Below are 144,179 nucleotides of genomic sequence, written 5' to 3' on the forward strand. Positions count from 1 at the left end.
CGCGTCTGAAATAACATGTTTTTTTCATAACCATTGTTCTACATTTTGTTTTTGCTTAAAATGTTTCGGTATTGGAATCTTGTCGTATCAACAAGTGGCCGAAATTAATCACGTCGTAGGTGTTGATTTATGCAGTATGAGCGATATTCTGCGTGACTATTCGACTCTTTTAAATTCTAGTATTACAGTCGTTCCACCTTTGTGTTTCGTTTGTCTTCAGAGATGCCCCTTGAACGTCATTGCCACTGCTCACAGTTTCCTTCCACAAACATATCCCGGGAGGATGCGCCCGAAATCCACCTGCGCCCAGCGATCGTCAACGCCACAGCCTGCCAGCAGACCACAGCTGCTGTAGGATGCTCTGCCTTGTATCCCGGGCTACCACTGCCACGCATGCGTACAAGTGCGTTCGTCGTGCGTGGCACGTGGTCCTTTTTGGTGTTGCTGCTCGTCGCGACAGGCTGGAGCATCCGCTACGTCGCTGATTGGCGCAACTGCTGGACAGGGAGGCACGGCCAGGTTGGGCAGAGCCGAGCCCGGTGCCAACTGGTCATCGATGGCAACAGGCAGAATTAGACTGGAAATTAAACTGCCTGGGCGTCGTCAACGGCTCCCCACTGTGCTTTCGAGGGGCTGCCACCGACGATGTGGTGATGAAAACTGCCCTTACTTGAAGAATTGAATGCGTGTGTTTTATGTAACGGGCATCGCAGCTTAATGAGGCAGGTTCGAGTCGCGTGGCAAAGTGATGGTGGGACAGGGAATTTACTTATAATTTGCGTTCTTTGTTTTCATAATCATTAAAGTTTCATGTACTAATTATAGACAATAAAGTCGATGATTATGTGTAGTGACATCAGATCTGCTACTAGACAGTAAGAGCTGTATTGTAAGCAGCCTTAAGCAAAGTTGGCAACTTTTCGTCCGTTCAGCGTCATTGATTCGTCTTCTGGAGAAACATTGTCCGGTGAGAGAGGCAATAAATACCACAAATGTTTAGTTGGTAAGCACGAGAACTTCTACAAAAAACCATGTGAGCCGAAAAGTGCAAAATAACTGGAGGGAGAAGATTCACCTTCTAATTATTAGGATGTGGCGCAATTCGTGACATGTGGCTGATGGAAATTTTCTGAAGGGCCCTGTTGCAAATTCAAATATTGACCACACAAGTGAAACTTCGCGCTCGAGCCAGTGTTTCTCTTACCCCGTGCCTTCTACTGTGGCGCTATAAGTATGACAACGACCTCGTGCTGTTCATCTTTAATGTCGGCACTTGCCTGTCGCCGCACTTTCATCAATGGATGAACATCAGACGTTGATGTACTTATAAAGCGCCTGCCCCTTCGTGAGTTGTGCGTATGTCAGTAAACGGCTATCGCGCATTTTTTCAGAGATTAACCACGCGGCCTTCTTTTACGTGCACCGACACGAGCGTGTCGGCATTTTGTTCCCATCGATATGCGGCCGTCTTTGCACTCGCGACCTCGAGCTCATCAGTGCAACGTCATAGCCTCTGCGTCACTGCGGACGTGGCATACGAGCAGTGGACATCCTTAAATGCGTTGAAATGCCCGTCGTACACCTCTGTACATCCATCTCTCACCACCATTATTCTCTCAGCATATATGACCTAGTGACGTTGCTACGTAGTATCCAGCCCCGATTTGGCAATTGGATTTTGGCGTAACTTAATTAAGAACAATGTGTAGTGCATGAACATAGACATGGCACCGGAATACAGTTGCGACCTCAGCTTCGCCTTGTAAACATTGCGTGAGGTTAAGCGCTGCATGGGATAAAATAAACCGTCAAATGCTTTGTCAACAGCACCTTTAATTTCATGTCTAAAGAAACAAAAATAATAATATAAACAAATAAACAACACTTTCTCGTACCGCCGTTGCACGAATAACATTTAGGCGCTCACTACGCATCGCGAGTTGGATTTGGACAGAGTTTTGCTAGCCACTGGTAGGGGGCGTCTCGCTGGCGAACACAGTAGGAACGTAACAACAAATCATTATTCAATGGTCTACTGTAGCTAAAGTGGCATCAACCTAAGGCCCCCCCTGCCCTCCACCTGGGGTATACGTAACGGGTCGCTTCGCACCCCTTGGAAGGAGCCTTCCGTGTAAGGCGTGCTGGTGAAGCGTAGGACAAATGATCAGGGGTGGCCGAAATCAAACTACAAAAACGAATAATGTTTCAACCTTAAAAAAGATATCCTACAACGTGATTCGTACCCGCAATGACGAGCCCGACGCCGCTTTGCGGCGCCATGAAATCAGAAGGCGAATTTTGCTGTTACACGAGTTCTGCATCGGCTGTTAGTACCCTTCAAAATACGTATAGTTGGCTATAGTCAGGGGCTCCCTCACTATGGTCAGTTGTGAAAATTTAAGCCACTAAAGTTTAAACCTGTGTGTTGCGATCTGCAATTTTTTTTCTTTGTCTGCTTCCCCAGGTTTTTGTCAATGCGGTATATGTATAGCCTAGGGTCGCTGAGCGCGTTAGCGAACACATGGAGTGTGCTCTGGCGCTGTAGGCTCGCAGGGGCGTGAGCCTCGACCTCATACCCTGACACAGACGACTACCTGTTGCCACTAAGCTTTCGTTTTTACTCCTTTATTCAGAACAAACCCAATGAGTGGAAATATATTCTTTGTGAGGTTACTTTTATGTCAAACCATAATTTGTGTTCCTTTTCAATTTGCGATTATTTTAGTCATGAGCTGTGAACCGTAAATGTCGCACATTTTTCTTTAGATCATACTTGTTTGTATACTCCATGTCGACTGCCATTTATGAGGCATTGTAAACTTAATGTTCACAAACTATGTCTTGTATTTCCTACTTATTTAATGGCCCTTGCCGGTGAATGAAACGGTACGAGTTCGCACTTTTCCTTCATACTCATTCACGTGAACGTATTTTTTGTGCTACTTTCTGTTGCTAGTATGTCTAGCGCAAAAGCCCATCAAAATCATTTGCTTGAGTTTATACAGCTCGTTGCAGCTGTTTGCAGCAGTTGGGATAAATGATAAAGCTATCTTATTGATACTTCACACCGTGTTCTAAATCATGAAGGGTAATCAAGGAGAAAGTGCAGCGCTTTTTTGTGGAGATTAAATGCTGTAGCAACCAAGAATCAGTGCCAACCTATTTCCACTCATGTGTATAGAGGTATAAATTTGCAGCTGCTTATTTTAACTTTATGAAATATGTTGTATTATGGTATGTAATGGAAGCTGATGCTGTACGCACAGTTACGAGACCAACGCAGATTATCCATATTGTGCGGTGTCTTAAGGGAACACGAAAGCAAAACAGCATATCAGTTTAAACAGGTAAATTATTGTTTGCCGCTAATCTCCTATAATATGTTGATTTTTAGAAAACAAAATGAAGGTCAAAGCTAAATTTTGTTTAAAATTTCGTGCCGAAACCACAACGCCGGTCGCCGAGGAAATGCACGGAGTTGGACTGGGAATCAAGGAATTTCGCGTGAAAAGCAGGACACTCTGTCCACCACCGCACATAGGAGACGCGTTGCAGCTCTTCCGATATTGGTACCTGCACACATATTCAGTCCTGAAACTTGCGTGTCCTTTTCTTCCAACTTCCGCGCGGCCCGAGCCCAGCGAAGCTCTCGATAATACGCAAGTTGGCCACGAGTGGACAGAAACACGAGATGGCCGGATACATAAACTTGCGATTCATAATTTCATGGCCACAGTAGTAATGCATACCTGAGAACTTCAGTGGGACGCCGCCCCTGCTAAGTAATAAATGTACGGACAGGCAAAACTACCCTGTAATGTGATTATTATATTCCATCTACTTGTCATACATAAGAAAAAAATTTTTTTCATCGATAAAATGCTTCATTTAATTAAAAAAAATATTGCATCGGATAGCATCGTGCGTCTTGCATCGCAGAAGTTGCGTTCATTACTCATGTCTGCGATAAGCTATGCAATTATTAGAGCAGGCTTATGTTTGAGAGCGCTGCCATCCCCGGCTCGCGAATGCGTTGTGTCTTGGAACCTTCTTTAGTTTTGCGGGGTTTCTTCTTGTCCGAAAAAAAAGGACCACAAAGGACCTACGTTGTTTCAAATGCTCCTATAGGTAATTTCACGAAAGAATCCACAACTTTTGCGTTGAGCCTTTGTATTCTAGGTAAGTAATCAAAAGTTACCTAAATAAGCCTAAAAAGATAATTCCTCCCATGTAGAAATAAAAAAAAAGAATAATCATGACTAGCATGGTCAGTCCCATCGTCACACAGCGAGTGCCTTTTGCCTAAAACTCTCCGTTGTGTTATTATTTTAATTCTTAGCTTCATTTAGTTCGCGCAGTCAGTATGCCACGCAGTAGCAGTCTTTAGATTGTTGTGATTTTCTCAACCACGAGACAAGAGTGACAACTAGGCAGTAGAATGGGTATTCATAAAAGTATTTAATGCTGGTATATTGGAAAGTACTGCCCTGCCAATATGATCATCAAGAGCAATAAAATAGAAAGCTGAGATAATGTCTGTCAGAATCCTGTTAGTGTATACATCGGTCTCCTTTTCGAGCGCTACCGTAGCTGTGCATGGCTGTCACTGCAGCTGAGCGCATGCGCAACCAGCGTGCCATGTTTGAGAGGTAATCTGCCGCGTGTGCAAAAGTTGGGCTTGCGGTGATGGCGTGGTATCGTGTGTGCTGTCTTGCCGCGAGTTTAGCAGTAGAGACTGCGTAATCTCGAATCTCGGGAGACGCGTTGCAGCCAGAGGCAGACGAGACGAAGCATTCGCTCGCTGCTCCCGCTGCCTTTCGTGATAACGTCTACCCACTGTGGACGACACTATCAGCCGCCTGGACAGAGTGGATGCGAAATTGCGGCTCGCTTTGCTTTGCATAGTCGACGTGGCATGAAACCGTATATTTCGTCACCCGCTCTCAAGTTAAGAATATTGAACTTTTTCTACTTGAAATTTGCTTTTCCTGATTGCCCAATGTTTTTGAAAATTTTTCTGCCCGTTGCGCGAAAAAAAAAGACCATCAGCGACTGTACTTAATTGCATAAAAGTCTAGTTTAACGTGCACCTAAATCTAAGCACACGGGTGTTTTCGTATTTCGCCCCCATCGAAATGCGGCCGCCGTGGCCGGGATTCGATCCCGCGACCTCGTGCTCAGCAGCCCAACACCATAGCCACTGAGCAACCACGGCGGGTAAAGGAAACGTAGTCAAGTCGGAGGAGGAAATCTTTCTGATTTCCCCGACAGAAATTCAGGAAGAGTGTCAGGCTCTGGAGCCGCCAATAAAAAAAAAAAGAAGGCACTCGGACATGAGCACCAGAAATCGTGCTAAGGGAAAGAGACGCCGCAGAGTCAGGAACGCGGCAGAGAATGAGTTACTGTTTGTCCACAAAGCTTATTACGCAGTCTTCAAAGCGCGCTAAAGTAGCTACTTAGTGAACCAGAGCTATAGAGACAGTGAATGGTCAGCTAAGGATGACAATTTAAAGATCTTAACTCTACCATGATAGTTTTAAGTGCACGGAGTCGATCATTTACTTCCAAGGCTCATAGCTTCTGTTCAATGGCCGGTATGTTGTTTAGGATCCTGTTTGCAGCGATTTGTATATTTCTTTCTCTTCCTAGTGTCTGCGGAGAAAGCATATGCATGGGTAACGAAATATTCCTGAAATAAGCACACCTGAACATGCACACCTCCGGTGCTGCTTTTTATTTTCGAACAGAGCAAGCAGTTGGTATGCGTGCAAGTAAGCAATGTGAACCAGAACAACATAATTGTATTGCAATTAGAATTGCACTTACGCGAGAGAAACAGGCTACAGATGCCAAAGCACACACATGCGTGTGCTTTGGTATATATATATATATATATATATATATATATATATATATATATATATATATATATATATATATATATATAAGCTGAGGGCAAGCTTTTGCACGTACGCGAGAGAAACAAGTTACAGATGCCAAAGCACACACATGCATAGAGTTTAACTTCGAAGAACTCCTAGTTGCTTCTTCAATATTGAAGACGACTTCTATAGATAACAGACTCAGGACTCTTATTCACGAAATGTTTTTACGCTATAAGGTTTTCTAAACGCACTGTCAAACCAAAGGCGACGTTGGACACATTTTTAGCAAAGGGAGCTGGCCAACCAAAAACCAACTCTTTACGAATGAAAAGCTTGGTGAATTCGTTCCCCATAGCCGCCCAAGCATTTAAATAACGTACCGGCGACAGTGCTGGTGGGCGATGGATGCGCTAACTACTGCTCCAACGCACAGGGCTGGGCACAGTTCCTCTTTACACACAGCATTCGATGGAGATGCTTTATTCATGAATCTCTTTTGAAAGTCCCTTTCCCACAGTGATATTGAGCAAAGGCTAGCTCTTCATTCCTGTCTTCAAGAAGGCTAGCTGATCTGCGCTTCGACAGATGATGCTCGCGTAAATTACTGCTTCTACGCAGAGCTTTGCCGCAAAAGCGTTTTTCAAACATTTGTCGCGTTGGTGACATTCCCGAATAAAACCAAGCAAGACATGCACTGAGAGTGTGTCATTGGGTATAGAATTACTTGAGCGGATGATTCTGTATTGCACTGATGACAGCGTTAAATCAAAACCATAACTATAGAGTTTCATCGGATATGTAAAAGTGGTCGTGGAACCGAAAAGAGATCTGCAATAAAGCGAGACTATAGGCGCTTCGTGAACGACTGTCGTATAGGTGACGACACTCAAGCGTATTGAGTCCTCGAGAAATTGTTTCCCATTGATTAACTTTATAAAAGACGTTCACCGTTCAGTGACGCGACTGCTGCGCACCCGCTACCAGCCAATGGCGCTTGCGATTTGTGCCCGAAATTCCTTGTCTTGAGCGGTAAGCAAAGGTGCGATATCGAGTTGCTCTTTATTTTCTACATATTAGCTGCTTAATATATTCTTTTTTATGAAGTACGCATGATCACCATCCGTTAACGTTCTCGTTTCCCTGCCAATAAAAGCATCTATAACACAGAAAATTGGTCATTCGGGTGGATCAAGCACTAAACAACGTAACCTATAAAAAATATATCAGAGCAAGTACAACTCAAGTTGGCCTCTTGATCGTGCGGAGTCAAGCCACTAAATTTAATTGCTATGCCACTAACGCTTTGCGCAATCCACTCGGTAGTACTTTAATTAGGAACTGACAAACTGTGATTGTCTCTAGTTGAGGGAAGAAGGCACGTGAAATAATTAAAAGTCCCGAACACTAAATGCAATATCAGCAAAAGCCACTTCAAGGAAGGTTCCCTGAAAAAGCGTATCACACAGGAAACGTTTGTGAATGAGCACAACGATAGCATGTATGTGCGCATTCGTGCCCATTCGAATTGTCGTTTGCTGTTTCTTTTTCGCCAGAAAATATATGGCTATGGTGTTGGGCTGCTGAGCACGAGGTCGCGGGATCGAATCCCGGCCACGGTGGCCGCATTTCGATGGGGGCGAAATGCGAAAACACCAGTGTGCTTAGATTTAGGTGTACGTTAAAGAACCCCAGGTGGTCAAAATTTCCGGAGTCCTCCACTACGGCGTGCCTCATAATCAGAAAGTGGTTTTGGCACGTAAAACCCCAAGTATTATTATTATTATAATATATGGCTGGTGCTTTCTTCAGATAAAGTTTAGTTGTAACTCAGCGCTAGTCCTATTGTGTGTCCTTTTCGGCCTCGTCTCATCATGCTGCTTCAATATACCTTCAACAATCCGGGACCGATCAGCGTTTTACATATACCTTGCCTAAGCGGAGTCAACCTTAACTATACGGGCAGAAAAGCCCAACCCCGTGCAGCACTCGCTCAACCAGACCGCGTAGCAATGACACGAGCATGACAGGCGAATTACCGCACGACAGGCTAATTACTTGTTGTTGTCCTTCTGGTCGTCCATACGCATTGTACATTGTTGTATATTAGCCAAGGCCAGAATTTTTCGACGCGGAAGATGTAGATATACATGCGCTGTGTCTGATCATCTTCGTGTCTGTTGCAATAGGTTCAGCAGCGAGTGGTAATGGCGTGATTTTGGCGTGAGTACTTCAAGACTGTCGCGGAAAATTTTCCAACGGATTTGAAATATACAATGAAAGTTGAGCACGCAGACAAGCAGTGAACTTTATTCACGTCCTGAGGAGCGACTTCAAAACCCCCTTACGAGGGAGGAGCCGTCGCGGGCCGCTCCCACTTCGGGACGGGCTGGCCGTGCCTGACCGCCGCGCCGCGGGCCCTCTGGTGAATGGCGAGCTGAATGGCGAGGTTGGAGCTCTGGAGCGCCTCCTCCCACTCTTCTTTCGTGGTGAGGTGAATGTGGGGTCCCATAACGAGGGACACCTCCGGAGCATGTGTTCTAAAGTGCGGAAGGGATCTCCACAATCCGTACAATCTGGCTCGAACGAGTCCGTGTACCTGCTCACCCTGGCTAGGCTAGGATAGGACCCGGTCTGCAGCATGCGAAGGGTGGAAGACTGAGACCTGGAGGGCTTGGCGTTGGGCGGGGGATTGGCCCTCCTGCCGAGGTGATAGTGCCTTATAATCTGGTTGAACATGTAGAGCGAGTCCTTGTGAAGCCCACCGTCCGCGACCTCGCCCGCGAGCGGCGTTTCCCCGGCGCGGTAGATGAGTTCGCGCGCGCGGGCGTGAACCAACTCGTTGGCGTTGCGAACGACGAGGGCGACCCGAGGCCCCATGTGGGCCGGGAACCAAGTGATGACGTGGGGGGTGACGCGCCTGCCGCAAAGCAGGGCGGCCGCCTCCCTCGAGACCGAACCCGTGGGGAAGCCTCTGACCGCCGCCTGGAAATCCGTGTAAACCTGCGGTCTGCTCCCCTCCCGGAGGGTGAGGGCCACCGCGATCTGTTCCTCCAGTGCTGGGGACGAGCCCCGCAGCGGCGCGGCGTGTAGGAGGTTGCCCCTGTGATCTACCACGGCCGCTACGAGCGGGTAGGACGAACCGTATTGGGCGGCGTCGGCGAACGCGACCTATCGTGGATCACCGGTGACGGATCCAAGAAGTGCTGCCGCCCTAGCCCGGCGTCTGCCTACAGTATATATATATATATATATATATATATATATATATATATATATATATATATATTCACGAAATACATATTCCTGCGAATATACTTGGTTTGTAAGATTCTCGCATATACTCGGCGTATATTTGCCCTGTGCGTGTGATGTGGCACACTTTGTGCAGATTGGTTGCCTTTTAGAGCGCAGATCTTAGGCACCCGTTTTTGGGTTTTCACTTAATTGAGTATTGTAATCTGCGGACACTTTCTTTAGGTCTACTGCCGAATAAACAAATGTATTTAGTCGTCACTGAATAATGACAATGGGCTGAACACAAGTCGCCCAGAAATCAAGCAAATTCGATTTCTAACGCTTGACTAACTATAGTGATGGGGCCCATCACTATAGCCATGACAGCAAAATGACGAGATGACAGTAGCCGATGTAAGGGGACGATGTAACCTGTGTAAGCGTACTTATCCACCTGCGCTATGTTTTTAAAGACAGCGTGTTTCTTTGCGAGTTACCACCACTTTTCCGTATTGGGTATGTTTCTACCATCTCATCATGGGCCGATCCCAGAGATTGTGCAGCAGAAAAATGTGGGCTGATATGCGCTACTGCTTGTTTGCTTCTTAAAATATGACGCTTGCCCACTACGGGGAACTGGCAAGGCAACTGGTGGTCAAACGGGCAATAGGATAGAAAACTTGAAATAACAAGCATAGGTCGGAATAAAATTAATATTGTAAAAGAAATAATACAAACTAGCGTTGCAGACATTTTTTTCCTTGCAGGAAATCGTGTGCTTTATGAAAGGATAGTTCTAACGAAGTTGTTTTTCATCGCTATTTTTATCTCTCTGCGACTTTACCTAGCAGAATTTTTTTTCTTTGCAAATTCGGCTGTCATTTTTGATAACAGGAAGACATTCGTCACTTTAGCCGAGAAACTGTGATTTAAAATGCCAGTTTTTTTTGTAATTTACCAGAATTTCTTCCAATGGCGAACTGAAAGGAATCACCCCATGTACGTGACACTCGGACTGAGGAGAGACGACGACGTTTCCTCCGCGTGCCTCGTGTTCATCGCGTAAACATTCCATCCACCGGACGCTGCCACGAGTCCCTCCGCAAGGACACGCAGCTTTCGAACGAGAGCGCACTCAAGGACCCTCCGGACTCGGCGTGCCCTTCACCTAGCTGCTGTCCCGAAGACGAGGTGCGAAGATCCGGCCCGCCTCTGCCAGGCTATTGATCGGCTGCCCATGCATCAGGAGTGCCAAGCAATGCCACATCAACGGATATGCGAGCGTCGCCGCCGACGTGTCCCTGTTAAAGCTGTTTCCTGTCGCCTTGCCACTCTTGCACCGTCCACTGGGCATCTACCGAGGCAAGCCGTCCCACAGCAATGTGCAAGACCGGCTGTGGTTTCTCAAGTTCGTTCCAGATGGTGGGGCGCCTTCACTTCTACCGACCATCGCCACTGTCGCTGCGCCCTGAGTCGTCGCCGACCTGACACGTTTTCCAAGAGACAAGCACCTGGTGACCACGGCGCAGTGGAATACCTTTTTCACTGGCTTCACTGCGGGCATAGGGGACGCGACGCTCCATCTCTAGAATTGCTAGGCAACGCCGATGCAAAGGTGAAGCTCAGATTCTGCTGCCAATCTGCTATTAGCGCGACTACAAAGTCCTTGATTCCGGAGTTGGCACAGAACACGACGAGAAGGTGCTACGTGCGATGCCTCATGCCTGGCCCAGTTCGGCACTGCTGGAAGGTTGTCAGTGGAAACGGAGGGCATCGCTTTCAGGACAGCACGGGAACATTCCAACTCCAAAGCACGCGCAGCACATATCACGTCTGTCTAGTCTGGAGCTGCGAACGTGATTTACCACCGCACTTACGCCAGTTTGATAAGGCGACAAGGCGTGCCCATCACGCAGCGGCGCAAGCGACTTCAAGGCGAGGAGGACGGTGCGCATTGCTGTTGAAGTTTCGTCCCGTTGGCAACAGTGGGGCTGCTCATGACGCCCACCTCCTGCAGTCACGTGCACGAGGGTGCTTTTCGGGACACCCAACGGGAAAGGCGACGATTCGGCTTTGCGGTAAGCCACGTGGCGCTGGAAAGCAAGGCGAAGACTCCGACAGGAACACTACTCCACAAGGCGTCGACTACAAGCGCCCGATGAATGCGAGTGCCGCTTCGAGCCTGATGAACCCGCCATACAACACCACTTGCAACGCAGCAGACGGCACTGGTCCTAGCGCACTTCGAACCATCGACGAGATCTCATCTTCTGGGATGCCCGCCGTCGGGGAGAAGCAGGCTCGGCGTGCCGTGATTTGCGCACTGCACGAGGCGGAAAAGCAAGAGCAGCACGAGCAGGCCAGCCAGGTCGAAAGCTTCCTTGGAATCCGAGAAGTGCAAACTTGAAGGAATATATAACAACGACGTATTTCTTCTTGGCTCCCTCTCCTCACTGCTGCGCGCTGTTTCGTAGCAGCAAAATTTTCAAGGCCGGCTTTGCACCTCTTGCTCCCTAGCTTGGCGTGGCACTGGCCATCCTATTTACAGCGTCCAAACAGCGCAGCCTTTGTTCCCGGGAAGACGGTGTCGTCAAAAGCGGCTCAGGCGGCAACCGCGCTACACAGAACATACGTCTCGTGTCATCACCAGAAACGACAGGAACATTTTTGTGAATTGTGAAGTAATTGCGTAGGTGGGCGACTTCGCTATCGTCTAAGTGGTATTAAATGTCGGGCTCATGATGTACGCGCTAAACGCATTTTTATGTTATGCCGTTCAATAAAAGGTTTAAGATGATGAGTACAGCTTTACTAATAGAAGCTTTACACCTAAAACAATCACCGAATGTAGTTTCGAATACTAGTAAAGTTTCTGCACAAAGATTTGACAGAAAAGCGTTTTTTTTTCTAAACAGCAGGTTCGGCTTTTCCAGTCAAACTAGGGCGATAGGTGCTCGGTGGTTTATAATTTTATCTGTACACCACTAGACATATTAAATAGAATCCACGCTACTCGTGTGAGGCAGGCAGCATCAAACCTACGAAAGATTTTACACTCCGCAAGTCTATGTGCCTCTAGGAATTGCATCAGTGGTGGTCTTTAAGTATCGTAGCGCCTAACTATGGCGATTATTGCTGAATGCCATGCCTGCCACCGACACGCTGGGCAAAGGGATGCGCGAGAAAGTAGAAAGCTGTGAGGTTTTCAACTGTATTCAAAAAGTTGATTTAATATTTATTAACATTTATTCATTCTTTATTAATTTATTAAGAAAACGATAATAGTTTTTTTACACCCCTATTCATGGCCGATCCCCCAGAGTGAGTTGCGGCATTTCACTAGGGAACAAAAGGGAGGTATAGCAACATGCATCTCTGCCCTTCGGTGCCATGTTGAGCTTCTATAACCCGGTACTTGGGAGGCTAATGAGAGGTTTCTGCTTCTCTGCGAAGAGACACGCGAAAAAAAGGACCATGCAAGAAAATGGCTTTTAGCAGCTTGCGTAGCTCTTCTGAGTCGAGCCTTCGGTCTGCGATGTCACACAGGGGGGCAGGTTCCGGAGCTCACCACCAGAGGGCGCGCCGAGCGTAGGAGCGACCATAGAGTGAATATAACCAACTCTAGAAGAAAAGCTGGCCCGAAAAAGTGGGAACTCCTAGAGCGCCCACCGTGTTGCTACTGGTCAGTGTGGCCAGCGGAGTTACTACTGAAAGAGCTGAAAACAAGTACAGGTCACCTGATGTTTTGCCATTTAAAAACGCACACCTGAAGCCTTTATGAAGGTTAATAAAGGGAAAATCAGAGATCCACCCGTTCGTAGCAATCGCTACAAAGGAAACTCATGCGGGTTCTGCGAAAGAAAAGCCTCGCACTTAAGAAAAATTCGTCCTGGTCCGGGACTCGAACCCGGGACGACCGCCTTTCCGGGGCAGCCGCTCTACCATGTGAGCTAACTAAGTGGCTAGCAGATGGCAGGGCGAAGTCGCATTTGTCGACAACTCGAAGCAATGGCAAGAGTTTGAGGTGATCTGACCGCAGCTTCGAGCTCCTAACTCATAACCTCGTCGAGTGACACTGCTGCAACAGGCGTGGCCGCTGAAAACAGCATAGCACTGGAAACTTCAACAGGATCATCCTTCGGTTGCAGAACTGCCACCTGCACGGCCAACATCGACCACACCCACACCATCGCGCAACATAGAATAAAGAACCAACTTATAAAGCCCACACCACACGGCTGCATGCACATCACCACACTACAAGCGAGACGCCATGCTGCTACGCTGCTACAGTTGCCAGATTAAAACTGACAACTGTCACCAAGTCTAGCAAGCGTCTCAGGAGCTGGCAACCTTGGCGCGTAGCAACATGGCGGCGCTCTTGCGGTTCCTCATTTCAATGCATGGGCCCTATGGGTAGCTTGTCGTCTAGAGTCAGTATAGAAACTCTATGAGGAGCGATAAAACCCCTAAATGATCTAACAGTAACGACGTCTCCATTCTCCTCCTCCTAGGCCAGCGCTTCTCTCGGCTCCTACCTGGCCCCGACGGTGGCGGCACCTCGGCCGGGTGCAGCTAGCAGACGCTCCCTGCGTTCGCCGCTTTGGCGCGCAGTGCACAGCGCGCCTGAAGGATTTACTTGTTGCGTTTATGAAAGGAGAGGTTCATAAATTGCTCCAATAACTGCTGGGATCCACGCTGCACTGCTTTATCGAAGCTCCATCCACTGCGATCACTTCGATTGTAGCGTCAACGGTGGAGGTGGTGTGCGCAAGCGAGCTAAAGGAATGTTTTTTTCTCGAACGGCACTTATGATCAGCTTCATTTGAACTTGAACGCTGCCAGGAAGAATTGGAGCAACATACGCTTTGTATGTGGACGCTTACCTTTTACTTTTTTAAGAGACAGACGTCTGGTCTAGGCTTTATGTGAACAGACGGTGGTGTAGTACTTCCATAATATGTTCTGTCAGAGGCGTGTTTGCTCGTACTAAAAAAGGCTTGGTAATGCATCTGGCCTTATTTTCTTGATGCTGTACTTACCAGAAATTTGGCTTTGAAATTGGTCATCGGCGAAGTGATCCTAAGGTGAATAAACTAAGATTTATCACAAATTTTTGAGAAATGGTACAAGGCACGTAAGAAAAATATACACCGTGACATTTCACAAGTAATTTGGAAAATAAAAACTTTTGATATGTCAGCCCGCCGTGGGAGGGGGGGGGTGCGCGGCCACAAAATATTATCAACGTCGAACGTTAAAAAAGGTCTCGGTCATTGCGCAACCCTTCGTAAGAGGTTTCTTTTACCCGACCTATCCGCGTTAAATATGTTTGAACGAGCTTAGATTTGCATGCCATCTTTGAATCCAATATTTTTCGGTTGTATTTAACGGAAGTCTGCATGCTGATTTATTATGTGCGCAGAAATGGCGTACTCAAGATATAGCTGCCACTTAGACACAGTAACTGCCGACTTTGGTAACAACTCCGCAAATACAATATACGCGCAGCAATGCGCGCTACAGAAAAGCTAGACCTGCACTGCGAATAGCATGAACAGCGGGGTCTCAAACGACGAGAACCGCCGTTTTAGTCTCAAGTTCGGCAGCGCGGTGTCCAACTCAGAAAAAAAAAAATACGTCTAGCAATACGCGACACTTCAGTACTCAATACGCGTCACTGAACGGCGGGGCCAAACTGACATATGAAGCCCAGCAACGGTTTCAACTACAACGAAACGAATGCGCCAGGCAATGTGGGCAACATCATAATGAAGCCTGCCGAACCAGAAGCGTGACGTGCGAGACTCAGACAGCATGAAGCACGGCTTTCGTAGTAGCCACAGGACGTCTCCAACTACAACAATTCCGAACGTTATTTAGTGCGAACAAAGACTGCAGACGCTCGCGCTTCTCACCAAATCGTGCGAAAAATTACGAATGACTTCTGATGAACGGCCACTTTCCTCACAAAGGCGCCGGTTCCGCGCATTTTCAAAGTTTGTCCGGCCGATCCTGCGCAGCCAAATCTCTCGGCGAGCCGCGTTGCTTTTTCCGGATGGAATAACAAAAAGTCTTTTCCGTTAGCCGCGTCGGTTGTTGCACTCATAAGGACAACGCAGGCTAGGCAACGCTGCAGTACGTAAACGGCGCCAGCGCTAGCGAAACGCTTCCCGCGAAACCTCCGCCTCCAGAAACCAGCTGAAGTGCGATTCCCATACCACGGAATGGCGCCGGCGTCTGCTGCGGACGAAAAAAGCGTGTGACCACGGCGCTTCGACCAACAGGAGGGTCGACTCTCCGGAGGCGCGGCAGGCGAGAGAGAAAGCGGCAAAGTTCAGAGGAAGTCGTTACTTCTTTATCTAGGGGTTTTAAAGGGCGATAAAGAACCTCGATAGTTTGAAAGTACCGCCACTCTTTGAACTCTGCCGCCGCCGCGCTACATCCTGGCCTCCTCCTCGCCCCTTGCCCGCCACCTCCACGGGAACCGGTTTTGCGCCCGTTTTCATGCACGGCTATTGGTTTCCCTGCCGTTGCCCTTGAAAACGCGCGGCTCTTTAGCTTTACTTATGTTTTTTTTTCCTTTTCGGTGACTGGCACCATTTTTCTCCAGCGGTTTTGTGTTGGCGCTATGCCGTGTGGTAGCGCATATAGCTGCAGCAGGAAATCGGATGATGGTTATGCAGTGTTTAAGACACCACAAGGAAAGAATGACGGCTTGCGCGAGAAGCAGTGGCTGCATAACATTGGCCGAAATAACTTTCTTCCGACAAAGAACAGCCTTGTTTGCGAGGTACGGCGCCTTTGTTATTGTTCGCATCAAAGCATCCCCTAAGGTTGCATTTCTTTAAACTCTTCCGCCTTATTCATCATCGTTTTTGCTTGATAATTTGTGTGTTGCATAAAAATGGGGTTGTCCCTAGTATGCTGAATATTCTGCTTGGACTCCATCATCTCGGATGTAAACGGTTATGTAGTTGGAAATGCAGCAGCATTGGTTCTGCTTTCCCCTGTGATCGATTATGCGCGAAGGTATAGCCTCTCGATCGCACTTTTCGTGATTGTTAGGATCCTTTGCCTGTTTGACTGAAAATCGAAAAAGCGGCTTGTAAAGGAGCTTTCTTTCAAGCTTACTTCAATGTGTGCTTCAGTCACTTAGTTACAATGAATGCAGGCCCTGAAAAAATTAATGGCAAGAATACCCATGGTATTGCGGATGATGGGCGCTAGCTAGTCCACATTCCGTTCTTTCAGTTGTTGAATTCGCTTTGAATTGGGCTGTCATGCACGAATGAGTGGGACACGATTATTGTTTGGTTTTCTGACGGATACAGCCAATCTGCAGGGGGTGTTCACATTATCATGCAAGCTTGCTCGCACTAAAATTGCGCAACCGTCTTATTCAGTTTAGAGACCACAGCGCGAAAGCTACTTGCACACTGAGGAGACAATCGCATTGAAGGACGATGCACTCGCTACTAATTCATTTTAAGGCATGCTGAAATAATACCTGTGGTGCGCATGCGCACACAAGTAAGACAAAAATTGAAGGGGCATTAATTATCCCTACGTGGATGAACGCGAAAGCATTACACGACCATCGAGCGATGCCTATGCACTTCCAGTTGTCTTCAGTTAATTTCGCCTTAACACGAAAGGTTACGGGCTCGAGTGTCTTAATTAACTATACTTTATTTAGATGTTCCTTAACTAACACGTTCTTTATTACCACCGAAAGTCTAGGATTCCACTCCCAACAAAAGTCGTGTATTTGAATGCTTTAAGTCTGCCTTAATTAATTTTGCCTTATTAACAACAAACTGGTTAGGGTAGACTCCCACCAATGGTCGTGGGTTCGAGTTCATAATTAAATAGATCTTAATTAGACCTTATTATATTAGCCTCACCTTAATTTACTGTACCATGATTAATTTTACCTGAATTTACTTTTCCCTAATCGACGTCATCAACTGCCTCGATTGGCTCATTCGACTTTTTGGACCATCGAGGTCAGGCCAGCGCGACAACACCGGATTTTCCGCCTCATGAGCAAAATAATGCTTTCGCATTAAAGCCAAACACAGAGTGATGTGCCACAGTCAATACAACATCAGATCCACAAGGTAATGCTTCTTAGCACGTGGCAGAAAAAATGTCTTCAGTATAGAACTAGCCTCAGAGCTCATTTCACGTCAGTATGCCACATTTATACAGACTTCAGAAGAAACAAACCACCTGGTAAACATCACCTTCAGCATTTTAATGGCTGTTATCACCATTTTTCAAAATTTTCTACACCATTGAGGCGCGCAACTGGCCGAAAATCATTCACCTGCATGGAATGCTGTGACCCGTCCGCGGGCGCCAAGGAGAAAAAGCGTGGCGTGCGCAGAGCGCGCAGCCGGCGCGCGACTAGATCGAGGAGGAAAGCGCCGTGGGCATGCGAGTGTAGCTACTTTCAAATTATTAAGGGGCTTTAAGGAGCGGAGCCCCGCTAAGATGAGAGCGGACCACTGAGAGGGCGCGCCGTGGAAGGGGGAGGATAGGGGTATAGAAGCAGGTGTTTCGCCGGTGCGCGCCCTTTTGGCCCATGAATTCAGCTCGGCACGAGTGGCAGCGGAAGCTCGTACGAGAATGGCAGCGCGGCGTCGTGCAAATCCCGAGCTTCAAGAGCGAGAAGCGCAATCCAAGCGCCGGTGGAGGCAAGCCAACCCCCACTTTCAAGAGGAGGCAACTCAAGCCAAGCACCAGCAGAGGCAAGCCAAGCCCCAACTTCCAGAGTAGGAGGTCGAGCAGAGACGTCGACGCAGAGAGACTACTTCCTCGGAGGGTGCCGATGGACGGATAAAGAGGGAATTCCTCGACCGTAAGTGTGGCCACAGCTGCTGGGTGTGTGAGAGACTGTGCTTTGATCACAACCTCACGCAACTGAAGAATGTGCGCAATCCGGAATCGACGCTCGAATCTAGCAAAACGACGACAACGAGACAAAAGGCTTCCATGAAAATCGCTCTGAACACGATTTCGAACTTGAGAAAATGACCACCAGCTTCGCTGTTTTGACAGCTTTCACAGGGTGAAACTTTTTTTCAAGTTCTTCAGCTATTAGCAAATTGATGCTGTGTCTTACAATAGCCCCAGACAAAAATTCCTGCGGAACCCATCTCACGATTACTGTCGACGGCAGGGACTCCGGGACTGCACGGGTAGAGGCGGGCGAGCTCCCCCAATCCCCCCGGAGTTTTCCTTACCGGGGTCAGTCCCCTGCCCCCTCCCCTCCCTCGTCCATCTCTCTTTCAACCCTGCTATCCCTCGCCGGTCATAGCCACGTCTAATGCTTGTTGCCGGTATGTCTAATAAATAAAAAAGTTGGCCATAAATTCATCCCTCTCTGTGTCTATCGTCATGTCCGCCCCTCATGATGCAACCGGGTCAAATGGCAAAAAGCCGTGTTTAGTTTACCCTCATACATTTCGGGTACAAAATTTGGCAAATGCACCACTTGCCGGAGCTGTCTAATTTAAAGCCCAAGTTTTCAGTGAGGAGCAGCTGTCGTTTGCTTAAACTTTTCTTCAAACAACTTTCTTATTGCTGCGTCTGGGCTGTCGAGAACATATGCGATATGGTTGCAGGGTTAACGGTAAACTGAGGCCCAAACAAGTAACGAGCCCAGTATTGTGCAGCCACCACACCACTACACAAATTTTGCTTGGGTATAATACTGTCTTACAAGGTCTTTTAAGGCCCGTATCTGGCATGTACCGCCGACGACACCTGCAAATAGATAGATTAGACATGTACATTGAAAACATCCGTTTGCTCCACGCAATATATAACACCAGACTGCGGCTTCGATACGACCGTCTACCTGATCAAACTTCCACCGCAACTAACAATTTCAATAAGTGTAAACGCGGGACATGTCAATCACATCACGATTAAGTCAACAGATGGAGGTGGCTGGGTGCTTCTTGAAGTCCCCTCCCGTGTCTAATTCTTGATTCATCGCGGAGAAATGGGAGCTCTCGTCGCCTCGATGATAGGCACGTAGTATGGCAGCTCCCGTCTCCTCGATGGTAAGCACGTCGTATGGCACAACAGTGGCTAGATGAAACAAGTGGACTCCTTTGGTTATCGGTCCCTGCCAGTCCCGGACTGCCTCGGACAGTTATGTCGCATTAAATTCTACTTGGAAAGCACCGGAAGCACCACCCACTATACTCTTTAAAAAGAATGCACCCTTTGGGGCTTAGCTTGTCCCACAGCAATAATCGTCATCTGCTTTGCTTCCGTGATGAGGTAGCCATTACTTCTACGAGAAGTCAAAATGCTTAAATGAATAATTACTATCATTACGTTTAGAATTTATAAATAATTACATTAGGGTGCATATTTCAATCTACGAATTGTAGTTAGTGGGTTTGCAAGCTATATCGACTTAGAACAAATTAGCAGGACTGTGCCAGTTTCGAGATATAATTGTCAAAGTGTCCAACGAAATGCCGGGGCACTCCAGTTATACTTTTGTGCTTCAATGCATAAAGCAGCGTGTTCTTTAAAAAAATCATCAGCCATTCCACTTTGTGAAGGTGGTTGACCAGCGAAGCTGTTTAGCACACGACACGGAGGTGACGCATAATTTTGAACAAAGGTACGAACTCATTTATTGTCTTGATGGGTGGTCATCTTGACGAAAGGTACGCACAATAATTGATTATCTTGATAGGTGTTCATTACTTCACTCGCAACTGCAATTACATTCTTTGATGATGTCATATCGAGGCATGTGCGCTGGGTGGTCGGTTGGACCGAACCGATGTGGCATCGCAAGGGATGTGCCTGCAACAGGGAAGGCGTAAACCACTCCATTTTCGGTACCGACACGTCCTCATTGAAACCATCGACAACAACAAGAGTGGTCGTGTCATTGAAGCTCTAGATCATGCAAAGTGAGTAGCCGTGAACCTTACGCAACAATGAGTTTGGTTGGTAATAACTTTACGGCGCTGCACTCATCTCTTCCGTTTCCTTTTCTAAAATCACTTCACACACTTAGAGCTTTCGCCGACGCGGCCTTAGGTCTCCCACGTGGGGGCGTCGATGTGTTGCCTCGCCGCCGCCTCGCGGGCCTGCTGGACGGCCCAGAGTTTCTCGCCGAGGCTGGGGCTGCGCAAGGCAGCGGCCCACTGCGGCGGAAGGGTTTCGGAGTTAGCACCGTGCGGGTTGTTGTTACAGTCCCAGATCACGTGAGTTAAAGTGGCTATATCAGTGTGGCAGACATTGCATATATTTGTCGGGTATGTGCCGGGTTAGGGTACGTGAGCGACTGCAGTGGTCTGAGAGCCACCGCCTGCGCCCTGTCCAGCTTGTCGCTGGGCGCAGGGAAGATTCGGCTGGCCAGACAGAGGGCCTTGGTAATTTCGTTGTAGGGGGTCATGCAGTCTTTGGTGCTGTCTCATGGATGACGGTCGCCGGCGCCCTCCACGAGCTCGCGTGCCTTGGCGTGTGCCGTCTCGTTTCAGTTGCGATGTGTCTCTGATATTTCTCCCATGTGCGCCCGGGAACAACTGGATTCTGGTTTGAAAATCTACCTCCCGCTGGACTTGTCAATTGCTCAGGACTCGGGCCGCTCTCCGTGAGCTCCATCCCTTGGCGAAGTTTCCGACCGCTTGTCGCGAGTCGCAGAGAACCGTGGTGCACGTAGGAATCATGAGGGCGAGTGCCACCGCCGCTTCCTCCGCTTCTTCTGCGCGCTCGCACGTTACACTTGCCGTTATGCGCGTTTTCCCACTCGAATCGACGACCGCAATCACAAATCGCGAGCGTTCTCCGTATTCCGCCGCGTCAACTAACCATGTCCCCGTTTCGTCTCCGTGGTTGTGTAGGAGAGCTCTGGCCCTGGTCACTGCTCTTCACCCGTTGTGTTCCGGGTGGACGTTCCGTGGAATCGGGTCGACTCTTGGCGTTTGTCTGATCGCGTCCGGAACGGCGACTTTCTGGCCTTGTTGTGCGTGGTAACGGATGTGCAGACTTTCCATGATCTGACGTCCCGCTCTCGTTCCCGCCAATCTTTCTAGTGAAGTGCGTTGAGCCTCGGCGATTTCGCTAAACGTGTTGTGAAGCCCGAGCTGCAGCAAGCGGTGCGTGCTGGTGGACTCGGGTAGACCGATTGCTATCTTGTATGCCCTGCAGACGAGGACGTTTATCTTGGCTTCTTCTCCCTTGTACCAGTTGTGGAATGCCGCGACGTACGCAATATGGCACATGACGAAAGAGTGTATGAGTAGTGTGAGACTCGCCTCCCTCATTCCGTTTATTCTGCTGGTGACCCTCTTGAGGATTTTCATGGCGTTAGCCGTCTTGTCCTTTAATTTAGTAATTGTTTCGCCGTTGACACCGTTGGCCTCGATTATCATGCCTATATAGGACCTTAATTATCTGCACTATCGAGATGGTTGCTCCGTTTCTCGTACGTAGTTTGATCTCTTTTTATTCTCGCTTGGCCGTCGCCTGGTCTACCACCCCTCTGTGTGAGGCGGTAGAGTATGAGTTCCGACTTTTTCGGGACAATGAGTCATCGCATTTTTTGCTTACTTACGGGGCATGAGCCATTGTTCACGGGGGTACGAGCCACTGATGATGACAGTTTTCGACATGCTGTTTTGTATGTCATATGCGTGAATAGAAAGAATTTAAGCACTGTCGGCTTTATTTTGCTGACTGCTTGTAGCCTCTGCCTTACGGGGCTATGAGTCATTGTATTTTTTGCTTGCTTACGGGAGTATGAATGCTTACGGGGGTATGAGCCATTGATGATGATAGTTTTTGTTCACGGAGAACAAAATTGCACGGAACACTAGCCATATACAGCTTCGCTGTAAGAAGTAAGTAAAACAATGGTCCACTTTTACAGCAAGTTTTACAGTCCATATCGTGAAACAGGTGACATCGTCAGATGTTTTCTCTCCAGATTCGTTCTTATTTTCTTTAATAACACGGGCTATGGGGAACCAACGGGCAAGGTATTTTTGAAGGCAAGGTCTTCTTCGCCGACCTCACAAGGATTTGGCATATTTGAGATCAGTGTATCTTGTAACTGCTTCTAGAAAGAAACGGCTGGTCAGGTGACTTCTATAGGCCACATGAACATGACAATGGTATTAAAAGATAGGTCGCCATGCGGAGATTGTGTAGGAACTACCACCAACTGAGTATATAATTTAAAAAAGGCCGCAGTTTCATCCAAAAGGCGAAGAATCAACTGTGATAGGAAATTATTATACAGCCATATGCAGTAAGGATAGTAGATATATCGGAAGCATAAATATATAAACTTACGCTTACTAACTAAATGCACAACCCTTGTGTCAAGCGCGCACCAGCAAAAAAGAAGACATCTGATTCGATGACTACCAACGCTCGACGTCAAAATGCTGGCGTGAGAAAGAGCAGCAGCAGCAGTGAATGCCTCTCATTGTAGCCTCTAGCTGCCTATCGCATCAGCGCGAACTGAGCGATGAGAACACAGCACACACGAGGCCATCAGCCCTCGGCATGCCTAGAATTTTTACCCATCCCAGATGACTTGCAAGGTAGGGCCCACGCCGCAATTCTCAGCCGCACCATACGTAGCTGAGCATTCCTCCATTAAATTTGTCCGGAAGCAATCGCACGGCGATTATTTTCTTCATAAGTTATGCTGACGATGCATTTCATTCATTGCTTCGTCCATTTTTTTTTCATAACGGTGGCCGCATTTCGATGGAGGCGAAGTGCCAAAACACCTGTGCACTTAGATTTAGGTCAAGTTACAGAACCCCAGGTGGTCCAAATTATTCTGTAGCCCCTGACTACGCTGTGCCTCATAATCAGATTTCAGTTTTTGGCACGTAAAACGGCAGAATTTAATTAATTAACTTGCTGGGTTGATTTGTTTGTGTGCCTTCGTTCTCCATTCCTTTCGTGCGATGACGTATACATATGTTTTCGTGCAATGAACAGCGACTTGTTAGCGCTGTGTAGCGTCTGCTTCTTTCGCCGTCTGTGTGCTTTTTGCGCTACTATGTGCATAATGCCATACCAACTAGCCCACCAGTCTGTCCTTTTGTTCTCGAGGGGTTCTCGTGATGTTTGTGGCGGACGGATGTGTTTTTCCAGGGCTCCGTGGCGGCGACGAATATAATTTTTTTTTGCTTGCTTTGAGCTTGCTTCTGTGTTTAATTCTGCTGTTCTTTTAGCCTATGAATTGTAGGTTGGAAGCGACAACTCTATCCGTTACTATGTTTGTTTTCCTTTTTTTTTTCGTGTCTCCGTGTGTTTTCAGGTATGTATGGTTTTTTGGGATAATTCGTGCCCCGTGTTTCAATACGTGCCACCATGACGTTAAGACGCTATGTTGTTTTAGCCTTTAAGTAGTAAATTGGGAGTGGCAAGGCTATAAGATATTAGCGGTTTTAGTGTGTGCGTATTTGTATCAGGAATCCCAAATATTGATTTTGTAAGTCTCAGAGCGTGGCCACGTGTTTGAACACGCGCAACCATGTGTCATACCTGAAGTCTGTTCAGTATTTATTGCTTTTAATACATTGCAGATGAACAATCTGTGACATTTTAAAGATAAAGGCTCTATAATTAAGAAAGAAACATTAAGAAACTGCAACACATTGCAGGAAAGGCGCGAACGCGTGCAGCGTCGGTGCGGGGGGTCCCTCAAGGTAGACGTGGCGGAGGATGAGATACGAGAGGAAATCGAGTCGATCTGCAGACACTGTGACGTCGATGCGAGACTAAAGAAAAGGAAGGATGTCCAGGGTGAGCTCGTGAAACGGGTCAAACAGGTAAAGAAAGGAGCTCATTATGAAGCGAGAGGCACGGATGGCGGAGGCAGTAGAAGAGAGACTTCGGGAGCAGCCGAGGAGAAACTTAACAGTGCCGCCATCACAAGCGAAAATGGTAGTGACGATGAAATGCCATGTCCCGGCGTGACAGTATCGGGCACGCCAATGAAACTCGTGGAATGCGTCGTGGAGCGTGCAGTTTGGGCAGCTGGAAAGAGGTTTACCGACCTTGAAGCGGCCACGAAAGAAAAGCAGCAACGCAGGGGTCAATGCGCTTTGGTGAAGTTCCAATCGCGTGGAAAATGATGACAAAGGGAAGCATGGAGAGGCCTTGGCAGCAGGAGAGAGTGAAAAGGGGATTGTTGCCCTTGACTTAAATCTGACTAGGCGCTAAGAGGCGATTGTGGAGAGGGTAAAGGTGACAAAAGAGTCGCGGTAGGAACGTTTCCAGGGCAGACATTGGGTTTTGTCATTGAATAAGCTATAGTGATAGTGAACGCGGATAGAGAACAGGGAAGCAACTTTGTGGTAGTAGCTGGTGGGCTAAATGACGTGCTAAATAGAAGAGGGACATGTCTAGCTTAGTGTTCGGCGAAAGGGCTAGACGATACACGTTAGATGTCCGCTCGGGTCCAGATTGTTGTCTGCAGGGTGCCGGAGGTGCCTTTACGTGACAGTAACCTACAAAGAGCTGTTGCGGCCGCTAATGGAGACATATGGAGAATGAGCCGAGAGAAAGGTTTCGAGATTGTGGTAGGAAACAGTGAAGTCAGAAGGTATGATTGTTTTCAACGAGACGGTTAAACTTCAATAACAGGATTGGACAAGAAGTGGGATGGGGACTTGCTGGTCGCGCAGTTGCTTCTTTTTTTTTTGAGGGCCCACGGGCGCTCAGAAGGCCAGGGTAGGTAGCAATGAAGAAGGAGGTGCCCTAGGGGAACCTCAGACTATTATCACTAGCACCACCGTCAATAACAAATATACGAGCAAAAAGAAGAACGAAGAGAGCTTGCCGTGCAATAGGCTACATAAACACCTGCAGAGTGGCAGAAGAAAGAAAAACGTTGTTAGAGACTGAGGAGCAATTAAATAGAGGACAAATATGTTTGTATGCAGTTACAGAAACACACCTTAGAAACTTACAAGAGCCACCAGTGATTGAGAATTATGTTTGGGAAGGATGCAGCAGAACTAAATCCGAAAGAAAGGGAGGTACAGTCGGAATGCTCATACATAAAGTAGCCAAATGGGAAAGAGTAAATTGAAAGTGTCAAGAGCATCTTTGTTTATTAGGCACAGTGAGTAGAAAGAAAACCTGGCTTGGCGTAACGTATTTGTGGACGGGTAAAATGCAATAAAAAATCAAGAGTCAGTAAAAACCCTACGCGCTGATATTAAGGGTTTAAAATTATTTGATCAGTTGGCGTGAATGCCCACATACAGGATCCACATGGTTATGCCGACAACAACAGGACATTAATGCTAGATCTGTATGAGCTACATAATATCGTTGTACCGAATACGGGTCCTAAGTGTAATGGCCAGATCACGCGGAAAGTTGGAAATAGGCAATCGACCATTGATTATTTATCTGATGACAGAAGGAATTCATGATAAGTTGAGAGACCCATTAGAAAAAGGACACAGCGCAAAATAAAGAAAAGACAAGGACGGGAGAGAGCGACATGCCCACAACACTGTCTTACAACAGTTTATTCATGAAGCCCTGAAAGAATAAATATATAGGGTGCTACCATGCGCAATATTTGAATGATCGGCAAAAAAACTCGGAACACAATTTGTAATGATGATACTGGTAGCCACGTACCTACAGAGCACACGGAATGCCCTCAGAAGGTCATGTTTGCATTCTATGCGAAAAAGTTTTGATGCTCAGGTTGACCGCGTGTTGTCTTCCGGATACACGAAGGCTCTAGTATCAGCTGTCGCGGAAAAGCTTTTCAAGCAAATCAAGCATGGCGAAGCTGATCGAGCACCACGTCCGCCAGTGGAACAGAGAAGCTTGCAATACTTCAGCATATACATGATGTGTCCCACAAACTGGAGAGGGTAGGGCAACGCACTGATGTTGCGGTGATTTTTCTCGCTCCTGAAAAACTATCAAAGCTTTGCAAGTTTGCTTCACAAGCCAGGCGTAGCCATTGTACTGTGAGACACAGGAATGATTTGGTGCCCTGCATCATTGGCCTGGTTTATATGATTTCTCTCTCTTGTGGAAAAACGTACGTGGGAGAGAGAGGAAGGTGCCTAAATGACCGCCTCATGGAGCACCATAACAATGTGTACAACACGGTACAGGGCCATCTGGGTATTCATTGCCGCGAACATTGCCGGAACACGCGACCCGCGGCAATGAATGCAATGAATGCCTGCCTTACTTTGAAAATAAAGTGAAGTGCTGGATAAACATGAAATCATTAAGGCAGATTCCATTAGAAGTTTGATAGCTCGTGCGTATGAATGGGTTTGAATGGTAAGCGTTTCGTGTGTTCTTTAGGTACGTGGCTATCATTATGAGCATTGCAGATTATGTTCCAGAATGTTTGCCTATCATTCACATATTGCGCATAGTAGGGCCCTATATATTTATTCCTTCATGGCTTCATGAATAAATTCCTACAAGTCAGCCCTGTGTGCCTGCCAATCTCTCGTGTCCTTGTCTTTCTTGCGCTGTGTCCTTTTTCCAATGAATCACCAAGACCAAGCTTCCAAGCAGACTTTAGAGAATTGGTCATTGACGATAAAAGGTATAGCAGCTGAGGGAGTGACCATAAACGCATCATTTTGAAAACTGCATATGTAACTGGCAAAGAGAGCAAGGAGCGAAGAATTGACAGCGCCATTCTTCCAAGTAAGGAAGAATTGTACTAAGGAAGTAAGGAAGAATGCCAAGTAAGGATGCTCTGTTGAAAGCAGTATGAAAAACCTTAAGAGATAGACGAATACCAGACAGTTGGGGACAAGATCGAATGAATTTAATTTATAAGGGTAAGGGAGACAAATATAGAATTCAATCATATAGACCGTTGACCATTACATCGCTAATATGAATTTAAAAATGCAGGTGATTAAAGCTGAAAACATATGCAGATAATAATGGCATATTTGAAGCATTTCAGAATGGCTTCATAATCGGCAGGCGTCTGGATAACAACTTATTTGTTCTTACTCACTGTGCTGAAATATCGAGAGACGAAAGGAGACTGCGGTATGCGGCTTTTTTAGAAATTACCGGATTGTATGACAACGCAGACAGCAACAAGATTTAGGCAACGACTTTATACAGATTTTACTGTATACAGCTTTTTACTGTAACGCAAAATACCGTTTGCGATGAATTGGAGGAGCTGAGGAGCGAGAGAAACTTGATATCAGCAAGGCACTGAGGCAGGAGTGCCTTTTATCCCCACTGCTGTTTATGATGTACATGGTGATAATGGAAAGGGCTCTAGAGGAAAGTAATATCGGGTTCAATCTGTCATACAAACAGGCCAGCACAGTAGCGGAGCAGCAGCCTCCAGGTTTGTTTTATGTAGACGACGTTGTGTTGCTCCCTATCAACAATGTGACATTCAACATCTTGCTAATATCTGTGTAGAGAAAAGTGAGAATATAGAATTAAAATTAAACGTGAAAAATCAGATTTTGTGATATTTAGTGAGAACAATGAACATACAGTATCTGACATAATATTTCTGCGGAAATGCACAATGTGGAGAGAAGTAATTAATTAAGGGAATTTAGACATCCACTCAATCGTAGCACTTGCTACACAGGAAACTTATGCGGGTTTGTCGAAAGAAAAGCATCGCAGATGAAGAAAAATTCGTCCTGATCCTGGTCCGGGACAGTGTCTATACAGAGCCAGGAAGCACCTCAGGTAAAATAATGATACCTTAGTATATGGATAAACGAATGCAATAGGTATATGAAAACACAGGATAGGCAATAGCAGGAAGGCGGAAGAGAAATGCGGCCATAATGAAACACAGAGCGCTATAGGGGCACAATACGCACGAGGTACTCCGGGGTATGTGGAAAGGTGTAATGGTTGCAGGAGTTACATTTGGAAATGTGGGTGTTTGCTTGAAGTCAGTGGTTCAATCAGGACTCGATGCAACCAAAGGTCACTGGGATGCTTCGCATTGAGCGCTCGCGGGAAGACTACAAATGAAGCTGTGCAGGGTGATATGGGCTGGACAAGTCTTGAAGTGAGGGAAGCTCAGAGTAAAATGAATTTCGAAGAATGACTGAGGATTACAGAAGAGAGTAAATTGGTCGCGAACAGGAAAAACATCTGCTGACAGCGGAGGAAAAGAACTAGAAAGCTTACCAGCATATATGCGAACGGTATTGTAAGCAACATGCAACTATGAACGCAAAACGCATAGTCAGAGAGGCTGAGACAACTTCATGGGTGGCGCCAACGGAAAAGTAACCTGCTATGAGTAATAATTACTTGAGAGGAATAAACCAAACCAGGAATGAAACAATTTATCATAACTCAAAGGCAAGCTCTTTACTTTTCAATGTGAGATCAGGGTGCCTTAAAATGCATACTTATAAAGCGAGGTACACCAAGGAAGAACAACCATTTACTTGTTGCGGTAAAGCTTAGAAAAAGATGGAACATGTCTTATTAGAATGTAAATATCTCTGCCCAGCTGTCGGTCTAGGTTACTCTGGCCTCCTTGAAGCCATTGGGTTCAGCAATAGCAGGAGGAAAATAAACATGTCCGCAATAGAGTTTAGTAAGAGGCGATTGTAAATTTGTTGCCAGAAAAGTAGCCAGACTACAAACAATGGAGGCATACAAAAAAAATTCCCAGTTGTGGTTCAGAAAATATGAGGCTGGGAATTTTTCTTTTTTAAATAAATAGTGGGGTTTTACGTGCCAAAACCACTTTCTGATTATGAGGCACACCGTAGTGGAGGACTCCGGAAATTTAGACCACTTGGGGTTCTTTAACGTGCACCTACGTACACGGGTATTTTCGCATTTCGTACCCATCGAAATGCGGCCGCCGTGGCCGGAATTCGATCCCGAGATCTCGTGCTCAACAGCCCTAGACCACAGCCACTGAGCAGCCACGACGGGTAACTATTTTCTTTTTCTTCTAAAGATAGGTAAGACATGAGGCAAAATAATAACAACAGATTAGTGCCGCAACCAACTACCCCGTTTCAAAGAGGACGTTCATGGCATCCATCCATTCGTGCATCCGATAGGGTGACTCACTGTAGAGTAGTATGTTAACTGTCTTAGTAATCAATTATTGCTTAACAAAATTGCTGACCAAATGAAAATCCATATTCTATAACTCGCAATATGCTATCCTTCACTAGATTATACGTTTTTCTGACTTAGCAGTCTTTCTAAATCAGTGTCTTGGAATTAGTCTGATATGTTACCATTTGAGCGGTTTCCACTTTCCCTTGTCTCACTTTGTTCTTGAAACATTCGCTCCCTTCGTGATTTTAACCGCCTTCGTATTGAAAAATTCCCCTTTGAGAACAAGTGCAATGGTTTGTGAAGCAAGAAAGCAAACTATACCACTCGTCTGACTATGTACTCACTGCTTCTTCTGAGTATCGCCAACATCTCTTATGTCTTGTGCGTAGCGAAATATACCTCGCGAAATTCAATTGCCAGGCACTTTTGTCTTCAGATGTCTCGTCTGGTGCACTTTGTTTTTTCTGTAATGAGGACGAAACAATTTATCAATTCTTGTTGCCTCACCACCTCACAGCTGTGGTGAAGTGGTTTCGCATTAAATATAATTTACTAAACGAGCTGACTGAAGAAAATTCGCCTGCATCCAACAACGTCCTTTTACCGCTTTACATCAATGCGAAAATGAATGCTTACATTAAAGCGCGGTCAAGCGGATTCGTCATTTTTTGGTTACTTGATAACAAATATCATGGACAACTCAACCATCGACATAAAAGGAAGGCGCAAAGTCTTTTTGAGAACTGCAGATGTTAGCCCAGCCAAATGCCTGACATGCTGCTACCCCCGATGATTAGGGTGTTAGCTGAGCTCTTAAGGCTATAGAAGAATAGACGCAGAAAGTAAAGAAAAATCAGCAGTAAAAACGAAATCCAGAACTGGGAAATGCTCATTAATGAAAAAAAGAAATGAAGACGAAGTATAAAAATTACATATTCTGTAATTTAACGGTTACGAGAACAGACAAAATCCTGCAGGACGTGGTTAGCGTTACGTAAAAAAAGTAAATCCTACACTTTTCCCGCGTGAAACTCATAAGAGGCGCTTCCACATGGTGCAAGAAAATATCGCATTTTAAGATGTGTTATCCCTAGGACGTTCTCAGATGCCATGAAAAAGCGTGCAGCTCGACGAAGACGTGAACGAAGAGCGGCTGTCGCGGCGTCGCACGTGCCATGCCCCCTGTTTGACTTGTGCCAGGCCGAACAGCAACGAAGCCATTCGAACACTTCTCTCTTTTTTTGTCCATTTCTGGCGAGCAGCACGTGAGAGCGTTCCACGCTGGGCCCCTTCCTGTTCAACTGTCTGTGAGTGTGGCTCTTCTTCTATCTTCGTCCATTCGCTTCAAGCCGAGCGTTTCGTGATGATCCGATGATCATTCCGAGTTGCCGTCTTTCTACTGTGACAAACCATCTGCAAGAGCCTGCAGCTGTGCATCGGCAACTGAAGCAGAACAGCCGTGTTAGAAGTCAGCTTTCTACAGGCAGTAGCAGAAATACCAGATAAAGACTGGATCCCGGCGAGATGCGAGTCATGTGTAACTGCTGGAATATCCTACGGCATTGGCCGCCCACGAACCAGCTCGGCAACGGATGCAACAGTGAGAAAGAATTCCAGTTGCCTTTATCAAGAACCGCGGACACTCGCGTTTGCCATGTGACGCGGCACCTTTTGGCATGCAACTACCTCTTCTGGAAGTTTGGTCTCCAGCTCGAGGTGGACCAAGATGACGATGAAGGAAATGTGCAGCTAGTGAGTGTTTCGAGAAAGCGCTTCGCAGCTAAAGGAAACGGACTGAGCGAAGTGGAAAGGGGCTCCACCATGTGTTTCTTGAATAGTGAACATGTAGCATAGATGCATTGTTATCGTCTATATAGACTACATCGCTGCCGTTGCACTCCATCATGCACTTATTAATATAACTGCACAGAATTAAGAGGGCAAGTGTTAGAAGGTAGTCAACTGCTGAGAATTTAGACGTACAGCACGTTTGCGACCTAGCATAACGCCCCTGAGACAGATAAAAAACAGAGGACCTTGAATACGTGTTACACGGTTTACGTGGAATTGCGGTCAGTCGTGACTTTATCAATACAAGGTACAACTCTCACCAGTCGAGACATTGGACACTTGGAGACGAGTAAGAGTTACTCATTGATGCTGAAACACAGGCGCGCCTCGATATTTCTTGCATCTTCACTTGCGGTTCCATTGCATTAGAAGAAGTATGCGCAAAATACATGGCAAAGAACTCTGCTCTACGGAGTCCGAACCTCACAGAGTTTCACCGTGTCGACAGGAACGCTTTAACGTGGTGGCAACCATCTCGGCCACAGACATCCCTTCACGACTTGGTCGCTGAATGGCACCTCGACATAGCGGGGTACAATTGTGAACGTGACATAATCAGTAACTGAGATTGTGCTAAAAGAGCCATACATGTGGGCATACTTTTTGGTCTTTTTATATACAGCAGCAGATTTGTGGTCGCTTGCCTTGTAATCAGTTTATTTGTTTCTGATAGTTTCAACCAAACCATGAACTTTCGTATCTTCATTAGCGCACTAATGTAGATGCTGTAGTGGATTATTTTAATAAATGTGTAATGTAATGATGATAATATGTCTAAACCTTTGGTACCTGAATCACATATGCACTATTACATCGCATGTACAGGGCGTCCCAACTGTCATGCACCAAGGTTTAAAATTTTGCAAATGCCTTGTAGTTGGATAGAACAAATGTAATGTTGTCTTCCGTTGGCTTGGAGATGCACAGATTATTTTTTGCGCTCTGACTAATTACATAACTAGTCTTAATGATTAAACTTCTCAAATACTGTAGTTAGATGAATTCATTCCAAGTGGATGCGCCTTGCGAGCTCCCCTGCTATAATGTGTAAATTGCAATTTGGGCCATAAGGTAATTAGAGAAAAAATTAGTGATTATGCATTTCAATGTTTTGTGCAAGTAATGTCTGCCTCTTTGAGTAGACCAGCTCATGAACTATAATTGTCTTAGCTGCGACAGGCAATATTTAAAAAACATTGAAAGCATTTGCTGAAACACCCGGTATCTGGGCTCTTAGTGGCGTTCAATAAAACAACCAAATCCACAAACCTTCTTAGCAGTTATTAGGTATGTTCTCCAGTTCCATATATATACGGCTTTCTTGACCTGCCCCCTGCGCGCGATAAAGCACATTCATTTATTGCGTGGTAGCTAGGTAGAACACTGGGGTCCAAATTCACAAAACTGTTCGTAAGTGTAGTTTGCCATTGGCCAATGACCTTCGCTTAAAATATGTCAAGAATGAGAATTGGCTAGCATTTGCTCTTACGAACAGTATCAGCGTACGAACTTTTTGTGAATACGTCCCTTGAACTTTCTCGTTTTGTGTAAGCGGTAAACAGAAGGAAGTGACATCACGTAAGATAAGTATGATTAAGCCATGCTTTCCTCGTAGACTGTACCTATTACCTGTTTCTGCAGCAAACGAGGTTCTCTTGCTGACATAGTTAGGGCTTTGGGTGGCCGGCTTTCGATTTCCATCATTGCCTCAGGCTGTAATTTATTACATCTTGTGTTACCAAGAACAGAGGATTGGGGCTCAGCAGAGCTTTCCTACAGCATTCGCAAGATTAATACTAATCGTCTGTTGCATGTTGGACGAGCACATCGGTGCCCCTGTGTACACGATGTCACCGATGCCGCAGCATTTCAATCTCGTGATTTTGGTCATGCGGCGCTTTGTTGAGAAAATGTTTAAAATAATTAGGCGCCGATGTTCTTTCTTCACTCACTGTATTGTATGGTCGTCTTGCAGTCCTCTGTGAGGGGTAGGATTTATGCACTCAGACAACACAAAACATCCTAAGGAGGTTGTCAGATGATCAAAACGTCGTTGTCGGGGAGGGGACGTATACAGAATAATTATGAATAAAATAGTAATTATAACAGAATAGAAAAGAATTACTAATTAGAAGTTCTTTCTTCACTCACGTGCAGGTAGACTGCTGGGCCCGCTTCCACACCTCCATGAGCGGCGACGAATAAGTCATCCAGACAACACAAAGCATACTTAATTTTCAGATGATCAAATCGTCCTGGCCTGGTAGGGGTCGTATTAAAGAAGTCCCGACACGGCAATTATCGCGAATGGCTAATTCTACGCACTTGAGTTGTAAACAGGCAGCATCCAGTATCGCCTTGCTTTGGACCTCTTCAAGAAACAAATGTTTGGACGATGGTGGGATCGAAGAACTTGCACTGGAGACGAATGTTCTAGTTATTCGCCCATCGTCGCTTCTTTTTCTGTATTTTATTGTCTTCTTTCACATAAATAAAACAAACAGTAAGCGAATATAAGTCTTTCGCCATTCATAGAATATTAGCACAGGACTGACTTCATTGAAAATATATTCTTCAAGAAAAATGACCGCTTCGGATGGTACAAGAACTGTACGGTCGTTTTCTCGCATAAAACCATGTTTTCATCAACGTTCCCATAGACTTAGCGCACGTTTATATATCCCCGCCGTATCTGCAGCCCCATTTTTCACGACATATGCAGGCGAAAAAAACACTATTAGACCGTATTACATTCCACCTGTGTTCGCATTAAGCATGCAACAATATGCATGGGCAAATGGGTAACACTTCTTTGATTGTCGGCTGTAGGAGGTCCCAGTGCAAAGTATAGTCGCAGCATTCGACAAGTAGGTGTTCCAGCTGTACAGGATTTCTGCAGAACATGTCATTTCTCGCCCGTGGTACAAACAATCCTCGTTGTTGAAGCCATTTTTAGTGAGATTAGAGTGAGTGTACACTTTCTTGAAACATGCTTTGACAATTGGTTTGAGACCAAGTTTTTACAAACTTCAGAGAGAGAGAGAGAGAGAGAGAGAACAACTTTATTAAAAATGCTGCAGAATCGGTTAGGCTCCCTCCACGCAGGGAGGACAAGCTTTTACCGCGACGCGGCCACTACGTCAGTCTAGTGCGTTGTTTTCCTCGAGGTCTTGGTTCTTCCCTGCTTCCAAACTTGAAAAAACTTTGCCCTGGCCCTCGACACTATATTGTACGGTAGCATGCAGATATTTTTTGTGCCAAAGCCAACAACCTCTTTGGGAAGTTTGGAGTGTACGTCACGTTCAGTACTACGTAAAAATCGACAGTCAGCGTTTCGTAGACTAACGTCGGACGGCCGGAATAAAGGTCTTTCCTTTGCCGTCATATCACCATCGTCACCGTCATCGTGGTCTCACTCCTGTCGCCATAAGACCGCAAGCACCAGACTCGTAACTGGTGGTGCTACACAAAGAAGTTGGTCCTCCCGATAGTGCTCCTTGCAAACAACATAAAAAGAAGGCCCGTCCAACGTATCAGGCTTTGCGTTTTCTTCTGCTGGCGACGTCGGTACATGATACATTCCACAACAACATGCGCACGTATTCTCAAGGAACGCGTTTATGAAGTTTCTAATTGCCATCGCGCATCTGAAATGCTGTGTGGTGGGATAGCTGAGAGCAACGTCGTCGCGTTCGACAGTTCAAAGTTCACTGTGTTCCGGGACAAAGCTAAAGGCTCGTTGCCGTTCCTAGTCACGTACTTGTAGTTTTAAAGCGAATAGCTGTCTTTGGCTCTTTCGGCTGTTTTCGTGGTTGGTGGCCGGTGGTCGGACTGAGTAAGGAAAGTGTTCGTTTGTTTCCTCTCTCACTCGCTCCTTCCCTCGCTCTTTCTTTCGTACTTTTGTTCGCTCTCTCAATCGTTCGTTCGTTCGTTCGTTCGTTCGTTCGTTCGTTCGTTCGTTCGTTCGTTCGTTCGTTCGTTCGTTCGTTCGTTCGTTCGTTGTTCGTTCGTTCGTTCTTTCGTTCATGCTACTAGCTTGCATTGACAATCATCGTGGATGGTTTTCTGGGCTATTTTTTACTTATTTGTAAATGCTTTTTCCTATGGGACGGTCGCCTTCGCTAATATGTCAAACGTCACTATTAACTGGCATCTGCTCTGACAAACGCTTCTAGCATAAGATGATTCTTGTAAATGCGGACCTTCATGAAGTTCAATCACTCTGATCGCCAGCTTTGAATGCAAGGTAAGTCTACCTTCGACAATTTGCTTTTAACAGTATAGCATGGAGCGGCAGAATGGTGTTCTTATTGTTGGTATACCACTACTGTGTTATTTCCCACGGTTCTTAAAAAATCTGTAGAAATCGAGTGCCGTGGCGCTCTCACGTGACCGGCTGATCCAATTTGTGACCGAAGGTAAAGTAGGAGCAGACAAACAAGATGAGGCTCTACCGCGAAGTGAAGCGCCTCCAAGAGATTCGCGATCGCCAGCAAGTGCTGGTACGACTGCCCTATCGCGTCTATCGAGCCGTCAAAAGTGTGGCGCACATGGGTTGCGTCTTGGCTTCCTATGGCTGCCACATACACGGGGACGCGCACGAGCGCCTCTCATTCAAGTGTGCCTGGTTGCCTGGAAATCTCGATGCCGCGACGCGGGTATGCGATTGATGCGAAGGTTCTTGTGCGTGTGGGCGCGGGCGGTTGTGTGCGTCTAATAGGCAACGTGATTTTCTGTTTCTTTGGGAACAAAGCAAACTGTCATCAAATGATCGTGGCAGAATTTCGCCGTGAAAACGTAGCTTTGTTTCTTTTCTAGGCGAAAAGCTACCAAGATTGTTTTCGTACAACCAGGTGTGGGTCTCCAGCCTACGCAATCTTCGCTTTCAGTTTTGCGACCACGAAAACAAGGCGTGGGTGGTGGAATAGAACAAAATAGTGTTAGTTGACAAGCAAATAGACCAGCCAAGACAGAACCTATCTATCTATTCTATCTACAGAGCCTAACTGCACCGAGAACGCCTGTATATTTGGCTTTTCTGTTTTTTATCTCCTGCTAACTCAGCCTTCAGTATAGTTCTGGCATCAAAATGCAGCGCTGGCGTACGATGAGAGATTTCCGGACATTTACTGCGACCACGTGGGGTGTGTCACATGACACAGTGGAAAATTTAAATGTACCATTATGACCTAAATAAACCTTCAAGGGCTAAGTGGTGGAGTTTCAGATAAAACCAGGTACATTATCAGGTGCGTCCATGACAAACGAGGTGTTTGTAGAAATAAAAAAAACAAAATTACTATATGGTTTTAGCTGCCAAAACCACTTTTTGATTAAGAGGCACGCCGTAGTGGGGGACTCCGGAAATTTCGACCACCAGGGGTTCTTTAGCGTGCACCTAAATCTAAGTACACAGGCGTTTTTGCATTTCGCCCCCATCGAAATGCTACCGCCATGGCCAGGATTTGATCCCGCGCCCTCATGCGTAGCAGCCCAACACCATAGCCACTAAGCAACCACGGCGGGTCAAAAAAAAAAGAAAAAAAGAAAGAAGGAAATATTACGGAATGTGATAATTAAAAAAAAGAAAAAATCACGTTGTTGTTGGCAATGAAACTCCAGGTGGCTTGCTATGTCTCCTTCACATGTGCAGTGAAAGTTAACTACATATTAATGCCTAAGGAGAGGCCTCCGAAAGGAAAAAAGGCTGAGCGCATCGTGATGCCAATTTTTTAACAGAGAGATTAGTGCCATTTTACGTAGCCGCTGAAACGGTGGCCACTTGCACCAATCCTTGCACCAATGAAACGAAAAAAAAAACAGTAACAAGGAAACGGAGCGTTTGCCAACCGAGAGAATTGAGTTAATATTTTGGGCCTTTGCAGCGTGTTGCCAAAAATATTACAGGCATTTCGTCCGACCCATTGAAAGATCACAGAGATTGGACAACCAGATATGGATAACCGTGATAAGGTGCTCTCTACATATCTTGGTGGGGCACGCCACGGGAAGTCAAGCATGGCTCGTATGTGCGAGCATGCGGTGTCACCAGACAATAGTGCAGTGGATGCTTTTTATGTGTTTGCATCAGTAGCATTGAGACAACAGCAGCGTGCAAACTGCAGTGTTCCGAGGCTCTAAAATGACACATTGGAACCTTCACGCGTCTCTTAGGGAACCCCTAACACCTGCAGAATCTCTTAAAAGGCCCTACTCCTGGCTCCATTGCAAATTTTGGTTACACATTGAAAGTTGTGAAATTGCGTCTGAGCAGAATATTACCGTAATAATTTTTTTAATCGGCTCGACATTGGTGGAGATAGAAGAAATCAACCTTGCTTCTACCATGAGGAGCGTCACTGTCAACGAAGACACCCTCTCCCTGTGCCTCGACTGTCATCCGCAAGCGGTGTTCCTTCCCTGCCTTCTACCATACTGGAGCCGAGGACCCAGAGGATGTTTCTTCGGTGAGCCCGGTTCCATCTTAAGTCCCTAGATTGTTTTTTCTTTTTGAACAGCTCATAAAGGCACATTAGTTCCATCGTTTTTCTTTTTTTTTCTTCGGCGCGGTGTATTATAGCGGTGGCGTTACGGCTTCCGTGCGGAATTAGGTCACGGGTCATGGCGAGTGGCGTAGGTTGCAATGCGTTTTGTGTAACGGCATTTGTGCGTGTGACCTTGGCTGTGGTTGATAGGGGACATTTCTCGAGAGAGAGAGAGAGAGAGAGCGTGGCGTGGCTTTTGGTTGGAAATTTCAGTGGTTTTCTGGCGGGCGCGCAGAACTGCTGTACCTTGCAGGCACGACCGTGAGCGCGGGATGTACACGTTGCACTTGTCTGCTTAAAATTTCCAAACCTGTTGAGATGGCCTTTAAGAAACCCCCGAAAGTTTAATATGCACTATTGAAGACATCTAGCTACTACACGTACGAAACCTTTATTTAGAGTTCGCCAGTGACTATGTTTTATTCCTTTGATCAGAATTTGCTGAGATTTACTGCTCAAATATTTGCGAAACAATTAACGCAATGTTTTCTCGTCTCCTGAGTTAAGTTGGGGGCACGCGTACTTTTTTATTTCTTTCTTTTTTTCGCACTCACCAAGTGTGCATGCGCTATTACTTCCACTGTGTGCTTGTGTGTTTCACGTAGGGAGCCGGTCTCTCAGAAGCGGGCATGCATACGTTCTGTATAGAGCACAGCAGGCGTTGATAGCCGTACGCTAGCTGGAGTCTACTTTCTACGTAAACTCAGTGAGGATGAAGAATACAGAATACGCACAAGATATGAAGTGGAAAGGAAATCTATGAGCGAACACCCCCTCATTTTATGAGCCATACATTCTTTGATGTAAGAGTTTGAGTTTACAGACTCTCATACTTAGTCATTACCAGACGTTTAGTCATCGTGTATGCCCATAATTAAGCGCCTGAAGAACAATATACGTGCGCTTTCCAAGGATTTATTAAAAGCGGCACTTGTCGGCCTATGGAGTCTCGTTTGCCGTCTCCAGACTTTATAGTTTTTACTGTCTTCATTGATCCTTGTTTGTAGTGCTATAAAAAAGTGTTGCAATAATTTATTTCTGCTTTTAACGTTGAATTCGCTATTTTCATTCCTCAGGTGACTGCTGTGCCACCCTTCCCGTACATCGGGGCATACATTTCCACCGGGTCATCATCGATACATCCCTACCACGCAAATGTTTCTCATAACGTCGTGGAGAATGCTGGTGAGTTACACGTTTGCGCTTAATGCGAAAAAAAAACTGGTGGATGTTGCCTGCTTACTAAAGCACTACCCCAATTTCGTCCGTGCGCATACCACCATTTGCCTGCTTTTAGAGCGCCGCTATGAGGCGCCCGTTCCTGCGTTGGGCGTCGTCGTGCCTCGGCATCCCTCGTCCTACCTCGGCGTAACGGAGAGAACGAGCCAAGCGAAGGACGAAGGAGCGAACGCGGAGCGCAGCGGGGGGTGAAAGACTGCGAGGAAGCCACCTTGAAGTATCACCAGATGGCGCTCACTACCTTATGTGCATCCGTGGCAGCGGCGGCGCCGTCCAGATAAAAAAAGAAGCAGAAAACTCGCCTTCGCGCATGGCGTTCGCGGCAAGCGTTTCCCGCGAAACATTACGGCTGCATATTCTGCAGTTGCTGGGAAGTGGCAACTGTGTGGCCGGTCTATATATAGCTCCGCGCGTCGCGGATCTGCCAGTCGGTGTGGTGATCGGTGCGATGCATCAATATATCGCGACATCAAAACACGTATGGAGCTGCGAACAAGTTTCGCATTGGGCAGTATCGTAATCGTCGGTGAAATTTTTTGCTTCAATCAACACAGACGACAATATCTGGCTTCAATCTTTACTTTGCTAAATGTACTGTGCATATTCAGTCAATGTGATATGCACGCTGCAGTATGCTGCACATTTGAACTTGTAGTAGAGCATTTTGAGTGGTCTCTTGAAAGAGGCAGAAGATAATGGTGGCACCGTAAATACGCCACTAAATAATCACAAAGAAAAACCCCATAGTCCAGAACCTCTTATTTCTTCTCAATGCGCAAATAACGCTCCTCTGATTGGCATATACCACTAAATTTCCGACAAAGCGAACCTTTTAGTCACATGGAACTTGGAGTGCCCTTTTTTCAGCCTATACGACTGTATCGTTGTTAAAACAAATGAAATTCGTGACATGAAAACACATTTTGGACATGTGAAAGATACTTGAAGTAATAATGCCGCGTGATATACTTTTTACGTCTTATATCACCGTTCTCAAGGATTATCTGAGCAAATTTATGCGGGCCTAACGTATATTTTTTCATGCCGTCATTGCAATTTCTCGGCGCGTCTTCAATTTTACGCTTTCAGTTTCTTGATGAACATCCCCTGTCGTATACGCTGGTTATGTTTAAGTTTGTGCGTCAAGTGCAATTAGCGGCCAGCCCAGAGTGACTACAGTTCTTATTCGACAAGCGCCGACAGTCTGGTACCCTTGTCGAGGAAGCACTGTTTCAGTTTCATCGCGCAAGTTCGCCCTGTAATTCGTTAGTTATATTGTTTATTCACTATTTTTGCCAGTGCTTGCGCCTATTCCACCTCGCTAAAGTGTGACAATCTCGGAGCACTAAACTTATTGCTGCAGTCGATGCACAGAGTTTCTCACGTCATAGAACCTGTGTCAAAATTTCGCCTCAATGATACTGCCAACTGCATGATGTAAACTGATACGTCCCTGTCTTTAGGGACAATGCTATCCTCGGTACCAATGTACTTGTCGCATCGAGCCGTGTAATGAGGCGGAACTTTCGAGGAAGATGCCATCGCACGCTTGCATGGCGCAGACTCAGGCCAGCCAGCAGTGCCGATCATTGTTGAGGTCAGGGTTCCAGCGCGACGCACATGGTATCTTCACGCGCTTAAACGCTGAGCACCGAAAGCACGACTATACGGTGTAACATTCGGCGGCCAAGTGGCTATCGGCCATCGCCAATGCATCACCAAAGAGAATGTTCTGACAGTAATGGTAGGCAGCCATTCAGGTCATCAATCTTGTTTCGCCTATTTTGCTTACTATCGAGTGTGATTTTCTTGAATTAATCTTGTATACGACGCTTCTTTCATAATGCACTTTATATCTTTAATTGCAGACCTTCCCAACCACACAAACGTCCTGTTGTATTGTTCTCTACTTTGTCGCTCCACAAACACATGCATACATCATATTTGAATGGCGCCTGGACATCCCCAGTTGAAAGAAAGAAAACACTGCGACCTGGCCTAGATCCATAGAGGTGGTGGAAATCCATGGTTGTGTGATGATTCATGATGACCTCTTAATTCATCTCAAACACCGTCATAAATTTTGTATGGTAACTTCAGAGAAAATGTAAACAAGGAATCGACGCCGGTCAGTGCTGACAATGTGCACTAACTATGAATTGAAGGCTCACACTCGTTTCTAAGTGCACTTTTCCAAGCTGCGGACGAAATACATTCCTATTTGACGTGATCTGGACTCATTGATGTTATTATTGATTGTTGCGCAGCATCTGATCGCCGCAACCACGCTCTAGCACTTCGTACAACTGTGCTTTTCTTGGCTTCCTCAACGATAGTCGAGGCATTGGCGAGGGCCTCGATCATCGCAAATTTCATGCCAGGGAGTAATGTGTAGGATGGAGTATTTGTAGCTTCCTTCTTCCCAAGTTCGCGTGCCGGGTGGCGCCTGTGGTTTAACGGATGTTCCAACACCACACGTACCAGCCTTCGGCAAGACGCTACAGTAATCCAGGACTGTTTTTTATCGAATACGTCGATGTTTTTAATATTTATCTTGAACGTTGTAGAGAGAAGCTCACATAAAGTTTTGATCGACTTACCAACGTAAGGCAATGTTGCGACAGAAAAGCGGAATCTCAGGAATTTTAGAGCGCCTATAGAGAAGAAAAATATGAAAGAAACTACACACGCCACAAACACTGCCAAAGACATTTAATTGAAATGTGATCTTACATACTGACCAATAGTGAACGCTGTAATTAGAAACTGCACATAGTTATAAAATTTTCAAGCCGCAAGTGCATCAGGGTTGTTTTTTTCTGTTTTCTTCAAAAAATTATGAAAACATAAACCTCGAGGCTCCGCGATCGCCAACAATATGTAGACACCACACACTAAACAGAGAAAACTACATTGATACATAATATTAGTCGTAAGCAAAGTAAACAGAAGGAAGATAGTCGCAAGTGCAAAGCACAGCACGAAAGTTTGAAACTGCTCGAGGTAATTTGACGAGTTGCAACGGTTGCAAAACGCGCACCATCCCCGAGGCAGAGGTCATTATGGCTTCGCGCATGCAGCCCTGTACGCCGTGTAGTCGGCTTCGTAAGCCCTGGTGGAAGCATCTGTAGGTGTCTTGTATAAGCACTCTGGTGGCTTACTCTGGTGGCCAGTCTAGAAGCTTGCCCTTCCACCTCAACCGGTAGGGATTTGGGTCGCCTTGTAGATGGACCTGGTGCGTTCTGATTGTTTCTGATTTGAGTTGACGATAATGGATAAACTGAATGAATTTTTAATAGTTCAACGCAAGAGCCTGCTGCTGAATAAGCTCGACAAAACTGCTGAAAACTCCCGCTTTGTTGAGTGTGAGATAGGGCTCAGTGTTTAGTATGCGCACTCCGATTAGTTTGCTAGTAACTCCTTCAATGAGCTAATCATGAACCAGAGCATCTTGAGCATCACTGCAATTACTGGGCTCGCTCCTAGGTGTAACGCCTTAGAAAAATAATTTTCCCATTAAGCTAGTCCCCTGGTACCATATGACACGGCCGACACATTGCTGAAAAACTTAACGGTCATGTCAAGCGTGCCCTTCTTTGCATGTACCGTTTGATATACTCGTGCTCACGCGCTCTCCACACCAACGCACCATAAATCTCCCGCTATATGCTGTGCAGGCCTACGTTGTCTTCACTTGCGCCTAGCTTATTATATGGTCTCACCATGAAGCGGCGCGAAGGTTCTCGCACCATCTACTCAAGGATGCATAAATCACCGACCGACGTCAATCAGTTCACAAGATAATCATCAAAGGAATGAAGCAGGGGTGTGAAGACATTTGAATGAAGTGTTCTAGGTTCAACAGGGGGACCAACCGACTGATCAACCGGAAGGAGGTGCTTTTTTACATTTTGGTTATTGCCCTGTACAAGCCATAAGAAGGCAAGTTTGAGCAGACGTGTAGGCGAGCAGTTAGGAACTTTATTTTCTATGTGCTGGCAGTGTGGAACATTATTCAATGTGGAGACATTTGGCCACATAATGTAAAACTATTTCATTGAGATGTTATTGCATATTACTGACATCAAATTTACGTAACCGCTGACTGATACATTACGTGGAGACCCGCAACGTTCTTTGAACCACCCAATGAAATGATCTCCTCATTTATAAGAGGTTACTATTGTTTGCTTTCGGAACAAATGGCTTTTGAAGCCTATCTTAAGAGGTTTTCCTTGTCCAATTGGCTGACAAGAGGCGAGAAGTGTGCAGAAGTGGAGAGTGTGTCGGTGGGACCGAGCTAGGGAAGTGAAAGTAGATAACAGGGTGATCAGAAGGGTTCCAGCGTCTCTGGTTCGTCCGCTTGCCCATTGCTTAGTTTGCGTTCTTTCGTCGAAAATCACGGTGTTATGCGACAGGGAGTTAACAATGTCGTTAGGAGGGATCGCCAGCGAAGTAGAATTCGCAGAGCGATCTCTTATACGTGACGTAAAGGCTCGGCCGCGTTATACTGCCAAGAATAAGTATTTATTATAAGAAAACATACATTCTCGTCAGCAGCTGCGAGTAACCAGCGCCTGAGCGACCGGTTGGGAGCCATATATTATTTCTTTCGAAAAGGCGTGGTCTCCATTTATTAAAAAATTAACTGATGATTGCGATACTCCCTAGTGCTAATTTTGAGCGCAGCTGCTTAAGTGTTTTGAATTCGGGATATATTGTGACAAATAATTCGATTCTGAACGACAGGGTCCTCTTGGCCGCGGCGCGGAGCCTCTGCACGGGCAGCTCGTGTAGCAGTAGCGGCAGACGAAGCATTTCGACCGGTTGCGTCGTTCATTGTTCAGAAAGAAAGCAGGAACATGGGAACGCGCCTCCCTCGCAGCGCATTCTATAGCGGCGGCAGTGCAGGCGATGTAGCGCATGCGATGTTCGCCCGTGGCCCGCGCATGCGCTTTGCTTCCATATAAGGTATCGGCCGCATAAGGCCGCATGTCTTGGTCGCCACCGTAGAGCGAGCCTCGTGCGACACTCCGCTTTCATCCTCACCGTTTCGCCATACTCTCCTCCTCCGCTTTCCTTTGGATGCTTCCCCTGCACCCTACTCCTGAGTAAGCCTCCTCTGGCTCTCTTCGCTATCGCAGTCTTTCATCGCCCACTGTGCTCCGCGTTCGCTCTTTCATCCTTCCCAGTGTTCGTTCGCTCGGTTACGCCGAGGGACGCCGACGCTCAGCGCAGGAAAGGGCGCCTAAGTGTTGTGCCCTGAAAAAAATTCGTTTTGTTTGGCCGATAATGTACCTTATGTGCGTACACGTCACCTTGACGTGGTGAGTTGTTGCTGTTTTGTGACGTCGCGTGGCAGACAAGCTCAGTGGACACAACGGGAAATTATTTTTACAAATAGCGGAGGAATATTGGCGACAAACCTGTAGATTTCTTTTGCATTTTATTCAGCCTAATTATGCACAATCAGTGAGCACAGGTAATTTTGGGACAGGGATATTTTTCGGTTTTGTGACGCCGCTTGGTCAGACAAGCGAAATTTGACCAGTTGCGCAGGACTAACGGCGGAAATGAAGTAGAGACAGATTGGGATAGCTTTACGTTACAGCGCCCATGTTGTCCGACCGGTGTTTTCTTTCCTTCTTTCTTTCTTTCTGTCTTTATTTCTTCCTTTCAGTCGTTCGTTGTTTTCTTGACACGTACATGTAGTTAGCAGTTAGTAAATGGGTCCGTCTGGTTTGGTGGTTCGTCAAACTCACGATCAAGCACGACACGACAAAACGTAAAAAAAAAGTTGTTCCCTGTGATGTACCCAACAATCTTGCGGCTGGTAGTTTCAAGCTATTTGGCGACGATGAACGGTGACAATCGTCCATAGGGATCATCGTATGTACCATATACATATATCTGCATTATTAACAGTCGTGGGGCCCGAAACGTGTGTTGTGGCACGCTCTTATAAGCGTCAGCAGGCGTTCGCATAGCGGTGCACGTGCTCTTGGCAGTTCTTGATGGTTCGTGTTGCAAATGAGCAATAAAAATGCGCCAGGAAGTAAATGCAAGATCAGCAAAAGCCTCCTTGCATGGCGCTCGCTAAAGAGGCGTCTCGTGGCCGTAGTGCTTCCAAGTGCGTCGGCCTTACTACTTCGCATAGCGCGAGTGCAAACAAGGTGTGAGATATCCTTTAACCTTCTCCAGTGTTTCTGTATGGTAGCAGGGGAGTTCTCGTGGACCTCACCGTGAGTCAGCATTACGACAGTCTATGAACACGCCGTGGACTTGACAGTTCATAACACCCGCTGTTGTGTCTTAGCGGTGTTGCGCTGCTAAGCACAAAGTCGCGGCATCAAGTCCGGGCCGCGGAGGCCGCATTTAGATGAGGGCCAAGTGCAGAGTGGCTGAAGAGTTCTATAGAGATTTATACAGTACCAGTAGCATCCACGACAAAAATGGAAGAGAGAACAATCTAGAGGAATTTGAAATCCCACCAGCAACGCCGGAAGAAGTATAGAAAGCCTTGGGAGCTATGCAAAAGGGGAAGGCAGCTGGGGAGGATCAGGTAACGGCAGATTTGTTGAAGGATGGTGGGCAGATTGTTCAAGAAAAACTGGCCACCCTGTATACGCAATGCCTCATGACTTCGGGCGTACCGGAATCTTGGAAGAACGGCAACATAATCCTAATCTATAAGAAAGGGGACGCTAAAGACTTGAAAAATTATAGACCGATCAGCTTACTGTCCGTTTCCTACAAAGTATTTACTAAGGTAATCGCAAATAGAATCAGGAACACCTTAGACTTCTGTCAATCAAAGGACCAGGCAGGATTCCGTAAAGGCTACTCAACAATAGACCATATTCACACTATCACTCGGGTGATAGAGAAATGTGCGGAATATAACCAACCTTTCTATATAGCTTTCATTGATTACGATGAAGCGTTTGATTCAGTCGAAATCAGAGCAGTCACGCAGGCGTTACGGAATCAGGGTGTCGACGAGCCGTATGTAAAAATATTGAAAGATATCTATAGCGGCTGCACAGCCACCGTAGTCCTCCATAAAGCAAGCAACAAAATCCCAATAAAGAAGGGCGTCCGGCAGGGAGACACGATCTCTCCAATCCTATTCACAGTATGTTTACAGGATGTATTCAGAGACCTGGATTGGGAAGAATTGGGCATAAGAATTAATGAAGAATACCATCGTACTTGCGATTCGCTGATGATATTGCCTTGCTTAGTAACTCGGGGTACCAATTTCAATGCATGCTCACTGACCTGGAGAGGCAAAGCAGAAGGGTGGGTCTAAAAATTAATCTGCAGAAAGCTAAAGTAATGTCTAACAGTCTCGGAAGGGAACAGCAGTTTACGATAGGTAGCGAGGCACTGGATGTGGTAAGGGAATACATCTACTTAGGGCACGTAGTGACAGCGGATCCGGATCATGAGACGGAAATAATCAGAAGAATAAGAATGGGCTGGGGTGCGCTTGGCAGGCATTCTCAGATCATGAACAGCAGGTTGCCATTATCCCTTAAGAGAAAAATGTATAACAACTGTGTGTTACCATTACTCACATATGGGGCAGAAACCTGGAGGTTTACGAAAAGGGTTCTACTGAAATTGATAACGACGCAATGAGCTATCGAAAGAAGAATGATGGGTGTAACGCTAAGGGATAAGAAAAGAGCAGATTTGGTGCGGGAACAAACGCGAGTTAATGACAGCTTAGCTAAAATCAAGAAAAAGAAATGTGCATGGCCAGGACATGTAATGAGGAGGGAAGTTAACCAATGGTCATTAAAGGTTACGGACTGGATTCCAAGTGAAGGGAAGCGTAGCAGGGGCGGCAGAAAGTTAGGTGGGCGGATGAGATTAAGAAGTTTGCAGGGACAACATGGCCACAATTAGTACAGGACCGGAGAAGGAGGAGTAGATTTTATTGAAGAGAAAGGAGGAGAGGTCGGCCTGGAGAACGTGTCTCTAGCCTGCTACTCCTCACTGGGGAAAGGGGAAGTGGGAAATACAGGGAAAGCTAGGTGGCGGGTGACTATGCTATGGTACAATGAGACACTGTATGCACGTTGTCCAATATGCGGACGCGCACTGCAGGTGCAATACACGCAAGAGTAATCTTGTCCACGCAAAAAGTAATCTTAAGTGGCACAAAAAGTTATTGCGCAAAGGTAGTTGGAGAAGTATGGGAGAGACACGGTATGGGAGAAGCCTTTGCCCTGCAGTGGGCGTAACCAGGCTGCTACTGTTGCTGCTACTGCTGCTGCTGCTGCTGCTGATGATGATGATGATGAAGTGCAAATACGCCTGTAGTCCGCGCATTGGGGGATCGATAAAGGTCCCCTGTTGGTATAAAACAATACGGAGCCCCGCGCTACCGTGTGCTTCATAATCAAATCGCGGTTTTGGCACGTGAAACCCCAGGATTAGTACACAATTCATAACTGTTGCTTCCAGAAATCCAGGTTACAGGAACGATACCTTGAGTATTTTAGAGTACCATGCGCATGCGTGTGAAAATGAAAGCGATATATGATAAAGTTCTCAGTAAGGAATACTCCTAGGGGATACAAAACAACGTGCAAAGCACTATCGGTCAAGATTTACGCATAACCGAAACGGTTGTCAGTGAATTTTCACTCCTATTGCCATCCTGAATGGGTAATCTTCGACGCCAGTTTTCGTGCTCATATTTCATAAGTGTTGCTAACAAATACCCTGCAGCGTTGGTGTCGAATCCATGCGACGTTCGCCAGAGGTTTCGGGTTTATAGTTTAGAGTGATTCTGAGTTCCATTTGTTGCCTCTTCCGTTCTAAAAGTAGATGCGATAAAAATAACATACACAGGCAAAGCTGCTGCAATTAAGTAACTTAACTATAGAAAGCTTAAAGAAATAAAAGCCTCGAAAGCCTAGGAATCGTTCAGAAAAACCTGAGCTAATCTTCATCATTGTCTAATCATCATTACGTATGCGAGAACAGCGCGAGCGTCACGAAGACAGCGAGCGTGCCCTCGCGCCATTGGCCCGCGCACTGCCGCCCGTGTTCCACGCTCGTCGGTGCCTGCAAAGCAACGCCTTTCGGCAAGGAACAACATTTTCCATTCGGAATTATTTGGCGGTGGACCGACAGACTGTATGCCAGCAGCCTCAGCAGGATTATCGCGCGCCGGACTCATTTTTACGAGTATACCGCTGCGGAGAAGGCTTAACACTAATGCGCGCTATTAAAGCCTTCGTAAGTGAACGCAATGGGATTAAAGCTGGGTATCGACTTGCAAAGACTAACGCAACTAACAGAAAACCTTTCATTCTTTAAATTATCGATTATTTGCATTTCATGGAGTTATGTTCGCGAGCAAAGTAAATAAGCAGCACTGGGAATTTATGTACGTAAGCCTGGCAGGAAAAGTAAGCCATGTTATTTGAATATTTCCCTGTCAGTCGGATTTTGCGCGATTAGACGTGTCAAGCGGATCTAGCTCATTGCGACGAATTTGAAGTTCCAGCTGCGGAAACATCAGGAGTTTGTTAGCCTAATGTAGCAGTAAATTTACGAGCAGTTCCTTTCCCTATTAACAGTATAGTGTAATAAAGCAGTACTAAACATGTGCTCGCATGGATCCGCTCGTAAGTACAGTAATGTCATGGTTTTGGAAAGTTGGTAGACTACCTTTGGCCAGTATAGCATATTATAGAAGTAAGCTCAGACAGACGAAGAACCTGATTGCTAATGTTGAAATACATCCTAGGGCTTTACGAGCCAAAGCCACGATAAGAGTATGAAGCACGCTATGGTATTGATTTCCCCCACCTGTGCTTCTTTAACCTGCATGTGTTCTAGCATTTCGCCCTCATCAAAATGCCGCAGTTGTGGCGGGGATTTGTTGCCGCGTCTTCGGGCTTAGCAGCGCAACGCCATAGTCAGTACGCCACCACAGCGGGTGTGAATTGGTAGTTCTCCATTTTTCCTCTTCTGATATGCAAGGTGTCCAAGCTTCCCTTAGCCGAGCGGTTAAATAAAGCAGTGCCCCAATATGCATACGTTTGAGACATAACGGTGTTGTCAGCGCTTCACATGTAGGGAAGTATGAAAAGAACCGCGTGGTCAAGTGCCCGCAAGCCACCGACATTAGATTGGAAGGAAGTACGCTCTCTGCTTCACTCGGCAACCACGTGGTCAACGCGTAGGCAGCGATCATCCCGCGGAATACGGAGCGCAGCTCGCGATCAGCGAAAGCAAACGCAGACAGCTCGCCCCTCAAAGTCACCGTTGCCGTGTCAGGCAATGAGGGGAGCTTTTCTTTTTTTTCAGATCCTTTCCCCCTACCGGAAATTATGCCCTTATTGCTAAGATAAACTTTCAGTAATTACACTTGTATATTTAACCAGGCAATAACTAAGCTAAAATTATCCCGCTGCTGTAGGAGGAGGATGAAAAGGAAGGAAGGAAAGGTAGGGAGGTCAACCAGACGCATACTCGGTTTGCTACCCTACACAGGGGAAGGGATTCAAGGGAAGGAAGGAGAGGAAGGGAAGAAGGTACTATCAGTGTGAGTACATGCGGATGTCCATAACTTCACGCCTACAATCGGTAACTGAGGCCTGTCGCTTTCATGAAACGTAGCAGTGCCTGCGTCACTTTGTAAGCCTGCGACGCATGGGGCCATGGCTGTAAGAGCACAGAAGAGGATATACCCCGCTGGTCGTGCACTCGTATATGGCACATTTTGTATTTTGCAAGCTTGGCTAAGGCTGGGTTGGAGACCGTGAACATTGAAGTCGGAATAAAACGTACGGCGGCGACTTCTATCCTCAGAGACGCCCAAGCGATGCGTAATTGGGCCAATTGACGCTCAATCCGTCGTTCCTTCCCTTGGTGGCTAGTAGGTGAAGCGCGGGCGTCGGTTCACATGCTTCCCTACTTTTCTGCACGAAATCGCTACCGAATAATTACGATATTAAAAGTGATTACGGTGAAAGCGTCATTCTTTTACTCAGATTGTAAGCATATCGATCGCCTAGCCGCAGTCAACACCAGGAAAGCAATTAGCAGGCAGGTGTGTAAACTCGTACCTCAGCTTGCACACACTATAGGTATCACTGCGTACTTACCATGATAACTAGTACAATTGCCCCTCTTCAAAAAACTACCTCCCTGCCGTATAGCATCAGGCTTAACGGATAACTGCATTTGGAAAGAAATCTCACTAAGTAAAGCAATGAAAAGGGCTGCATGGGCACGTTAGTGATCAGGGGCCCGTTCATGATTATGCAGCGATGAGTTTCATTCTGGCAAAAATTAGAAAACAAAAAGAAAAAGAAACAGCAGAGACGCCGACGGATGAAGCGCAATAAACGATTGTCCTCCGTTCGTCTGCGTCGTTGTTCTTTTTTTTTTTTGTGTGTGAAATGAAAGAGCTCGTTATAGCGTCGTTAATGATGAAGCTGCTTGATTTCGTTTATCTTTGTGGTGACCAGCCGTACGTATTTTTCATTCCTTTACTAAAAACGTTTTGCTGAATATATTATAGCCCTAGTAAAATCAGAAGTCATTAGAGTATGCTTGTGATTATTGTCTTGAAAAGGACCATACTTAGATTCTGGCCCAAAGTGGACTTCTTCTTCTTCAGTCTCATCAACAGCAGGCTGCCCATATATATATATATATATATATATATATATATATATATATATATATATATATATATATATATTTGCACGCGACATTCCCTGCTGTGCTGCACCAGGCTATAAGGGGCCTGGGTATGTGGTAAAGGTACCAGGCGGCAATAGATATCCATGCTTCGAAGACGATGTTTAGCCTACATAGAACCCATTATTCATATTGTAAACAAACTTCCATTACTTCCTAATTACTTCCATGACTGCTTCGTTCTCTAGGAAGTTCATCAGGAGTTTGCAGTAATCACCTGGAACGGAGAGTCCTCACGCCGGTCTCCTCCGCCTGCAAGTCCGAAGTCAGAAACTCACCGAGAGGTGGAAGGCTCAAGGCGCTTCCTGGCCTCGCACTGGAGCCGCGGCCGAAATTCCGAGAGCGCCAGTATCTACGGGGACGTCTGCAAGGAACCACAGCGAGTGATATCCAGAGAAGCCTCGAGTATGCTGCACACAACTGTCGCGTCTGGAGTCGCCGCGGACTCCAGCTGTACAAGCGCTTGCTGGAGCACAATCCACTCAAGTGTCCTTTACATCGACCAAGCACTGCCACACCACAACCCAGGTACGTCCTATATTTAGCTCGTATTCCTTGCCCTTCCTCGTAGCGTCAAAATGATGCCTCATCACTGTGGCTTTAATCAGGATTTTACAGCAATGGATGTTAGGGTGCTCTAACGACATTTCATCGGATACATTGCCGGATACAGTGCAGAAACTTCATTCGGCTTGCTCCGTTGCCTTGTGCACGCCGCTGCAAAGAATTGAGATGAGGCAAAAGCAATAACAGCGAAATAAAAAGCCATTTGAGAAGCAAACCTAAGTATGAATCTGGGAAAGCCTCAAGAGAAAGAAGGCGAATGAGACAAACGAGCTTGAACTTCAAACAGAGGATACTTATGTCGACTTAACGTTAGGAGGCTTTCGACCAATTCATCAAATATATAAAATATATAAAAGTAACAGCTCCAGTCCTTTCAAAGCCTACTGCGAATACAGAAACCTAGCTGGGAAGTAATGGGAAGCTAACTGTACAGGTATGGCATGTACCGCAGTGGTGTTACCAGGGTGCATGCGTCAAGCCAACCGTGTCGCAGGCATGAGATAATTCCGGGTTTGCCAGGCGAAGGGGGCACTGGACTCTGTAAAGCATCGGATCGACTGCGCCGAAAAGACAAGTATGTAGAAATCCCGTAGCCCCTCTAGAATTCCTTAATTAAGGAACTGATACTCCATAAAGAAAATGTACTCCCAAGGAACACCTTACAAATTGGTGAGTGACTGCAATGAACGCTGGGAAAACATTGTGTTTAGTTTGGAATGAGTAGCAGCTTTTACATAAATATATGATAATCCCGCTGTTTGCATAAATGCTGATGATAAAGTACGTGGCTGGTGAGGAGCAGCAATTTATGGATATTTAGCGCAGAAAAAGTAATTTCGATGGCTGATTGATCCAAGTGTGCAATTTGCACAATCTTTGAAATATTTGTGATTCTCAGCTCTTTATGAGGCAACAATCTTTATAATTAAAATCGTCCCATGGAAGCTTCGAAGGGGGGGGGGGGTCTTTCACCCTCTTCCGCCAGCACGTCTCTTGAAAGTGTATATGACGCATATCTTGCCGCCACGTCTGACTAGAGTGCATTTTTACGCTCGAAAGCAGTTATGCGATGCCATCAATGACCCAGATGGCGGTATCGCTTCCATGACGTACTGTCTTACTTGAATGGAGGCTGATACTTTTGTTTAAAAACCAATGCAGGAAATCAAGGGGCTGGTTTTGATTCGAACGTGCGGTTTGGCCGCAACCGCCGGACACTGTGGACCTCAGAAAGACCAATACCACTAGGTGAAAGAACATGTTCTTGATTTCATAAGCACACACAGAATGTCGCAACTTCCGGAGGGCTGTTGTTATACAGGCGAAGGAGACCGCAAGCTCACGTAGCGTCGCTCAGAACAAGTTGAGACGTTCTGTCAACGTGAGACGTGCCTGTCAACTTTGACATGCTCACTTCGCTTAGTGAGGTAGTGAACTGGGTCATGGTGGCATAGCATGACGTTCTGGCTAATGTGATCGTGTGAGAAACGCAGAAATGTGAGATCCCGAATATGTTGAATTTTTTCCTTCGGTGTAGAATTAAGAATGTTTGTTTAGTTTCTGGGATTTCGAATTGAGCAGTTCCACCTAGAATTTACGTTAGTCTAGAGCCAAGTAAATACAGTAATTTTTCATTGGGAAAACTACACCTCACTTTTTCTGACGGCGTCTTTAAATGTGGCCTTCACTGCAATGCGAAAATGCTTTGCATTTCAATGTCAAGGTTGCGTTTCAGTCAACGTTCGGGGTGTCATCACGCTTATTTGTTCTTAAATACATGTGTGAACGACATGCTTTTTTGTTGTCGTTGTTTTCATGCAAAGGCTGACATTAACTTTTCCTACTGTAACATGTTTAATCTCTTTCAGAGGGAAGCGCCTTCTCTTTTGATGATTCTAACATCATGCGCGACTACATGAGGTAGGAACCATCAGGACTATTATGGCGTCTCCTATATGCAAGAAATAGAGGTCACTTCGCCTGCAGTTGTCTAGTAATGCGCTTTCGATAGATTGACTGTCTTAGTTTATAATGCTGACAAAGTATTGTGAGGTCTATGACCATCGATCACTACCACTGAATTCTGATGAAGTACCTCTGACGACGTACCATGATGATGTACCACTGAGCGTGATCTGCAGGCTACGCACGTTTCTGTTAAGCTGAACAACTTTCAAGCAATACTTTTTAATTATTTTCTGGCAACGGCTACTTCTTTTCTTCTTAGTCGGTTTTTGTTATTATTAGAATGCGTAGCACCCCTTAAAATTTCAAAAATCTATTGTCTCCAAAAGGTTAACGTGTGATCATACCCGGACCCGAAGAGGCAGCGTAGCCTGATCGAATAAGCACGGGAGATGGCTACGGCCCGCGGCTACCTGCAATAAGAACACCCACCTAGGCCGCAAACTGGGCTTGCTCATTATAAAAGTTTATCATATTCGGTCTCTCTCTCTCTCTGTCATGAATGTGCTTCGATGTTCAATCTCCATCGAAAGCTGTGGTTTGTTCCTCGAGTGTTTTCTTTGTTTTGGGATCCTGCTCTTTACTGCCTTCTAGAACGATGGTTTATATTGAAGGTTCTGTATTTCAAGATATTGTATTTCAAAATAATAATGAGTAATAATAAGTAATAATAATAAGTAATAATGTATTTCAAAACTTTATTAATTCATCAAGGACCGCAATGAAACTGCTTACTCCCCCAAAAACGAACAGCAGGCGCGCAATCACTGCAGTTGTGTCCTGAATATTTATTTTTATAGAGCCAGTTTGTTCAGCCATAATAAGTATACAAGAACATACGCTACACTTCGCAGCAGCTCGCAGGGGTTGGAGCAATACGGTACTCCTCTTCCCAACCGGTGCCGAGGACCGCCCATGGGTTCAGCTCAGGTATTGCGTGGAAGAGGGTCTGGCCAAGGTTTGGAGCGCGTGTTTCGAGGTTCTACGCCGCGCCCAGCGTCCAATGGCTGTCACAAGGACGGCGAGGGCTTCTGGATCCATGGACCTTGCACTCGACACCCGCCTCAGCACACCTCGACAATGCTTCAGGTACCGACAGCTTATTGGTAAAGCAACTTGGTATGCGTGCTATTCATGTAAGCAGGCCCTGTGGCTGGATTAGATATGAGCAGTAATATGACACGTGGAATTGATGCATTGCGTACCACATTGTAATGCAAAGTGAGATATTCATTCTTTTTTATTTCACGCTCATAGGTTTGGTACAAATACGTACGGACCCTTTCATTGTACTATAATGACAACCCAATTTAATGACGGGCCACGAAGACATCAATGAACGGGAAGTTATAATGGCGACAGCTAATCTCCGAGGGCCGTTGAAGTGTGCGCTTAAATTCCTCTCATGGTCGGGAACCAACAGAAATTTAGAAGAAGTTAATCTTTCCTCAAAATGAAATGAAATTCGAAGTGCAATTGGCATGGTTGCAAACAGTGACATCAACAGTTCATAAAATGTACTTCCAGGTGAGCAAGTCACATTATATTTTTAGATTTCATCATCATCATCATTATCATCATCATCATCATCATCATCATCTGTCTGGTTGCGCCCACTGCAGGGCAAAGGCCTCTCCCATATTTCTCCAACAACCCCGGTCATTTACTAATTGTGGCCATGTCGTCCCTGCCAACTTCTTAAGAGGTAGCTTTAGCTCGGGTGCTCTTATCTAAATACATGTAAAAGGAGAATTCGTTTTTCTCGGCAACCACTGCACCAAATTTGACGAGGTTTGTTGCATTTCAAAGACAAACCTAAAATCTAGTGACTGTTAGTTTCGAATTTTTCAGTTAAGTCGTCAATTTTTTATCATAAATTGGCAAAAATCGAAAATTTTCAAAAAATGAAACTATCAAGTTTACAACTCTGTAACTCAACCACTAAAAATGATAATACAATTCTGTGAATTGCATCTAATGGTACATCTAAAGCGGACAAAATTTATATGTTACACATGAATATAAAAAAATGTAATCATAGGAAAATACAACTTTTGCAAAACCGTTGTAACCAACGTAACAAATTCACGTAATATGTAAAATTACATATTGAATTTGTCCGCTTTGAATGATCTAATGGATGCCGTTTACAGAATCGCGATATCAGTTCTTGATGCAGAGCTATGAATTTGTAAGCTTCGTGCTTCTATTTTTTTCGAACGGTCAAATATTTGAAAATCATTTTAAGAAAATTCAAGCCCTAAATCGAAATTTGGCTTCCAACAGTCACTAGAATTTAACATTCTCTTTCAAATGCAACAAATTTAATCAAAATCTGTCCAGGGGTTATCTCATAAAAACGTTTTTGCGTTTTACATGTATTTGAATAGGCCGCGTCGGAGTTGGGCCCGAGCTAAAGCTTCCTCTTAATTTCATCCGCCCGCCTAACTTTCTGCCGCCCCCTGCTACGCTTCCCTTCCCTTGGAATCCAGTCCGTAACCCTTAATGACCATCGGTTATCGTCCCTCCTCATTACATGTCCTGCCCGTGCCCATTTCTTTTTCTTGATTCCCACTAAGATGTCATTAACTCGCGTTTGTTTCCTCACCCAATCTGCTCTTTTCTTATCCCTTAACGTTACACCCATCATTCTTCTTTCCATGACTCGTTGCGTCGTCCTCAATTTAAGTAGAACCCTTTTCGTAAGCCTCCAGGTTTCTGCCCCGTAGGTGAGTATTAGTCAGGCACAGCTATTATACAGTTTTCTCTTAAGGGATAATGGCAACCTGCTGTTCATGATCTGAGAATGCCTGCGAAACGCAACCCAGCCCATTCTTATTCTTCTGATTATTTCCGTGTCATGATCCAGATCCGCCGTTACTACGTGCCCTAAGTACATGTATTCCCTTACCACTTCCAATTCCTCGCTACCTATTGTAAAGTGCTGCTCTCTTCCGAGACTGTTAAACATTACTTTAGTTTTCTGCAGATTAATTTTTAGACCCACTCTTCTGCTTTGCCTCTCCAGGTCAGTGAGCATGCATTGCAATTGGTCCCCTGAGTTACTAAGCAAGGCAATATCATCAGCGAATCGCAAGTTACTAAGGTATTCCCCGTCAACTTTTATACCCAATTCTTCCCAATCCAGGTCTCTGAATACCTCGTGTAAACACGCTGTGAATAGTATTGAAGAAATGGTATCTCCCTGCCTGACGCCTTTCTTTATTGGGATTTTGTTGCTTTCTTTATGGAGGACTACGGTGGCTGTGCAGCCGCTACAGATATCTTTCAGTGTTTTTACATACGGCTCGTCTACACCCTGATTCCGAAATGCCTCCATGACTGCTGAGGTTTCGACAGAATCAAATGCTTTCTCGTAATCAATGAAAGCTATATATCAGGGTTGGTTATATTCCTTACATTTCTCTATCACCTGATTGATAGTGTGAATATGGTCTATTGTTGAGTAGCCTTTACGGAATCCTGCCTGGTCCTGTGCTTGACAGAAGTCTAAGGTGTTCCTGACTCTATTTGCGATTACCTTAGTAAATACTTTGTAGGCAACCGAGAGTAAGCGGATCGGTCTATAATTTTTCAAGTCTTTGGTGTCCCCTTTCTTATGGATTAGGATTATGTTAGCGTTCTTCCAAGATTCCGGTACGCTCGAGGTCATGAGGCATTGCGTATACAGGGTGGCCAGTTTCTCTAGAACAATCTGCCCACCATCCTTCAACAAATCTGCTGTTACCTGATCACCCCCAGCTGCCTTCCCCCTTTGCATAGCTCCCAAGGCTTTCTTTACTTCTTCCGGCATTACCTGTGGGATCTCGAATTCCTCTAGACTATACTCTCTTCCATTGTCGTCGTGGGTGCCAAGGGTACTGTATAAATCTCTATAGAACTCCTCAGCCACTTGAACTATCTCATCCATATTAGTAATGATATGGCCGGCTTTGTCTCTTAACGTGTACATCTGATTCTTGCCAATTCCTAGTTTCTTCTTCACGGCTTTTAGGCTTCCTCCGTTCCTGAGAGCATGTTCAATTCTATCCATATTATGCTTCCGTATGTCAGCTGTCTTACGCTTGTTGATTGTGATTAACTTGGAAAGTTCTGCCAGTTCTATTCTAGCTGTAGGGTTAGAGGCTTTCATACATTGGTGTTTTTTATCAGATCTTTCGTCTCCTGCGATAGCTTGCTGGTATCCTGTCTAACGGAGTTACCAGCGACTTCTATTGCACACCCCTTAATGATGCCACAAGATTGTCGTTCATTGCTTCAACACTACGGTCCTCTTCCTGAGTTAAAGCCGAACACCGGTTCTGTAGCTTGATCTGAAATTCCTCTATTTTCCCTCTTACCGCTAACTCATTAATCGACTTTTTATGTACCAGTTTCTTCCGTTCCTTCCTCAGGTCTAAGCTAATTCGACTTCTTACCATCCTATGGTCACTGCAGCGCACCTTGTTGAGCACGTCCACATCTTGAATGATGCCAGGGTTAGCGCAGAGTATGAGGTCTATTTCATTTCTCGTCTTGCCGTTTGGGCTCTTCCACGTCCACTTTCGTCTATCCCGCTTGCGGAAGAAGGTATTCATTATCCGTATAGTATTTCTGTTCCGCAAACTCTACTAATAACTCTCCTCTGCTATTCCTAGTGCCTATGCCATATGGCCCCACTGTCTCCAGTCTGCTTATTGCCTACCTTGGCATTGAAGTCGCCCATCAGTACAGTGTATTTTGTTTTCACTCTACCCATCGCCGATTTCACGTCTTCATAGAAGCTTTCGACTTCCTGGTCATCATGACTGGATGTAGGGGCGTAGACCTGTACAACCTTCATTGTGTACCTCTTATTAGGTTTCACAACAAGACCTGCCACCCTCTCGTTAACGCTATAGAATTGCTGTATGTTACCAGCTATTTCCTTATTAATCAGGAATCCAACTCCTAGTTCTCGTCTCTCCGCTAAGCCCCGGTAGCACAGTACGTGCCCGCTTTTTAGCACTGTATATGCTTGTTTTGTCCTCTTAACTTCACTGAGCCGTATTGTATTCCCATTTACTGCCCTCTAATTCCTCCAATAGCACTGCTCGACTCGCCTCACTAGATAACGTTCTAGCATTAAACGTTGCCAGGTTCAGATTCCAATGGCGGCCTATCCGGAGCCAGGGATTCTTAGCACCCTCTGCTGCGTCGCAGGTCTGACCGCCGCCGTGGTCACTTGCTTCGCAGCTGGTGGGGACAGAGGGCCGGGGTTCGATTGTTGTGTTCATATAGGAGGTTTGTGGCCAAGTACTGCACCACGGTGGCCAATCCTGCTCTGGTGACGGAGTGCGTTACCGGTTCTGGTCACCGGGATCAGGCCACACTCCAGACCTGTTTATGCAATTTTATCAACACGCAGATTTTTTTTAATCCGGTGGAAAATTGCGCGGCACCGGGATTCGAACGACGGACCTCTTGGGCGCGAGGCGGGTGTTCTACCTCTACGCTACCGCTGCACGCGATGGCGTAGATATTTGGGTTTCAGCTAAGCGCAAACAAGTAGCGGGCAAATAATAAAGATGAAGATAAATGAACCTGTCTTACCCACCTACGTTCTGCATGACAGCGATATCAACATACAGTTATGTAGATACCACAAGAGCAAGTTGAATATATCAAGCGGCAAGGTCACCGCACTTTGCTCTAGTATATTCTCGCATCATGGCTGCAAGCAGAAAAGCCAAACAAAAGCAAGCGATGGCACAGCTAAGAACCTGGTCGAGGCAAGAGCTTATGTATCGCTTTTATCAAGTTCTGGCAGTTACAAAAGTTCGCCTTGCAGAAACCACACCTACTCATGCATACCGACATTCATAGGAAGGGCAAAAGGGTTTAGGCACGAGAAAGGCTACAACAAAGACATACAGGCAGAGACCGAGGAGCGCATACGCCAACCGCCCCGTTACCTCTGCAAGGACGCTGAATTGCGGAATGCCATGACAATACAAACAAAAGTTTTGCTGCTCTGCGAAGCTATTATAATCCTACTACGCATAACAAATCGTCAGTTGCCGCCATTACTTGCTCGCAGATTGGGCAAAACTGCACTTGCACAAAAAATGCAGCAATATAACAGTCACTTTCTTCTTAATTGTACTCAAACATGACTGTATTTTAGCATCTTACAGTACATACGTGAAACTTTTTTTCCTTTGAACTAACATCTAGCCATTAAAAGAATGTCTGATATTGGTGAGAACAGAAAACTGCATATTTTTTGCGTGCTGTCAAGGAGCAAAGAACCTGCAGTGGATGAGTCCTGATAAATGTGACATGCGCCCTGGAATAGAGATGTCACACCACGCACAATATCAGCAATGAACTCGTTTTGCTAATTTTTTTCGCAGACTTAGCAAAGTTCATACACCTCAGAAACGCATCATGCCAATACGGCCCACTTGTAACCAATATAGACGCCAGCTCCCTTTCGGAGACACAATTAAAATGTAGCTCATTAGGTAACACAATGACAGTCAAACAAGATAAAATGCTTCAGAAAGCAATAAAGAAGCTCGCCACGATCGGCAGAACCAGCAACAGAACCTTCTTTTCAAAAACAATTTTGTGATGCAAGCAATGGCGTGCTTATCCGACAAAGGATCGACTGACTGGGAACGACATGATGTGTTGCGGGGTAAGAACAAGGACACAAGAAGAAACAAAATGCCTACACAAGTGTGTGTGTCTGTGTATGGTGTCCTCATGTGGTCCTTTTTCTTGCTGCTCTACACTTCATGCCATTACATGATCTACCAACAAGCCCACGTGACCATCCTCATTCAACGTTGTGTAGTTTTTATATAGATGCACTGACGCAACCACTTGCAACCTATGTGTATGCGGTGTGAAATCCCATATGAACTGCCAAGCACAAAAGTTGCAAGATGGCGCAGTGCTTAGAACGAGCAGCGTCCAGTGGCACATTGCCGTTAGGGGCACGAGTTGACATGCCGGTGGCTGTGCGCTGGTGGACAAAATTCATTTCGCACTTACGAGTTCGACGCAGACTGCAAGGGTGCGGCCGTCATCGTGGGTGTAAAGGTACGCGATGGCGTGACGTCATGCGCGCGATGTAATAATTCCTTTACGCTGCATTGTCTGAGCATGCGCAAAACTTTTGCAGCCACCGTTACACTGCACTCATAGTACCGAATGCCACGGGATTTCGTGTCCATGCTAAGGAAATCCGACGACACCTAAGCTCTTAGGAGTTGTGAATGCGAAGCTATTAATGTCCAATTGAACGCTGCTTTGCAGTCCTTCCAGTTACCAACGCCTCCTAGATAGCACAAGATCGCTGTGGTATTATTCACATTACGCGTCATTCAAATTCACATTACCAATTGAGCTACCCCGGCGCCGTTTTCGAATCTACTTACTTCGGTATATATGTTTTACTACGAGAACCCTGGGAGCGCTAGCCAGCGCCACCACTCACAAACCTGGCGGAGGATGTAGAACATCCTATCTGCAGAGGCGTCACGAGAACGTGATTTTCTTTGGGGGGGGGGGATGGAGGGGAGGGGTCAAGCCGACTGGTCAATAAACCTACACATGCTACCTGAAGGCGTCAGCGTTGCCGGATTCGACACCCTCGCTATGTAATAAACGAGAAGGAGGTTAAGCGAGAGGCCTGAATTTTATTAATCATATGACAAGAAACCAATGACAATAACAATAATATAATATACCTAATAATAACATTAATCACCAATAACAATAAGATTATTCATCATAACCAGCATGGTTTCATGAATGGTCTGTCTCCTGTTTCTCAATTTGTCGAACTTTTTCAGGACCTCGCAAAGAGAATTAATGACCACAGCCAAAGAGATATATTTTTCCCCACTACTCGAAGGCTTTTGATCGCGTTTCAAAGGCCATTAAATATCTCTTTTAGCTTAACTGCGTACTTGGGGATAGTTAGATGGATAGGCGGCTACTTGTCTGAGCGCCGGCATTTCGTACAGTATAAGGACCACGCTTCTTACACCGTCTCGCTTGTTTCTGGCGTTTCGCAAGGTTCAGGGCTGGCACCATTTTTATTCCTCTTATCTACATAAATGACATAGGACACCACGTCGATGTCAACATACGTTTGTTCGCAGACCTGACTGCGTACTCTTACAGCAAATAAACTTTCCAGCAGACCAGGCAAGGTTAAACAAGGCGCCCAACAACGTCGTGCAGTGGTGCAACATCTGGCGAATGGCTATAAGTTCAGAAAAAAGACTGTGTCAATGTCAGCTACAAAATGAAATCAAGGCGTAACTGCTCTTATTGCTGCGGCAACGAATTTGTTCTTGAAACCGTAAGGGAGGAGAAATACCTCGGCACAACTATCTCACAAGACCTCGGTTCATGTACTCATGTGCAGTATATCACCAAGAAAGCAATCAGCAGGCTATTGTTTATAAGCGTGCCCTGCGATATTGCACCCACGAGACCAAACTGCTCGCTTAAGAGGTTCTTATCCAGCCAATCCAAGAATATGCGAACATCGTCTGGTATCCGTTTCTCTAAAAAGATATGATCATGCTTGAGTCGGTGCAACGGAAAGCGGTTCGCCTTATCGACAACAGGTATCGGCGCACCGACTCCCCCCTGTTGTGCCATTACCACAAGCCCGGATTCCGAATCTGCAAGATGGAGAATTTTCCTGCGAGCGCCCTTTGGACAAACCCGGGGCTGCGCCGAAAGGCACAGCGCCCTAATTCTCCCTTGACAAGTCAAGATGCTGAGCCGTCAGGCAGTGGTGTCCTCCGGAGAAGCATCGGCGGGCAACATGTTCAAACGTGTCGCCAAGTGCCAGACAGCCCGGCGCCGTACCTCCCCTTCCCTGGAGGTCACCGCGCCCGCCAACTTTGAACGGGGTGGCCAGCGTGGTCGCTGGTTGGACCCCTCCGACGACCGTCGAGTGCTCACTTTGTATTGGGCCGTTTGAGTGACAATGGTTTCTGGGGGCTTATAAGCCGCGGCGCGCCGCCTGGAAAACCGGATCCGCCGACCCACCGGGAGCAGAGTGCCGCTCTCGACTGGAGTGAGATGTGTCACGCGTTTTCGCCGGACGTCGCCGTGCGGGAACAGTCGCGTTTGCTGTGAGCTCTCGGCCCCAGTGCCGATCCCTTCATGTCCTGTATAATGACCTGTATATAGTGTATAAAGTCCCTTTTGTTATTCTCACCGACGCCAGACTCGGAGTCTTCGCTACCAACGCTCTGTCACGAAACGGGTGACGAGCGCTACGGGACCACCTCAAAGTCGTAACAGTGGATGGCAGCTACGGGATTGACCGGCATCAGCTACCTCGGCGCGGTGAGTGCCTGAAGTTTACCTCAAACACCAGACTTTCTCTGACACAGGTTATAGTAGCTTAGGGAAGGATTTGGTGTTGCATTGTGTTAACCTTGTGTGTTTCAAGCCTAGTGGGAGTGTTTTGAAAACCAGGGGATGCTGAGGGGGTAAACAGGGCAGTGTGTGAAATACTTGCATATGTCTTACTAGTAGTATTATAGTAGCGTAGGGCAGGTATATTCAAAAAGGGTAAACAGCAGGAGGACAGTGTGCACGATGGAGAAGTACAAGGTCAAAGAACTTCTCCAAATTTGTGAGGAGTTGGGCATTGAGTTGGGCTCAACCAAAAGAAAGAATGCGATTCTTGAGGTCATGAGGACTGGGGATGTAACGGCTGAGGAAGCCGAAGAGGCCTGGGCGGATATCAATGAACGTCGGGAGCGGCAGGCAGAAAAGGAACGTCGCGAGGAGGAAAAGAGGGAGAAGGTACGTTGCGAGGAGGAAAGGAAAGAAAAGGAACGTCGCGAGGAGGAAAAGAGGGAGAAGGAACGTTGCGAGGAGGAAAGGAAAGAAAAGGAACGTCGGGAGTGGCAGGCAGAAAAGGAACGTCGGGAGTTGCAGGCAGAAAGGGAACGTCGCGAGCACGAGCTTAAAATGAAAGAGTTGGAGACTCGAAATAGCTCGCCGGCGCCTAGTCTCACTGCTAACGTTCCAAGAATACGCGATCAACTTCCACCCTTTGTCGTCGGAGAGGATATTGCCAAATACCTCGTGAAATTTGAGCACGTGTGCGAACGGAACAGCATTGAGCGATCCCTCTGGGCACAGAATCTGTTAGCCTTGCTTCCTGGGGAGGCATCAGACGTAATAACTTGCTTATCGAAAGAGGCGTTTGAGAGCTACAGTGATGTGAAGGAAGCGCTACTGCGGAAGTACAAATTGTCGCCCGAAGCTTTCCGGCAGAGGTTCCGGTATGCAAAAAAGGGCAAGGAGTCGAATGTTGACTTCGCGTTTCGTCTAAAAGCCGATCTGGTGGAATGGCTGAAGGGCGAAGAGGTTTACGACGACCGCGACAAAATCGTCGAATGCATCGCGTTGGAGCAGTTCTACCGTTGCATTGATGAGGATGTCAGGCTCTGGCTGCAAGATAGGCTAAAAGAGGTTAAGCTAAACAAGGCAGCAGAGTTAGCGGAAGAGTATTACACCCGCCGCAGCTTGCACAGCAAGGCAGTGCGCGTAGAAAAAGCAGATAGGAGAGATGGGTTTTCCGGGAAGCCCGACGAACGGAAGCAAATCACGCGTCGCGAGTTTCGGAAAGACGAGTCCCTTACCAAAGAAACTGTAAGGGAAGGACAGAATACGTCTCAGAATGCTAACGATGGTCCCAAGCAGCGAAACGATACGACGCGTTCTTTTGAAAAACGGAAGCCGTTAACTTGCTACAATTGCAAAAAGCAAGGGCACATCGCTGCGAGCTGCCCAGAGAAAATTGCTTTTGCAACAATACGGGAAACTAACAAAAACATACGACTCTTGGAGCCATATATGCGGGAAATTAAGGTAAACGGCAAGAAGTGCCGAGCACTTCGGGACTCTGCAGCAACTATGGACGTTGTTCACCCGTCTTTCGTCTCCTCGAGTGATCTTACGGGAGAGTGCGCTAGGATACGGCAAGTGGCCGAGGAGGAGAGTGTCTGTTTACCGATCGCAACGGTTATCATTGAAGGAGAGTTTGGGAAACTTAACACCGAAGCCGCTGTGTCAGCCGCCCTCCCGGAGCACTTTTCCTACCTCTTCTCAAATAACACGGAGCAGCTGCTGAAGGATCAGGGCAAATCATTCTTTGCCGACGTGGCGTACATGGCGCTCACGCGATCCAAAGCGCTCCCGCTGTCGAGGGAACTTGACTTTGCGTCGGTGAGCGAAAGGCGGTGCGGCACACGGACTGATCAAGGTAACTTGAGTGGCGAGCAGTCACGGGAGAGGCAGAGCTCGGAGGCTGGCCTAGGCGAGCGGGTCCTGGAAGTGAGTGGGAGTGACGCGTGCAGTGCTAGCCGCGATATAGACGCGACGCCGCATTTAGGCGACGCGGGCTCCACACTCGCTCCGGTTTCCGCCAGCTGGCAGGAGCAGGCGGCAGTTGAAAGAGAAACTCTGATTCGCGAGCAACAGGAAGACTGTTCACTAGCCGATCTGAGGAAGAGCGTCAAACGGGGAGTGAAAAAAAAGTGGGTTTCATTTGGCAAGGAATCTGGCTTATTGTACCGCCGCTACACGGATAAGCAGGGTCGCAAATATAAGCAGCTTCGGATTCCGCGAAAATATCGCCGGGAAAAATGAATGACCTCATTTGCATCCTCAGTAGTATGTTTTCGGTCCAAGTGATTTCAAGGGGACCATTCTATTTGTCATTGTTATTGCTGATTATTAATTGTTCCTGATCTTTTGGTGTGTTGTTCATTTGAAAAAGGGTTGTTTGAGCCTTGTATACTAGATCGTACACCTGCCTCTTGTTGCAGCGGGAGCAAAAAGGGGGATAGCAATTCAGTTAGGTTGATTTGTATTATAGCCTTGTCTGGTATTTGACGGGAGACAGAGGGCACTTGTTCGTGTTGGGTGTTGCCTTTTGCCGGTCGGTTTTGCAAGCTGCAGAACGACCAACCGGGACCAGTGGCGAGAAGCAAGGGCTTAGGAACGACCCGAGCGGAGCTGGTTGAGGTGCCTTGGCGACAACGCGGTGAGCCGAGCTCCTGTCCTGGCGAGTGGGACCTGGGCACGTGAAGTGACCTGACGTCCCGACACTGGACGTAAACTTGGACGAGCCTGACGAACGTGCGCGCCTGGCATCCGAGCCACGTGGAGGCAGCTCGTCTTCCCGGCGCCTTATCTGAGGGCGGGGATGCTGTTGTGCCATTACCACAAGCCCGGATTCCGAATCTGCAAGATGGAGAATTTTCCTGCGAGCGCCCTTTGGACAAACCCGGGGCTGCGCCGAAAGGCACAGCGCCCTAATTCTCCCTTGACAAGTCAAGATGCTGAGCCGTCAGGCAGTGGTGTCCTCCGGAGAAGCATCGGCGGGCAACATGTTCAAACGTCTCGCCAAGTGCCAGACAGCCCGGCGCCGTACCTCCCCTTTCCTGGAGGTCACCGCGCCCGCCAACTTTGAACGGGGTGGCCAGCGTGGTCGCTGGTTGGACCCCTCCGACGACCGTCGAGTGCTCACTTTGTATTGGGCCGTTTGAGTGACAATGGTTTCTGGGGGCTTATAAGCCGCGGCGCGCCGCCTGGAAAACCGGATCCGCCGACCCACCGGGAGCAGAGTGCCGCTCTCGACTGGAGTGAGATGTGTCACGCGTTTTCGCCGGACGTCGCCGTGCGGGAACAGTCGCGTTTGCTGTGAGCTCTCGGCCCCAGTGCCGAGATCTTCATTTCCTGTATAATGACCTGTATATAGTGTATAAAGTCCCTTTTGTTATTCTCACCGACGCCTGACTCGGAGTCTTCGCTACCAACGCTCTGTCACGAAACGGGTGACGAGCGCTACGGGACCACCTCAAAGTCGTAACACCTCCCCCCCCCCCCCGGAACTGCTTTCACGCGCTGGCCTTGCCACCCTATTCAACCGCGCGACCCTCCATAGACTGAAGTTTCTATATTCATTAGTTCATAATGTGCTGAAGATAAATCCTACCACTTGTGTCAATTTCAGTCGTTCCAGGGAAACACGACACCAACGTGAATTCGCGCTTGAAGAATACTCTTGCGTTAACAACGTATTTCAGTACTCTCTTTCCCCCGAGCGGTGCACAGTTGGAACGCACTGAATAGCGTTGTAACGTCGCAGGATACGCTGGAAAGCTTCGTTCAGCTCGCAGGGGAGTCGGTGCTGTCTACAACCCATACTTCATGCCCTCTCTGAATTCGTCTTCACAGCTATTTTGTGCTTTCCTTTCTTGATTTTAAGCCAGTAAAAAAGTTTCCTTGATATGTCTTCGTTTTACACCTATTTTGTAAAAACAAAATCACCCAGATTTTTTTTCCGATGTGCATGTAGAGCATCGCACGCGTAATGCGGAGACGTGCGGCAAGTTGTTTTTCCATCCACTTTCATTTCCATTAATTCATCATTTCTTTATTTCAATTAGTAACTACAAGTAAATTCTCATATGTTTTCCTTGGTTTTCTTTGTTTGTTGGCTTCTTATTATTCAAAAAATCGGGTCCCTTTGTTAACCCCTTTCTTCTCGCTTATAACTGCGAAGAGGAATCTAAGAACGCAGGTATTTCGGAGCGCACTATTATAAGGTAATGTGAAGTAAATGATTTACCTAGACGTTTCATCTTGGTGTAATCTCTCTGGAGCTGAAGGGAAACAGTGCATTTTACCAGGAAGGCTTAGAAGGCTATAGATTTACTAATGCATTTACATAGGGTGGGCCAATATTCGAATACTAATAGTTTGTGCGTAATAGTTTATTCCTATTCAAAAATGAACTATTCGGTATTTTCGAATATCAGAATCAACCAGATATTTCGCAACAGCGGCCTGTTTAAGATAGGGTTACTGTTCTCCACCTGCTGAACAAGGTGTCGCAAGCTATAAGTGTCAGAAGTAAAACAGCGACAATGTTTAGAAGCAATGCAGAAACAAGATGAGTAGTGCACGCCTTGTTTTCTGTTTTGCGTCGGAAGTATGGCGATCGTTAACACACCTGGGGTTCGATCTCGTGCACATACCTAGGTACCCAAGAATGGATGGACGTGGAAACTTCCGTCGCTGTAGCACCATTGGGTGTAGTGCAAGATATGATGCGAAAGGCGCAAACACGACGACGGACAAAGAGAGAAACACACACACACAGGGGCCGCTTCACATCAGAACTGCTCAAGCAACACGCCCAGCTATCCATGCTGACGTGGTAGTGCGACGCGGGCGTACAGCGGGGCTGGCGGGTTCAGCTCTCACCCTGAGTTGTTTTTCCCTGCATTTGTCTTTAGCTTCTAATGACACCTCAACCTCAATTAAAAACTGCAAATGGTTTCCTTCATGCCTTTTTTAATTTTCTTCATTATCTGTTGGTTCAATATGGTTCTCACTAACAAATATCTGCGTACGTTCTTACAGAAACAGCGCCCTTATAAAACTGTGCCCCTCGGTTCTCCTTCGTTTCGTCCCATGGATGACAACTCGGTGTTGTTGCTTCTGTGCTACCAATTAGACTTTCTTGCAGTCTAGTCACTTAGTTGTTTTATCTCTTACTTTACAACCAGTGATTTTTTTCCTTGTAACATGCCCTTTATTGTGTCTAGGGCAAAAAAAAATTTACTTTTTCTTTTCCTTTTCCATAACTTGTCATATTTTTTCAACAAATATTTATTTTCCGTTTTTTTGAAAGTTGCTCACACAGCATCCTGTCATTCTCGGAAAGCTTGTTTGCCACCAGTCTAACGGTGTCAAGCGGCTATATCTGTGCAGTTTTTATGACTGTTGTAGGGACCTTTTGTTTAAAATGGTCCTGATTGTCCGTAATAGTTGACTCTCTATCCACTACAAGTCGGTTCCTAAACATACCGAAATAACTATTGCTGCTATAAATAAGTGCGTCTGCATTTGTCTATTCGATTCGATATTTGGTACTCACTATTCGTATTCGAAAAAGTCGTTGTTCGATCGCCTACCTCTAATATTTGCATAACGTGTTTATGACAGCTTAAAATCTTCATTACCTTCAGATTGGAAGTTTCCAAATACAGGAATATTAAAAAGAACACAACCAACCTAGATTTCCTAGCATGAAAATGCACTTAGTCTGCATATTATCCCTAAACGTCTTATGCTTCTCCACGTTCATAGTAGCAGAACTAGATTCTGCGGTACGCGCTTGGCCGCTAGTTGTTAACCCGACGATGACAATTCCCCGAGCTTTGTGCAGGTCAAATACAATATCTGCGCTACTGATCTACTTGAAAGCCGCCGAAAGCCGTGAGAAACGGAAGCGATTTGTTCAGCCGCGCGTGGACGAGCTCAGCTGTACACTGTGAAGGCTATGTAGACCACTGTGTTGTGAAACACAATCGCGATGTGAAGGCTACCAATGTGATGTAAATCATTAGTTCACCGTAGTCACGGAGCTTACGCGTCGTACAGCGAGTTTCTTCCACTTACAATATGTAGCTTTTGAACGTTAAGCTGCGTTCTAGATGATCATTTTCAAGGAACCTGTCTAACTCACAAGCCATTAAAATATCGCGAATTGTTCCTTTAAGTCACTATAAGATAACGCTGATTGCTAAATAAAAAAGTTTGCCGTAAAGATACAAAAAGGTCACTAAATCTAGCGACAATATCACTAATATGGCCACACTGAATAAGTACCGGTAAATTATAGAAGCAAATCTGATTTTGTGTTTTCAAAAATGGTTAGGCTAGACAGCCCCAACAAACACGGGATGATGTAAGAGGTGGTAGATTAAACGTGTTTTGGACTGCCCAGCAACAGCTTTTTGAGCAATGCGTCTTCGCAAAGCACGCCCTGCAGGCGTCTCCTACAGCAAAGCACGGTAACCCTTATCTGCTTAGTGCGGCCGGCCGAAGATCATCTCCTACAGCACGTGGCGATGGCGCCTGAAAGACAATCGTAGAAAGACAATCCTAGCTGCCCAAGCAGCGGATACGTGACAAAGAAATCGTGCCTATGTGGGCGCAATTCTGATAGCAAACATGGCATCAGCTGTTATTCTGTTACATTTGTCAGTGTACAGCCAACAGTGTCCACTTAAACAAGTGTGTGTATAGGAGGGGCATGCCCCCCCCCTCCCCCTCACGCACACCGGCAGATACGCCTATGACATGCATGGTGTGACGCACGCACATGCCAATATAAAAACATCTCACTCGATGACCACGAACACTCGCTTTCACAACGCGGGCGCAATAAAGAGCGCTGGCAGCCAGCAACTAGCTTCATCGCGAGAACACATTTCACGGCCCAATAAATGAAAGCAGTCTTCGAAAGTACTGGGAACATCAATTGCGGTATTGAGATTTTTAGTATGAGAGACCAAGTAGCCCGAGTTAAACCTAGGTCAAGTCTTCAAAGACAACTGCAGCCTTGTAGAGGTGGAGAAATTTACCAGCTGGAACCGACAAGACCCTGTGTGCTATATACGTAACGTAACGGTGATGAGTGCGCTGAAGATACAATGTGACCGGGACTCCGCGTGCAGCTGGTGAAGAGACCAGACCCCCATTATCAGGGCTCCAAGCGGCTTTCTGTAGACTCGAGTGATCTTAGTCGGGACTCCAGGCGTCACATTTCGGGGTTTCAACAGTGTGGGTGTTGGGTGGGGGGGGGGGCAAATGGCCTACTTTGCCCCCCCCCATTTCTGAGAGTTGCGGGGGGCGGGGGGGGAGAAGTGTCCCCGCCCTGTCTCCCCCGGTGGATATGTCAAACTTGCTGCTGCACCTAAATACAAAGAAATCGACAGGACCGGATGAGTCATCAAACTTGTCTTTAAAGAGGTAGACTGAATGGATTGCGAAGTTCTTCATTATTATCTTCACGAAGTCTCTACGGTCAGGTACACTTCATGAAGAATGGAAAGTGATTTAAGTGATACCCGTATTTAAAGACGGGCACACCACATCTACAACCAATTACTGGCCCATTGCACTAACGTCAAGCTGTTGCAAAGTGTTAGAACATATTGTTTCTAAGCATATTCGACTGTATTTGTCACAGAACAATATTCTTAGCAACTGTGAACATAGGTTTCGCGAGGGCTTCTCAACCGCAAAACAATGACTAGAAAGTGTTCACAATTTCAGTAAAGTTATCGATGGCAAGGTACAAATCGACGTGATCTACCTTGACTTCAAAAAGGCCTTTGATGAGGCTAATCATAGAAAACTGTTAATTAAATCAAAGGCTATTTTAGGAGATACAGGTGTAATCAAATGGGTGGAGGATTTTCTTAATAATCGCGCCCAGTTCGTCAGTATTGAAGAAAATAGGTCAACAATCTTTGACGTTAAGCCAGGGGTGCCTCAGAATTCAGGTCTTGGGCCTGTGTTGTTCCTGGTATGCATTAACGATCTAATCGAAGAATCGGCCACAGTTACAGCGAGACTATTCGCCGACGACTGGGTCACATATAGATAAGTGAAATGTATTAGTGACCAGATGCCCTTAAATTACTACTTAGGCAAAGTACACCAATGGTGCGACACGTGGCAGATGTCCCTTAGCCCAGTGAAGACAGCACGTATGACAATAACACACAAACATGAATCTCTGTCATTCACAGACACTCGAGAAGGTGAGCCACTTCATGAACCGAGTATAAGTACCTCATATTTTTAACCTATCGCTGCCAACTGGAATCTTTCCTAGAAAAATGCAACACGCGAAAGTTACAGTCCTATTTAAATCCGGTGACAAAAATAAGCTGTCAAATTACAGGCCAGTATCAGTACTGCCTGTCCTATCCAAGGGACTAGAAAAAGTTATTTGTAAAAGACTAAAGCCATTTTGTGATAAACATTCCATCATATCAAATAAACAATTTGGGTTCCGTGTGGGAATGTCAACTGAATTGGCTCTGCTAACCCAAAAAGAGTGCATTTTAAATGGTTTTGAACATAAAGAACTAACGCTAGGAATTTTCGTAGACTACTCGAAAGCATTTGATAGGCTAAATCATCAGACTTTGCTTACTAAACTAGAACATTATGTGTTTCGGGGCATTTCTCTCAAACTATTACAATCCTATCTTAATCACAGAAAACAACTAGTTTCGATTTCATCAGAAGATTCACGTCTCCAGGAAATTACACAGGGCGTTCCCCAAGGAAGTATACTAGGGCCAGTATTGTTTAATATATATGTTAACGACATTGTCAACATTTCTAATGACGCTAACTTCATCATTTATGCAGACGACACCAGCCTATTCTTTCAGTCTCGCAATATCAGCGATCTCTCGTTGTTGGCAAATACCACGCTAGAACATTTGGCCGAATGGAGCAAGGTTAACGCTCTCAAATTAAATACAAGAAAAACAAAAGCTGTTATTTTTGCACCTCCACAAAAACATCTGAGTGAAGACATACTGTTGCAGGTTGGCTCTGATATAATTGAAGTTGTTCCTAACGTTAAAACTTTGGGTGTTATATTTAATCAAAAACTAACGTGGAATGAACATGTGGAACTTATTGCATCCCGTTTAGCCAAAGCTTGCGGCGTGCTTTGTAGACTCCGTGAGACGATACCATCTAAAGTTAAGCTGATTCTTTATAACGCACTATTCTCATCTCATTTAATGTATTGCCACCTTGTGTGGGGTACCACGTCAAAAGAAAACATCAATAAATTATTACTACTCCAAAAAAAGGCTGTTCGTCATATTGCAAACGCGCCATTCGACGCACATACATGTGAATTATTTTCAAAGTATAATATCATTTGTCTAGTAAGTTTATATAACATTAACCTTGCCCTAAAATACCAGAGCTACTTTAAGTATAATAACGAAGCGTTCTTGCGGTTGTGCAACCTAATAGAACCAATAGATATATCGTATAACATTAGGGACAGAAAGAGATGGCAGCTACCACTTTCCCGTACTAATTATGGATCAAATCGGCTATCCAGTCGCGTCCCATCCTTATTAAATAAACTTCATGAAAACGGTATAGAGATAACTGACACTACTAGGAAAACATTACGAGACTTCCTAATTCAAACTGAGTAATTATTTTTTTTAACGTTACTTTGGCTAGGGGAAGTCACTACTTGGCTCCTTTAAATTAGGTAGTTTTTCATTTTGATGGCATTTTCGCATATAGGATGTAACCTGCAAGAAATTTACGCACATCTTCATTTGCTATCTATGTTTCTGCATGTCAAGAAAACGTTCTATGATGAATTTTACAGCAGTTGAAAATAAATATGTATTTCTGTTATATAGTGTATATTCAAATATGTCATTTGTACTGTATCATCTTGTATCACTGATTGTACATTTAGCCTCACAAGTTTTTCACTTATGCATTTGTGCATTGCACACACTAAAGTGTACAAACATTATTCTGTCCTCGTTGTCATAGATAGGGGCAAGAACCTTGTCAAGCTGCAAAAAAGCAGCTTTTAGTTCTTGTCCTAGTGTTCATTTTTTGTAAATGAATGAATGCTAAATAAAGATTGATTGATTGATTGATTGATTGATTGATTGAGTTTAGTAAACTCTGACCTTACTCGGACACCACATATTAAAAAATTCGTAGGGAAAGCCAACATGAGATTAGGTTATATTCAACATATCCCTAAACTCGCTTCTTGGGCAGCGAAACTGACTGATTATAAAGTGCTCGTGCGCCCAACATTAGAATATGCATGTGAAGTGTGGTATCCATATTTGAAATATTCAGTGTCAGAACTGGAGCAGGTCCTAAGACTTGCATTGAGGTTTATTTATTCCCGATACCATCGACAAGACGCCGTCACACCTTATGTGAGGGCGAACCTTCCCCTACTTCATGTCAGGAGTAAGGAAAAACGGCTTAGCCTTTTTTATTTGATTATTGATGGTCTGGTTACTTGTTGATAAGTCTCACTACATAAATGAATCTAAGACGCGCATATTACGAAACATAGTAGACGCGTTGAGGAAAATGGATTTCACAGAATGCTACAAATACTCATTTTTACTTTCGACAGCACGTGATTGGAATTGCCTCCCTGCAGACATAGTGAATGCAAGGACTCGTGAGCAGTTTTCTGCACTTGTGTCCGAATATTCTGAACAATAGGGAATATATCACTCTAATACTCTATTGTACTGTTCCGGTCACTGCTTGCTGTATGTTGTTGTATTGTTACCACTGCTGTCTTGGTCCTAATGTGGACCAACAATATCTGTAAACAAATAAAAAAGAATCGGCGGCTCTGAGACCAATTTGCTCCACGATATAGGAAAATGTTGCCGCTCGGCCATTTTGTCTGCGCCGTTTCTACCTCCTGCGGCATGACGCGCGCATTCTTACTCGCTAGTGTGGATGTACCGAAAAGAGCCAAAGTGAAGAGGCTGTGGCCGTAGCAAAAATAAAAAATAAAAAAAATAGAAACGTTAGTTTAACATAGCAGAGCCGTTGAACGGGATTTTGTCTTAATGCATGACGGTGGTCGAACAAGCGCACGTAGGCAGTGCCACTTTATTTCAGCATTTATGCTCACTTTTGCTCTCACCTGTACTTTGGCATATAGAGTGTCACAACAATCATGCAGCTCGTTTTTTTAAAGTAAGACGAGCCGTTCTGTGCGAAGATCAAGTGTATATTGTTCACAGAGGAGTATAGTAGCTGCCAGTTTTGCTTCTTGATGTCATTATTTATTCATCATCATCATCATAGCCTAGTTACGCCCACTGCAGGCAAAGGCCTCGCCCATACTTCTCCAACTACCCCGGTCATGTACTAATTGTGGCCATGTTGTCCCTGCAAACATCTTAATTTCATCCGCCCACCTAACCTTCTGCCGCCCCCTGCTACGCTTCCATTCCCTTGGAATCCAGTCCGTAACCCTTAATGACCATCGGTTATCTTCCCTCCTCATTACATGTCCTGCCCATGCCCATTTCTTTTTCTTGATTTCAACTAAGATGTCGTTTACCCGCGTTTGTTGCCTCACCCAATCTGCTCTTTTCTTATCCCTTAACGTTACACCCATCATTCTTCTTTCCATAGCTCGTTGCGTCGTCCTCAATTTCAGCAGAACCCTTTTCGTAAGCCTCCAGGTTTCTGCCCCATATGTGAGTACTGGTAACACACAGCTGTTATACACTTTCCTTTTGAGGGATAGTGGCAACCTGCTGTTCATGATTTGAGAATGCCTGTCAAACGCACCCCAGCCCATTCTTATTCTTCTGGTTATGTCAGTCTCATGATCCGGATCCGTGGTCACTACCTGCCCTAAGTAGATGTATTCCCTTACCACTTCCAGTGCTTCGCTACCTATCGTAAACTGCTGTTCTCTTCCGAGACTGTTAAACAATACTTTAGTTTTCTGCAAATTAATTTTCAGACCCACCCTTCTGCTTTGCCTCTCCAGGTCAGTGAGCATGCATTGCAATTGGTCTCCTGAGTTACTAAGCAAGGCAATATCATCAGCGAATTGCAAGTTGCTAAGGTATTCTCCATCAACTTTTATCCCCAATTCTTCCCACTCCAGGCCTCTGAATACCTCCGGTAAACATGCTGTGAATAGCATTGGAGATATCGTATCTCCCTGTCTGACGCCTTTCTTTATAGGGATTTTGTTACTTTCTTTGTGGAGGACTACGGTGGCTGTGGAGTCGCTATAGATATCTTCCAGTATTTTTACATATGGCTCATCTACACCCTGATCCTGTAATGCCTCCATGACTGCTGAGGTTTCGACTGAATCAAACGCTTTCTCGTAATCAATGAAAGCTATATATAAGGGTTGGTTATATTCTGCACATTTCTCTATCACTTGATTGACAGTGTGAATATGGTCTATTGTTGAGTAGCCTTTACGGAATCCTGCGTGGTCCTTTGGTTGACAGAAGTCTAAGGTGTTCCTGATTCTATTTGCGATTACCTTAGTAAATACTTTGTAGGCAACGGACAGTAAGCTGATCGGTCTATAATTTTTCAAGTCTTTGGCGTCCCCTTTCTTATGGATTAGGATTATGTTAGCGTTCTTCCAAGATTCCAGTACGCTCGAGGTTATGAGGCATTGCGTATACAGGGTGGTCAGTTTCTCTAGAACAATCTGACCACCATCCTTCAACAAATCTGCTGTTACCTGATCCTCCCCAGCTGCCTTCCCCCTTTGCATAGCTCCTGAGGCTTTCTTTACTTCTTCTGGCGTTACCTGTGGGATTTCGAATTCCTCTAGGCTATTCTCTCTTCCACTATCGTCGGGGGTACCACTGGTACTGTATAAATCTCTATAGAACTCCTCAGCCACTTGAACTATCTCATCCATATTGGTAACGATATTGCCGGCTTTGTCTCTTAACGCACACGTCTGATTCTTGCCTATTCCTAGTTTCTTCTTCACTGTTTTTAGGCTTCCTCCGTTCCTGAGAGCCTGTTCAATTCTATCCATATTATAGTTTCTGATGTCCGCTGTCTTACGCTTGTTGATTAACTTAGAAAGTTCTGCCAGTTCTATTCTAGCTGTAGAGTTAGAGGCTTTCATACATTGGCGTTTCTTGATCAGATCTTTCGTCTCCTGCGATAGCTTACTGGTTTCCTGTATAACGGCTTTACCACCGACTTCTATTGCGCATTCCTTAATGATGCCCATGAGATAGTCGTGCATTGCTGCAACACTAAGGTCCTCTTCCCGAGTTAAAGCCGAGTACCTGTTCTGTAGCTTGATCCGGAATTCCTCTAGTTTCCCTCTTACCGCTAACTCATTGATTGGCTTCTTGTGTACCAGTTTCTTCCGTTCCCTCCTCAAGTCTAGGCTAATTCGAGTTCTTACCATTCTATGGTTGCTGCAGCGTACCTTGCCGAGCACGTCTACATCTTGTATGATGCCAGGGTTCGCGCAGAGTATGAAGTCGATTTCATTTCAAGTCTCACCATTCGGGCTCCTCCACGTCCACTTTCGACTAACCCGCTTGCAGAAAAAGGTGTTCATTATCCGCATATTATTCTGTTCTGCAAACTCTACTAATAATTCTCTGCTATTCCTAGAGCCTATGCCATATTCCCCCACTGACTTGTCTCCAGCCTGCTTCTTGCCTACCCTGGCATTGAAGTCGCCCATCAGTATAGTGTATTTTGTTTTGACTGTACCCATCGCCGATTCCACGTCTTCATAAAAGCTTTCGACTTCCTGGTCATCATGACTGCATGTAGGGGCATAGACTTGTACCACCTTCAATTTGTACCTCTTATTAAGCTTCACAACAAGACCTGCCACCCTCTCGTTAATGCTATAGAATTCCTGTATGTTACCAGCTATTTCCTTATTAATCAGGAATCCGACTCCTAGTTCTCGTCTCTCTGCTAAGCCCCGGTAACACAGTACATGCCTGCTTTTTAGCACTGTATATGCTTCTTTTGTCCTCCTAACCTCACTGAGCCCTATTATATACCATTTACTACCCTCTAATTCCTCCAATAACACTGCTAGACTCGCCTCGCTAGATAGCGTTCTAACGTTAAACGTTGCCAGGTTCAGATTCCAATGGCGGCCCGTCCGGAGCCAGGTATTCTTAGCACCCTCTGCAGCGTCACAGATCTGACCGCCGCCGTGGTCAGTTGCTTCGCGGCTGCTGGGGACTCAGGGCCGCGGTTTGATTGTTGTATTCATATAGGAGGTTGTGGCCCAGTACTGCTCCAGGGTGGCCAATCCTGCTCTGGTGAGAGAGTGCGTTACCGGTTCTGGTCACCGGGATCAGGCCGCACTCCAGGCCTGTTTGTGCAATTTTCTCAACACACGCTTTTTTTGTATTTTCCGGTGGAGAATTGCGCTGCACCGGGATTTGAATCACGGTCCTTTTGCACTGGAGACGGATACTCTACCGTCCCCGCAGGAGTTAAATTAAAAATTGGAGAATGGGGTTTTGCGTGACAAAACCACTTTCTGATTATGCACGCCTTAGTGGAGGACTCCGAAAATTTCGACCACCTGGGGCTCTTTAACGTGCACCAAATTCTAAGTACACGGGTGTTTTCGCATTTCGCCCCCATCGAAATGCGGCCGCCGTGGCCGGGGTCCGATCCCGCGACCTCGTGCTCAGCAGTCTAACACCATGACCACTGAGCAACCACGGCGGGTCCCGCAGGAGTTGTACGCCTCATTTAACCTACAGTGGTGCCCAATTTGATCAGTCAATGTGGGCCAATCTGAGCTCGGTTATACCGCATGGATGGCACTCGGCTAGAGAACCTGGTATTTATGACCTGCACATGTGTGGCCACACATAATTGAGGATATATAATTTTTTCTTTTAGGAGGGTTTCCGTACAGTGATAGAATGAAGGAAAAGACATTAAAAAAAAGAGAAAAAGGGGAAAAAAAAGGAACATAACTTGTGATTTGAACTCGTGATCCTTCAATGTTGCCCGGAAAGGTAGCTCAGTCGGTTGGTTCGTCAAGCCAGCGGTTACTTTCAAGCGCCACAGCTCCTGCTCCGAGCCTCATACTTATGTGGAAAGGGGCTGGTGTTGTCCGCTTAACTTATTCTGAGTGGTTGGAAGGCATAATTTCTTGGAAAAATGGCCGCCAGAGGAGCAGCGTGAACTCGAGCGGCTTTAGAGACTAGGAAAACTGCCTTAAAATATTTAGACTTGGGGGGAAGCTTCGTTAACAAACTATAACACGGCAATCAGCACTCGAATATAATTATAACCCTAATAATAATTGTAAATATTCATCTCATCTATAGGATCTAAAGCGCGCGCTGTTTCTTGCCTCTGCGTGTAGTAGTTAAGAGAGGGAGTTTAAGGGCGGAGAAGAGGGAAGGAAAAGAAAGCAAACTTGCAGCGCCGTGGTTTTAAGGCGCAACCGTGGTAGAGAAACGGAAAGGCGATATAAGCATGCGTGGCCATGATACGCACAAGACAAACTGCCTTACAATATTTAGACTTGAGGGGAAGCTTCGTTAACAAACTATAACACGGCAATCAGCACTCGAATACGACGAGAGAAATTATTGAGACGTGGAAAATTCCCTTGAAATAAATCTGGTTTGCGAGACAAATCCTTGTATGTATTGAATCTCTTAAAAGATGAGGGGGGAAATATGCGCTCACCGAGAGGGCATCGTCAGCACGAGACCACCACCAGGCTCCTTACGGGGATGTGGAGAGCTTCGCGGCCGGAACGAAGCCTCCCCTCTCCGCCGGCCAGGCGTGGAAAACGCGCTTTCCGATCGCTCAAGGTTGCGCAGGAATAGTATAGCTCTAGCGTCTGGGAAAAGCTTTAACAGGTGCGAGGACGGCACGCATAGCGTGGGAAGCTAGCCGCCGGAATAGCTATCTTCGAGAGCTATTCTATATTATATTATACTTCGAGAGCTATGACTGATGCTTTTCTATATATATGTATTCATCTCATCTATGCGATCGCATGCGCGCGCTGTTTCTTTGTCTCTGCGTGTAGTAGTTAAGAGAGCCAGTTTAAGGGCGGAGAAGAGGGAAGGAAAAGAAAGCAAACTTGCAGCGCCGTGGTTTTAAGGCGCAACCGTGGTAGAGAAACCGAAAGGCGATATAAGCATGCGTGGCCATGATACGCACACGACAAACTGCCTTACAATATTTAGACTTGAGGGGAAGCTTCGTTAACAAACTATAACACGGCAATCAGCACTCGAATATAATTATAACCCTAATAATAATTGTAAATATTCATCTCATCTATAGGATCTAAAGCGCGCGCTGTTTCTTGCCTCTGCGTGTAGTAGTTAAGAGAGACAGTTTAAGGGCGGAGAAGAGGGAAGGAAAGGAAAGCAAACTTGCAGCGCCGTGGTTTTAAAGCGCAACCGTGGTAGAGAAACGGAAAGGCGATATAAGCATGCGTGGCCATGATACGCACACGACAAACTGCCTTACAATATTTATACTTGAGGGGAAGCTTCGTTAACAAACTATAACACGGCAATCAGCACTCGAATACGACGAGAGAAATTATTGAGACGTGGAAAATTCCCTTGAAATAAATCTGGTTTGCGAGACAAATGCTTGTATGTATTGAATCTCTTAAAAGATGAGGGGGGAAATATGCGCTCACCGAGAGGGCATCGTCAGCACGTGACCACCACCAGGCTCCTTACGGGGATGTGGAGAGCTTCGCGGCCGGAACGAAGCCTCCCCTCTCCGCCGGCCAGGCGTGGAAAACGCGCTTTCCGATCGCTGAAGGTTGCGCAGGAATAGTATAGCTCTAGCGTCTAGGAAAAGCTTTAACAGGTGCGAGGACGGCACGCATAGCGCGGGAAGCTAGCCGCCGGAATAGCTATCTTCGAGAGCTATTCTATATTATATTATACTTCGAGAGCTATGACTGATGCTTTTCTATATATATGTATTCATCTCATCTATGCGATCGCATGCGCGTGCTGTTTTTTGTCTCTGCGTGTAGTAGTTAAGAGAGCCAGTTTAAGGGCGGAGAAGAGGGAAGGAAAAGAAAGCAAACTTGCAGCGCCGTGGTTTTAAGGCGCAACCGTGGTAGAGAAACGGAAAGGCGATATAAGCATGCGTGGCCATGATACGCACACGACAAACTGCCTTACAATATTTAGACTTGAGGGGAAGCTTCGTTAACAAACTATAACACAGCAATCAGCAGTCGAATATAATTATAACCCTAATAATAATTGTAAATATTCATCTCATCTATAGGATCTAAAGCGCGCGCTGTTTCTTGCCTCTGCGTGTAGTAGTTAAGAGAGCCAGTTTAAGGGCGGAGAAGAGGGAAGGAAAGGAAAGCAAACTTGCAGCGCCGTGGTTTTAAGGCGCAACCGTGGTAGAGAAACGGAAAGGCGATATAAGCATGCGTGGCCATGATACGCACACGACAAACTGCCTTACAATATTTAGACTTGGAGGAAGCTTCGTTAACAAACTATAACACGGCAATCAGCACTCGAATACGACGAGAGAAATTATTGAGACGTGGAAAATTCCCTTGAAATAAATCTGGTTTGCGAGACAAATGCTTGTATGTATTGAATCTATCAAAAGATGAGGGGGGAAATATGCGCTCACCGAGAGGGCATCGTCAGCACGAGACCACCACCAGGCTCCTTACGGGGATGTGGAGAGCTTCGCGGCCGGAACGAAGCCTCCCCTCTCCGCCGGCCAGGCGTGGAAAACGCGCTTTCCGATCGCTCAAGGTTGCGCAGGAATAGTATAGCTCTAGCGTCTAGGAAAAGCTTTAACAGGTGCGAGGACGGCACGCATAGCGCGGGAAGCTAGCCGCCGGAATAGCTATCTTCGAGAGCTATTCTATATTATATTATATTATACTTCGAGAGCTATGACTGATGCTTTTCTATATACATGTATTCCTCTCATCTATGCGATCGCATGCGCGTGCTGTTTCTTTGTCTCTGCGTGTAGTAGTTAAGAGAGCCAGTTTAAGGGCGGAGAAGAGGGAAGGAAAGGAAAGCAAACGTGCAGCGCCGTGGTTTTAAAGCGCAACCGTGGTAGAGAAACGGAAAGGCGATATAAGCATGCGTGGCCATGATACGCACACGACAAACTGCCTTACAATATTTAGACTTGAGGGGAAGCTTCGTTAACAAACTATAACACGGCAATCAGCACTCGAATATAATTATAACCCTAATAATAATTGTAAATATTCATCTCATCTATAGGATCTAAAGCGCGCGCTGTTTCTTGCCTCTGCGTGTAGTAGTTAAGAGAGCCAGTTTAAGGGCGGAGAAGAGGGAAGGAAAGGAAAGCAAACTTGCAGCGCCGTGGTTTTAAAGCGCAACCGTGGTAGAGAAACGGAAAGGCGATATAAGCATGCGTGGCCATGATACGCACACGACAAACTGCCTTACAATATTTAGACTTGAGGGGAAGCTTCGTTAACAAACTATAACACGGCAATCAGCACTCGAATACGACGAGAGAAATTATTGAGACGTGGAAAATTCCCTTGAAATAAATCTGGTTTGCGAGACAAATGCTTGTATGTATTGAATCTCTTAAAAGATGAGGGGGGAAATATGCGCTCACCGAGAGGGCATCGTCAGCACGAGACCACCACCAGGCTCTTCATGGGGATGTGGAGAGCTTCGCGGCCGCAACGAAGCCTCCCCTCTCCGCCGGCCAGGCGTGGAAAACGCGCTTTCCGATCGCTCAAGGTTGCGCAGGAATAGTATAGCTCTAGCGTCTAGGAAAAGCTTTAACAGGTGCGAGGACGGCACGCATAGCGCGGGAAGCTAGCCGCCGGAATAGCTATCTTCGAGGGCTATTCTATATTATATTATATTATACTTCGAGAGCTATGACTGATGCTTTTCTATATATATGTATTCCTCTCATCTATGCGATCGCATGCGCGTGCTGTTTCTTTGTCTCTGCGTGTAGTAGTTAAGAGAGCCAGTTTAAGGGCGGAGAAGAGGGAAGGAAAGGAAAGCAAACTTGCAGCGCGGTGGTTTTAAAGCGCAACCGTGGTAGAGAAACGGAAAGGCGATATAAGCATGCGTGGCCATGATACGCACACGACAAACTGCCTTACAATATTTAGACTTGAGGGGAAGCTTCGTTAACAAACTATAACACGGCAATCAGCACACGAATATAATTATAACCCTAATAATGATTGTAAATATTCATCTCATCTATAGGATCTAAAGCGCGCGCTGTTTCTTGCCTCTGCGTGTAGTAGTTAAGAGAGCCAGTTTAAGGGCGGAGAAGAGGGAAGGAAAGGAAAGCAAATTTGCAGCGCAGTGGTTTTAAAGCGCAACCGTGGTAGAGAAACGGAAAGGCGATATAAGCATGCGTGGCCATGATACGCACACGACAAACTGCCTTACAATATTTAGACTTGAGGGGAAGCTTCGTTAACAAACTATAACACGGCAATCAGCACCCGAATACGACGGGAGAAATTATTGAGACGTGGAAAATTCCCTTGAAATAAATTTGGTTTGCGAGACAAATGCTTGTATGTATTGAATCGCTTAAAAGATGAGGGGGGAAATATGCGCTCACCGAGAGGGCATCGTAAGCACGAGACCACCACCAGGCTCCTTACGGGGATGTGGAGAGCTTCGAGGCCGGAACGAAGCCTCCCCTCTCCGCCGGCCAGGCGTGGAAAACGCGCTTTCCGATCGCTCAAGGTTGCGCAGGAATAGTATAGCTCTAGCGTCTAGGAAAAGCTTTAACAGGTGCGAGGACGGCACGCATAGCGTGGGAAGCTAGCCGCCGGAATAGCTATCTTCGAGAGCTATTCTATATTATATTATATTATACTTCGAGAGCTATGACTGATGCTTTTCTATATATATGTATTCATCTCATCTATGCGATCGCATGCGCGTGCTGTTTCTTTGTCTCTGCGTGTAGTAGTTAAGAGAGCCAGTTTAAGGGCGGAGAAGAGGGAAGGAAAGGAAAGCAAACTTGCAGCGCCGTGGTTTTAAAGCGCAATCGTGGTAGAGAAACGGAAAGGCGATATAAGCATGCGTGGCCATGATACGCAAACGCAAACTGCCTTACAATATTTAGACTTGAGGGGAAGCTTCGTTAACAAACTATAACACGGCAATCAGCACTCGAATATAATTATAACCCTAATAATAATTGTAAATATTCATCTCATCTATAGGATCTAAAGCGCGCTGTTTCTTGCCTCTGCGTGTAGTAGTTAAGAAAGCCAGTTTAAGGGCGGAGAAGAGGGAAGGAAAGGAAAGCAAACTTGCAGCGCCATGGTTTTAAAGCGCAACCGTGGTAGAGAAACGGAAAGGCGATATAAGCATGCGTGGCCATGATACGCACACGACAAACTGCCTTACAATATTTAGAGTTGAGGGGAAGCTTCGTTAACAAACTATAACACGGCAATCAGCACTCGAATACGACGAGAGAAATTATTGAGACGTGGAAAATTCCCTTGAAATAAATCTGCTTTGCGAGACAAATGCTTGTATGTATTGAATCTCTTAAAAGATGAGGGGGAAAATATGCGCTCACCGAGAGGGCATCGTCAGCACGAGCCACCACCAGGCTCCTTACGGGGATGTGGAGAGCTTCGCGGCCGGAACGAAGCCTCCCCTCTCCGCCGGCCAGGCGTGGAAAACACGCTTTCCGATCGCTCAAGGTTGCGCAGGAATAGTATAGCTCTAGCGTCTAGGAAAAGCTTTAACAGGTGCGAGGACGGCACGCATAGCGTGGGAAGCTAGCCGCCGGAATAGCTATCTTCGAGAGCTATTCTATATTATATTATATTATACTTCGAGAGCTATGACTGATGCTTTTCTATATATATGTATGCATCTCATCTATGCGATCGCATGCGCGTGCTGTTTCTTTGTCTCTGCGTGTAGTAGTTAAGAGAGCCAGTTTAAGGGCAGAGAAGAGGGAAGGAAAGGAACGCAAACTTGCAGCGCCATGGTTTTAAAGCGCAACCGTGGTAGAGAAACGGAAAGGCGATATAAGCATGCGTGGCCATGATACGCACACGACAAACTGCCTTACAATATTTAGACTCGAGGGGAAGCTTCGTTAACAAACTATAACACGGCAATCAGCACTCGAATATAATTATAACCCTAATAATAATTGTAAATATTCATCTCATCTATAGGATCTAAAGCGCGCGCTGTTTCTTGCCTCGGTGTGTAGTAGTTAAGAGAGCCAGTTTAAGGGCGGAGAAGAAGGAAGGAAAGGAAAGGAAACTTGCAGCGCCGTGGTTTTAAAGCGCAACCGTGGTAGTGAAACGGAAAGCCGATATAAGCATGCGGGGCCATGATACGCACACGACAAACTGCCTTACAATATTTAGACTTGAGGGGAAGCTTCGTTAACAAACTATAACACTGCAATCAACACTCGAATACGACGAGAGAAATTATTGAGACGTGGAAAATTCCCTTGAAATAAATCTGGTTTGCGAGACAAATGCTTGTATGTATTGAATCTCTTAAAAGATGAGGGGGGAAATATGCGCTCACTGAGAGGGCATCGTCAGCACGAGACCACCACAAGGCTCCTTACGGGGATGTGGAGAGCTTCGCGGCCAGAACGAAGCCTCCCCTCTCCGCCGGCCAGGCGTGGAAAACGCGCTTTCCGATCGCTCAAGATTGCGCAGGAATAGTATAGCTCTAGCGTGTAGGAAAAGCTTTAACAGGTGCGAGGACGGCACGCATAGCGTGGGAAGCTAGCCGCCGGAATAGCTATCTTCGAGAGCTCCAGTAAGGCTTTTGTATTTTGTAAAATATGATGTAAATAAAGAATGAATGAATGAATGAATGAATGAATGAATGAATTATATTATATTATACTTCGAGAGCTATGACTGATGCTTTTCTATATATATGTATTCATCTAATCTATAGGATCTAAAGCGCCCGCTGTTTCTTGCCTCTTCGTGTAGTAGTTAAGAAAGCCAGTTTAAGGGCGGAGAAGAGGGAAGGAAAGGAAAGCAAACTTGCAGCGCCGTGGTTTTAAAGCGCAACCGTGGTAGAGAAACGGAAAGGCGATATAGGCATGCGTGGCCATGATACGCACACGACAAACTGCCTTACAATATTTAGACTTGAGGGGAAGCTTCGTTAACAAACTATAACACGGCACTCAGCACTGGAATACGACGAGAGAAATTATTGAGACGTGGAAAATTCCCTTGAAATAAATCTGGTTTGCGAGACAAATGCTTGTATGTATTGAATCTCTTAAAAGATGAGGGGGAAAATATGCGCTCACCGAGAGGGCATCGTCAGCACGAGACCACCACCAGGCTCCTTACGGGGATGTGGAGAGCTTCGCGGCCGGAACGAAGCCTCCCCTCTCCGCCGGCCAGGCGTGGAAAACGCGCTTTCCGATCGCTCAAGGGTGCGCAGGAATAGTATAGCTCTAGCGTCTAGGAAAAGCTTTAACAGGTGCGAGGACGGCAGGCATAGCGTGGGAAGCTAGCCGCCGGAATAGCTATCTTCGAGAGCTATTCTATATTATATTATATTATACTTCGAGAGCTATGACTGATGCTTTTCTATATATATGTATTCATCTCATCTATGCGATCGCATGCGCGTGCTGTTTCTTTGTCTCTGCGTGTAGTAGTTAAGAGAGCCAGTTTAAGGGCGGAGAAGAGGAAAGGAAAGGAAAGCAAATTTGGAGCGCCGTGGTTTCAAAGCGCAACCGTGGTAGAGAAACGGAAAGGCGATATAAGCATGCGTGGCCATGATACGCACACGACAAAGTGCCTTACAATATTTAGACTTGAGGGGAAGCTTCGTTAACAAACTATAACACGGCAATACAGCACTCGAATATAATTATAACCCTAATAATAATTGTAAATATTCATCTCATCTATAGGATCTAAAGCGCGCGCTGTTTCTTGCCTCTGCGTGTAGTAGTTAAGAGAGCCAGTTTAAGGGCGGAGAAGAGGGAAGGAAAGGAAAGCAAACTTGCAGCGCCGTGGTTTTAAAGCGCAACCGTGGTAGAGAAACGGAAAGGCGATATAAGCATGCGTGGATATGATACGCACACGACAAACTGCCTTACAATATTTAGACTTGAGGGGAAGCTTCGTTAACAAACTATAACACGGCAATCAGCACTCGAATATAATTATAACCCTAATAATAATTGTAAATATTCATCTCATCTATAGGATCTAAAGCGCGCGCTGTTTCTTGCCTCTGCGTGTAGTAGTTAAGAGAGCCAGTTTAAGGGCGGAGAAGAGGGAAGGAAAAGAAAGCAAACTTGCAGCGCCGTGGTTTTAAAGCGCAACCGTGGTAGAGAAACGGAAAGGCGATATAAGCATGCGTGGCCATGATACGCACACGACAAACAGCCTTACAATATTTAGACTTGAGGGGAAGCTTCGTTAACAAACTATAACACGGCAATCAGCACTCGAATATAATTATAACCCTAATAATAATTGTAAATATTCATCTCATCTATAGGATCTAAAGCGCGCGCTGTTTCTTGCCTCTGCGTGTAGTAGTTAAGAGAGCCAGTTTAAGGGCGGAGAAGAGGGAAGGAAAGGAAAGCAAACTTACAGCGCCGTGTTTTAAAGCGCAACCGTGGTAGAGAAACGGAAAGGCGATATAAGCATGCGTGGCCATGATACGCACACGACAAACTGCCTTACAATATTTAGACTTGAGGGGAAGCTTCGTTAACAAACTATAACACGGCAATCAGCACTCGAATACGACGAGAGAAATTATTGAGACGTGGAAAATTCCCTTGAAATAAATCTGGTTTGCGAGACAAATGCTTGTATGTATTGAATCTCTTAAAAGATGAAGGGGGAAATATGCGCTCACTGAGAGGGCATCGTCAGCACGAGACCACCACCAGGCTCCTTACGGGGATGTGGAGAGCTTCGCGGCCAGAACGAAGCCTCCCCACTCCGCCGGCCAGGCGTGGAAAACGCGCTTTCCGATCGCTCAAGGTTGCGCAGGAATAGTATAGCTCTAGCGTGTAGGAAAAGCTTTAACAGGTGCGAGGACGGCACGCATAGCGTGGGAAGCTAGCCGCCGGAATAGCTATCTTCGAGAGCTATTCTATATTATATTATATTATACTTCGAGAGCTATGACTGATGCTTTTCTATATATATGTATTCATCTAATCTATAGGATCTAAAGCGCGCGCTGTTTCTTGCCTCTGCGTGTAGTAGTTAAGAGAGCCAGTTAAAGGGCGGAGAAGAGGGAAGGAAAAGAAAGCAAACTTGGAGCGCCGTGGTTTTAAGGCGCAACCGTGGTAGAGAAACGGAAAGGCGATATAAGCATGCGTGGCCATGATACGCACACGGCAAACTGCCTTACAATATTTAGGCTTGAGGGGAAGCTTCGTTAACAAACTATAACACGGCAATCAGCACTCGAATACGACGAGAGAAATTATTGAGACGTGGAAAATTCCCTTGAAATAAATCTGGTTTGCGAGACAAATGCTTGTATGTATTGAATCTCTTAAAAGATGAGGGGGGAAATATGCGCTCACTGAGAGGGCATCGTCAGCACGAGACCACCACCAGGGTCCTTACGGGGATGTGGAGAGCTTCGCGGCCGGAACGAAGCCTGCCCTCTCCGCCGGCCAGGCGTGGAAAACGCGCTTTCCGATCGCTCAAGGTTGCGCAGGAATAGTATAGCTCTAGCGTCTAGGAAAAGCTTTAACACGTGCGAGGACGGCACGCATAGCGTGGGAAGCTAGCCGCCGGAATAGCTATCTTCGAGAGCTATTCTATATTATATTATACTTCGAGAGCTATGACTGATGCTTTTCTATATATATGTATTCATCTCATCTATGCGATCGCATGCGCGTGCTGTTTCTTTGTCTCTGCGTGTAGTAGTTAAGAGAGCCAGTTTAAGGGCGGAGAAGAGGGAAGGAAAAGAAAGCAAACTTGCAGCGCCGTGGTTTTAAGGCGCAACCGTGGTAGAGAAACGGAAAGGCGATATAAGCATGCGTGGCCATGATACGCACACGAAAAACTGCCTTACAATATTTAGACTTGAGGGGAAGCTTCGTTAACAAACTATAACACGGCAATCAGCACTCGAATATAATTATAACCCTAATAATAATTGTAAATATTCATCTCATCTATAGGATCTAAAGCGCGCTCTGTTTCTTGCCCCTGCGTGTAGTAGTTAAGAGAGCCAGTTTAAGGGTGGAGAAGAGGGAAGGAAAGGAAAGCAAACTTGCAGCGCCGTGGTTTTAAAGCGCAACCGTGGTAGAGAAACGGAAAGGCGATATAAGCATGCGTGGCCATGATACGCACACGACAAACTGCCTTACAATATTTAGACTTGAGGGGAAGATTCGTTAACAAACTATAACACGGCAATCAGCACTCGAATACGACGAGAGAAATTATTGAGACGTGGAAAATTCCCTTGAAATAAATCTGGTTTGCGAGACAAATGCTTGTATGTATTGAATCTCTTAAAAGATGAGGGGGGAAATATACGCTCACCGAGAGGGCATCGTCAGCACGAGACCACCACCAGGCTCCTTACGGGGATTCTTCAAATACTGCTGTGAATGGCTTGCTGTAAATGAATAATTTTAGGAAAGTGAAAGAAACATAAATCTGGAACGTTTTCAACCAGACACTTTTTTGCCCGTTTATTTGTTCCGGCTGATAAAGAAAGCTCGCGGAAAATGAAAAAAAAATGACAACCATTCCACTCCTTGAAGATGGAATGGCACCGAAAGCACTTTGCTTTTCGTTTGGGAGCTTAAATTGTTTCTCAGCTTTCGCCACAGAGTGCAATGGTTGCCCGGGCTCGCGATTGTCGTTTTGATTCAGCATCGCGGGAACATTCTTCGTCGGTGGTTGCTTTGCACCGGCGCCGTTTACATTCTCGTGCTGTTCCCTCCGGCGCTCCTCGTACGCATGCTGTTCTTCGGGTGTACGGACTATAGATGTCCGTCCCATTGATAACGCGGCTCTTTTTAGTGACGATACCTCCTGCTTATATACTGCGAGAACATTGATCTCACGTTATTTTCCACAGCGAGCGTTTCATCTGTTCCGCATTTTGTAATATGCGCCGTCGCACTGCACCCTTACGTGATCGCACACAAAGCAAACAATGAAACCCACTATGTATGGGCTTGCTCATCATCATCATCATCATCATCATCATCATCACCCTAGTTACGCCCACTGCAGGGCAAAGGCCTCTCCCATATTTCTCCAACTACCCCGGTCATGTACTAATTGTGGCCATGTTGTCCCAGCAAACATCTTAATTTCATCCGCCCACCTAACTTTCTGCCGCCCCCTGGTACGCTTCCCTTCCCTTGGAATCCAGTCCGTAACCCTTAATGACCATCGGTTATCTTCCCTCCTCATTACATGTCCTGCCCATGCCAATTTCTTTTTCTTGATTTCAACTAAGATGTCGTTTACCCGCGTTTGTTGCCTCACCCAATCTGCTCTTTTCTTATCCCTTAACGTTACACCCATCATTCTTCTTTCCATAGCTCGTTGCGTCGTCCTCAATTTCAGCAGAACCCTTTTCGTAAGCCTCCAGGTTTCTGCCTCATATGTGAGTACTGGTAACACACAGCTGTTATACACTTTCCTTTTGAGGGATAGTGGCAACCTGCTGTTCATGATTTGAGAATGCCTGCCAAACGCACCCCAGCCCATTCTTATTCTTCTGGTTATTTCAGTCTCATGATCCGGATCCGTGGTCACTACCTGCCCTAAGTAGATGTATTCCCTTACCACTTCCAGTGCTTCGCTACCTATCGTAAACTGCTGTTCTCTTCCGAGACTGTTAAACAATACTTTAGTTTTCTGCAAATTAATTTTCAGACCCACCCTTCTGCTTTGCCTCTCCAGGTCAGTGAGCATGCATTGCAATTGGTCTCCTGAGTTACTAAGTTACTATTTATTACATTGTCATGATTTTTACACAATTAACGCAATTACACAATTTCTTCGCCAATTCCCATTACAGAATTCTTACGCCAACGTAGACAAAAATACAAATAAATAGAATTTATTCAAGTCCCCCAACAGTTACACAGGTGAGCCCTTCGGTAGAAGGCTCGAAAAGATCTATCAATTTCATGAAGGTTTGTGTAGAAAGCAACCTAAGAGAAAAACGATTATCTTCGAGAACATTTAGGTACCTAGGCAGATTGTACGATAAAGATTGCGTGCGGTATTTGCTGCGACTTAACGGTAGGTTCCGCGATACAGAGTGACGTACATCATATGTAGGTTCATGACGTACTAGCTGAAACATTGTTAGCATAACGTTATTGTTCGTAGCTACAGCAGTTTTGTAAAGGCAAAGCAGTTTGAACATATACAAGGTAGTTATTCTTAAAATACTGAACTGCCTGAAATATTCTCTGGGGTCAGCATTCCACGGTAAATTAGCTATCAGTCTCATCACACGTTGTTGTGCAATAAGAAGGCGCTGTTAATTGCGCTGTGTCGTCGTACCCGCAACTGTGTGACAATAAGCAATCCTGACGCTATAAATGAATTATAAATGATGAGTTTAACCTGTGAGGGAGCGGTTAACCTATGTTTACATAGCACGCAATTTAACCTGTTCATTTTAGCACGAATATTTTCAATTTGTAGGTCCCAATTGAGTGTCTCAGAGAATACGACAGCAAGAGATTTTATACTCGGTACAATATCAATCTTGTCATTACCTAATAATAGTTGGATATCACCACTTACTACTTTATTTTTTGTCTTGTATATCACAGCCTTTGTTTTGTTCGTATTAACTTTAAGACAATTTTTATTACACCAGCGACGCAAATGTTCCAAAAATTGGTTGCCACGGAGGGATAACTCAGCTAGTGTGTTTCCTGTGGCAAGAATTGTAATATCATTAGCGTAAGCTACGAGATGAACCGGAAAGGGGGTATGAAAAATGTCATTTATATACACTACAAACAACAAAGGCCCTAAAATGCATCCCTTTGGTACAGCAGATAACATTCGCTCAACATATGATGAGGTTTCATTTAAACACACCATTTGTTTACGGTACTTTAGGTAAGACTGTATTAAAGCAAGACTGATGCCCGTAATGCCATAGTGACTGAGTTTCTGAGATAATAGAAAGTGGTCAATTAGATCAAATGCTTTGGATAAGTCCATGTATATCCCGAGAACATGAAGCTTTTCTTCAAAGGCGGGAATTATAATTTATTTTTGTTTAGTCACTGCCATCTCAGTCGATCTGTTTTCTAAATCCAAACTGGTAGTCAGAAAGAACAGTATGGCTTACTTAGAAAGTTAGTCAACTGGCAATGAATAATTTTCCTCTAATGCTTTAAACAGCACTGGGAGAATCAGTATTGGTCTGTAATTGGAAAAGTCAGAAAAAGAACCACTTTTACGTATGGACACAAACTTTGCGATTTGCATTTGTTTTAGGAAGACGTCGGTACTTGAACAAAGGTTATAAATGTACACTGGTGTCGGGGCTAATAAGTCTATTACAAATTTAAATGGTTAGCTTTGAAAATCATATTTATCCTTAGATTTACTCGACCGGAGGTTGGAAAACACTAATATTATTTCTGATTCAGTAGTTGGAAACATAAATAAGGTTTCGTGAAAGCTTGGTGCCGCGCAGACATAACCGACAGGGGCACCTGGTGCGACCCACCAGGATTTTGTAACATTGATGAAAAACCTATTAAACTGGTTGGAAAGTTCCTTTACGCACATAACTTCGCCTTCTTTTTCAATGGAAGCAATAGGATGGCGTGACCGGAAGTTAAGCAAGCGATTTAATTGGTCCCATTAGTCTCGGGCACTGTTTCTCGAAGCGCGGTCGAAAAGATTGCTAAAGTATTCCAATTTCGCCCTCTTCAGTTTTCGGTTTAACTGATTACAGTATTTTTTATATGCGTCTAATTTTGCAGGGTCTCGAGATTTAATGAACTGCGTAAATAACTTGTCTTTTAATTTAATTTTAAGAATTATTTCTGCTGTTATCCATGGTTTTATATTTTTGCATTATCTTGCGTGCCTCAGACTTATTTGTGTACTCTGCTTTATTTTTAGCGCTCTTTTGGTCAAGTTTGAGCGATCAAATATTCAGCAGTCGATGTTTCGGGTGCCTTGATCTCATCGCCATGCGATCAATCTTGAAACCCACAGCATTATTACCCTCAAGGTACAAATAGTCAGCATAGGAATGTAAACCTGTTAGACTTTGGCAGTAGACGCTGACCTTGGCGTACGCCCTGCCCATCTATTGTGGAGTGACAACTGCTTCTCGTTTTCTTACAAAGGGCTGAAATTTCGGGGTGCTACTGTCATCACCGTCCGGCTTGATACGCTGGCTTCAAGTAATTGGCGTCGCATAAAAATGCATATATATATAATATAGCGCGTGCTTGAAGTACTATTTTATGCTCGCTCATGCTTGCAGTACGGATGCAAACGCTAACGCGTCTGAAATAACATGTTTTTTCATAACCATTGTTCCATATTTTGTTCTGCTTAAAGTGTTGCGGTATTGGAATCTTGTCGTATCAACAAGTGACCGAAATTAACCACGTCGTAGGTGTTGATTTACGCAGCATGAGCGATATTCTGCGTGACTATTCAACTCTTTTAAATTCTAGTATTACAGTAGTTCCACCTTTGTGTTTCATTTGTCCTCAGAGATGCCCCTTGAATGTCATTGCCACTGCTCGCAGTTGCCTTCCACAAACATATCCCGGGAGGATGCGCCCGAAATCCACCTGCGCCCAGCGATCGTCAACGCCACAGCCTGCCAGCAGACCACAGCTGCTGTAGGATGCTCTGCCCTGTAACCCGGGCTACCACTGCCACGCATGCGTACAAGTGCGTTCGTCGTGCGTGGCACGTGGTCCTTTTAGGTGTTGCTGTTCGTCGCGACAGGCTGGAGCATCCGCTACGTCCCTGATTGGCGAAACTGCTGGACAGGGAGGCACGGCCACACGGCCAGGTTGGGCAGTGCCGAGCCCGGTGCCAACTGGTCATCGATGGCAACAGGCAGAATTACGCTGGAAGTTAAACTGCCTGGGTGTCGTCAACGGCTCGCCACTGTGCTTTCGAGGGGCTGCCACCGACGATGTCGTGAAGAAAATTGCCCTGTACTTGAAGAATTGAATGCGTGTGTTTTATGTAATGTGCATCGCAGCTTAATGAGGCAGGTTCGGGTCGCGTGGGAAAGTGATGGTGGGACAGGGAATTTACTTATAATTTGCGTTATTTGTTTTCTTAAACCTTAAAGTTTCATGTAGTATTTATAGACAATAAAGTCGGTGATGATTTGTAGTGACATCAGATCTGCTACTAGACAGTAGGAGCTGTATTGTAAGCAGCCTTAATCAAAGTTGGCAACTTTTCGTCCGTTCAGTGTCATTGATTCGTCTTCTGGAGGAACATTGTCCGGTGAGAGAGGCAATAGATACCACAAATGTTTAGTTGGTAAGCACGATAGCTTCCACAAAAAACCATGTGAGCCGAAAAGTGCAAAATAACTGGAGGGAGAAGATTCGCCTTCTACTTATTAGGATGTGGCGCAATTCGTGACATGTGGTCGGTGGAAATTTTCTGAAGGGCCCTGTTGCAAATTGTAATATTCACCACACAAGTGAAACTTCGCGCTCGAGCCGGCGTTTCTCTAACCCCGTGCCTTCTACTGTGGCGCTATAAGTCTGACAACGACCTCGTGCTGTTCATATTTAATGTCGGCACTTGCCTGTCGCCGCACTTTCATCAATGGATGAACGTCCGACGTTGATGAACTTATAAAGCGCCTGGCCCTTCGTGAGTTGTGCCTATGTCAGTCAACGGGTATCGCGCGTTTTTTCAGAGAGGTTAACCACGTGGCCTTCTTTTACGTGCACCGACACGAGCGTGTAGGCATTTTGTTCCCATCGAAATGCGGCCGTCTTTGCACTCGCAACGTCGAGCTCATCGGTGGAACGTCATAGCCACTGCGTCACTCACTCATTAGGCGCTCACTGCGCATCGCGAGTTGGATTTGGACAGAGTTTTGCTAGTCACTGGTAGGGGGCGTCTCGCTGGCGAACACAGTAAGAGCGTAACAAATCATTACTGAATGGTCTGCGGTAGCTAAAGTGGCATCAACCTAAGGCCCTCACTGCCCTCCACCTGGGGTAAACGCAACGGGTCGCTTCGCTCCCCTTGGAAGGAGCCTTCCGTGTAAGGCGTGCTGGTGAAGCATAGGACAAATGATCAGGGGCGGCCGAAATCAAACTACAAAAAAGTATAATGTTGCAACTTTAAAAAGATATCCTACAACGCGATTCGAACCCACAATGACGAGCCCGACGCCGCTTTGCGGCGCCATGAAATCAGAAGGCGAATTTTGCGGTTACACGAGTTCCGCATCGGCTGTTAGTACCCTTCAAAATAGGTATAGTTGGCTATAGTCAGGGGCTCCCTAACTATGGTCATTTGCGAACATTTAAGCCACTAAAGTTTAAACCTGTGTGTTGCGATCTGCAAATTTTTTTCTTTGTCTGCTTCCCCTGGTTTTGGTCTATGTGGTATATCTATAGCCTAGGGTCGCTGAGCGCGTTAGCGAACACATCGAGTGTGCTCTGGCGCTGTAGGCTCGCAGGGGCGTGAGCCTCGACCTCATACCTTGACACAGAAGACTACCTGTTGCCACTAACCTTTCGTTTTTACTCCTTTGTTCAGAACGAGCACAATAAGTGGAAATATATTCTTTGTGAGGTTACTTCTATGTCAAACCATAATTTGTGTTCCTTTCCGATTTGCGATTATTTTACTCATGAGCTGTGAACAGAAAATATCGCACATATTTTTTTGATCATGTTTTTTTGTATACTCCATGTCGGCTGCCATTTATAAGGCATTCTATACTTAATGTTCACAAACTGTGTTTTGTATTTCCTACTTATTTAATGGCCCTTGCCGGTGAATGAAACGGTACGAGTTCGCACTTTTTCTTCGTACTCTTTCATGTGATCGTCTTTTTTTTGTGCTACTTTTTGTTGCTAGTATGTCTAGCACAAGAGCCCATCAAATTCATTTGCTTGAGTTTATAAAGCTCGTTGCAGCTGTTTGCAGCAGTTGGGATAAATGATTAAGCTAGCTTATTGATACTTCAGACCGTGTTCAATAATCATGAAGGGTAATCAAGGAGAAAGTGCAGCGCTGTTTTGTGGAGATTAAATGCTGTAGCAACCAAGAATCAGTGCCAACCTATTTCCACTCATGTGTATATGGGTATAAATTTGCAGCTGCTTATTTTAACTTTATGAAATATGTTGTATTAGGGTATGTAATGGAAGCTGATGCTGTTCATACAGTTACAAGACCAACGCAGGTTATCGATATTGTGCGGTGTCATAAAGGAACACGAAAGCAAAGCAGCATATCAGCTTAAACAGGTAAATTATTGTTTGGAAACTCTATTGTCGCTACTCTCGTATAATATGTTGATTATTAGAAAACAAAATGAAGGTCCAAGCTAAATTTTGTTTAAAATTTCGTGCCGAAACCACAACGCCGGTACGTCAGCGTGCCATGACAGATTTCAGTGTTTTTTCGTATTTGAATTACACTGGTGCTGTAAATGTTCCCGAATATTGCCATGTTCACTCCTTGGCTCCTTTGGAACACAGCACAGTCCATTTTTTGTCGATAAACAGATAACGAGGACTTAGCAGGTGCTGTCAAAACCAATGACACTACAGCGAGCTGGTGCGGGCATTTCAAGGTGACGTGGCCAGCCGCATTTTATTTTTTCCACTTTTACTGGCATACTAATCGTTTTCTCGCGGTGAGAGCGCTGTTTATCATGTTGTAGAAGGGTCCTCAGGAATTCCATAACATGGTGCCATCTTGATGCCATGGTGATCGTTTCGTTACTGTGCTATATACCAGAATGTGCGGGACATGACGTTCTTTTATGAAACACGCAGGTCATCACATTACTGTTTATAACATGCGTGTCTTTTATAACGTGATTGGAATGAGACAAATGACATGGTGCATACATGGTAAAGCCGTTGTGGTCGCTTCATCAACATGGTACATACAAGAATGTGGATGCATGCATCACAAGCATGCGTTAATGCTTGAGATGTCGTGATGTGATTTTCATGACATATGTCATGAACAGCATGACTCGTATGTCGTGTTCATGGCATGAATAAAGTAAATGACAAGATGTCACATGTATGTTTAGCTGGGATATCATGTGCATGACATAAAAATATGTCATATGCCATGACAAGTACCCCATTTACTCGTATAAAACCAACACCGCTTGGTTACCTTTCGGCTAATGTTGCCTAACTGTCGGCTAGTGTGTCCTAGTGCTAGGAAACGTTGGCGAACTTTTAGTTTGCACTGACTGGATAACGTTCGCTAACTGCCAGTAAGTGTTGGGTAGTGCTAGGTAACGGTCACTAGTACTGGCTATTGTAGGTTAGCTCTTGGCTAGTATTGACTAATGTCTGCTAATGGCGGCTAACTATTCCCTAATAATGGCTAACTTTCGATAGTGGTGGCAAATGTTGGCTAGCATCGAATAATCTTGGCTAACTGTCAGTGTTGACCACTGCTGGCTAATGTTGGCTAGCCCTGGGCAATGTTGGTTTACTGTCCGCTAGTGTTGGCTATCCGCTCTTATAAAATCTGATAAATATTGCATGTATACTGCTATGACTCTGCCTATGACTCCGTGCGTGTGCACGCACGTACGCACACGTACACACACGCGCAGACAGATGCACACAAGTGCCACACACGCGCGCGCGCAGACCCACGTACGGGCACACGCACACACGCACGCCACACGCAAATGCACAAGAACCCTCGGAAGAAACAGCAAGATCGTGCATATACATTGATCTTCGTGGAACACAATAAGTACACAGAAAATAAAATGGGACGTCGGTGACGTAAACAGCATCGGATAATACCACGAGCGTGTGACTATTTACAAGAAATAAGCGAGAAGACGCTGTGTCGTGACGAGGACGTGACGAAGCGTTTCACGGTTATGTTAAACCGACACGGAAAAGGTTTTGCCTCCCATTGCTATGGCAACCGGCGGTTCATGGGACATTCGAAATGAATGAACCGCACGAACGTCAGTGACAGGAAGGCGTCCACGTTTCACGTTAACCGGACGTTTGGTCTGACGCGCCAATTTAGACACGCACTCGCTTGTCATTGAAAATTAGGATCTAACGTTTCTTTTTCAATCTTTTTTTGTGGCTGCGTGGCTTCTTCAAGGCATGTGTAAGGCTCGTCGTATCATAGAAGATTTTGTTGTTTCACCACGTGTTGAGTGGTGATGCCCATGTCTTGAACTGCTGTGTGCGTCGTACGAGCATTGTTGAAGCGTATCCGGAAGAACTGTTGTTGAGCTTCGTCATTGAGCAGCTACGAGATGGAACGAGTCATTGCCTAGACGGTAAGATATGTGTTATCTCTTCTAACGACGCACTAGTTTTAAAGAGAGAACATCTACGAATGAAAATGATGGGACTTTGCGCATATCAAATGATACATGGTTGGAATGCAGCAGGATTGTCAGAGCCAGCTGTGCAAATACGGAAGCAATACATATAGAAATGGTACATTGAAATATTTCCTACTTGTATGTATGCTTGTAGGTAAAGGCAGGGGCAGGTAAAGGCTCATAAAAAATGTTTTCCAGAACACCGGTAAAGACTATGTTTGCCTTTTGTGTGATCTTAGTACATGTTTTTATCGTGGCTACCGCCTTAAACATTTTGGTTGCTTCATTTTACTACTTGCTGCATCCCCAACTCGCGGCCAGAACGCCATGCTCTGACTACCCAGGAGCCTTGCATCGTTCAAACCCCAGCAGTTATCGCTGCAATCGTGAAGTTCCGTGTTTTGTAATGTGCTTCCTTTGCGTATATCGATAGTTCAATTTCCACAGAACAATTCCATTTGACCTCTTTGAAAGTTAAAAAGAGCACGTAGTTCCCAATGGTACAGGTTGTAAGCCGTCTTATGCGCGGTATCAGCCTGGAAAAACAGAAATGTAGAATAAACAAGAAAGGTGTCCTCATCACCCAGACTATATATGCAGGTTTTTGGTGATGACCGAATGTGTTGCTGGTTTAGTGCACGCGGTATCTTGTGCAGAATAAACAGTGGACCAATAAGAAGAGAATGCGACATTAAAAAAAAAAACGTTTTTTTTAAAGAAAGGGCGCAAATGTACGGTGTTGCTATTTGCTGCTTGGAGGGTCAAAATGTCTGGCTCCTAGGTGACAAGCACATTGTCCTGCTTATTTTGCCTCTCATTCGGTTCTTGGGGAAGGTATGTTGTAGCGACAATGGATTTCAAGTCACTGCAGCCAACAGCTTCCTGCCACCGTTACTGAACATTTAACGCGTTTTGCTTAACCCTATCCAACGCACGTACGGACTTTGCGCGGTGCGCTGAGGGCCTCACGGGATTGTTTACATGTTTGTTTTTGCATTTATTACGTGTTATCTCGCTATATTTATTCCAAGCCTTAGTCGATTCTATGCATGCGCAAATCAAAAGGATGCCAGCGCCAATACATTCATTCCAAACGTAGCTGGTTTATTTCAAACTTCAGTGAGTTTAATTCATGCACAGCGTCCTCCAAGGGCCCTCGAATTTAAAGCCAAGGAAGAATATTTAATAAGCTGGTGGCTGATACCTTTCTTCAACATAAAGTACCAAGATGGGGGACAAATAGCTGTCCCCACACCTGAGTTCTCATTTTTCATTTTGTTTTTGTATGGTAGGTACGGAAAACGTTAATCCGCGCAAACAATGGTCAGCGAATGTCAGCACCAGATTGTTATAAGTGGTGACGTCTTGAAATGTTCTCGTGGTAGTGTTGTGGTAATGGTGACCTCCTGAATTCGAAGAAGCGGGTTATCACTGAATAAATGATACCCTCTAATCATAAAGTATCTAGATGGTAGGAAAATATAAAAAAAGCAAGATTGGTACGACACAAATGATAGCTGCAGAATGTTATGTCGCTCTTCATACAAGCAAGCCTGGATTTATCGCCACGTGGCAGCAGGGAATTGCGATACTAATTCAGCAATAATTACTAGGAAGCCATACACTAGAAGCACTGGTGAATAAGAAACATGTAGGGCACCACTAGCCCTATATACGGACGTTGACATGGCAGTAAATGTAAAAGTTAATGACTTATTAGCTGATTATGTCGCTATCTGGAAGCGCAACGACGCCAGTGATCACAAATTCACTGTGGGAACTTCGCAAATATTTAAGCATAGTGTCGTCATGGATATGAAGTCAGACGTCAAAAAGTGATTTAAATGTCATTATTAGGCACTCATAAGCTTTAATCGCTAGTGAGTACCATTCAATTTATCCATTACTTCAGTGGTCCTCCAATCGAACAGGTCATCATTATTATCAAAGTATCATTTACTTGAACAATAACTGATCAATATAACCCACGGATGAGATGCAGTGTATGGTGATCACTGCAGTCATTATGCGCACTTCAGCCTTCGGATCATGGGTATTAAATTAAATGTCATAAACATGGGATTTGACTATGTCACCCAGGGATTACGCATACTTCACTAGTGATTAGGGTGATTTTTACCTTCTTTAGTGTGACAGTTATAACTTCCATTACGCACGTAGTCACTGAATTCAATCAAACTAAATAAATGAGAAAATCCAGGATAACTTTGTGGCTACCAATTATTTGAAACGCGGGGACGTCATTACTGAACGCTAGTAATGGGTTCAGTAAATGTTCACGTAGTTACGAAGCCATGTGCCATGGATATGAAAAGAAAAGCGATCCAAATGATCCTGAAATTATTGCTAAGGGGTAGTACTATGTAGACAGTACTATTCTCGGATCTATTTGTTCAAGTGATGACACGCACACGCACACACACACACACACACACACACACACATATATATATATATATATATATATATATATATATATATGTATACATGCCGGGTGTTTCAGCCAACACTTTCAAAAATCCCTAAAGATGGGTTTTTCGAAAAAAAAATGGAATTCTCTCAAGGAGTAAGTTGTGGCGGTGGACATCAGTAAATGTGACAAAGATGCGCATTGCATAGTTCATTAAGCAAATTGTCTAAATATTTTTAATTATCGACGTTCCCGGCTATTGCCAATAGCCAGTTTGTAGGCACGGAGACGACGATGCTATATCGGTTTTTCAAGTAAACAAAGAGTCATTCTTTGAAGTCCTGCAGACCGATAAAATGTGCTGTCTTCTTCCGCACGAAACCAAAACTCGGCGCACGAAGAGCGCGGGAAATGTAGCACAAACTCAACGTCCCCTCATGACGTGTTGAAATGTCTACGGCGCCCAGTTCGTAATGTCTTCGATTTCATTTCATTTCATTTTATTACCTTAAAGACCCCATTCGGAGTATTACAGAAGGGGTGGTTAACATGTGGACACAAGAAAAGGCAGATGTTACATTGAAATACAAGTTGGAACAGTTTCTAGAAATTGTGAATGACATGCGATGGCAGCAAAATTGAAGGGTAGGTCGTTCTAGTCCTTGGCAGCTCGAGGAAAAAATGATGATTGAAAAGTAACAGCTTGTGTTCTAGGACGGGAAACTTGGAGTTGATGGCTGGTGCACTGTGACATGCCTCAAGATGATGGCATGACGTAAGGTGGGCGGCTTGGTGAGCTGTAAAAAAAAATTTGTGATAAAGAGAGAGCGTGGCGATGCGACGACGAAAAGCAAGCTAGATTGTGCCTTTAATTGTGAAATGCTGATGTTATACGAATATGAAGAATGGATGAATGTAGGCGCACGATTCTGGAATAGAGTGCATTGATGATATATGTTTGATGAGGGTTCCAGATGGCGGCGGCATATTCCTGTTTTGGTCTGACAAATGATTTTTATGCGAGTAGTTTGACGTGCTGTGGAGAATGACGAAGGTGACGCCTCATGAACCCAAGGGTCTTGTTCGCTTACGAAATTACGTTAGGCCATTTCGGTTCAAGGCCATTTGCCGACGGTTGCACCAGTCCTGCACGTTATTAAGGTCATTCTGGATAGATGCTTGGTCAGAGATATTACCCACAGTACGATAAATCACGCAGTCGTCAGCGAACATGCGAATAGGACAAGATACATGCAGCGGAAGATCGTTAATGCATAGTAGCAAAAGAAGTGGTCCTAAGACTGAGCCTTGAGGGACACCTGAAGTGTCAGGGAGGGGTTCGGAGGAGAAGTTATTGGCAAGGACGTACTGGGAATGATTTGTAAGGAATTCTTTTGTCCATTGTATTACGTGAGGATGCATGTACAATCTGGACAATTTTATTACCAAGCGGTGATATGCCCTAGGGCGTCTCAACAGCTCAGCGTTGTTTCTTTTTCGTTTTTCTTTTTTGTCACTGGGTGCAAGAAAGCGGCTAGTCATCGCCAACTACGCGCCCGCCCGTTTTAAGACCCATAATAGCCTCCGAGATAGGGGAAATAGCACGTACATTTGAAATTGGCCGCCGCACTCACAGCAACACGTCAACAGAGGGCGCTGCGTTTGCTCAAGGGTTCCTGTTCCTCAAGCACTGAGTTTCATTTTGATGCGGGAAGAAGCCCCTAGTTTTCTGTTTGCTGCAAGGCTTAAAACAACGACTATAGTTCTTTGTTTTAAATACTGATGTGACATCGGTTCCTCTGCAAACTCGCCATTCACAATAAGCCCTAACTTCATCAATTTTAATTACCCAGTCAACTATAACTAGTACTTCCTTGACACTGCCTGACATGCGCCACAGCTAACACTGTCCTTCTGAAGCTGTTTTAGTTTTTCTAGAATAGTCTTTTTAATATATATATATATATATATATATATATATATATATATATATATATATATATATATATATATATAGTTATGGCTGAGGAGAAATGCAGAAGTTAAATGAAGAATGAAGTTAAATGGAGTTAAATGAAGAAAAAGAGTACGACGTACGTTGGGCGGGGGGGGGGGAATAAGCAAGGGATATTTGACTGACGTTTCGGCTGGTGAACCGGCCGCAACGTCAGTAAATGTACTGTGTTTATTCAACGAACGTCCTACTCTTTTCCTTGATATATATATATATATATATATATATATATATGCCTTGAGCATGTACTTGCGAGGCGGATGAAGTTGTTAGAAGTTCGCCGTAAACAATTTCTTAAGGGGAAGTTCCTGTGGAGCTCTGCAACGCCGGGTTCACTGCGTATGCAGCCGCTTGAAGATGCTCGTCACAAGCAGCTTGACCTGGCTTGTTGTTGTTACAGTGCGGTGCGTGTCGAACTGGGATGGTCTGGTTCGACCCTTCTGTCAGACCATTAGCTTGTGGGTAGTACGCGGGCACGAAATGGTGGTCAACTCTATAGCTAGTCGTAGATAAGTGCGGAGCTCGTGGCTGCGGAATGTGGTCGACCTGTGGGAGATGAGCTTCTTAGCGAGTTCATGTCCCAATTCGAAGCCGTCCTGTAGGAACATTATGACACATCTGGCGGCAAGCGAAGCCACGTCAGCGATCTTTATGAGCTTTCACAAGCAGCGTGCAGTGACTATAATATATTGGTTACACTCTGCAGGCGTTGGAAAAGGCCTAATGTGATCTATTCTCACAGTAGGGAAAATTGTCTCTGGAATCAAAGTGGGTGTTACGAATCCAGGTTGACAACTAGGACGCCAAATGTGTTGTTGACACACCTTACAGCTTGCGACACAAGAGTGCACATTCCTGTCCGTCCTCGGCCACAAAAAGCCCTCTTGTGTGTTGCGCAAGCTAGCTCGATAGCTGAAGTGGCCTCCTTCGCGTGTATCGTGGATGGCGCGCGAAATATGTGAACGTAAAGAGGTGATGAACAAAATGTGAAGTTCGTCGTGCTTATTGACCCAATGACGACGATACAACGCATCTTCGCGTAAAGGAAACCAGGCATTGCTCTCTGTATCTGCGAGGCAATCCATATTGAACACCAAATCTTTGTCGGCGCGCTGTGCACTCGAAACTTCTTGCTGGGAGAACGTGATCCAGTCATCTCGATTCTGTGGGAGCCTTCCGCAGGCGGGTTTTGTGGCAGAGCATCTGCAACCTGGTTTCTGTGCTCCTGCACCATGACGGATGTCGTAAGCATAATCGTGTAGGCAAACGACCCACCCTGCAAGCTCTTGTTTGAGGTGCTGTTTAACAAACATTGATGTAAGAGCGCAGTTATCCGTTACAACGGTGGATTGTCGGTCAAACAGGTAGTGACGTAACCTCTCGTCTACACTCCAATCGACAGCCACGCATTCCAGTTCGTTAAAAAGCGGTAATGGCGCTACACGTCCGCAAGTTTGCGGTTAGCGTTCGCGAAGGCGTGCTCACGTCGATCCGGTTCACGCTGAATCAAAACTACCCGTACACCGACATGACTTGTGCGCCTATGTCTTTGAATCTTAAATGGCACGAAACGGGACTACGTCGCAGCTGGTGCTTCAGGGTCCGGAAGGCGGCGTACTTCAGTGGTCCCTATTGAAATCGAGCTCCCGCTTGATGTAGGCCTGTGAGCGGAGCAGCAGTTTACACAAAGTTAGGGACAAACTCGCGCAAATACGACGGGATTCCGAGAAATACCTGCAGCTTTTTAATACAGGTTGACAGAGCATAGTTAGCTACGGTAGTTATTCTTTCAGCAGGGGTCTGGATGCCGTCCTGACATATGGTATAAGCGAGATACGACATAGTAATCAACCCGAACTGGCATTTCCGGAGTCATGTGCCTGGAATTTGATATAGGAGGCCGTTCTTGAAACATAAATTAATTACTCGTCGCCACGCCCAAGAGCAAATGCTATAGTGCTCTGTTTCGCAATATTCAGGGCTAATTTGGTGGGCTTCCGTGAACGGAAGTCAGCCGTGAACGAAAGTGGATGTATGCGAACGTGAACGTGTATGCGAACGTGAACGTGTATGCGAACGTGAACGTGTATGCGAACGTGAACGAAAGTGGTTGTATGTACTTTAACGAAGAACTGTTTGTTACAATGCGCCCATAATATTTTCAGAACACCAAGTTTGCAAGGGTTGCTGAAACGTGTCGGTCGTTTAGCAGCCTATACTACCTTATCATATATTGTCTTGTATAACTTTTTGCTTAACTGTACAATAACTTGCATTCTATGTTGTTTTTTCAGGGGAAAAGGTTTTCTGCTAAAGTGGAAGAACTATCCAATTTGGCAAAACACGTTTGAACCGAAGAGTAATCTCAACTCAGCGTGCCTTCGCTTTTACCACTTTCCCCCACGACCTGCAGCAGACAGGTTGGAAGCTGCCTCTGCGAGGTTTGTCTGTGCTCTACAAAGGAAGTTGGCGAGCTCAAGAAATGCCCGTGTCCAGGAATTCTGGACATTCTCCTTCGGAACTTCACGGCAATGCAGAAGTGTAACTTAATGGGCATTTTTTTTTTCAAATATATATTTGAGAAAATCGGCCGAAGGTCAAAAAGTTTCAACTGACTACAACAATAGGGTAGTCCTTTCTAAAAACATATGCATTTTGACACTTAGTCGGAACATTGGTGGTGCGTTAAAGCAGTCAAAGCAGGTCAGACAGGGGCGGTGAAGTCGCACGACCGGAGGACATCGTTTTGCACCCTCCCGGCATGCCTGCGTATGCGTACGCGTGTACGCGTGGGCGCGTGTGAACGTGTACATGTGCCAACGTGTGTGTCATATCATAAGAAGCCAACAAGCAGTGACACCAAGGACAACATAGGGGAAATTACTTGTGCTTAATAAAGGAAATAAAGAAACGATAAGTTAATTTCAATGAAAGACGAAGAAAAAACAACTTGTCCCAGGTGGGGAACGACCCCACAACCTTCGCATCAACTTTCACTTCCATTTATTTATCGTTTCTTTATTTCACTTTGAAGCACAAGTAATTTCCCCTGTGTTATCCTTGGTGTCTTTGTTTGTTGGCTTCTTATGATAGGACAAATTAAAATGGGGCCGCTCGGTTAACTCCCTATCTTCTCATTTATTACATAACGAGGGTCTCGAATCCGGCAACCTTGATGCCTTCAGGTAGCATGTTTGAGTTTATTGACCGGTTGCCTTCTTCCAAAAAGTTCACGCTCTCGTGACGCCTGCGGCAGAAAGGATGTTCCACATCCACCGCCAAGGTGTGTGAGTGGTGGCGCTGGATAACACTCCCAGGGTTCTACTAGAAAACCTAAAATTCATACACTTTGATTTCCATTATTTATCGTTTCTTTATTTCATTTATTAAGCACAAGTAATATCCCCTATGTTGTGCTTGGTGTCAGTGTTTGTTGGCTTCTTATGACTAATAAAAATCGGGCCCCTCGGTTAATCCCCTTTCTTAACGTGTGTGTTAGTGTTTCAGCATGCACGCACACGCACAAATATGTGCCTGTGCGTGTGTGCGCATGGATGTATGTGCGTGCGTACGAGGGAGAGAGAGTGCGTGTACGTGCGAGAGAGCGAGAGTGCGTGTGTGAGGCAGGTAGACTACTTCGGCCACTGTGTCGGCGTTAGATAGATAGATAGATAGATAGATAGATAGATAGATAGATAGATAGATAGATAGATAGATAGATAGATAGATAGATAGATAGACAGACAGACAGACAGACAGACAGACAGACAGACAGACAGACAGACAGACAGACAGACAGATAGATAGATAGATAGATAGATAGATAGATAGATAGATAGATAGATAGATAGATAGATAGATAGATAGATAGATAGTAAGGCTCGAAATGGCTGAAGTATAGAAATATAATGCTATTTGCTTTAATAACAGCTGTCTGGTGGAAAGGGGAAACATTGGATAATTTTTCAGTAATTCGTAACAGACAGAGTAGTGCGAACCCGACTATATTTGGGTTGGAACGGAAAATATCAAAATTTTAGGATGAGTGCTTTGCGGCAAAAAGATTGATTGTCTAAGGTGAATTATAATAAATTCGTAGGTTTTACCAGCAAAGACCACAATATAAATATGAGTCACGTCGTAGTGAGGGGCTCCCAACGAATTTTGACTAGCTGGGGTTTGTGTCAACTTTCACACAACGCACGACACGCTAGCATTCTTGTATTTCGCCACCATCGAAATGCGGCCGCCTCGGCCGGCATTCCATCTCGCCCTCGGGCTTAGCAGCGCTACGCCAAAATCAATGCATTAGCATCGCTAGAACTATGAGGTGTGAAAACCGGCCTCTCCACTGTAAGCCTTCATTCGAAAACATTTTAGTAACATTTTAGTAGCTGGCTTTTAGTAGCTTATTAGTAAACGTTTTAGTAGCTGGCTAATGCCGCGTCTAAGTAATGATGTAGTTGTGCAGTGGCTCGAAGAACAAGTTTGAACGATTTTCCAAGAAACAGCAATATTTATTGCACAGCAGAACGGCAGCCATGCTGTTGCGATCGCAACGTATGTTTATTGACCTCTCATCGCCTCTTAGCCACAGCCTTAGTGAAGCACATGACTATTTTTGCAATATGGACAGATCTCTGAAACGAATGTTTACTACCCAACTGAACTCCGAGGCTGATTGTAGGTTCAAAGAAACAAGCAGGCATCACGCAGTGTGCTCCATCCGCCTCTTGCACCGGAGGCGGAAACAGCGGCAACATCGAGTTGAATATTTCCAGTACGTCTCAAAGAATCGTTTCCAGCGTGAAAGGCGTCTCGCCGAACTAATCCAACGCTACAGCACATAAAAAAGCCACCAGCAACTACCGCCGAGCGCACACCTGGCATTCAACACCACGAGTTCGTCCAAGTGAGCATGGCGACGAAACAAGCCTACTCGCAGATGGCGCCACTGCCTGCTCGTTATGTCTTAGGCTCCTCTGGCCTTCTTGAAGCCCTTGGGTTCAACAGTAGCTGTGGGAAAGTAAACATGCCCGCAAGAGAGATGAGTAGGAGGTGGCTGGAAGTCGGATGGCAGAAAAACAAGGAGACCACAAACAGCGAAGGCGTTCAAATACAAAGTTCGAAGTACTTGTTCAGAAAGTTTGATGCTGGGAATTCTTTGTGCTCTTTTTTTGTTCTGAAGTTCGGCTGGCGCCCACGGCGGCTGCATTTCGAAACGAGAGAAATGCGAACACACCCGTCTACTAAGATTTAGGAGCACGTTAAAGAACCCTAGGTGGTCGAAATTTCCGTAGACCTCCACTACGGCGTGCTTCATAATCAGAAAGTGGTTTTGGCACGTAAAACCCCATAATTTAATTTAAGTTCGGTTGGACATTAGTCAAAATAATAACAAGAGCTTGGTGGCGTGACCCACCGCCCCTATTCAAAAGGGGCGCTCATAGCATCTATCCTTGATAGCTTGATAGCATCCATCCTATGCGGCTCTTTTGAAAAATAACTGTCTATAGCTGTCGTGCTTCGTTGCACACTCTGGCTGAATCATCACGCACAGCCTCGATGGTGAAAGAACAAGCTTTGGCTTTCCAGTTTGCACATCCTTCTACATGTAACGAGAAATGTTGTGCATGTAGGTGATAGCGGCGTCCCTTCGATGTTCGTGAGGTGGCTCGTGTAAGCCTTGCTATTTTCCTTCGCAGGAACACTTCAATAAGCTTTTCAGCAACCCGCCCTTGCGCATGGATCGTGTAGCCTGCTTCCGTGGGGTGCCACGATTGCTGCTGGATAATTTTCGTCACTTTCTACCAGCAGCGTTTTTGAGTGATTTGTTAAAACACAACTTACAAAGGCTACGCTTGACAAGCTTGGACAACACAGAGTGGAATGACCCAAGCGGTTTATTGCTATAGATACGTGGTAATACAGGTACACCGAGCAAGGGCTATCGCAACACCTGAATAACTTCTGATCCAAACATGCTGTTTCGCCATCGTCGGGAAACTCAGGTGGCAAGCATCAAGATGACAGATAGGCAGATGAGTCAAGGAACACACACATCGATGTAACACACATCGTCGAAGAGTGAGTTTCAATGCACTAGTAAACACGCGATTGTTCAACGCTGTTTGATGGATGTCCTATTTTCCACAAGTCTCACCAATGCATGGTACGCGCGAGTTTTTGCATTTCTCCCCATCGAAATGTGGGCACCGCAGCCGGAATTTCACCGGGCTTAGGAACACAACGCCAACCCTACTACACTACAGCGGCGGGTACATGTTGTGACGTTAGTGAAAGCGCATGCGTATATTTTATTCTTCAATACACTAGAGTTAACGATGCCTCTTAGAAAGGTCAAGGAGAAACCGTCACATGGTAAATGTTAGAGCGAATACATTATTGTAGCTGCTTGAACAACTATAACAATTCTTCTTTACGTATGGGGCTTAAATGACGCCGCATATGCTTTGCACCGTTTGCCTCGCAGTGGATGTGGCGTCTAACATATATAACCACTCCGCCACCCCATATTCGATTTTCTTCGATCAAATAGTTGTGAACAACCGAATGTATTGCGGTGCCTTCAAAGTCATCTCTTTAGGATTCGTATTGCACTGCATATATGTTCCCTAAGCCTATCGTTGGCACACTGGCCAGTCTGCTAAACATAACGTTGACCGCATGACAGTGGAGTTTGGTAGACAACTTTTTCCGCTCATTCCATAAACTTGACCTTGTGTTTCTTATACACCGTTTCAACGGGCGAGAGGGAAAGTGCTTGCAACAAGCGCATGGCGAGCATTTCCTTCATTCTTAGTTGTGCGAGCCCGCGCGCTGCTGCTCGAATATGTCGTCATCGCGTGGTTTAAAACAATTTTGAGATGCTTCGCCTCTTTCTGCGAAATCACTGCGCGGCGTCACCTTACACATGGTAGTCGGGGAAGCAGTGTGTAGTTTTGGAGTTTTGCATAAGGAGATATAGAAATTAGAAAACCTTGACTGCGCAAATATGCAACGCACATCACCAGACCGTGTTCTGTCGTGAAATATTTTAGCTGCAATGGTTTCCATTCAACTGAGACAACAGGCGTCTTTGAAATACCAGATGGAATTGAAAACTTTGGCACTACCTGATTGCGTGGCACTGGAAGGGAACCACAAAAGTGTTCTTGTATGGCCCACCAAATGCAATCCTCAAACATTTGAGCACCAATCGTTGGAGTATTTGTGTCCTGTCACCGGTGTCCTTCTCACGCATTTCAAGTCTGCGAAGAGATGTCTACGTTCAATCTCCTGTATGAGGTCGTGACGAGGCAGAACACAAGAGATTACTTTGGCTTGTAAACTAAATATAATAGCTGTGCGCCTCAGTGCTACGTTCTTGTACTGCAAAGCACTAGTGTGACACAGAAACCGCATAAAAAGAATGCCATGACCATTTATAAAGAGACAATCTCCGGAAAACAGGGGGAGATTGTCGTTGGGGACGGGCCCAAACAAGACAGTAAAACAACTGTTTTCTTGGCCTTGCGGTTTGTACGCCGAGCCGTTATTGCGAACCAGAATTACATTATTTGTTTGCGTATGCCGCACCTACGAGTGAGTCGAGTAAGCAACGGGTCAGACGCGCAGTGTGTCTAGGAATAAGTTTGAACGATATTCAAAGTAAACAACACAATTTATTCCGAAGTAGAATGACGACCACGCTGCTGCGTTCGTCAAGTATGTTTCTGAACTTCCCATCGCCGCTAAACCACAGCCTAATGAAGTACACGGCGATTGTCGCAATAAGGACAGGTCTGTGAAACAAATGTTTACTACACAACTGAAGTTCTAGGCTACAACTCCAAGGCTACAACATTTTCCACACATTCCATAAACTCAAGACCAGGAAGTCGGGACATGTCGCTTAGTTCGCAGCTCTCACAGGACGTGGCGTACGGACCTACAAGATTAAAAATTCGCGTAATGGCAGACGCAGTTTACTGGACGAAAACGGAACACTCATAATAAAAGAAAGTTCCAGTTCCGCCATAAATGCGAAGCATGGATTGCGATAGCAAATTAGCAGACAGCCATAAGAAGTAAGGATAGCACTTTTATGGGCCGTATCAACTTGTATATTCGCTTTCCTGCATAAATTGACAAGCATGGTGTCCCGCGCGCACAGCAAGCATGAATGCATCGCACTCGATGAATGCGTATACTCGTGGTCGAAACGCTGGCGTGAGCACGCCGCGGTGCAATGCGAAGGGACCATCTTGCGGTGTAATCGCTTCAACACAAAATCAGCGCCGAGAACACACAGTACGCTCAAAGCTACATGCCAAACACGCACCTAGACTCTGTCGAAACGCATATCGCTTTCAATATACGGCCGCGCGACCGTGCGCAGCCGCCACATATTCAATTGCAAGCAGGATAGAACGCCGCCGCCTCCCCACCCCCCTCCTCCCGGGGCCTAACCACCCACGCCTCTAAGACGAGAAGCCGGCTAGTCCACTGCAAATCAGAAGTTTCGCTGCCATTGATAGGCGCTTATAGGCTCAGGTGCGCCTTCAAGAAAGCCGCTTGGGTGATCTCGAAAAAGCGTCCTGCCCCCACCCTGATTTGACATTTAGTCTGATTTAGGCTCAGGTTAAAGCGCCATACACCGAATACACACGAACAGACAGACAGATCATACAAACCTATGTGCTACCCATAATTCCCATAAATTGCTGAATAACCGCAGCGCCAGACTTTTCCTCTCCCAATTGCAGGGGAAGTCTGTATGAAGTCTTTTCATTACAGCGCCCGCGTCCGCGCGCCTACGCGTTTTCGCGCGTTTAATACAAAAATAAATTTCTTGCATTACCAGGAAGCGAAAACGACGGTATTTCTGCGGTAATCTTCGGAGGAAAGTGGTGGTGGTTGCAGGGCCTTGTCCTATGCATACCTGATGCTGACGGCGCAGCTGCGCTCAGACAATCGTGTCGACATTGATGCCCAGGACACGAGAAACACTCGCGTTAAAACTCCGGAACTGTGACGACGCTAACGTTAGCGTTAGCTAGGGTTAGCGGTGCTAGCCCACGTCCTTAGAGTGACCTAAAGCGCCATCCGTTATTTTGTCCGATCGGATTGTCGCGCGGCTTCACCAGGCGTCTTTTAAGAGCAAATATTCGTATTCTTTAAGAAGCAAATAGCTCGTATTCTGAAAATCTGATTTCCAAAGAATAACGCAAGCGTTCGAAATGATGGTGACGGGCGCATGTTTCTGGCTATGCGGGCGCGGTATTGGGGTGCGTAATCTCGGTTGGCCTCAGTTTACGAGTCTATTTCCGTATTTACGTGCAAGTGCCTGGTCGTGTTATGTTCACTGCCCCGCACATCGATTTGTTTTTTTTTTCTTTTTTGCATAGCGGACGTGTTTAAGACTAGTACCTTTTCTGAGGGCTTGGTAAATGACGAGAGTAAAAAAAAAATCATCTGCGACTGGTGAATGCTCCAAGACCTGCTTCACTAAAGGGCTGCTAGTAAGGCGTATTAACTTGAACAACCTAGAATATTTCCGTTCTTTTCGCAAGCTCGCAATAAACAAGGTCTCCGAAGTCATTTATTTCCTTATTCACAGGGCACGTTATGCCGCGCCCTTGCCTTTGAACTAAGGATTACTGAAATCGTAATAAAACCGAATGTAGACCAATGTACACAACCAATGTAAGCTCGCGAAAATCACCATGTTTGGTGAGTGGCTATAATGTTCTTTTTATTTGCATAAGTTCGTGGGTTGAAACCCGGCTATTACGATAGTTTTTTTTTCAACTATAAACTATAACAACTTGTACCTTTACTTTGTAGTGAACGTTAAGAAACCCTAGATGAAGATTATTCTGTATACCCTGGCCTACGGCATACCATATTGCCCCCTGTTCAGATTCCCGTCGTTTAGATCAGTCAACGAAAAGTACCGATATTTTACGCAGACCAATACTAGTCAAGCAATTGTTTCTCCTAATGTCCATTATTTTTTTTAGCCCCCCCCCCCCCCCCATCTCGCATTCTGGGAAATACTGAGCATGATCAGGTACCTAATACGGGTGGGGCTACTGTCGCACCGGGTCTAAATCGTTTAACCAGCTTGAACTGAAAGTTTTCGTGTTTTCATTTTTTTTCCAATAACACGCATGCTAAACTACTACAGCACGAGCTGTGTGCAATGGCAATTACAGAATGAACTGTTGAAGTGGTTTGGCTCATTTAGCCTAAGCTTACGTCCTTAGTGTCTAGGCTACATGAAATCCAAATTAATGGTTATTCAAATAGCTAAGACACGCCGTTCACCGCTCTGTACTTAGCCCTGTTTCTTGGAGTGCAAGAGACGCCTCTATTAACGTCAGAAACACTAAGGAGTCAAAGCAGCTTGCAGCGATATCAATCGTTCTAATCGATACATGTCGATACAGAGAAACCAGCCTGGCGGAAACAATGCAGGCACACCACTTGCTTCAGTTTTCGTTATACCGGTATCAGCAAAGGCGCGGTCCCACCATGGCAGCAGTAGCGCATGCTTACTAAGAACTTTTGACAACTTCGGCGGAGCAGCGGCCTCACTTCATCGTGCGCACTGGCGTAGTATATACGTGCACCCTCATCGCGGAGCAATTACTCATCTGCAGCATCTCTGAGCCTGACGGGGGGCCGCGCAACGGAGCTGCACGAATCGCAATCAAAGCGGGAGAGCTGTTTACAATCCGTGCCGTGCGCATAGACCATCGTCTACAGCAGTTATTTGCGTATGCGGTGGTGGGTCTGTCTGTCGCTTCAAGACCCATCGCGCTAGTGTCCCTGTATCTGCTCCCGCAGGGCGCAGAGTTGCGCATAGGTGCGCTTTATGTTCCTGCTCTGCAGTGAAGCCACTCCTCGCCCACGCAAAGAGGCAAATGCCGCGCGGTGTTCCATTTGGTTTTCTGTCTGCTTGGTCACGAGCTACATACGGCGATTGTTCGCAAGTGCCGAGCAAGATGACACCTTTTAATTCAGCCTACTCTGGAACGATTGGCCTAGCCGGAAAGGTGCCAACCTCCGGAAATTTTAGTTTGTATGTACATATATACACGCACTTATACAAACACAGGTACGAACGTACATATCGAACGTACAACTTTGGTTGGCAGCAGCGGCTGTGGCAACAAGTTTCAGCCGCTAAGCCCACGCATTTCGCTACGCAGGCGCCGAGGCAGTGCTTTCAGCGGTCACCATTCCAAGCCGTCGGTATCATCCCTTGAGGACGACAGATCCGCACGTGCATCTGGTTGCAGTGAAGAGTGGAAGTGGGCCCTGACGTGGCGCTGCCATCGACGCTGCCATCGACGCTACTTAAGCGGGACCGCAGTCATCGCTCTGCCATTTGGTTGGCAGCAGCGTCTGCGGCAACAAACTTCTGATGCTAAGCCCACGCATTTCACTAGGCAGGTTAGTTTAGATTAAATTGAATCTTTCCACCCAATTAATATTGCCACACCTGCTGCTGCCAACCTGGTGTATCTTTGTGAGCGATGGTTACGAATGCAGAATCGTCTCGCGAGGTTGACGTACTTCAACGAGATGCGCCAAAGCCTAGAGATGTTTAACTCCCTGTACGAAAAAATGTGAACAAGATCAGGAAGCGCTAGCATTGGACAACAAAGCTTTAAAGCAAGGAAACGAGCACTTAGCCAAAAGGCTTGCTGATTCGGAGCAGTAGTCTCGAATCAACAACGTCGAGATTAAGGGTATACCATGCACGCAAGGGGAGGACTGCAATGCCATTTTGCAAAAAAATTGGAGACAAGATTGGCTGTCCAGTGACTTCTGCAGATATTGACGTCTTTCACCGGGTACCTCCCAAGAAAGACAAAAACATAATAGCCCTTATTTTGCCTGAGAACTAAGAAGGCTGATTTTATCAGCAAAGCTAGAAAGGCTAGATTAACTACGCCAGGCCTTGATCTCCCTCAGACCCCAGCCACTCCAGTCTATATCAATGAACACTTGACGGCCGACAATAAGCGTCTTTTTGCCCAGGCACTGGCTCTGAAGAAAGAAAAGAAAAGGAAGTTTCTTTGGAGTGATGGTTGCCGCATTAAGGCGAGGGAAACGGAAGTTAACCGGGTGTGTGTCATTGGAAGCGCAAGGGACCTGTCTGAAATTTGCTAGCTGGGACTAACCATGCTTCACTTGGCCTAATAATGGGCTATGTTCCATCCGAAATAAAACCATTAGTGTCAGTTAAAAAGCCGGAACTCACGTTTTTTCATCAAAATGTTCGATCACTTCCAAATAAAATAGACGACTTGACCTTGCTAATCGACACTTTCGGAGTACCGTTTACGGCAATAATGTTAACTGAAACTTGGTTGACGCCCACATCGCACATGTTTCAGCCTCCTGGCTATCAATCGTATTTCCGAAGTCGTCAGGTTAAGCGTGGGGGCGGTGTCGCGCTTTTGCTCAGGGACGATATTGTGGCCAAGCCCGTAGATGAATACACTGATATAACTTCCGACTACGAGGTGTTAAGAATGCAGAGTCATAGCAATCTGTTTTCCGTTGTGTACAGACCACCATTAGGTGAAGCAACCCGATTTCTTGTGTCTCTTGAAAAACTTTACTGTTATACGTTAGAAGAGAAGAAGAATCTGATCTTAGGCGGTGATGTCAATATAAACATGCTTTCGTCTTCGCCGCTACAAAAAGATTTTCAATCTCATATCACTACCTATGGTTTTTCAAACACAATATCTACTGCAACGCGCGTGACTATTGAAGGTGCATCCCTATTAGATGTATTCATTTCAAACATTATTATTGATTCATTAGAGGCCAAAGTTGTGTACACTGATATCAGTGATCATCTGGGCATTATATTACTGGTAAATAGAATTCACTGCATTGCTAGTAAAACTAAAAAACCAGTCTTTATTCAATACATTACTTCATCAAATCTTGAAGCATTTCGCCAAGCTATTACTCGAGTAGCTTGGAACAGCGTTTATCGAGCAGAAGATGGTGACAAGGCGTATACTGCTTTTATGAGCACTTTCAAAACTGTTTACCATGAACACTCCCCCATGAAAAAAATGACACGGCCATCCAAAGCACGAAAACCTTGGCTAACACCTGAGCTTCTCGGTATGCTTAAACACAAACACGCCATGTATGCTCGATTTGTGAAATCTAGAGATGCTGCCCTGCTCAGAGAGTTTAAGAAATACAGAAATAATCTCACAAATCAGCTTAGGACTGCTAAGGAAGCTTATTACGTGGAAATTTTTAGTGACCCAGCCAATCAAAAAAGTGATGTTCTATGGCGCAAATTGAATTCTTTGCTGAAGCCCAGTTTAATTTCAGTTATTCCAGATGTTGTGTGTCATAACGGGCAGAAACTTTCCGGAAATGCTATATCAAACGCGTTTAACGAAATCTTCACATTAAAACCACAGTTGAATGACGTTGATGGCCTCAACAACTATACTCAGTTCCTGCCTGTAAACGCGTTTAGTAAGACTCTATTTCTTGTCCCAACTTGCCCCTCAGAAGTCGTTTCTTGCATCAGTGATATACGTAACAGCCGGTCCCTGGATGCCGATGGCATCCAGATTCGCCCCATAAAGTATGTCCTTCATATTATATGCCCTGTTCTTACCCATATTTATAACTTAATATTAACTACAGGTATATTTCCAAAACAAAGACAGACTTCACGCGTTGTTCCAGTCTTCAAGCATGGTGATAAGGGGGCACTAATCAACTATCGACCCATTTCGATAATTCCAGTGCTTTCGAAAGGTATTGAGAAATTAATGCATATAAGATTGCTATCATTTTTTAATCACCATAATTTGTTGAAATAGTGTCAACATGGCTTTAGGAAGCATCGCTCTACCGAAACAGCCCTCTTGACTCAAAAAAACATAATTATAGATGCATTCAGTCGCAACCAAATCGCATTAGGCATTTCGTCGATTTTTCCAAGGCATTTGATTTAATTGATCATACCATCCTTCTTAGTAAATTAGAATACTATGGTGTGCATGGAAGAGCGCATGCGCTTTTAGAATCCTATCTTTCAAACAGGGCACAATTCGTAGATAGAAACAATGAAACATCTGCAAGGAAGCCGGTCGTTGTTGGTGTGCCACAGGGAAGCATTCTAGGGCCACTCTTATTTTTGATTTACACAAATGATATTGTACACTGCACAGACAACGCAACATTCGTCTCATATGCTGATGACACAACAGTTTTTATTATAGGGAACTTCGAAACAGTGATTGAAGCGATAGCTAACAAAACGCTGTCTAACCTAGATGCCTGGGCCCCGGTGAATTCTTTAAAAATAAGCCCTTCAAGAACACAAGTTATTTTGTACACCCCTAAAGGAAAAACGCTGACAAAGGAGTTGAATTTATTTTTGGGCCCCCAGCAGTTAGAGTTGGTGGATTCTGTTAAAACCTTGGAATACATTTTTCAAAGCACCTTGCATGGAATGTACATGTCGAAAACCTCCATTCAAAAATGTCGTCTGCCATTGGTGTCCTTGCACGTACGCGATGTATTCTTCCTACAAAGATGAAGATTATTATCTACAATGCGTTAGTATCCTCTATCTTGCAGTACTGCAGCATAGTGGGGTGTACTACTGGCGTAACAAATTTGCGCAAGCTGTATTTGCTGCAGAAAAGAGCCATACGACTTATTGCTGCTGTACATTATGCTTCTTCTACAAAACTTCTTTTTACAAAGTATGAAATTCTTCCATTGTTCGGTTTATATAATTATAGGCTGATGCTGTGTTATAAAGTTTTTGTTAAGTATGGTACCAATACCATAATTAATCTTGCTAAGTTAAAAGCAAGCACAAGTGTTCGTTCTACCAGGCACAAAGAAATGTGGACTGTACCCACCCCTAGAACTTCTTATGATGAACAATCTTTGAACTATAAGCTACCTTCCCTTCAGAACCTATTAAACCATGGAGATTTTGATCCTTCGTGTAATCAAAATTCTCTCATTAAGCGTTTCGCCCAGTCCATTATCTTCAGGAATAGTATACCCTTTCGAATTCTTTTCCCTCTACTTGTCCATCGCTGTTTTTCATGTTCACGCCATTTAAAGCATATGCAATTGGGTTGTATTGTTTTCGCGCTTTGTTACAAAACTTTTTTTGTTGCTCGATGTTATATAATATTCGTTGATTTATTTGAACTCTTTGTGCATGACTGACCGTCATCCAGCTGTTTTGCCGACTGTAAAGGGGCCGGGACCTCGTCAAGCTGCTCATGATTTCAGTCGCGTACTCCTCCTACTCCAAGGAAATAAAGCTGATTCATTGATTGATATAAGGACTAGGACCCCCTCGATCACTCGATAGAAAGTCCTGACTCGAACTGCTCAAAAGTTCGCGTGCACACGCGCATTACTTTGTAACAAAATGTGGTGCAATGTTGTTCATCGTGCATATGAAGTTTTCTCGCGGAGGCCGGAAGACAAGAAATGTTTTAAACAGTGTTTAGAGAAAACTTCGCACACGTGTGGTGGACAATTATGTGAGCACATTTTTGCTGCTCAAACCAGACGAGTAATGACCGTCGCAAAGAGAACTATCGTGCCTGCAGTTATGTCAGTGACCGTTAACCGTGACCGCTCTTCATCGCTAACCGTCGTTCGCAGCAGCTGCACGTTTTCGATATATGCGGTGCAGGCATGTAGATTTCAACTCATTTCAAATGTTCACATGCGCACGCTTCATGCAAGCCTTACTTTGGTGATTCACACGGCAAACTTAACAGCTGCTTCGTAGCAGCAAATCTGCCGGTGGAAAAAATTCAAGATGCACGAGCTTGTAGATCAAATTTATTTCGTACAAGGGAATGCATGAGCAATGGCTGTGGTAGCAGGCGATGAGTGCTGGTTCTTGGAGCCTTCGGGGGCAGAGTTCAATGCGGTTACTTTATTGTTATTTTTATTGCACTACTCACATAAGATGACAAACTTGCAAAATATTTATTCACACATTGCAGACTGTAATATTACAACACATTTTCTTTACCTCTTCGTACTACTGAGGTTATTTTACTATAACACAGCGCTTATGAAAGATACAAAAATAATTTTGCATTCCTCACGTCGACTAAGGCTGATCGAACAAGCAACGTAATAATATGCAGGCGGAAAATGCTGAAGCTAACACAGCTGTCTCATCAGCGGGAGCGCACGGTGTTTTCGCTTACTATAAAACAATGAACAGCAGCACACCAATCGACCTTACGTGAAAAATCAGAACGCCGACAAAAAATTAAAAAAGAACAATAGAGAAAAAACAGGGTGCAGCGGGCAAATTGTATCTGCTAGTAATTACTCTGTTTTGAACACACTGTTCTAGAGCCGCATAGTCAGAATAGTCGTTCAAGCAACACAGCGTATTGGGCGAGTTGGCAAGTTAACATTCTTGCCGTTTATGAGCAGCGCGACACAGACGTGTCGTTAGTTCTTTGTCCCGCGTCTGTGTTGCTCTGCACATATACACCAAAAATTGCACAAGTCAACAACCTCTCATGCCAGGCGTACGCATTTCAGCGTGTAATGAAGTGCTACCCGAGATAAATGCTGCTTTAGTGTACACAAGCCAAACTCATCTCTGTAAACAAGGCAAATGTAGCTCGCATATCCTGGTACCTTTAGGAGCCGGCCCGTATCCTTTGTGCGCACGGCGTCGCGTAGAAAGCTATGCCACCTTCCGTGCGGTTTGGTACAGTGCACCCCGTCATACTGAAGTACAAGTGTCAAAATGTTGTGTTTCGTATCACTTCAGCAAATTCATTACCTTAATATCGTCGAGTACAGTACCTGCAACCCAGAGTCGATCGGTGCAATGCATGCTCTACGGTCCGCTGATTGCAATTTCGATGAGACTAACGGAAACGAGTCGGCGTCGCGCCCGTAAAGTTCGTTTCACAGCGGCGCAGTTGAACATTTGACGTCATTTTGCACCACATGATAGCGCTCGGCGAATAGCGGTGCGAGTGGCACCGGAAAAGTTATGCACAACTCTGCTCCCTGCGGGAGCATATTGTAACGTTTGGAGTGGGGTATGAAATAGATGGTAGCTGGCCCATGCCTTCGTCCAACTTATCCACGCTGAGGACGTTGTTGAAGGGAAGCACTGCTTCACATTGAGAACGAGGAATACGGGATTTATTTACAGTATGTACATGAGAACGTTACAGTTCATGAGTCTAACATGACTGAAAGAGGAATTCACTATCAGCAGCCGCACAACAGCTGCTTATAAACACTCTGTCCTTCCTAGATCCCTAGGGGGGGAAAACGGCCGTCCAACCTGTTACCGATTCGGAGCGTTCAAAGTCATCGTTGCCGACCCGCATTTTGAGGGGGGGGGGGGTTTACACACACACTTCCGCACAGGTTTCACTGACCATGCCGAGGTGAGTGGGTTCTCGCTGACACGGTGCAGACTCCTCTTAACCCCGAGCTGACCTCGCACAGTGGCCGCCGCGGCTGTCCATTGTCTGGCGTCTTCGAAGGCCCGTGAGAAGGAACCGCAAAGCATCGCCTTCCAAAAATTCCCCCTGCTTCAATCGAACCGTGAAGGCGTTGGCGATTCCGCTAACAATACTTGGTCCGCCGACCGCGTTTGCTCATACCGGCGCCGAGGGGGTGTTGACGCGGCACATCGTCGTCCCTACAAAACGAGTCACCGCAGTAGGTGAGGAAGCATTCCAAGGTCTTTTCTGGGAAGCTCGCCACCTCCACAGCTGCAGCTGGGTGGGAAAATTTTGTAGGTCGCTACCCTTGCAGGCCGTTCGTAACAATATAGAGGAACACTACATCGTGCCTCTACCCACCATATCAACCTTAGGAGTAAACCTTAGTCAAAATGGCGTTCGTAATGCAATGGTAAAACCCGCGGAGCTTGGCTACGTAATAGTGCGCAGCTGTCGCTTTAAAATCAACGCCTCTTTAAATCTTCGGCGCCAAACCGTCCTATCCAATAACTCTCGCATTGAAACGGAAGCCCCCATTGAGTTTCGTTACTCTTCACAGAAGCAACGGCGTAGCTGTTATATATACACAAGCCGACAGCGACGGCGGTGAAATTTTTTCTTAAAATTCGCCACACATTTACGCAAATAAGTTTTTTTTTGGGGGGGGGAACGATAATCGCCACGCATGCCACGTCCTATCGGCTCCTAAACTTCCACCATTTCTTCACCTGATTAGATAAAGTCATAAGCGTGAGACACACCACCAACCACCACGAAAGTTCGGTTGGGAGGCTAATAGAGCTATTCATTTTAAAAGCTACTCGCATTCACAATTGATCATTCACATGGAATTAACCATCTTGTGGGATAAAGCAAAATATAGGCGATAAAAACGATAAGGTACGCGTCCCTCGCCACGTTCAAGTTGCACCCTCACCGCCCGTACATCGGCCGGCCGCATGCTGCACGTTACACTGTCAGCGCTTGAAACACCTGTTGCACCACGGCGCGAGGCAAGTTTCCTTTCACCTTGACAGAAACAGGTATGCTTCCTGCGCGCACTAGTGGCGACTTTTTCCTATCCCCTTAATCACTATGATTAGCAATATCTAGGTGTTGTTACTATCATTAGTAGTAGGAGTGCCTTCGCGGCAACTCTTGAAACGTCATTGCCGACCATTGCGCAATTCTGCCAACCACATACATACGCACTACTGAAGGAGACATTGCAGCGGCACTTGGTTTCGCTTATGCAAACAACAGGTCTTCCCTCTCAAATTATTCCAAGGAGAACGTCCTTCAACAACGTGCGAATGCTGAGGCAAGCAATGTTTTGAGAAAATGTTAGGAGTTGAAAACCTTCGCTCGAAATAGACGAACAAGATGGAAGACCAGTAGCTTTCCTCTCATGTGACTAGCGACCATGTTCAGAGAGCTTTCTTCCTTTTTTTTTTTTGCAAGAGCGACAGAGATATGAGATGTCACATCGCGTAAAGAGATGCGAAAAAATGGTGGGCTGAGATTGTTTATAAGAGTAATGACGCACATGGAATGGCTTCGTTTCTCTCAATCGAAGATCTTAGAGTGATTTAATGATCACTAGACACTGTTAGCCTTTGGTCACTAGCTAATAGAAGTAACGTCTTCTTCTAGGTAATCGGTACCTTCCAATCGAACACGTTGTGATGAAAACCAATCAGTATTCACAATGTGAATTATTGAGCAAATAACTAAGGAACCACACGTTAGGGCTAATAGGAGTATAGTAACTAATGACCACTAGTTACTGACATACAATGCTAAGCTGTCCCTGTCTTACACACTATATAGTGATGAATATCAAATGAAATATAATAAAGCGAGTAATTCGGTTATGGTTACTGGGAACTGGTATGATTAAGACAAGAGTGATAATGAATCATTGATGTTCTGGTACAATTGTAGCTTTCATTCGTAAAGTCTCCACTGATATCAATGAAACAGTGATTAAATGAACATTTCCTTCCTTACCGCTGCTGACCGATTACTTCTGGTCATTAGTGATCTCTAGTGATACGCTCAGGACGGTTAACTCTCACACTTTCATATAGCTCAGCCTAATGGATACCAAATGAGAAGCCATACAAACTATGATTCATTTATATTAACTAGGAGATGTAACGTTCACTCACTAGTGCTAAAACATCGCTTTGTTTAGTATGAAAATGGCAGCCTTCATTCGCGCGCGTCTACAGTGGTATCAATCAAAAGGCGATTACATTGGAATTTATTTGTTACCATTGCTAACTGATTACGCCCATTTATTAGTAATCAGTAGTGATTCGGTAGGTTGGATGTTGTCGTGTTTTGTACATTGTAGCGTCATGGATATCAAATGAAATCTCACATAAATTTTGATTGAATGATCACTAGGAGATGGTAAGCTTGAGTCACTAGAGGTCCCGAATCACTTTGTCTAGCATCAAGGCGGTAGCTTTCACTCGAGCGCTTGCAGTCATGCAGTCATTAAATCAGTATTTGTGGCTATCATTTCTAATTGGCGATACCGATTCATTGGTGATCAATAATGATAAATTCATATGCGTGTGGTCATACATTTAAGCAACATATCACCGCATATATCAAGTGAAAAGTAATAAGAATGATGATTCAGATATGATAATAAGAAATTAAGGATTGAGCCAACGGTGATCAGGAATCGCTTTCTTTAGTAGGACAGTGGTAGTCTTCATTTCCTCATTATCACTTCTAAAGTGACATTATCAAATTCCTTTTTCTGACTATATAGCAGACAGTGTCCAAATACTGCTGATGACTTGCAATTACGCTCATATCACTGTACACCAGTATTTAAAAATATGAACTTTACAGATACCGAGTGAAACTTCTCTTAACGAGCGATTCAATTAGGTAACGAGTAACTGAAACGTTTGAGTCACTAGGGATTACAAATGTGAAGAGTGTGGTGGGAATAGTGGAGAATGAGCTTAATCATCATTACGTGCTCCGTTAAGAAGATAAGCAACAGGGTGATCTCTTAAATGACACTATGATTGATTGACTGATTCACATACGTAAAAATTTTGAATGCAATCACCGCAATGCGCCGGGGTAACACAACGGGCAGCATTTTTGGAAATAATACTTCAACAGCTTTCAGTTAACAACACCGAGAGGTTGCGCCTTTCTAATAACGTGCGTGATTACGGTACTGATTACCAACTTTCCTCCTGCTTGATAGCAGTGTCTTAATCCGGACCAACACACTGCTATGAAGTAGCGAAAACTGCAAACAACCCAATAGGACAAGCAGCGGGCCCATGCGACAGTCACCACCGGGACGTTCGGTTCTTTGCTCGAAATTTCGTTCTGCTATGGCCTCCAAAAGAACGCGTTGGCCTGTGCAAGAAACTGTTTTTCAAACAGCGCGCTCTTACGAAGGCTGCGCTACGTTAACTATGAAGTCGCCCCCGTCGATGCTATCAAGTTGCCTTCCAATTAGGTCACAAACCGGTGCCGTCCATGTATCATCTCCGAGGTGGTATAAGGTGAAACAGGCCTATGGAACATATTTGCAGTGTAACACGTAAGCTCAAAGGAGGGCTTTCACGGCACCTCAATAGATTTGGTTGTTCTACACCATCGAGTATGTGGTGGTGGAGTCTTTGTACATGTTAGACACCATATTCACTCCTAGGTAAACGAGTCCTTCAAGTGCACAACTGATGATTATAAGCTTCCGTTTAGCAAAAAATAGTTGCTGTTTCGCCCGCTAGGCGAAGCATCGATTGCGATCTCAAATTAGTAGACAGTTAAACGAAGTAAGGATAGTAGTTTTATTGGCCTATATACTTCTAAACATTCACTGATTAAATTAGCAAGCATGATGTCACAAAATGCACTTGCAAACTTTGACACATCTTATTCGTTGACCGCGAACAATCGCTGGCACGAGCAAGCGCGGCAGCAGCAACGAGCGAGAAGACCTTCGTGCCGTCTATCGCTGCAAAGCAAGCGGCGGCGAGAACACAGTACGCGCTAAGGTGTGAGCCGTCTGCAGATCGCTTTCAGGATCCGGAGCGCGCGACCGCGCATCGCCGCGCAAAACACGCAGTTGCTGGCGGAGTAGAAGCTCCCTTCCCCTCCCGCGCAGCCTCACCACTTTCCTCCCTTTCGCGCGAGATTGAGCTGCGATCGTCGGCTCCCCTTGCGCCCGGTTGCGAAATACACAATTCCTGACTCTATTTGTCTTGATGGGCACCACCTATTTATCCAAGAAATGCGTAGATGTTCGAATTCTGCCAATTAAAATATAAATGACTCGGTGAAATTTATACGTATTTAAAGTTCAAGGGAAAAAATCAATTTCAATTTTAACATTCTGATTAGCTTCGTTTGATGGAATTATATCTCGGATCGGCAGATTTAGTGGTTCTATTTGCCACTGTATAAAAGCGATCTGTGGATCGTGAGATCGTGGCGAGTGAGCAAGTGAAATGAGTTTGATTCAGTAATAAAAGCATAATCAGATGGTCTAAGCGAAAAGTGGCAAAGTTCTAAAGATATTTGTACTGTTATTATGCGGAAGCCACCGCGTAACGTTGAGTTAACGGGATTATATAATTTTACTTACGTGGCTCTAACCTCCTTTTCTTTACCTGTCACGTTCATCATAAAATACAGATGCGATGGATGGTTGGAGGGATGGATGCAAAACTTTTATTAAGGTCCTGGGAGTGGCCCGCAGCGCGCTGAGTCGCATACAGAGGCGATTACGGGAAACCATGGCGCCGACCTTTCTAAATGTCAACCGTCACGCCGCAAGTTTGGGCCTGCTATGCATTGTATACTTTATTCTTTTGGCATATTTCGTTTAGTAGCATTGTCTTGAATTTCCCCGCAGAGCCAGACGCTAAGCTGACGGAGCAGCTGGTGTGCACGAGAGAAAAGAACGTATGACGTCAAAGCAAAGCATCAGCTCTCGACACAGCCGGCTGCCGTACGGAGGCTGCCCGACGACCGATTACCGACGGCAATGTAAAATCCCCAAATAGCTCGCTGGAGAAATTCCTACATTAAACTATACAGGGTACCACCATCGAAAACCCCTGGCGCTGCTGTAAACAGTGGAAGGTGCTTGCCGTAGTGTTTACAGCGACGCAAAATTTACCATATCACAAAGATAATCCCAGCGACAGCTCTTAGCTTAAAAGATAGGCTCTTAGACAAATAGTAATTACCAATGCTTATAATACTAACCGTTATTAATGGTGCTACCAGAGTTCTGCTTTGGCAACATTTATTCTTTTCTGTATATTTTGTTATTTTATCTATTCAAGTAATGCTGGCCCCCTTAGTAGAGGGGAATAGCAATACAAGTAAAAAAGAAAGAAGCAGCCCAGTAAACTTAACCGTGGGAAGGCATAACTATTATTCTATGCACAATATCACTCGCGTGCTTCTAAAAACTGTGAAAAATTTCAAAGTGACTCTTCATAGACAGATCAAGGCCTCTCAGTCCCACAACAGACAATTTCAGAGAAAAATAAACTGCTTGATGTTATTTCGCCCAAGGAAAGACTTCAGTTTGACGCTATGTCATCTTTTAGCTGTAAAAATTCCTGAATAACGCTAGGTAAGCATCAGTTGATAGAAAGCAAGATGAGCGAATAAAGGAGTGTAGTATATTCATGGAGTCAACGTGTGCCAAGTTTACCAAGAGACGCTTCAAAAAGCCTTTTTTTATTATAAACCAGCGGCAGAATAAAAAAGAATGTTAAACAAATTCTGTATTCCTTCTCAGAACCTAAATATAGGCGATATCACCAGAACTCACCTTCTAACTATATCTTCAGTGGGGTAAGGCGGCAATGTAACCTAGTAATCCTAAGCTCTATTTTTCTTGATGGGCACCATCTATTTATCCAAGAAAGGCATAGATGTTCGAATTCTGTCAATGAAAATATTGTAGGATCTTTGAGCGACAAAAGCCAACAGAGCGCGTGATGGTCTGTGATTACTGAGAAGGGTTTGCCATATAGATATGGGCGGAACATTGAAACAGCCCAGATTAGAGCAAGACATTCGCGCTCGGTAATCGAATAGCCGCGCTCTGCAGTTCTCAGGAGCAAGCTAGCCTTGGCTATAACGCAGTCGTGTGCGTGCTAGAATTGCGATAAGACGGTGCGGATCCCAGAATGACTGGCATCGGTTCGGACCTCTGTTGGTGCGGACGGGTCAAAGTGGGCCAAGACCGGTGGATTGGTGAGAATCGTGATAAGGCGTGAAAATACGGCAGCCTCAGGGGAACCCCACGTAAAAGGCACGTCGTTCTTCAGAAGTTCAGTGAGTGGTTGAGCGACTCCTGCGAAATCCTTCACGAACCAACAGAAATAAGAACAGAGTCCCAGAAAATTCCGGACGTCTTTGACAGACTGAGGTACAGGAAAAGCTGTTACTGCGCGAACCTTCTCCGGGTCGGGTTGTACTCCGGAAGCAACTACGAGATGGCCTAGCACTGTAATCTGTCGGCGCCCGAAGTGGCACTTCGATTACACTAATTGGAGCCCAGCCTTTCGGAAGACGTCAAGGATAGCTGCGACGCGCTCAAGGTGCGTCTCAAATGTAGGAGAAAACACAAGGATGTCGTCGAAGTAAGAAAGGCAAATTGACCATTTTAAACCTTGCAGCAGGGAGTCCATCATCCATTCGAAGGTAATGGGGGCATTAATTGCATAAACCGAACGGCATAACCTTGAATTGATAGAGGCCATCTATAGTGACGAAAGCGGTCTTTTCTTTGTCTTGCTCATCCACGGAAATCTGCCAATAACCAGATCGAAGTTCGATGGACGAAAAGAATTTGGTGCCGTGAAGACAATCAAGAGATTCGTCGATTCATGGTAAAAGGTAAACGTCATCTTTAGTAATTCGTTTAGGTGGCGGTAATCAACGCAGAAATGCCATGTGCTATCTTTCTTTTTGACGAGCACGACCAGCGACGCCCAAGGACTCGACGAGGGCTCAACAATGCCTCTGGCGAGCATCTTGTTTACTTCCTGCTGAATAACTTGCCGCACTGCTGTTGACACGCGATACGGTCGGCGGTGAATGGGAACAGCATCACCAGTGTTCATCCGATGCCTAACAAGGGGCGTCTGACCAAATGATCGATTGTCAGTATCAAATGTGTCGCGGTAGGAAAGCGAAAGGCGATATAGGTCGGCTGCTGGGTCAGGTGCGAGGTCCAGAGCGACTATGGGACGTAATGGGCCGTCGAGGATCAAGGCATCCTGTAGGTAATCAGGAGGATCTGGAGACGTGTCGGCTGCAAAACAGTGACGTGGTCGTCTGTCACTGACCGGAGCGTGGCCACCGCTATCCTTCAGGTAACACTTGCTTCGTCAAGCCAAAATTGATAACGGGGAGAGACATCCGATAAACGGCAAGGCTTACGACGGGGTGTGGCAGAGATGTCGCGCGCCAGAAGGACATAACGAATAGGTGCGAGGACATAGTCGCCATTAGGCACGGTTGCCGTTGAGGCAAATTCGACGAAGGATAGAGCTTTTGGAGGCAAGCGAACAAAGGCTGTAGTGCAGAGGGTGTTCGGTTGTTCGGGGCGAACGTCTGAAAGAAGAGGAAGCTCGACGCACAGCGTACCGGTGGAAGAGTCGATGAGGGCAGAATGCGTCGTCATAAAGTCGAGCCCGAAGATTAGGGCATGAGGGCACTGGTCAGCACGGTGAACAGGACTGGAACTTGGCACCCAGCAATTCCTATGCGAGCAGTGCGCATACCCCTGACGGCAACAGTGGCGCCATTGGTGACGCGTACGGCTCGAGTGATGGCAGGCGTAAGAACGTTTTTGAGGCGACGACATAGGTTAGCGCTTATTATGGATACTTGGGCTCCAGTATCAATTACTGCCGTCAAAGGAACACGAAGTGTAGTTCAAATTATGTTCGTGTTGGGGAGGAGCGTCAACTGAGAATTCGGACAGGACGAACGTGATGCAGCACAACCTCCAAGAGCTGCATGGCCTAGTTTTCCGTCCATCGGTTTGGCGAATAAAAGGGGCGAGGTTGGGGCGACGTGGAGCGACGGCGTGGAGGCGACGGCGATCGCACGGAGGAGCGGCTGTCAGGGGCATCAGAAGTAGGGTACAGACGGCGAGGTGAATAACGGCGAGCGTCGGCGTATGGGCGAGGAGCAGGGAATGAGCTCAAGTACGCCGGCATCCAGGCGGTGCGGCAGTGGCGGGATACATACCGGAAGCAGATCGGTTTGTCGTCTGGGGTTCGCCATTTAGCAGATTTGCGTGGTCGGGGAGCGAAATACTGGTCATGACAGGTTCTGGACATGGGAAAGGGTTGCAAATCATGTCCGGAGACTGAGCAGGCGGTAGGGAGGGCAAGGTTTGCAATTTCTTGCCACGAAACTGCTTGAATAACGAAAATAGTGGGGGCGGCTTCGTCAAAGGTACCGTCAGGGGGTCGTGGATGAAGGGGGGCCGGAGTAGCCGCATCAGTGTCACGACAAACGATACGTGTGATGTTCTCCTGAAATGGTCGTGCGGCGGTAAGATCGGAGCAAGATGACGTGGCAGGGGTGTTTGCGAGCCGGGAAAGCTGTGGGACGACGCGGCAGCTTTTGGCTACCTCGATGCGGCGGCATTCTTTGACGATGGCGCCCACGGGGGAAACGTCGTGCTAGACGAGCAAATTGAAGGCGTCGACGGCGATGCCTTTCAGGATATGGCCCACCTTGTCCACCTCGGTCATGTGCACGTTGACTCTCCGGCAAAGCGCGAGCCCTTCGTGTATGTAGGAGACAAACAATTCGGTCGACTACTGGACATGGGTGGCGAGCTCTTTTCGCGCAGCCTGTTGGCGACATGGTAGGTTGCCAAATAGGTCGCGCAGCCGCTATTTGAAAATGTCTCAGCAGGAGAGCTCGAACTCATGGGTGCGAAACAAGACACGCGGTGTCCCGTCCAGACAAAAGATCACATTGGCAAGCATGATGGTAGGGCCCAGTTGTGGCTTTGGCTAACACGCTCATGCATGCTGGGCCATTCGTAGACGTCAACGTCATTTTGGGCGGAGAATGTCCCAGGATCACGGAAACTAGAAACCGTAACGTACGTTGTGGTTGGCGCCGCAGGTGTAGGCGGCGACAGGGTGATTCCATCGGAAGCCGTGGCTTAGAAGGCGGCGGTGCGGCCGCTTCGGAGCTCCGTGGCGAGGGCGGGGAACATTCCAGCTTCACCACAATGTTACGCGAAGGACTAGTCAGTAAGACGCGAAAGTATTTACAGGTTATATTTACAAAAGCGGTTGCAGTTCTGACCGGTTAGATTCACAGCGCGAGCCCAGTTCATTCTTCCTCCTCTTTTCTCGAGTGATGGTGCCCACGGACCTCGTTCAATCAAATACCACACGTGTGCAGCAATATCAATGACTCGGTGGAGTCTATACGTACATGAATTTCAGGGAAAAAATCATCAATTCCAATTTTATCATTTTGAATTATTCGTTTGATGGAATTATATCTCGCATAGGCAGATTTAGTGGTTCTATTTGCGGCTGTATAAAGGCGATGTGTGGATCGTGAGATCGTGGCGAGTGAGCAAGTAAAAATGAGTTTGGTTCCGTAATAAAAGTGTAATTAGATTATCTGAGCGAAAAGTTACAAAGTTCTAAAGATATTTGTACAATTATTATGCGGAAGCATAATAATTGAGTCGCATACAGAGGCGATTAGAGGAAACCTTGGCGCCAACGTTTCTAAATGTCAGCCGTCACGCCGCAAGTTAGGGCCTGCTATGCGTTGTATACTTTATTTTTTGGCATATTTCGTTTAGTAGCGTTGTCTTGAATTTCGCCGCAGAGCCAGATGCTAAGCTGACGGAGCAGCTGGTGTGCACGAGAGAAAAGAACGTATGACGTCAAAGCAAAGCATCAGCTCTCGACACAGCCGGCTGCCGTACGGAGGCTGCCCGACGACCGATTACTGACGCCAATGCAAAATGCCCAAAGAGCTCGCTGGAGAAATTCCTACATTAAACTATACGGGGTACCACCATCGAAAACCCCTGGCGCTGCTGTAAACAGTGGAAGGTGCTTGCCGTAGTGTTTACAGCTACGCAAGATTTACGATATCGCAAAAATGATCGCAACGACAGCTTTTTGCTTAAAAGATTGGCTCTTAGACAAATGGTAATTACCAAGGCTTTTAGCACTAACCGTTATTAATGGTGCCACCAAAGATCTGCTTTGCCGACATTTATTCTTTTCTGCATATGTCATTATTTTATTTGTTGGAGTACTGCTGGCCCCATGAGTGAAGGGGAATCGCGATACAAGTACAAAAGAAAGGAGCAGTTCAGTAAACTTGACCATGGGAAGGCATAACTATTATGCTACGCACAATATCACTCCGTGTCTCTAAAAATGTGAAAAATTTCAAAGTGACTCTTCATAGACAGACCCAGGCCTCTCGGTCCCACAATAGAGAATTTCAGGGGAAAATAAACTGTTTGATGTTGTTATTGCGCCCAAATAAAGACCTTAGTTTGGGGCTTCGGCATCTTTTAGGCTGGGTAAGCATGAGTTGACAGACAGCAAGATGAGCCAGTAATGGAGTGTAGTATTAGCGTCGATTCAACGTGTCGCCTAGTGGGACAGGGACAAATTCAAGAAATTCATGGGACGCGACGGTTATAAATCCAGATCGGTACAATGGCAGACAAAATGAGCCTATTTGTACCGATGTTGATTCATGAACGGCACTCTGCTTATACTATGTGTCCAGCTAATGCGCGCCAAACAGTGTAAATAGTAGGGCTACGAGTAGCGACGATGGGCCAAACGACATTCTGAGAGCAATCGTCTGGCGCACAGTGGTGAATTTTTTCTGCTATCATTGATTAGCCCATTAGTCGAAATTGTTTGCTTATATATGTAAATACTATGAGAAAGCTGAAGCAGGGAAGCCGAAGACGAGGAAGCGGGAGTAAACGCGCGTTCTTGGCAATACGTTTCAACCCATCCAGCGTGGCCAGTCCCCTTTGTGGACACGAGCCATGTTTTGAGGCAACAACAACAATGCCCCGCAGTGAGTATGCGCCACCACCAGAGGGCAGACCAAACCAAACCAAACAGGCATTCTCGCGGATGACCTGCTGTCTGTGAAGTAAAGCTCTGCTCACCTATCGTCTACTCTTCATCGACTGAGGAACCTAGAGGTGAGCATCCTACCACGAGCCGCGCAGAGGTCAAGGTGCCCTCAACAATGGAACCAGTCTCAGCGGCTCAGCGATGTGGAGATGAGCCTTCTGTGCGGACACTATCCTGCACTTTTAAACAGCACAATGAGCTTTTCACTGACGGCACTGCTTAATTGCCCGGAACTCGGTTCCTTCGCCATGAATTTCCTACGGATGGCCAATCGCTGGTTTGCGTGCCGTTAAGGCGATACGCTGAATGGGGGCCTGCAATTATAAGCGAACAAGTGCATGAAATGCTAGCAGCAGGCATTATAAGGTCGTCTCTAAGTCCTTGCGCCGTACCTGTTGAACTCGTTCAGAAAAAAAGAACGGTACTCTCCGATTTGGTGTTGATTATGGAGCACGGAACAAGTGTACGATACCCGAATCTTACGCACTGCCCAGTATCGAAGACGCAATCGACACAATACGAAAGATCAGATATTTTTCGTCTGTCTATCTGCGTGCCAGATATTGGCAGATAAATGTCGCAGAAGAGAACAAGTTCGGAAAAGCCATCCGGACTCTTCGCGAGTGTACTAATTTAGTCGTATGCCTTTCGGGTTCCGCGGGGCTCCAAGCACTTTTCAACACGCAGTGAAGACCGTGCTAGGTCCGCTAAAGGATCTAGCCTGCATCGTATACCTTGACGATATTCTAGCCATGGGTACAACAAACGAAGAACATCTGCACAAGCTAGACGCTGTTCTAGAAACGCTCTACGATTCTTGCTTCAGCTAAACTGCGAGAAATGTGAATTTGGACTTGCGCCTATCTGTTACTTGGTTTACAACATTTCCGAGCATGGCGTCCACCAACTCCGCGAGAGAAAAGCCGTAGCGATAAACCCGACAACATGAGTGAAACAAATACTGTCCTTTTTAGGGATCGTTTCTGACTTATGAAAGTTTGTTTCACATTTTGCATCAATGGCAGCTCTCCTAACAGACCTGCTAAATAGCATCTTTTGGCCTGCTCGAATTGTCGGCACTCTTTAATGATCGCATCAACTGTAAAGCAGCTCATTCACATGAGCACTTTAAACGCGTCCTCAGCGATGCCCTTAAGCACGTGCCCGACCTTCTCACCTTCTCTCATGTCGTGATCGGGTTTACGACAAAGTGCCAGCACGTCCTGGATGTACGAGACATAAACAGTGGTCGAACAAGGAATAGCTGCTGCAGTCAACGTTTCGACTAAAAAAAATTCGCTTCCTGAGGACGGCAACTGCCCTCATGAAGAAAAACGCCCTTTCAAAACGTTGGCTTCAGCGACAGTCCTGGTTCACCCATTATTCACCACGATAGAAAATTCGCTTTACGCCTCCCACTTCTGTACAGTGGAACAGAAAAAAATGTAAAGTAGCAGAAAAATATGAACAGAAAACAGAACTTTTTTCTGTACCTCAAAATGGATAATTGTTTTACACATACGTTTTCTGTAAAATAAAACAAAACATTAAATAATTAAGAGAAAAACTTTAAACAGAAAACAGAACTTTTCCTGTAATACGAAACAGATAAGTGTCTTTACACACAAACTTTCTCTTAATGTAAAACAGAGAGAACTTGTTAAATAACAGAAAAAGAAAATACAAAACAGATATTTACAGAAATTTTCTGGCAAGGCGGCTGGCAGAAAACTTGTTTTTTAGTGAAAATTTATTTTTACAGTTTACGTTGGGCGCAACATATCTGAGCCTCGCTGACCAACCACCGTTGCAGGAGTGGCTTGGCGGTGATTTAATTTTTCAGCACTGTGCTTTAACAAAACCGCCTAAAACATTGCGCATTGTCGGCTTCATTTTGCAGCGAAGCTGTCTATCGCTAGGATCTGGGATTTCACGGCGTCCGCACAGAAAAACTCTCCCTTGAAACTCTCCCTTAAAAAGTGAGAATGAAAGAGACAACAAAAAAAGCAAACGCGTAACGCCGCTCGCGTTGGAGCTCGGTTTAACGGCCACCTGTGCCTAAAACAGCGCTCCGACGCAGCTACGTCTCTGTGCATATACGACGTAGTGCGTAGGTACTGTGCGCCTGATCAGGCGGCCAAGGGAAATTTTCGGTACTATTGCGCTCCGCCGTTGCTATGGCAAGACCACGCGTCATCCGTACGCCTGAAGAGCAGCGTATTTACTAGGAGCGACAGCGAGAGCACCGGCGGGAGAGAGACCATCGAGGTCGTGCCAACCCACCGGCCCGAGAAGAGCATGCCCGCAATGTGGTACGTAAGAGACGAGCAATAGCTGAAGACGCATATCGCGATGCCAAGAATGCCGCAAAGAGACGTTCACGCAACGAGGGCACAGTGCCGGGATTGGACGGTGCCTACGCATGGTTCCGAAGAGACTTTCTCGATCGCAGCTTCGGATCAAGCCGCCGCGTATGTGGTCGCTTATGGTTGGATAACAACCTCTCGGAAATCTACGGCATACGGTCGTAAGAGCGATGGCTGAAGCTGACGTGTGCTTTCCCAACGAGAACGTTGGGGAGTTTAGAGCACTGCTAAAGGGTAACGTGCCTCGGTTCAGTACAACGCGTGCATAGTGGCTCTGTTAAAGGGTGCGGTTCCACGTTTCTCAATGACGAACTGACATGTGCACCGGCATGTGTCGGCGCATTTTCCTAAGCTCAACCCCGATCGGATCAACATCGCACGTCATCAGCCTTCACAGAGTGGAATGGCTCATGAATTTTTGATAAGGCACTAGAATTTGCTGCTTCAAGCGCGATTGACGCAGGCACTGTTTAATACCGGCGCGCTCGGCAACAGCTACATGTGCTACATCTTTGAGTAAGCAGAGCAGATGTGTTAGCCTGCGTTCTGTTGAAATAGGGGACTGCAACAGCGGCGGGCCTTGGCCCATGCGACCATCGCTCTCTTCTCTTCGCAAAACCGACAAATACCACCCTCTCAAGAATTAAGCGGAGGAGTTATAAAGATCCCGCGTTTCGGAGGTGCCGTGATTGAAGCAGGGAGCGGCAGCAATGTTGGACCATGGCTGGGCCTTGCTTCTGGCGCTCGCTGTATGCGCATGCTACAGCCTGGCCCAATGGGTGATCAGGTAACGCATTTTCTACTTTGTGTTTCCACGCATCCGCATTGATGGTCGTCTTGCGATCAGGCATTACTTACAGCACAGCCCCAAGTCAGGCGAGCGTCGAACATACCGTAGTTTTCAACGTACCCGCGGCCCTTCACAAAAAAGCTCTTTCTACTTTAACACACCATTTCACTACAGCAAAACTGGGCAAGGATAATGTAACGATTTTATCGCAATTCTTTTCGTTTCCGCTCGCCGGCAGTGGCCCGAGTAGCACGGCGCGCCGCCATCCGGGATCGGAACGATCTGCTGGTTATGCTCGAGCAGTTGGCGGTAAGAATGGCATAGAATATAGCGAAAGGGATAGCAACATTATACAGGTCTTGAGAAAATGCAGAACGACGTGGTACTTACGTATAAATGCTTGAAAATGGACAGTTTTAGAATAGCGTTTGCAACAACACGTAAACGCACTATATAGGTACTTAAGAAAATAGCGTTGTTTTCACTGCGCATGCTCCCAACATTGTGGTGTTGCGGTGGTTTACCTGCGCTATGTTCCCATATGTTATATGGCGAGTGTAACGTTCGTAATAGAGAGTGTTAGCATAGCATAAAGCGCTTGCGGCAGCGGTAGCGTGCGACGCAACGCTAACGGTAAGAAAGGCTGCACTGCATGGCACATACTACTCTTTTAAATTTGCGGAACAAAGCAAAACGCTAATGGATAGATGAATGTTATGAGCGTCCCCTTGGGAACGCCCCGTTCCAAAGGGGACGCTCATAACATTCTTCAGACAAGGCTGGGTTGCGTCACCAAGTTCTTGCTATTATACTCCCTCATGTCCTACATAGAATAAAAAGAAAAAGAGAGAAAAAAAAAACGCGCGATGAATTCCGATAACTAAATTTTCTGACCCCCTATTGTGAACTTTGTTTTTGCACGTCCCTGTTTTTTGTCGTTTCCGTACTTTTCTTCCACTAATCTTCCAAACGCCTCTTACTAATCACTATTGCGGACATGTTTACTTTCCCCCTGCTCCCGCTGAACCAAAGGACTTCAAGGAGTCCAGTGGTGCCTAAGTGGACCGCAGGGCAGATATTTTCACATTATAATAAAACATGCTCCATCGTTACCTCTAGCTTTACCGCAGCAAGCACATGCTTCTTCGTTCTGATATCTCGCTTTATAGGTGTGTGTTCGAAGTCATCCTGATCTCGCTTCGAAAAGTAATGAGCTTCCCTTTGAGTTATCATAAATTGTTTTTTTCCTGATTTCGTTTTTTCCTCTTAAGTAGTTACTCATGACAGGTTTCTTTTGTCATTTCCGCCACCCATGCGCTTATTTCTGTCTCTCTGACTTTCCGCTTGACGTTCTTTGTTGCTGTGTTGCTCACCCTACAGGCCGCATACTTGTTGGTAAGCTTCCTCGTTCTTTCCCTCCACTGTGAATCAATGTTTTTTCTGTACAAATACTACAACACTCTCCGAGCCCATTTACTTTCTTCCATATTCCTCAGTCGTTCTTCATAATCAATTTTACTGTGAGCTTCCCCCACTTCAAAACTAGTCCTGCCCATATCACCCTGCAAAGCTTCGTTTGTAGTCTTCCCGTGAGCGCCCAATGCGAGGCATCCCACTCACCTCTGGGTGCCATCGAGTCCTGATTGTACCTCTGATTTAAAGCAAACAACTGCATTTTCAAAAGTAACTCCTGGAACCATTACACCTTTCGACATACCCCGAAGCACCTCGTACCTATTGTATCCCCATAGCGCTCTGTGCTTCATTATGGCTGCATTTCACTTATCCTTTATTATTATTGTTTTTTCCTGTGTTTCCATATATCTATTGCCTTCGTTCATCCATATACCAAGGTTCTCACATTCTCTTACCCGAGGTATTTCCAGGCCCTGTATTGCCACTGTCTGTTCACTGTTTTCATTGAATACCATAACATCTGATTTTCTAACGCTAAATTTCAGATCTAAATTCTCGCCCTCCTGTCTACAGACATTAGCCAGACGTTGGAAATCACTTTGCTTGTTAGCTAGCAACACAATGTCGTCCGCATAAAATAAAGCGGGAAGCTGCTGCTCTGCTACTGTACCGACCTGTTTATATGAGAGATTAAACCCGATATTACTTCCCTCTAGCGCCCTCTCCATCCTCACCATGTACATCCTAAATAGCAGTGGGGATAAATTAAAGCATATACGGTACCATCTAGATGCAAAAACGCAAAGTATTGACAAGGCAAATCCACACGATATGTCGAGCTAATCCAACGCCGAATCTGCCTCACTAAGTCGAGCGAATGATTGAACGACAAGCTTTGGCGCCATCTCAACGCAGCTACAGGAAACATGAGCAAGCATGAGTAAACTCTCTCGCTAAGCCTACTGCTATACGCTAATTGAAAACCTATCTCGAAAACAACGCCCATTTGTCACCAGCACACCGTTGTGGAAGCATAATTACACAAATTGAAAGCAAATAGCCGCCAATAGTGAGGAACGAATGAGCCGAAAAGGGCTCGGAGTGACGCCACGTTGCCCCTACGTAAGGCTCCCCTTGCGTGCGTCAGCTTGGAACGCTAAATCGCAAAACACTAAAATTGCCGCGCGTATGGCCGCTCGAGGTCCTGTGCGTGTATTCGCGGGCTTCTTTGACGCTCGGACAAACACTTTTGTGTGGCAGGTATTGAACAACATATCGGGAGTTTTTCATGTTGCTTACAATTTTCTCATTTACATTTTTCATCTAGTTAAAATAATTGAGACGTTGATTAATTAAGGCTGATTATCTAGTTAGGCGGGATGTAAAAAGTAATCTGAGTTTCTCCAAGCGACGGCAAACAACATTGCTTTGGTTCTGTCCAGCTACGATAGCATTTGCATATCTTTAAAGTTTGGCTCAAGTGAAACACCCTGTATGTATATACAGAGTGTTTCAGCTAAATCGGGTTAAACTTTGAAAACCGCCCAAGTGAGTGACGAGAATGCAACCAACTTAGTAATGTTCACTTTCCTTTTGACCAACTAAATGCTGTATCCTTCAGTGTGACTTGAAGTAATTAATTCAGAATAGGTAATTAGCCAACCTCTAAAGTCTCGATTTTTAAACGCCAAACCTGCAATGAACAAGTTGTTTAGCCTGTTCGAAAAAAAAAAACATCCAAATGATTTCTTTCCGCGCTGATAGCTGCTGTGGTTTCAACTTTTGAGGGCTACAAAGAAAGCACGCGATATTTGAAAGAAAAATAATAACATGGCCCAACGCGCTCGCGCGCAGCGACATTCGTGCAAACATTCTACCAACGAAGGATTGATGCTGCACGCACACGGAAGGCATAACTAATCGGCATCAGAAAAATTAATAGGCGATGGCCACACTCATCATGTTGGATATCTTCCATCCGCCTCAAAAACTTCCTCACCTTTAAGAACGTCAACAGCAGAAAAAAAAAAGAACACTGGCAGAGCTTCAAGAATAACCATGCATTATTTATCACGTGTCACCTCTTCGCGCTATAGCACAAATACTCAAGCTAAGGATTGGCTGTGCGAACACCCGCCGTTGATGCTTAGTGGCTGTGGTGTTGGGGTGGCAAGCATGAGGTCGCGGGTTGGAATCCCGCGCACTGCGGCTGTGTTTCGATAGGGGAGAAATACTAAAACATCGGTGTACTGAGATTCAGGTGCACGCTGAGGAACCCCCGGTGGTCGAAATTATTCCAGAGACCCTCGCTACGGCAGGCCTCATAACCAAATCGTGGTTTCGGCACGTTGAACCCCGTAATTTAATTTATTTTAGCTGCGTGAATTTGCGCGAAAGTTAGTCCGACAAGGACGCGTGCATGACGACGGTCCCATTGTGTACATCGTGCTGTGGCTGAGAGACACTTCAGCCCGTGATATTCACAGGCGTATCTAACGGGGAATAAAGGGGGCACTTGCCCCTTATGTCAGAAGGGGAGGGGCAAGGTATACCATTTGCCCCTTCCTACTTTTGAAAGCGGGGATTGGCACTTCCAGCTGCCCGCTAGAAAGTCCAACAAAAGAACAGCTGAAGTTGAATTTCCTTTGTTAATAGAGCGACAACATAATTAATGCTTTTCTTGACTACGCATACCCTGCTTGGACAGCGAGGATTGTCTTATGTGCCTTGTGGGGATTCCATGTAGCGGACCACGCACGGGATTGAATATAAACGTTCGCATTGCGTAGAACGCCTGGCGCTGGGCGGTTCCCGCCCTATCAAGCTGTCAATTTGCGCAACTTCCATCATGTCCAGTTTTGGGGCGACTGCTAAAACAGCATTCCAAACCATAATAAGCTTGCTACATTTCTTGTGCGGGTGAGGCGGGGGTCCGGATAAGGTATCATAATCTGCCGCGCCCAACGACTGGTGTGCCTTACAGTATGAGATCGTTGGATTAATAAATACTGGAACTATTTATACTATGTCTAGAGATAGCCTGCATAGCGTTGAATTCTGAGTAGCTTATCACAGTCAAAAATCTAATCAAGCCTCTTACCGGTATAACTGTCGAATTTCAGTGTGTAATCACGAATTCTCGGAGAGAGGCTCGTGAAAATGACCATGGTCAAACGCGCAGAGCCATTTCAATACCAACTGAACACAGACTTGAATTTTATATAAAGGGCATGTGTCACTTCTGACCTTGACCTTGTCGCTTCTGACGCCGTTTCTAAATATGAGCGACACTATTACTTGTTTCCCAACAGGAGGAAAAATAGTCCATATTTCGTATTTTGAAAAAAAAGGAAACATAAGGGCCACTTTTTAGAGATGTGTATCGATATTTTCACTATGTAGGTTGCTTGTGTGCTCTAAAAACTGTCTGTTTCTCTCAATTTTTTAAGGGTTATACTTGGTTTTCCCCTGGTATCTTCGGTAAAATATGCGGGGCACGGTGTTTATATTTATTCGAAGTACGAAAAAGTGTTTCGAGCGATGAACCACATACGTTTATTCTGTGTAGGTTGATTACAGCCTTTGTAGAAAGTTACTAATTGAAGCCTTCCAGGGTGTCATACATGCGGCTAATCTGAATTTTTCCCAGACTCCTGAAACAACAGCAGGAAACACGGACGGGAACGGCCGTGCAAATAGAAAAACTTTAAGGGCAATGCGTTGCGAAACTTTCACCTTCCTGTTTTGAACGCAAGTGTCGCAGATAATTACTAAACCCTCTTTTTTCATGTATTTCCGTGCATATTACCAGATTCGTAGTTCGCTTCTCCAGTGTCCTCGGTGAGCTAAGCAAGGCACCTCGTTTTTATCTGGGGAAAATCAGGGGCAAGGTACGGCCATTGCGTAGGCAATGTTCCAAATGGGCGGGTTAAATGCGCATTTTCTAGTAGAACACGTATTCAAGTGATACACACGTTATTGTTCTGTTTTACGAGCGGCGTAAGACTTAGATGGCGGCGCTGGCATAATTACAGCTACAACTGAGGACACATTTTGTGCACATAAGCGTAAAAATACAAGTTCATGTGTGTTTGTAAATAATCTAATATTTGGGGTTTTACGTGCCAAAACCACTTTCTGATTATGAGGCACGCCGTAGTGGAGGACTCCGGAAATTTTGACCACCCGGGGTTCTTTAGCGTGCACCTAAATCTAAGCACACGGGTGTTTTCGCATTTCGCCCCCATCGAAATGCGGCCGCCGTGGCCGGGATTCGATCCCGCGACCTCGTGCTCAGCAGCCCAACACCATAGCCACTGAGCAACCACGGCGGGTGTGTTTGTAAATACGTGTTGATCAGATGCAGTGTTAAAATAATTGTAAGCAACTGTTTGAAAGTACCACGCTGCCACTTTTAGTTAAATTTGCCAATGTGTCAAGGTGACTCTGCGTTTCATATATTTTATACTTTGAAAGAATAGCCAGCATTTCAGGTGCAATGTGTAGCGTGGTTCTAACGTTTCTGGCTTATTTAGAAGAGTTACGAATAGTTATTGAACCATCATCTTTTTATTCTTACTTTTTCATGCGTTATATATTAGTTTCGCCTAGTGTCCTCATTGAACGAAAGGAGGCAGTTTCGTTATGTTTGGTGACTGTAAGGACAAATTAATGGGTGATGTGGAGGTGAAGTTCAAAATATATAGGTAATTGGGGCTTTCGCAATAAACTGCGTATGCAAGCACTCTAGAGTGCATGGTCATGTCTAACGAGCGGGGAAGAATTGAGTCCGCTGCCTGAGCAGACCTACAATACCCGTCAAGGCCAAATTTAGCGAGAAATGGTGGTGTGCACTGTGGAAATTATCTGTGTGAAGTTAAATGCGGTGGGATCGAACATAGCCTTCGTAAACAATTTCTTATTCAAGTGTTAGAGCTTTTGATATGACCGCTATTAGCTATGCTTCCCAGAGTACGGACGTAGCTGTAGTTTACAACAGGTTTACATTTTGTGGAAAGGGGACAGGGGACATGGTAACTGCAATGTGGGCCAGAATTTTACGTTCGAGCTCTGGTTAGAAGCGTTCCAACTGATTACAAAGTAGTCCTTTTTCTTTTTCTGGCGCCATCACACGTTGCGACGTGGTTTCAGAAGCGGAAGTGAGGGCAGAGATTGTAAGACTCAGAACGACGTCGGCTCCGGGCCCTGACGGGGTAACGAACAAAATGCTCAGGAACTTAGACGATGATTCCATTAGTTATCTAACGAAGTACATGCAGGAATGTTGGGATAAAGGCGAGCTCCCACAACAGTGGAAGACGGCAAGCATTATTTTAATCCTGAAACCCGGGAAGCCTCCGCAATTGGAAAACTTACGGCCAATTTGTTTAACTTCATGCGTGGGGAAATTGATGGAGCACGTCGTCCAGACCAGACTGATGAGCTTCATGGAGCAGGGCGATCTGTGGCCACATGAGATGGTCGGGTTCCGACCTCACTTGTGTATGCAGGACGTCATGCTCCAAATCAAACATGATATAATAGACTCAAGGTCTAAAGATGCAAAAGCAATTCTGGAACTGGACCTGACGAAGGCTTTTGACAACGTAAAGCATGAGGCGGTCCTGGAAGGGCTGAACAAGATTAATGTAGGTACCAGGATATATCGATACGTCAGGGACTTACTGACGGGAAGAACTGCCTGCATGAGGTTCCAAACGCTGGAATCCCCCACAATTGAGCTAGGGAGTAAGGGTGCGCCCCAGGGATCAGTGCTGTCTCCCGTACTGTTCAACGTGGCTATGAGAGAACTCCCCGAGCAATTGACAAAGCTCGAGGGATTAAAATTTAGTATATATGGCGGATGATATCACCCTCTGGGTCAACCGGGGAAGTGATTGAGCCGTCGAAAGCCTGCTCCAGGCCGCCACCGACATCACAGTCGATTACGCGGCCGAAAGAGGCCTAGAATGCTCGCCGCAGAAATCAGAATTGTTTATATACAATCCGAGACACTTAAGGTGCAAGGCACCGTCGGAGATCAAAATTAAAGTGGCGGGTAAAGAGGTACCAATAGTCGAGCAAATTAGAATCTTGGGCCTGATTCTCCAGTCACACGGCCACAATGGCGAGACCGTCAAGAGGCTGCAAATTCACGCAATACAGACCTTGAGCCTAATTAGGCGGGTGGCCAGCAAAGGCCGAAGGCTAAAGGAGAAAAATTTGATTAATCTAATACAGGCGTACATATTAAGCCGGGCGAGCTATGCAACGCCATATCTCGATTTGAAAGTGGTGGAAAGAGAAAAGATTGATTCTCTAATGAGTACATGCATAAAAGAAGTGCTGGGACTGCCCATGTGCACATCCACAGGAAGACTGATGGCTCTAGGAGTGCACAACACATGGGCAGAACTGGCGGAAGTGGTGCGAACCTCTCACATTGAGAGACTTAGCACCACGAGGACAGGAAGAGCCATATTGGCCAAAGTTGGAATAAATCCGGACAGAGGCCCCACCCAAAAGGTGGAAGTAGATAGGGAAGTGAGAAAAAATCTGATTATCCCCCCCCCCCCCTGCCAAGAAACATGCACCCGGAACAAAGCAAAGACAGGAGGCATAAACGAGCCGCAGCATTAAAAATTAGATTCGATAAAATTTCGGAACATGAGGTGGCCTATGTTGACGCGGCGGGAGGTAGCGGCAGTTTTACTGTGGCACCGGCCGTCAGCGGCCGGGGTATTCCCGTGACCACTGTCACTTTGCGCGGGCGCAACATAGAAGTTGCCGAGTTAGTTGCGATCGCATTAGCTTGCGCTGGAACGGACGCGAAATTTGTGATCAGTGACAGCAAAACTGCGATACAAAATTTTAGCAAGGGAAGGATCTCGCCCTGAGCGGCCAGAATCCTAGGCCACAGAAAGTTAGATAGAAAAATTCAAATAATTTGGACTCCGGCCCACGAAGCCGCCCCCGGCAACGAGGCGGCCCACGAGCTGGCTCGAGATCTCTACCGCCGAGCCGCCACGGGGCCCCTCGATGACCGAGGGATCGGAGAGCGCATGCTAAAATATGGGGAGATCACGCCGCATTATAGATTGGCTCGTAGACTGGTATCCCCGCCAGACCCAAAATTAAACAACGGACAAGCAGTGCGTGTGGACGACTACAAACTTATACGTATCTGCACCCGGCTATGGCGAACCACATGATCCCGGAGGCCAGGAGCGATAGATGTAATCTTTGTGGGGCGAGAGGGACCCTCGACCACATAATATGGGAATGTCCGTACTCTCCCGGGGGAACACACAAAATAGGTAGTAGAGACACCTGGGAGACCCTGCTGCGCAGCTCGGACTCTGAGCTCCAGCTCCGGCTCGTCCAACTGGCTGAAGAGGCTGCGGGGACCCAAGACCTCCCAGCCTGCATCTGAGGCGGCGGCACCTGCCCCCTGAGCTGCGTGTCGGGGGGTGGGTACAGACTACCGTATCCACTGGACAATAAAGTTTATTCTATCTTCAGCGAAATTGGACATCAAATGCATGCGGCTTTTACCCTTACGTCCGCTCTCATTCTGTATTCTGTGGAAAGAGAGAAATAAAGATTATTATAAATCAAGCGCGAATTGGGGAAGCGTACTTCATGCATGTATACTGTGAAGTGATTTTTAAAGAGAAATGGAAGAGATGAGTGCTGTGCCGTAACTGTCTCTCACAGGAGGACACCTCAACAGCACTGCACGGGGAAGGGGTATAGGGAGAAAAAGATGAAGGAGATACAGACCGCAAGTAAAAAGGAGAGAGAGACCGGAATAGTAAAAAAAGGACAATGAAGCTAAGCGTTTGCGGGGCCTACAGCCGCGCTCTGAGGTGTGTTGCTTCACAGAATTCCATCAATGCCTAAAATGCACGCTTGGTGATGGAACTGTGAGCATTGGGGAAGAGTAGGCGCTGCAGGGTGGTGGACGGCAGGCCACATCGGCGGTAGGAGGCGTGGAGTGTCTCGACGGCGTGGAGACACTGGGACATCTTCTGCTTCACTGCCCGGCCTTCGGGACCAAGATGGAGGCTCTGTACGCCTCCTACCGCCAATGTGGCTTGCCATCCACCACCCTGCTGTGCCTACTCTTTCCCAATGCTCACAGCTCCTTCACCAAGCGTGCATTTTCGGCACTGATGGAATTCATGTCAACTCAAGCGCATGCGTCAGCCAGACTTATATCTCTCTACAGAAAAAAGAAACAAAGTTTTCGAATGGCAAGATAGGCTCACATCCTTTCGTCACTTGTGCGCGCCGCTTCATCACATGATCTCATTCTCTGTATACTTATTCACAAAAATTAAGCCAGTCGTTAGTCTGCGCTCGCATCGTCCACTTCCTTTTGTCCTCCCGGATTGCGCTTCCCATCTGTAGAAACATGTTTTGATTACTTTTGGGGCATATAAAAGGCATGTTACGAAAAATATGTAGGTAAACTTCAAAGACAGGGGACTAATTATGACATTTGTAGAAATTACGCATGCAAGCGATCCGGAGCTTTATAAATCTGTTTTGCGAACAAAAAATTCATCCCGTTGCCGTGGAAGATCTGTCAACTCAAGAGATGCCAAACCTAGCGGAGGGAGGAAGGCTGGAACGGAGGACACCATGCTAAATGTTATGGTGAAGTAACATGCGTATTGATGAATTACTGGATTTTTAAAAATTCCGAACAAGAAGTACTCTAAATCTTCACATGCGGCCACATTTTCAAACAGTCACGCATATAACGGCAGCGTTTTAAAGTATGCGACATAATTACTAGAAGCTGAAACCTTTATTGCAACTGGTCGATAGAAACAGCTACGCTGGAAATCGGGTTGTAAATCTCGAAAGTTGCGGAGATCTGCTGTATTTTTTGGAGCGATGCTGTTAGCTTCTAGTTGTTCGGCATTTTTCACGTCATCGTCCGTGGGCAAAAATATGGGCGTTCCCGGAAGTGATCCTCGCCGGAGGTGAGGCAGGCTTTGAGCACTCCCCAAATGAAGCGAAAAGGACATCATCATCATCATCATCATCATCATAATCATCATCATCAACAACAACCACCTATTTTATGTCCACTGCAGGACGACGGCCTCTCCCTTGGATCTCTAATTACCCCTGTCCTGCGCCATGGGATTCCAACTGGCACCCACAAATTCCCTGATTTCATCGCTCCTCCGAGTATTCTGTCATCCTCGACTTCGTTTCCCTTCCCTTGGTACCCATTACTTAACCCTAATGGTCCAGCTGTTATCTAACCTGCGCATTAAATCACCTGCCGAGCTGCATTTCTTTCT

General features: G+C 45.7%; 1 protein-coding gene across 1 annotated transcript; it reads left to right on the top strand.

The window, feature by feature from the left end:
* The first annotated feature begins 35,503 nt into the window (after positions 1-35,503).
* LOC142574921 (uncharacterized) lies at positions 35,504-92,934 on the top strand. Its single transcript, XM_075683915.1, has 5 exons — positions 35,504-35,719; positions 38,683-38,791; positions 50,767-51,106; positions 53,965-54,199; positions 92,327-92,934. Exons 1-5 carry the CDS (start codon positions 35,504-35,506, stop codon positions 92,441-92,443), a joined length of 1,017 nt encoding a protein of 338 aa, XP_075540030.1. The 3' UTR covers positions 92,444-92,934.
* Positions 92,935-144,179: the final 51,245 nt, after the last annotated feature.

This window comes from Dermacentor variabilis, chromosome 1, assembly GCF_050947875.1.
Source record: "Dermacentor variabilis isolate Ectoservices chromosome 1, ASM5094787v1, whole genome shotgun sequence".
NCBI classification, from domain to species: domain Eukaryota; kingdom Metazoa; phylum Arthropoda; class Arachnida; order Ixodida; family Ixodidae; genus Dermacentor; species Dermacentor variabilis.

What these genes read in the sequence shown, in the direction of transcription:
- LOC142574921 (XM_075683915.1), top strand. Translation starts at nt 35,504, where the DNA reads ATGAGGCTCTACCGCGAAGTGAAGCGCCTCCAAGAGATTCGCGATCGC. An exon ending in ATCTCGATGCCGCGACGCGG is followed by an intron (nt 35,720 to 38,682) that starts GTATGCGATTGA and finishes TTCATTCCTCAG; the next exon opens with GTGACTGCTGTGCCACCCTT. An exon ending in TAACGTCGTGGAGAATGCTG is followed by an intron (nt 38,792 to 50,766) that starts GTGAGTTACACG and finishes TTCGTTCTCTAG; the next exon opens with GAAGTTCATCAGGAGTTTGC.